Source organism: Diceros bicornis, chromosome 20, assembly GCF_020826845.1.
Source record: "Diceros bicornis minor isolate mBicDic1 chromosome 20, mDicBic1.mat.cur, whole genome shotgun sequence".
Classification (NCBI taxonomy): domain Eukaryota; kingdom Metazoa; phylum Chordata; class Mammalia; order Perissodactyla; family Rhinocerotidae; genus Diceros; species Diceros bicornis.
This window is the reverse complement of record NC_080759.1, coordinates 19,436,091-19,580,269: the sequence shown is the minus strand read 5'-3', so window position 1 is coordinate 19,580,269 and position 144,179 is coordinate 19,436,091. Positions and strand designations below refer to the sequence as shown.

The window sequence follows — 144,179 nt, the reverse complement described above, 5'->3', positions numbered from 1 at the left end:
TGACACTGAGTTTCTTACAGGAGGGTACTTTTGTTTTCTCACATGGAAGCTCCTATACGAAGCAGATATTTAATAAATGCAAACTGAATGGGTGAAGGCACTTGAACTGTCTCAAAGGGATGACCCTAGATTTGATTTGATTCAGAAGAAAGCAGCTCAAAAGAATGCTTATTGTTTTGCCATTTCCTTGTAGTGGAAAGTCCCAGCCAGTTATCAATTAATAGTGAGTATCAACAACGATTTATCTGGTGTTTAACAGGGGGTGACTTCTGGAGATAACTCCACAGACTGAGCCGATTGTGAAGCAGGCTGAATTCTGCCACAATTCACTCCCTCTCTGGCCTCAGACTAATCACTTAACTCCTGCAATGCCACACGTGGAAAATATATTCTGTCATCAGTCTCATATGAGTTAACAAGCCTGTGTTCCATGTTCCAGAAGCGCAGCAGGCCAATGCGGATGTCATTGGGCTCCTGGCTTTGTGAGTTTGTGCTTTTAAGGATCTTTGAGTGAAAAGAAATAATATAAACACAAAGGAACCATTAGTAGGGTCATCATATTGACATTCCCGTATTGTATCAGGTCGGGGGGGATGAGACAAGGGCAGGACTTGGGCAAGTGACAAGACATATGAGCAGTGGGAGCAACGGCGCTGGGTAAACAGTTGTAAATCCCCAACGCTGAACCTTGTGAACATTTTACAGAATGCTTTGTCCCTTTTGAGCAAACTACAAAGCAAGAGTGAATTCATACAGCCTCCTTGGAGGTCAGTGTGATTTCTCTGTTTCTGTGGAAGATCACTAATTAATCACAAGCTAATTTATAGCTTGATGTTCACCAAGCTGGATTTAGAGACCAGACGCCACTTTGCTCAGCAGCTTGGGGGAAACAGCTATAGGTGGAGGCGGCACACACAAAAATGCCTGGTTTCCCCAGTGCTTGAAGGGAAACTCTGCAGTTGGGCTAAGGGAAGCCAGTCATCGTTCTTTTTGGTGTCCTTTTGGTGATTTATTTTTGTTCTTCCTGCCCTACTTGGCACCCCAGCACAGTCGGTTTCCAAGGCTCTGATGGTGTCTTCCCAGAAGAGTGGTACGTTGTGGGTCATTTCTCCATGGGGATAATTGAGGAAGGAAGCCTACTCTCAAAGGACGTGCATCGAGGATAGGATCTGGAAGCAGAATCCAAGAATATTAACATTTTGTTGAACGTAAATGGCCAAAGAGCTGATTTCCCAGTAAGAAGTCTCAGGGAGAAGTTTCAAACTGTCATGTCTGCCAAGTATTAAGGGGCAGGATGCCACTATTCCCAGAGGATTAAAAGCACTGCTAATTTTTCTCAGGGACGTTTCAATTCTGGAAAAGGTGTCAATTTAGAAACACAAATTAAATGCTGTCCTTGAGATAAAATGAAGCCTCAAGGAATTAAACAATTGGCTGTTAAGTGGGATTTTTCTCAAATAATCCTTGAACTATGCATTCTGGAAAGGACTGTGTGTATCAGGTGGAGGGAGAGGGATAAGGAGGAGAGGAATTGAGGGGGAGGACACATCTTTGAGGAATGTGGCCTCAGCATACTCAGGCAAATTGCTACAAAGGAGGAATCTGACAGAGTAACTGAGGAAATGGACTCAGTCTCTTGAGGTGTCTAGGCCAAAACACGTTTTATGACTTTGATGATAAAAAAAAAATCTATGTATTTTGAATGTTAAGATAATGAAGATCAAAGCTACAAAAGTTGGATGAAAAGAACATTACTGTTATGTTTCAAGTTTTGGAAAAGAAGTGATGGAATGACCTTTGGATCACATGGCTGAAAGTGGGTATTTGGGTGCCTCAAAAAAAAAAAAGAATCTTGCAAACCTATACATAGAAAATCCATCATAATAATGTAGAAAAAGCACCTGAATTTATGTTGCATGAAAAGAAGTTTGAAGTTTTAAGTACTGTTAATGAAATAGCCACTGTAAGTAGGAATATTTATCCATTGTTTACAAATCCATAATTATTAGATGAAAAATACACCACCATAAGTATATAAGATTCTTTTCATCCATTTACTTAAAGAATTACTTTAATATCTATTGTTTAATTATGTTCATATCACTCCTGAGAAATTGGTTAGAGCAGGTTTTATCTCCCTTTTATAGTTTGGGAAGGCAGAGCAAGGAGGTTAGAAAGCTTCATAAGTTGAAGCTCTAGTTGACAGCATTTCCAGGACCTTGGCCTAGAAATTGAGACCGAATTGAGACTTTCCACCAGGCCCGAAATGACTTGCCCCCAAACCAACTCCTTTGAAGTATGTAAACCTACTAATGAATGAATATCAAAATGAAACTTGAAAGGGCCTCAAGTGCAAAGGGAACCAGTAAATTCAATCTACAGCCATGTTCAAGTCTTCTCCAAGGCTTCAGAATGTTCAAATGGATTTCCAGGAACAGAGAGGAATCCCTATGAGCTGCTAGGGGTCTGAGTGGGGTAGCACATTAGCTCATTGTCTGCTGGGACGCCTTTTTGTGCATTCATTTGGCTTCAGAAAGCAGGGCCTTGAGGGTGTGGGATGGAAGCTCTGGAGAACTGTGGGTGAGACACCCCCAGCACACCAGACCACTGAGACCAAGCCCCTGAGTGGGATTCTAGAGAGCCCAGGGGCACCTGTGGTGGTGTTCAGAGTTTGGTGGGGAGAGGCTCCCCAAAATGGGAGTGGGTGCAGAAACAGAGGGTTAAAGAAATCCTGAAAAGGGTTTTTTGTTGTTTTTTTTTTTTTACTTCTGCCAGTCTTTGGAGACCATGAGAATATAACAGTACAAGTGCTTGAGGACAAGCTGCGCTGGGATTTGGAAGATCTGTGTGACTTTAGACAAGTTACATAACCTCCCTGAGCATCCATATCCTCATCTATAAAATTAAGAGGTTGGACTCAATGATGTCCTTCCCACTCATATATGTTATGGTTTCAAAAAGCAACCCTTCATTTAGCACTTAGAAGGATCCTCAGCCCTCACAAAGGAGCCTCATCCAGAAAGAAATTGCCTTGGGACTTGTTTACAGATTTACCACAACAGTTGGTGATGGCCTTTATTGGTTGCCAACTGCCTGGAGAGTCCTAGCATAGATGTTGGCATTGTCCTCAACTGGACAAGTCAAGAAAGGGCTGCAGAGGCTGAGGAGAGACACTGTGGGGGAAAAGTGACTCAGAAATGAGACTGTTCTCTCCATTCAACTCTCAGTCCCCAAACTCAGCTCCTATTGTGGAAATCAGACCTTTGAGCAGTGTTCCATGTGTTTATTCTACTTGTATCAAAGAGGCTTTCATCTCCCTGGAGCAAATTATTAACACGTTCCACCAAAGATGTGAGAGTGGAGGCCTGGCCTTGGAGAAAAAAATAATCACATCATAATAAAGAGCTGCCCGAAACGTGAACTTCAGACAAACTAACATAAAAGCCCCCACTCTTAACGACAGTGGTTGGCCAGATGCCAAGGTCCTTGTGCCCAGGGGAGCATGGCTGGCTGATTCCTTGTCCGCAGGCTGACCCCTCTGTGCCCAGGAATTTTCCATTCTAAGGCTGGTGGTGTGGGAGGTGGGGGCCTTTGCAGGTTCAGCAGGTTGAGGCTCTCACAGCCAGTTGCCTTCACCCTTAGCTGGAGACCAGATTTTGTTGGCTGAGTGAGCAGTGACTCTCGGTTCCAGGCAGTAAATCTTTGCTTCTCAAGATTATCTGGTAGGGGAGAGGGGGTAGAAAAATAAAGAGAGAGGAAAAAAAAAACCCCAAACCCAACAACTCGCAGATATATCCAAGAGGAGAAACAGATATAAAATAAGCAGAGCAATGTTTCAGTTTCACTAATGGATTACTCCCCAAGGCAAAAGGCTGTGGGGAATGATTTCTAGATAGAGATTAGGCCATTTTCTACAGCAAGTTCACTTGATTTACAGGAGCCATTTGGTGCTCAGGCACCTCCTTTGCGATATAGCTTGAGTATAGTGGTACAGGGCCTAGTACGAAAGAGAATACAGGGAATTTACACTGCTGTTGAAAACCAGGACCCAGGGTCTGACTTTGTTTTCGCTTGCCTTTTTAAAAATGTTTCCAAGTAACACCAAAATATATGATACCACAAATCTCACGTTCAGCAATTGTGACAGCCAATTCAGTTCAGCAACTCATAAACAGCCACGAATAGGTTATTTGATATTAGCGTCAGTTTTCTCCTTTTGGGGACAGAGGAGGAGAAGAAAGAATAGAGAAACTAAGAATACAAGTGGGACTTGAAATACTTCATCCAGCTAAACAGCCAGTGGATCCTTGTGCAAAAACAATTTAGGAGTGTCGGCCCTCTGCTTTGCCATCCGAAATCAAGCATTTGCCTGTGATGTGAGGAATGACTGCTGACACTAGTGAAGATAGATGAATATCTTCTGTGATGACCAAAAACCCTCCCATAATGAGAAGAAGGTTTCAAAAATCCCACTATTTCATCTATAGATTTTTAAACATTGGCTAATCATGATAAGTACCATTTGTTCAGCACTTGACTGCTTCAGAATGCTTCTCACAACAATATCTGTGCTGTTGCTATATTGATTTTCAATTAACATATTCAGAAACTAAGGCTCAGCATGTTTGTAACTTGCCCAAGGTTCTCTCTCTACCATCCTTACTGTATACCCATGGTTCTCAACAGGGGGTCTTTCTCCATTCCCTACCTCCCCGTCCAGGGAGATATTCTGCTAATATCTGGAGACATTCTTGGTTATCTCAACTAAGGGGGAAAGTGCCATTGGCATCTAGTAGGTAGAGGCCAGGGATGCTGCTAAACAACCTAGAATGTACAGGTCAGCCCACCCCCCACCATCAGAAAGAATTATCCATCCCAAAGTGTCAATAGCACCAAGGCTGAGAAAACCTGCTCTACATATTCTCACCTTAAAGTTCTTCTTTGACTTCAACTGCCATTTCTACACTGACAACTCTCAAATCCATTATTTTTGTTATTTCCCAAACTCCATACTCTTATTACTAATTGCCTAACAGAGACCTCTACCTGTTTGTTATGTGGGAACTTCAAACATAACGTGACCAAAATAGATCTTCTCCACCTCCTATGTTCCGATCTTGATCATAGGCCCTACCATCTAAGGTTTCTCAAGCTGGAAACATGGTTGCCATTCTTGACCTCTTCCTTCCGGTTCTCTTCCTCACTCACCCTAATCCAAACACTTGACATGCGTTTCAAACACACCTGAGAAACATCTCTTACAATTGGCCTCTCCTGTCCCTATAGCTCACACCATTTTAGCATGGGTCCTCATCATCTCAGGATAAACTTCTACTGCCTTAACTTGGTAAACCATGCCAGGCACTGTTCTTAGCACCCATGAGATATCATCATCATCTCCATTTTACAGATGAGGAAATAAGGTGCACAGAGATTAAGTGGCTGGCCAATGAAGGAGCCAGGGTTTGAACCCAGGCCAGACTCTGCGCTGTCAACCACTACACTCTGCTTCCTCTTGAGTCATGATCTAAGACACGACTTCCATCTTTTCCTATATGAGTCATGTGCCCCAATTACTCTAAAAATCTCCTCACTCCTGAATGTTTTTAGAGCTTTTCACATTTCTGTGCTATTGAAAATGATGTTTCCCCCGTTTGAAACACCCTTTCTTCCTTCCTTGCTGGCTAGCTCCTACCCAGCCTCCAAGACGCAGCTCAGATAAGAGCTCTTCAAGGGCAGGAATCATGTCTTACTCATTATTTTTTAATCTCTAGCACTGTATCTGTTCCATAATAGGTACCCAAATAATCACAAAATAAAAGAAAATGACTGTTTCTCTTTCTATTACTTCCAAAGTGAAGTTACTTTGCAAATATTTTCCATCAATATCCCATTCCTACCTCAAGTTAACTGATCAGAAGTTAATGCTTGCATATAGGCATGTACAAAGGTGAGCTTCTTTAAAATATATTGGCTATATGAGTTCAATATATATAGTATTGACTATATGAACTCAAAGAGGCAGCATCAGCAGTGTTCTGAAGAGCACTGAACATTTCTAAGGTTTGTTTACGGCCCAAAATTTCTGCTTCAATTTGAAAATAAGTCTCTTCTCCTTGGCCTGGTCAAACAAAAATTTGTAATAGCAGAGCGATTTGTTTCAAATAATTCATTTCAGAGCATATAAGAAATTCAAAAGATGTTTATATTGGAAAGTCTACCCCAAGTTCACATTATTTTAACAGCTTTCCTCTCCCCCTGGCCTATCCCCTGATACCATGTACAGTTGAAGTAAAGACACAATATGGTGCAAGGATTTAAGGTCATTCTAATTTCTGTTTCTACCATGACTACCATAAAGCATAAGAAAAGACAAATATTTCCTGGCAAGCATCATTTTTGTCATCAGCAAAAGAGGGAAATATATAGGGTAGGAAAAAACAAATCCTTTGGAAAGACCATAAATTCTTCATGCCCAGAAACAAAATCTATTTATCCCCTGCACCATTAATTCACCCATAGTATTAGCAATTGGAAGACACGGACACAGCTGAAGATAAACAAATAGTGTTTGGAACTATGGGAATGGAGATGCGAGCCCCAATCAAACCGGGCCCCAGACATGATGATATTATGAACCAAGCCCTGCTCAGAGGCTGCGAGGGTTAAATGATCACTGAGATACGGCCCCTGCTCCTCAGAAGATGGGAAAAGTGTAATAAAGGACATTCTTCCTGTAGGTTTTTGGTAACATGAAGATCAAATCCTACATTTTTTTGTTAACATGATATTTTCTATCTCTTTTCTCACCAAATAGGGTAACTGTTCAGAATGAACATATTGCTATGTGATAGTTCCATCGTCCTTTGTCCAGAGAATCTTAGGTTTGTCTCTGAAAACTCATAAAGCCAGAAGGAATTATATTCATTAGCACTCTTTCTAAGGGGTCCCAAAGTATGGATAAATTTAGTCCCAAACACAGTGCGAGAACTGCAAACCAAATCTACATCTAGGCAGGGGAGTGAGAAGACCTATTTCTTTTGTTATCTACATCCGTAACCATTCCCACTGCAGTGCCAGCTCTATTGAGGGTGCATTTTCTTTAGATCATTTCCTGTACAGCTTTGTGGGAAATTAGAGAGTAAGTGTTCTTCTTTGGGCTATAACTCCTCCACCCTACAGAACAGCTCAAATGGTTACAAAGCTGCTCCTGGCTTTCTAAGGCCAGGACTTCTAGCATTAGTATGTCCTTCAAGGCTATTCCCTTTGCCTGGAATGCTCCCTCCCCACACCGCTCTATGCCACTTCATCTGGTTCACTATGACTTCAATCTCAATTTAAAATCACTGCATTTCAGAGGCCTAACAGATAGACCAGGTTAGAGTTTTTGGTTAGCCCATTCATTTTGAAACCCAGCTACACATTAGAACCACCTGGAGGAGTTTCTATGAACTACTAATAACCAGGCCTACCTTGGATCAACGAAATCTGATTATCTAGGGTGGGTATGGATATCAGTACTTTTTTTGTGTGTGTGAGGAAGATCAGCCCTGAGCTAACATCCATGCCAATCCTCCTCTTTCTGCTGAGGAAGACCGGCCCTGAGCTAACATCCACGCCTATCTTCCTCCACTTTATGTGGGACGCCGCCTCAGCATGGCCTGACAAGCGGTGCCTCGGTGCGCGCCCAGGATCTGAACCAGGGCCGCCAGCAGCGGAGTGCGTGCACTTAACCGCTATGCCACGAGGCCAGCCCCCTGGATATCAGTACTTTTAAAAATATCCCCAGGTGATGCTAATGTGTAGCCAGTGTTGAGAACCTCTGTTTTAGAGCACAACTCCCTGCAGATCTCCACAGTAGTTCTGAGCTACTTGTAAATATTGGTTCACCGTCTCTCTTTATCACTATATCATATAATAAAGTGGGGAATTTCATTCACCAGGAAATCTCCATGTGAAAGAAAGAAGAACTCATTTTCCAAATGTGTGTTCTTCTCCTCAGGAGCAAAAGAGGAAATTTGGAGGGGGGGTGGGGTGAGGTGCTGCATGGATCTTCTGGGCACTCTTTTCTAATCAAAAACAAAGATTGTTCATTTTTAAGTTTAGTTTTGGTTGCTATTTGTGCTTGTTTGAAAGTGACTTCATGAAGAGATTGGGCCACATGGATATTAAGTGAAGAAATGAATGAATGAGGGAGGGAGTAATTGAGAAACGATTTTTTTGGTGAGGAAAATCAGCCCTGAGCTAACATCCATTGACAACCTTCCTCTTTTTGCTGAGGAAGATTAGCCCTGAGCTAACATCCATGCCCATCTTCCTCTATTTTGTATATGGGATACCATCACAGCATGGCTTGATGAGTGATGAGTAGGTCCACTCCCGGGACTCGAACCTGTGAACCCCGGCCGTTAAAGTGGAGCATGCGAACTTAACCGCTAAGCCACCTGGCCGGCCCCAAGAAATAAATATTTTTTACATTTGCTTCAACCTCTAATTCCCGTGTATAGTCTCTCATGATTAAGACTATTTTTCACAGATAATTGCATCATTCTTCCCAGGCACTGGCACATATATCTAACTGCCTATTGAACCTCTCCACTTGGAAGTTTAAAAGATGTTTCAGATTTAAAGTCCAAAACAGAGCTTCTGATCCTCCCCCTCCCCGAACCTGCTCCTACTAGAGGTTTCCCCACCTCAGCTACTCAAACAAGAGACCTTGGAGCCATCCTTGATTCTCCTCTCTCTCTCCCCCACCCCTTGTCTAATCCAGCTGCTAATGCTGTCGGCTCCATCTTCAAAACGTATCCCACGTCTACCCACTTCTGGCCACCTTCATCACCTAATCCTGCTCCAAGTCACTATCATTTCTCACCTGCTATTGCAACAGCCTCGCCATTGGTCTTTCTGTTCCTGTCCCCTTCAGTCAATACTCGACTTCGCAGCCAGAGTGATCCTGTTAAAATGTAAGTCAGGTCACATCACTCCTCCACTTAAAACCCTCAGACGTCCCCTATTTCCCTCGGAGTAGAAGCCAAGCACCTTCAAAAGCTTTTAAGACTCTCCATAAACTGGTTCTTCATTATTTCTTTGTACTCATCTACTGCCAGGCTCCCCCTTGATTCCCTGGGCCCTGCCCTGGCCACATGGGTCTCCTTGCTGATCCTCAAGTGTAGCCTTGCTCCTGCCTCAGGGCCTTTGCACTTGCTGTTTTCTCTTCCTGGATACTTTATCCCAAAGGTCCACACAACTCATTCCCTCACCTCCCTCGGGGATTTACTCACCAGTCACCTTCTCTCAAGGCCTACCCTGACAATCCTACTTAAAATGGCAGCACCCCAACATTCTCTATTCCTTGTCCCTGCTTTATTTCCTCCACAGTACTTCCATCACACTATATATTTTATTTAATCGTTGTGTTAATTTTCTACCTTAGATTGTTTGATCAATGCAGGGAGGGATTTTTGTTTGCTCTTTTGCTGCTGTACCCCAGTGCTTAGAACAGAGTCTGGCATTTGGAAGGCTCTCAGAAATATCTGTTAACTAGATTAATGAAATGAGGAGCAGCAGGCTCTTTCTTGTATGGAAATACAGAGGTAAGCTCATTAGATGCTTGCCTTCCCACATTCATCGCCCTTATTCCCTTCTCAGCTGACATTAGCTGCTGATTTCTTAAACCTAGTATTTCTTGGAAGTGGCACAATTAGGGACTACGTTCTAGCTGCAGGCTGCAGTGCTAGCTCCTGGACTAGAAGTGCACCTAGAAGTGCAGAACACTGCATGTCACTAGTCGCAAATCCACTCCAACCTCTTTTCTGTGTCTTCAGCATATTTGTATGGCTGGCATTCTTAGCTCGCATTAGAACTTCCTTGTTTGAGAAACCATAACTGAGATTTGGGATTCAGTATTCTGAAGGTCCATGACAAATACCCAAGTAAATCCATCTAGATTTTTTTAAGCATTTTTAAATTACTGCTATTCACTCAGAGAAGCACTGTGATCATAATGTAGGTGCATAGTTCTCAAAGACATAATTCTCAAAAATGCAATATTTAATATATTCTGATTTGCTTCTTGTCTGGACAACCCATTGATAGGTGCCGTAGGATGGAGAAAGCACAGATACTAAGTAACTGGAATAGCTTGAGTAAGACCGTGAAGGAATGAGACACAGGACGAATAAATTTTGAAGGGAAAGTAGGGGCTGGTCAGCAACTCCAAGTGTAAATCAAGCCTGTTGGAGTAGTCAGGCAATAGTTGGCACCAGATGCCAAGCCGGGAACTTTCCAAATGTCATGGGACACATGATGTGCAAAGAACTTCACAACCAACTTAGGCCAACCTCTTCACTGGGGAGACTGTGGCCCTAAAAAGGGGAAGTAGCTGGGCAGCAGGATGGGGACTGAAACCAAACTTCGGAGTTCCGCTCAGGGCCAAGTGGCCCAGAGTAGAGGCAACACGCCCCCTGAGGGGAGCATAAGGTCAGCAGATGGTGTGGTGGTGGGACCACAGAAGCCTGGCAGGCAAATTGCTTCAGGGAAAGAAGCACCCCAGACTTCAGAAGGCTCTGAGTCTTCCCCAGGAGAAGCTGTCAGGCCACACCCTGGGCTGCAGTTACCCTCCTAAGGCTGGGAGTAAGGATGAGCACGTGATTGTGATGGTGCTGTTCTGGGTTGGGAAGGTTGAGGGCCTTTCTATGAAACAATGGATTGGGTGGAAACTCGCCCAAGGTCAGAGCTGCTTGTTGTTACTGCTCCTGCTGCAGCTGTTCTAGACAATGACAGTAGAGGGCTGAGTGTGGGTGTGTTCTGTCTTGACACTGACTATGATAATGGTCCACTGTCTAAACGTTTTTGGACTTCATCATGACTCCTGGCACATTAGCATTCTTGCATCTTCTATTTTTGGTGACCTCCAGCCAACAACAAACCCTCCCACCTCTGCACAATTGCCTCATGGCTTGGGTTGGAATCCAACATACAAGAGGCGGGGTGGAGAACCGCTTCACAAGGACTAATTTTCTGTCGTTGCAGCTCCCTTCCATCCTCCCCTCTGGGCTTGCCTCTCTGCTACTCCAGCCTCCTGGTCAGGCACATTGCTTTGTTTTCGGGCCTCTGCCAACACAAGACAAAGGACACTGTGGCTTTATGGATGAGAGAAGGTCAAAGGCTTTATTAAGAGAGTGTCTCCATGGGTCCAGGTCTCCTTGTCTTACCATTCCTCTTTGCAGCCCAAACACTTTCAAGCCCCAGAGCTGTCAAGAGGCTTCCCCAGGAAAACAAAGTAAGCCTGTGCAAGGCCAGGATTAGCACACATAAGTTTGGCATTCTCAGGATGCTCTTTAGTGACACAACGGAATCTGAGCTGGATTTGCTGTAGCTCTTTCTCCATTATCCTTATCTTCAAAGGTCTCAAATCAAGGCAACACAGCAATGAAGAAGAAACGCTGGTAGCGGGCTTCAAAGCCATATATTAACATCTTCTTTTCTGACCTACTGTAGCAGATTCCAAGGGAAACTCAGAGGTGACTAAAAGTAAAAAGCTTGGTTTTTAATGAAATATGAAAGTAACTGAGATAATTCATGTCAAACGAGAAAGCTAAAAGTTAATTTAGGAAAGTTCTTTAAGTCCTTGAAGGACACCAACCAGAGTTTAGGGACATAATAATAAGAAAATGGCTTGTATTAGTAAAATGATCGAATGTGAAAAGACGTTTAATATTTAGAGAGGTTTCTAGGAGAGACTGTTGGATTTCTGTCTTTGGTGACATATTGATATATAGATTAAATGCAATCCCAGAATAGGTAGCAATCTTGAAAAAGAAGAATAAAGTTGTAGGACTCACACTTTGCGACTTCAAAACTTACTACAAAGCTACAGCAATCAAGACAGTGTGGTACCGGCATAAGGACAGACTTATAAATCAACGGAACAGAACTGAGAGTCCAGAAATAAACCCTTACATTCATACCACAATTGTTTACCCATACATCTGTTCGTGGATATTTGGGTTGTTTCTGGTTTCTGTCTGCTACAAATAAGGCTGATGAGCATTTGTATGCAGGTCTTTGTATGGACGTGCTCTCATTTCTCATTAGTAAATATCTAGGAGTGGAATGGCTTTATCATGTAATAAGTACACGTTTAACTTTTTTTTCATTTTCTAATTGTGGCACATAAAATATAACATCAAATTTACCATCTTAACCATTATTAAGTGTACAGTTCAGTAGTGTCAAGTATATTCACATTGTTGTGAAACAGATCTCCAGAACTTTTTCATCTTGCAAATCTGAAACTCTACATCCATGAACCAATAATTCCTTTTTCCCCCTCCTCCCAACCCCTGGTAACTACCATTCTACTTTTTGTTTCTATGAATTTGACTACTTTAGATACCCCATACAAGTGAAATCATACAGTATTTATCTTTTTCTGACTGGCTTATTTCGATTTTCTTTTCTTTCTTTTTTTTGGGGGGGGAAGATCAGTCCTGATCTAACATCCGTGCTAATCCTCCTCTTTTTGCTGAGGAAGACCAGCTCTGAGCTAACATCCATTGCCAATCCTCCTCCTTTTCCCCAAAGCCCCAGTAGACAGTTGTATGTCATAGTTGCACACCCTTCCAGTTGCTGTATGTGGGACGCGGCCTCAGCATGGCCAGACAAGTGGTGCGTCAGTGCGCACCCGGGATCCGAACCCGGGCTACCAGTAGTGGAGCACGTGCACTTAACCGCTAAGCCACGGGGCCAACCCCAATGACTGGCTTATTTCACTTAGCACAATGTCCTCAAGTTTCATTCATGTTGTAGCATGTGACAAGATTTCCTTCCTTTTTAAGGCTGAATAATATTCCATTGCATGTATATACCACACTTTGTTTATCCATTCACCTGTCCATGGAAATCTGGGTTGCTTCCACCTTTTGGCTATTATGAACAGTGCTGCTATGAACACGGGTATGCAAATATCTCTTAGTATTTGTTTAGTTTTTTAAAAAACTGCCAAACTATTTCCTAAAGTGGTTATAGCAAGTTATATTCCAACCAGTCATGTATGAAAGTTTCAGTTCTTCCACATCCTCATCAACATTTGGTACGGACAGTCTTATTAATTTTAACTATTCTTATAGGTGTGCAGTAGTATCTCATTGTGGTTTTAATTTGCACTTTGCTAATGACTAATGCTGCCGAGCATCTTCCGTGTGCTTATTGCTATCTTTCTGTCTTCTTTGGAAAGGTTGAGGACCTTTACGTAAAACAATGGATTGGGTGGAAACTCTCCCAAAGTCAGAGCTGTTGTTGTTACTGTTCCTGCTGCAGCTGTTCTAGACAATGGGACTAAAGGGCTGAGTGTGGGTGTGTTTTTTCTTGACACTGACTATGATAATAATTTTCTTTTTAAATGTCTCGGACTTCATCATCTATTCAAATCTTCTATGCATTTTTCAAATCGTGTTATTTTCTTATTATTCAGTTTGAGAGTTTTATATGTTTTTGCTATAAATCCTTTATTAGATATATGATATCTGATATGATTTCAAATATTTTCTCCCAGTTTGTGGCTTGTCTGCTCCTTTTCTTAATGGTGTCTTTAAAGAGCACAAGTTTTAAATTTATGAAGTTTAAGTTATCAATGTTTTCTTTTATTGACATCCTTGGTGTCATATCTAAGAAATCTTTGCCTAACCCAAAGTCACAAAGATTTTTCCTGTTTTCTTCCAAAAGTTTTGTACTTGTAGGTTTTACCTTTACGTCTGTAATCCACTTGAGTTAACGATAACTGTATATCGTGCAAAATGTGGATCAAAGTTCATATTTTTGCATGTGGATATCCAATTATTCCAGCACTTTTTGTTGATAAAACTACCCTTTCTCCACTGAATTGTCTTTGTATCTTCATCGAAAGTCAGTTGTCCATACGTGAGTGGTTCTATTTCTGGACTCTCTCTTCTGTTCCACTGGTCTGTCTTGACACCATTGCTACGACATCTTCATACTCTAGCTTTTTAAGTCTTGACATTGGGTAGCATTAGTCCTCCAACGTTGTTCTTTTTCAAAGTTGCTTTGGTTATTCTAGGTCCTTTGCACTTTCATATGATTTTTAGAATCAACTTGTCAACCTCTACAAAAAAGTCCACTGGCATTTTGATTAGGATTGTATTGAATCTATAGATCATTTTAGGCAGAACTCACATCTCAACAATATTGACTCATCTGAAGCATGAACATGATATATCTCTCCATTTATTTCAATCTTCTTTAATTTCTCTCAGTGATGTTTTGTAGTTGTTATTACCCAGGTCTTACACATCTTTTGTCAGATTTATCCCTAATATTTCATATTTTTTGAATGGTATTTTTAAAAATTTAATTTCCAATTATTCATTGTTAAGCTGATCTGCTTTTTAACTTGCAGATTTATCTTATTAGACACTTCTGTCTCTTCTCTCACCGCTGAATGAGTGAGCATCTCAAAGGTACTTGTTTCTTTTGAGAAACTTGTTGGCCAAATCCTACTCGTGCAGGTCTGGGAAGGGAAAGATTCGCCCTCAGCCTCTTTTCATACCTGCATGCAGGCAAAATCCTTTCCCTGTGTTTTTGGATAAGGAGAACACTTCTCTGCGGTTCTTTTCTGGAGCTTCCTGATTCTCTGCCGGCAGCAAACAAAACCCCCAGAGACCCAGCTCCTGGCATGAATGCTACCAGTCTTCTAATCACTTGGCTTTGCCTGCTGAAGGTCACAGAGCTTCCTGGCAGGAAGTGGGGCACAGACGGCAGGTGGCCCTGCCAGAGCAGCTGAAAAAGAGCTCTATTCATGGCAGATTGTACATCACCAACTCGCTGTGACAGCACCGCATACCTGCCAGCCCCAGAGCGGGCTGATTAGGGTAATTTAGGTTTTGTCTTCAAGCATAATCGTTAAAACTGTCAGCAGCCTCCATGATGCTAAAACGAAGAATCACGTCCAGGGAATGATAAGACGACCCAAATGGGTGCCCATGCAGGCATGGCCAGCTAAGAGGTTATGGATTCATTTCAAACCCATGACGACCTGATTCGGGAATATTGAAAAAGAAAATGCAAACATGTTCAGAGGAGTTCATGGTGCTCTGAAGACATCAAGAGCTCAGAGGTGAACTTTGGAGTCCTAGAAGTGAGTTTCAAGGAAAGGGTCCATTTTCCAAAAGCATCTGAACCACAGACTGTGTAAGAACAGAACACGTTGAGATTTAATTACTAATGTTCTTGGCATGGTGGCTGCCCACAAGGACCCCAGAGGCTTAGTAGAAAGTGTCACAGAAGGCATCATTGGATTTGTAAAACCTGAGACTAGAACCTTTATTTTAAGTAGAATGGGAGGTGTTAACTTAGTGTGATTTCAGGAACAACAGAAAGGCATCTCATGATCCCAGCCTGCTGTGCTCATCAATGCCTGAGATTTCATGAATTCCTTTGCTTTCTTTTCACCTACTGAGATGCTGATACCTTTGGTGGGAGGGTGTCATTAGGCCTTATCAGTCATTTAAACCCCAGGGTGAATGAATTTATCCGAAAGCATTTTTTACTGGTCCTTGCAGAGTATAGTATAAGAGAAATGACAGGGCCGGTCTTCCTCAGCAAAAGGAGGAGGATTGGCAGGGATGTTGGCTCAGGGCTGATCTTCCTCACAAAAAAAAAAAAAAAGAGAGAGAGAGAAATGAAGGAACTGGAAATGAGTGAAGAAAAGTGACAGGGGGAAAAGGTATGAGAGAGAGAGAGAGAAAGAGAGGGAGACTAAAGATACTACTTCAAATTCCAGATAGGGCCAGCTCTGTAAAAGTCACATAGAAGTATCAAAGGACACTATCAAAAAAGTGAAAAGACAACCTACAGAATGGGAGAAAATATTTGCAAATTATGTATCTGATACAGGTCTAGTATCTGGAATATATAAAGAATTCTTACAACTCAACAACAAAATAACAAAAACTCAGTTAAAAAAAATGAGCAAACGGACTTGAATAGACATTTCTCCAAAGGTTTACAAATGATCAATAAGCACAAGCAGAAAATGTCTGGCATTGTTAATCATTAGGGAAATGCAAGTCAAAAACACAATAAGATACCACTTTACATCTATGAGGATGGCTATAATCAAAAAAATTGAAATTAACAAAGTGTTGGCAAGGATGCGGAGAAATTGGAACCCTCACATGTTGCTGGTAGGAATGTCAAAGAGTGCAGCTGCTGTGGAAAACAGTTTGGAAGTTACTCAGAAAGTTAACATAGAACTACTCAAAGAATTGAAAAGATGCTCAAACAAAAACCTGTACATGAATGTTCATAGCAGCACTACTCACAGTAGCCAAAAGGTCTAAACAGCCCATGTCAATCAACTGATGAATGAATAAACACAATGTAGTATATCCACACAATAGAATATTATACAGCCGTAAAAAGGAATGAAGTACCGATGTGCGCTACAACATGGATGCACTTGCAAACATTATGCGAAGTGAAAGAAGCCAGACACAAAGGCCTCATATTGTACGATTCCATTTATACGAAATATCTAGAATAGACAAGTCCACAGAGACAGAAAGCAGATTAGTGGTGCCAGGGTATGGGGTAAATGGAGAATGGGAAGTAACTACTTAAGGGGCTTGCGGTTTCCTTATGGAGTGATGAAAATGTTCTGGAACTAGATAGTGGTGATGGTTGCACAATGTTGTGAATGCACTAAAAGCCACTGAATTGTACACTTTCAGATGGTTAAAATGGTGAATTTTATGTATATGAAATTTACCCAAATATAAAATACAAGCTGCATAGAAACTCCCTGCACCTTTTGGCTAATGCTAGGCAAACCCAATCTTTGCAAGTGACCATTCATGACGAGATCATCCTGCGTTATGGGTGATGTCGAGAGAAAATGTCACCAGCCCAGTTTCTGCAAAGCCTAGTTAGGCAACAGAGCTTCAAAAGCATAACTCTCTTTCCTCTTCCTGCTGTACTGTCAGGCTGCAACATAGGAATTAGAACCAGAGTGAAGGAAGACAGGCAAGGGAAACAGATTTTTGACACATGAGCCATAAAAGCTCAGAACCTGAATCAAAGCCTGAGCCACTGGAGTTTGTCATAGTTAAGGGAAGTGCCAGGAACCAGACCTCCATACAGGACAAACCGAGAGAGCCTTGCTGTCCACCCCTGGAACAAATGCTTTCTTTTCTGTCATCTCCAGCTTCAAATCCTTGCGCTTTAAAGTATATACACACCTACTTACACAGAAATCAAGCCAGCCATACATATATTTTATAATCTGAAAAGTTATTTGAGGTTTGTCCAGATATTAGAAATATTCACTGGTTGATTTCCGCCCCCCTCTCCTTTCCTAGTCATGGTCGAGACATTTTATTTTTTAATTGGGAAAAACAAAATGGAATTCAGTACTACTGAATCAGAAAGTTCATTGAAAGTGCTTTGACTAAATTTGGTGATACAGCTAGTGGTTCCATAATTTAATCTCTACCGATAAACCAAAGTTAAAGGCACTGTATAAAAGGCTTGTGTTTTTTCCAAGAAAACTCATTTGGCCGGACCACGATGAGTCAAAGGTCATGGGTTGGTGGTTGTACGGCTCACTCAGTTTCTCTCTTTCACGACCTCAAACGCCTCCTCCCCCCCAGGCAGCCATCTTGAAAATAGCACTAGGTGCTACCACTGAGACTGGAAGAAAAAACATTTTAGATCTTGATGATGGACTAACAGCTGTTTGTCATCTTATATGTTAAGAAAGGCATAAATTTCCAGGAAGCAATTGTTAGGTACTCGATATACTTGTGGTAAATGAATGTTTCAGGCTGTGAAGAAGACATGGAGGATGCTGCAAGTTCTGCATCAGGGATGAAATTATTTTTCCCTCAAATCAGCCTGGTACTTTAGGCCGCTTCTGGTATAATTCTGAATAGCAACAGGACCGATTTACAGTTGAGATTACAAATTGAATCTGATGGAAGTTGAAAAAAAGTGGCATGCAAATACTGGTTTAAAAGATCATCCGTGTTGGAAAAGTTTCTCCCAAATCATTCCAGTCCAAAGGACAATTAAAATATCTTATCTCCATGAATAAAAGAAGAGTAAGATATTCTTAATTATATATTATTATATACCTAATTTTACAAATAAAGTTATAAAGAATTCCATCTCATAACACAATTTTTAAAATACCTAAGTCCTCTCTCTAGAGACCACCCTTAACCAGGTGATCCCTGGTCATTTAGGGGATCGATTTTCAAAAATCATTGAGGCCGTTTGCTATCTGCCAGTTAGATTTACTTAGCCATAAGGTTTCTCACCATTACTGGAGTTCATCAGCCTGTAACATTCAGGGACAAAGGCCTCTTTGCTGGACATGAACCAAAAGTCGGGGTGGGAAGCTGTGTGGCTCTGGGTCCTGCTGACGTTGGTTTCTATTAAAGTTGTGGTAAGTTGTTTTACCTCTGGGTCCAGTGGGTGGTTCTGGTTATGCAACTACCTGAGCCCGAGTTTCTTCATCAATCAAGCAGGCTTCAAATTTACTCTTCCTTCTTAATGCCGTGATTTTTGAGATTTGCAAAAATAAAATATACAGTATAGTTGTGAATTGTGTCCATAAATGAGAACCACACTTGTCAAATGAGTTCCAAACCAGGAAATTTTGTGAGAAGACTCCTGGGGGTCCCCAGTACCCAGCCCACGTGGCATCACACCTGAAGAATCCGAGGCTATGGCTTTCTCCCAGAGGGGGCTGAGTCCAGTCAGTAGGCAAGAAAATTCTTCTGGTCTTTCCAAAATTTTTTCACAGGCAGGGCACATGGGTCAACTCATCGTGAAGTAGAATTTACATGTAAGTCTGTATACAATTAAATCTCAAAATAAATTTCTTAGAATCAAGTTGTTTGCTTATTGTTGATTTGACGTCAACAAGAAAGCCCAATGGATCCCAGGAAAACCTTTGTACTTTTTTTAAGCTACAAATAGTCCAATTAACTTAAAAGGTTGCACTTTCAAAACAAAACAAATCAAACATTTAAAAAGCCATATATGGTGATTTCAGAGAGGACTAGGTATTGAGGCCATAGAGACAGCAATGCATTGCTAATAAGTTTGTCTTCCCACTCCAGGAGGGAGGAATACAGAAGTGTCTTATCATCCTCAGGTGTTTGTTGAATGAATGGCAGTGTCCAGGAGTACAGAAACCTTAGGCTGAGTGATGCTAAGGGGATCTAAGGAGTTTCTTAGGTAAGAATAGTGCTGCTATTTGGGAAGATTTGAGAATATGATGGTTCTAAAATGTAAACACAACCACAGAGACTTTTTAGAGTCAACTCTCAAAATGGGGGGAAAAGGGTATTTATAATAAGTACTGTTGGAAAAATAAAAATAGGAAAGTGGTCTTGGGTGTTCTCACATCCCATTGCTGGGAGTTCCTCAGCATTCACTGTTCTAAAGGTCACTCTACTCTCCCCTGGCAAAGCCTGATTTCAGGAAAAGATCTGGCAAATTCATTCTCCCTGAGTTTCAGTAACTGAAAGAGTTTACTGCAATACATTAACCTATTTTCCAATTGTCAGAAAGGATTCAATATACTGTAATAGCTCTTCTGTTTATTTTTTAATAGGGATTAATGTCTTAACCCAAGGTAATATATTTCCAATTGCAGAATTAAAGACATCAGCCAGAGTGTGGAAAGAGGTAATTTTGTAGAAGAAGAAATACCTTCTAGCAGAATTAGACTGTTTACTTCAATTATTTTTATTTAAGGCCTGGTAACCGAGTGGTTCAAGTTCCACATACTCTGCTTTGGCGGCCTGGGTTCATCGGTTTGGATCCCAGGCGTGGACCTACTCCACTCACTAGCCATGCTGTAGCAGTGTCCCACATACAAAGTAGAGGAAGACTGGCACAGATGTTAGCTCAGGGCTAATCTTCCTCAAGCAAAAAAGGAGGAAGATTGGCAATGGATGTTAACACAGGGTGAATCATTCTCAGCGAAAAGAAACAGCCATTCTGCATTCATGGGACTAAATACATAGATTCATTCTGATAGTTAATATAAGTTCTCTAATTTTACAATAATCCCTGGGCTGTGTTCTCATTAATATTTCCATTAAATCATTACCTAGTAGAGATCAAAAAGGTTGTTTGTACTTTTTAGAACTGTGTTTATGGATACAATCTCCATGCTTCTCCTTTCTCATTTCTCTCTAAATCGCTTGTATCTAAGCAATTTAATACCCTGTCAATATATGTTTAATTCATTTTAAGATATGTGTCCAGAAAAGTATGTGTTAGGAACAGACTGGGCCTTTGAATACTGTGAACTGGCCCCATTTCTGAAAATTTTCCCTTTCAGTGCCTTGAGCATAAACTGTGTTGTAGACTCACGAGACGCCTGCCATATACAAGCCTGATCTCCTGGTTTTGTTTTAGATTCAGAATTCCCAACAGGAAAGTAGCCATTACAGTAACCAATCTCAGAGGCTTGTTTACTTTGCTTTATAAATTCCTAACCTTTTCCTGACGTAGCAGAAAGTACGCAAGGCTCAGGTTAGGTCAACAACAGAGTCAAGGTTAACTGTGGGAGAGTGACATGGGAAAGAACCCAACTTAGTCCAAACATTAATACATCAATATGCAACTTAGGCCAACTTTAACATTAGCCATCACCTCAGTACATGTGCATTCAATATATTTTGTTAATAGATTCTGAGGCTCTTAACATCTGCTTTTTCCTTTTGCTACAGAGAGGGAATTTCATTGCTCTTAAAGCACTGTATCTTCTGCTGGGGACAATTCTGTTCTTGGCCTCCGGAACAGCTCATAAATTATATCTCCTGAATTATGGACCACAACAGTTAACAAAATGGTTTCCTATTCCCCTGGGAAGCCCAGGTAGGAATAGCTACTTATAAAAGTGATTAAGTGTAGAACTTTTGCTTGAGGGACAGAGCAGCAGCAGACTAATGAGCTTTTTCATTTACATTTGGAGTTTTATTTATTTTGGCTCTGTCAATTCATACATCTGAGAAAAATGCAGCCCTAAGCTTATGTCACCAAAGTTAACTGTGGAAGAGAGAGACGGGGATAAGCTTTAGGGGCACAGCATCTCTTGGCCATATACCCACCTTACAGAGCCACTCTGCTGTTCCAAGTCTACTCCTGGGCTTTAATGAAGAACACCTTCACACGTGAGATAGAGTCTGCTAAGAACACACTTGGCCTCACTTCCACACGTGATTTCCAGCTCAGGGTTTGTCATATTAACTTAACCTCAGAGGATTCCTAAAGTAGGAAAAAAATTTTTATAATCAAATAATTTTGGGAATCGTTGGGCTGAACAAAAATGTAAATAATTTTCTTTACTGAAGAGATGTTAATAAATATTAATAAATAGTGCCCATTGTGATTCTTCAAGAGTGGAGGGTCTTTTTCCAAAGATATTTGACCTTGGAAGACTTTTATTTATTCAGAGTATCTCTAAAAATCTCATGTTCTGCAAGGAATCATCCCACAGTCAAATGTTAACTGAAAGCTTGTTTCAGTCATTCACACTCACTCCAGCATAAATCAGAACCTTGATTTTGCTGACTTGGTTGAATTCCACAAGTGATGTCACTTTGGACCAGATCCATAGCCAGTTCCAGTATCCTATCACGAAAAGACTGTCATCAGTCTATAAGATAAGGTGGGCACATGTGCTTTTTAAAATCTAAAGCTCATAAAGTAACCTAGAAAGAGTTATTGTTATTTGATTATTAAGAGCTTCATCAAGTCCCAGCAGAACTGAGGATTCATGGGAGAAAGAGAAGTCTGTGGGAAAAAATAGCAGTTGGCAACAGCAACAAATTCCTTGAAATATTAAGGGTGCAACTCTTATTCCCTGGCTTCCCTAAAGTGCCGCTTATGAATCTATCACCCAGGAATTTACCTAAGTTTTTGTCCCTTTTCTCAGGGGTACTACAGTGTTACTGTTATGATGTTAAAAAAATTATTCTCCTTATTTGAACAAAAATGACATTTTTAAATCTTCAAGGGATGCTAGAATACTTAGGTTGATGTTTTCTGGTATAAGGAAGTTCAAACCAGAAGAGAATAATTGATATCTCCTGATCTGACTCTGGTATGGCAAGATTTTTCATTGGCAGGACTTAGAGGCTGCTTCCTATTCTGTATCCCCACGGCTAGAGGAGAAAAAAGGTAACAGAAGGATGAGACAACTCACTAGTCTAAGACCAGATCAGGCCAGTTCTAGCCATAGGTTCAGCCAAATCAGAACTGGGGTGACTGAAAGAGCAATGGCATGCACTACTGTGGTCAATTTTATTGACTCAGCCATCGGAAACTCTTTTAAGAGGATCTGGAGCTACTTATACCTGAAATTTAGACCTGGAAGATATTTAGAGATCATTTAGTGCAAACCTCCATATTAGAAACCAGGAGACTGAGGCCTAGAAAGGTTTTGTGTGATGCCCTAAGGGTAACTTCAGCCCCAGAGTACAGTATCTCTGAGACGCAGACATTCAACCTGTTTTTCCACCACAGCAATAAACATCTGTTTCTTTTTTGTGTGTGTGTGTGTAATTTTATTTATTTATTTTTTTCCCCAAAGCCACAGTAGATGGTTGTACGTCATAGCTGCACATCCTTCTAGTTGCTGTATGTGGGACACGGCCTCAGCATGGCCGGGGAAGGAGTGCGTTGGTGCGCGCCCGGGATCCGAACCTGGGCTGCCAGCAGTGGAGCGCGCGCACTTAACCGCTAAGCCATGGCGCCGGCCCTAAACATCTGTTTCTGATAGAGCAGAAACACAACCCTGCAGATTTCCCACGAGCTTTTATAGTTAGATAAACCTATGTACTTACTACAAATCATCTTGCTTTAAAAATCAGAGACTGGCTAGATGAAGAAAAAACACGGAGAGATACAAGGGGTAGCTTTGGCCAGAGATGCAAACCAGACAGGAGAAAGCTTGAGATAATATTCCGATCTGTACACAAATAAAATAGCTCCCTGCTGAGAGAAGACAGGCTTCCCAAATGAGTGCTTCTCAGACACCTGGGTCACACAGTGATGCGCCAGTCCAGAGCAATCTGTTTACGTAACAATTCACTTCCTTTGAGGCTTCTGCTTCTGGTCACGATGTAAAAGGATGCTAAAGACTCACTTCTTTATTGACAACAAAAAAACCCCAGATAAAATAAAAATTATACTTTTCTACAGGGCAGGGGAAGAGGGATGGAACCAATGAAGGCTTGATGAACCTAATCCAAGAGAAATAAGTTTTTCATAGGTGAGCAGGGAGCTGTGAGAGTTTCCACACCTGGAGCATGCACCTGGCATGGGTACAGGCAGAACCTGGGTACAGATGAAGAGACTTTTCAGGGATGGAGGGAAATTGGCCAAGCTTTATAGGACAGTGCAGTCTGGCTAGAAGGACTGGAGTCTTGAAGAGCAAGGACAGAACGCTTGAACCAACAATTCTCCTGATACTCCCTCCATCATGAAGTTTGCTGAGGAAAACAGCAAAACGTGGGGGAGTGTTTGGTAAGCAGGGAGAAACTGTATAACTACACATTCTGGAGCCCTGCCTGAGTTTAATCAAAAGGTAAACTAAAAACATCTGAAACTTCAGCCAATCCTCACCCAGTTCAACTACTGACAAGGTCAAAGAGCAGATGGGATAAGGGAGGTTGGCCTGAACACAGGGGAACTCAATATAGTTAAAGCTGTGACCCAACCCAAGCACAACCCAACGCAAGAAGACCCCCTGGTTACCACCAGAGAGAGGAGAGTCTTGCAGTCTTTGGGAAATAAAAGAAAACAAAGTGATACTTTGGCATCTGCTGTTCATTCATATACAATATCCAAAAATCAATTTTAAAAATTACATTACAGGCAAGAAGCAAAAAAATATAACCCATATTTAAGGAAAACACCAGTCATTGGAAACAGATTTCCAGGTGACATAGTTATTGGAATAAGCAGATAATGACTTTGAAACAACTATTATAAACATATTAAATCATTTACTAAGAAAGGTGATTATATTGGGTAAAGAGATGGAAACTCTTTATAAATAGAAATAAAAACTCTATAAAAGGAATCAAATGGAAATCTAGAGCCCAAAAACTACAATCTCTGAAAGTTAAAGATCACTGGATGAAATTAACACTAAATGGGACACTGCCCAAGAAAGGATCAATAACTTGAAAACTGGTCAACAGAAATAATTCAAAGTAAAAATGAAAGGGGAAAAAAGAAAATAGAAAAAAGAAAGAATGTCAATAACCTGTGTGATAATATCAAGAGATCTTAAATACACGTAATTGGAGTCCCAGTAGGTGAGGAGACAAAGAATTGAGCAGAAAAAAATATTTGAAAAAATAATGGCTGAAAAATTTTAAAATTTTGAAAAATATCAACCCACAGAGCCAAGAATGGAATCCAAGACACTCAACAATGCTCAAAGAAAACCATACCTCAGCATTTTATAGTCAAATTGCTGAAAACCCAAGATAGAGAGAAAATTTAGAAAGCATTCAGAAAAAAAAAGACATATTACATACAGGGTAATATCAATGTAAATGTAAAGTTAACTTCTCACTACAAACAATGCAACTCAGAATACAATGGAATAATATTTTTATAGTGCTAAAAGGAAAAAATAAAACAAACACGCCAACCCAGAATTTTATATCCAGTGAATATACTGTTCAAACATGAGGGTGAAATTGAAGATACTTTTGGATAATTCAATCTGAAATAACTTGTCACAGCATATCTGCACCATAAAAAATACTAAAGAAAGGTCTTTAGGCTGAAAGGAAATGATACCAGGTGAAAACTCAGATCTACAGAAAGGAATGAAAAGTGCCAGAAATGAGGATCATGTAGGTGAATATAAATGATGTTGTTTTTTCTCTTTTCCTAATTTATTTGAAAGACAATTAACTGTTTTTGAAAACAAAAATAATAAAAATGTATGTGGGGTTTATAAAATATGTGGAAGTAGGGGCCAGCCCGGTAGCATAGCGGTTAAGTGCATGCGCTCCGCTGAGGCGGCCCGGGGTTCGGATCCCAGGCACGCACTGATGCACTGCTTGTCAAGCCATGCTGTGGTGGCGTCCCATATGAAGTGGAGGAAGATGGGCACGGATGTTAGCCCAGGGCCAGTCTTCCTCAGCAAAAAAAAAAAAAAAGAGAGAGAGAGAGAGGAGGATTGGCAGATGTTAGCTCAGGGCTGATCTTCCTCACAAACACACACAAAAAATAAAATAAAATAAAATATGTGGAAGTAAAATATATGGCAATAACAGCATAAAGAATGGGAAGGAATAAATGGAAGTATACTGTTGTAAATTCTTATATGTAAAGTAGCGTAATATTAATTCAAGGCAGACAGAGGACAGATGTTATTTTTTCTGTTACATACATAGGAAAGCTGAAGCTCAAAGAGGCTCTTTGACTTGACCAAGGCAACAAAGCAAGTTAGTGGCCTAGCTTAGCCTAGGAGCCAGGTCTTCAGACTCGAGTCTATTGCTCTTAAAGCAAAGTCAGGATTAAGTAAAATATATTGCCTGGATGCCTGACGGTTAACCCAAGGAGTTACATAACTACATGGATCTTATTTCTTAGCTACAAGGTGTTTTTCTATAATGGCTCATTTTATTTATCTAAGATGCCCCTTCTTCCCATATGGGTTGGATATTATTTATAAAATGTATACGGAAAAAGGAAACATGCATGGTTCTGCTTCCTTTATAGTTTCCCTTCTCTGTTCAGTTTCTCCCTCAATCAGTTTACCTCCCACCCCCCCCCACCTGACTAAATCTGGTTATCACTTCCCTTGTCAATCAATAACCAATGGAGAAAAGTGATGTAGCGATAGGGGAGATCAAGCAGAGGGTCTTTGGAGGGGTGTTCATTCAATAAGATGGTGTAAAAAGGAATGAAAGTCCATCAGGAATAAGAAAATTGTGTCCCCTTATTTTTCACTAACTGTAATATGAACTTTTAACCTCTTGGTTTGCATCTAGTGTATCTTGACCATAAAGGGGGATTATGTCATCCAGTCAGAGTTTAGCATAGAATAGGGTGACCTTCAATAATCAATGGCAAAGAGTAAGTAAAAGTGAAATTCATACCATCCCTGCTGCTATCGCAGATGCTCTCTGCCTGTCTGTTAACAAACAGTACTCCATCCAATAGCCCATTTTCAAAATAAAGAACATGGTAGTGCCATTCTTATCAGTTCTCAGCTTTGCATGGGCCAAGAGGAATCCTTTGAAACCTAGGCTGCAAGAAAAGGAGACTAGGATCTCTAATCCACCCATATCAAATTGCAACCTGACATAACCAGGCTTCTAGGGCAGAACAATTGTAAATAGCTGTTCCACAAGCTTGAGAGAAAGCAGCTCCATTTTTGCCTGGGTGTACACTGCACTTCCTTTGTGGGTCATTTAGAGGCAGCGCAGCCTTGCAAACAGATCAGTCCTTCTAGTTGGGCCAACATAAGAATTCAGGAGACAATGGTGGGGAAACATTTCAGGTATCAATGAACTGCACCCAAGATCTGGGGTTTAAGCAACTCTCATGTCCACAGAAGATCATGGGAAGGACCACACAGTTTTCCTGGTTCACCTTGATTTAAGAATCAGAGCATTATTCAAAAAAGACTGTGATAGTATTTAAATTCATAGAGACAGAAAGTAGAATGGTGGTTGCCTGAGGCTGGGGGAGAGGGAAACAAGGAGTTATTGTTTAATGTGGATAGAGTTTTAGTTTGGGAAGATAAAAAAAGTTCTAGAGATGGATGGTGGTGATAGTTGCACAACAATGCAAATGTACTTAATGCCACTGAACTGTACACTTACAAGTGGTTAAAATGCTAAATTTTATGTATATTTTATCACAATTTTTTAAAAAAAAAGAAAGAAAAAACACTGTGAGTTAATCAGCAGTTGGCCCCAACTGGCTTGGAGAAATTGATAGGGGATCAATATTGTTTTTAGCATCTGGCAAACCTCGTACACTTCCCCAGTGTACCACCCAGATTCTCTCGGCCACTGTAAATATGGAGGACCCAAGTCTGTTTTGGAGAGCTGAAGGTAAGACTGGGGAATAAAAAGACCCAACAATAAAACTAAATATGATATTAGCATCAATATTCTATGCGAGGCATCATGCTACCATTTTATCTATAGTTTATTCAGCCCAGGACTGAGCAGACACCTATTGGTCTGATTTGAAGAAGAATTTTTACATAATAGCTGAGGTCCTTGCACTTCACCTGAGTGACCTGCTCCAGGAGTAGCAGATGTGTGTTGGTGAGACTGAGGGTCAGCTGCTTGTAACACAGATGTTAACGTGCTTGTAGCTCTCTTTCTCAAACTTCGAACCATAAGGGTCTTTTTAAAGGAACAAAACTTTTCTCCTACTCTTGCGAACAAATCCACACACGCTTGTTTGAGAAGCATTGACTTCAACAACAGAAGCCTTCCTCCATGAAACTGCCGTGCAGTTGCAATTACCACTGCACAAGAGAAGTTCTGTCTTTCGAACTAAAAATAAAATTTTAAATTATCACCATAATGAAAACATCAAATTAAGATTTTTAAAATTTTCTTATAATTTGTGGATACCCCTCCTTCCCCCTTCAAGACCATGTGCAGGGACCTACCTTTGTTTGAGAAATACTTTTCCAAAGTTTTGGGAGCCTCTGACAGTCATGATTGATGGAGGAAAAAGCAGGGAAATAAAAAATGAAAGGTTTTGGTGGTGGTGGTAACTCTCAACAAAACCAAATTATTTTAAAATGAATTTACTTCCTAAAATGGGAAGTAGAGTTGGGAAATAAATTTGTGTGTATATGGAGGGAGAAATATTTTTAAGTCACTGTTTTATTTTCAGTAGATAGTAGGTGGTTAGATCTAGCACAATCAGTTATTTTAGAAAATGGTGCCTAGTGAAAAATAGTCTGCAGCAACAAGACTTGGGGTGCTTCTACTTCAGCACCCTCATTTTTCTCAAGCAATTTGATTTGGGGCGAATTGTTTTGGAAATTTAGAGAAAACTGCTTTGTGAGTATCTATAGGAGCAGATTTTGTTTTCCCCTTGGGCTGTACAGCTGCCAGCCATTTAACGCCTGCTTGGTCCATGGGCAGGTTTTTTCTTTTCCCTTTCCCCTCTTGTGGTTCCTGCAATAGAAATAATCATTTTTTAAAATGGAAAGGAACCCACTCCCTTTTCATAATCTCAGCTACAGATCTGCTTTTAATTCTGCATGCTTCATTTTGTTCCCTGAAGGATAATTTGAAGATTTGAGTAATTAACCCAAGACTCATAGGAGGCTGTCTTTCGAAGGCGGGCAATTTTGCTGTGGTGGAGTCGGCCGCTGTCAAGCTTTAACTTCTTAATAATGAAGCCTTTCAGACCCTGGGCTATCGGCACAAAGATGCACTTCAAGCTAGTGGCTTGGCGGAGTGTAAGCGGACCACTTCTATTCTTTCGTTGGACAAAATAGTCCTCTTGATCTCTGGGTTGGAGCTATTTTTATTTTAGTTCAGTTCTTTTTTGCTTTTTAACTTGGTGGGCAAGTCTTTCACTTATATTTTGATCCACTGCTTAATCTGTTGCCTTTTTTCAAAAAGACCAGCAAAAAGACACCCTCCCCAATATCCAGCACTAGCTCCCCCTTTCAGTATATTTAGAATCCCCCCTTTTTAGAGGAGCAGTGACTCAACTCCTGAACTAAATGGGAGTCTGCGCTTCTGATCACAGTACACTTCCTGCTATTAACATGTAATGTCCCTGGCGCAGCACTGGGGACAATCACACCTGCAATTAACAACCAAAGTAGGATGTATCTTTTCTTGGCAAGCAGGATCCATCAGAAATTCAAGGGCAGCTGCTGCCTTCCCCTCCCCTCCCAGTCTCCTGTTAATGCCCCTCTCAAGCTCTTAGCAGAGAAATGAACTAGAAATTTTTGTTTTCTATTTGACAAATCGGTGTATTTTAACTGATTTGGCAAATACCTACCAAGAACTTACTGTGTAACAGACACTGAGGCAGGCAGTGATCTTTTATCCACTTGTCACCAGGGGTACTGTGCCTGGGACCTATGAGCCTTGAAAAGGATGATGAAAACACTAGACCTAATATATTTATATTATAATGTATATAGCAACTATATATATATATATTACAACCCTGGAAGCATGAAATTAATAAACAGTTAAATGTCAACCAGCAATATGACATCAATTTAACTACCTGCAGACATTTAAAAATCCCATTACATTTGGAAGCAATTTGTAGGCAGATTTTCTCACTTTTCAAAGATTCTCAAATATTCTACTTATAAATGAAATGAGTTTTCATAGCTAAATAATTTCAAAAGCATGTTTATTTTATTTTAAAAACTACTTCAATTTTTTTCTAAAAATTATGGTTAATGTAAGATGTATAGGCATCAAAACACTTAATATGATAAAAGCCTCTGCAGGCTTTGAAGCAGCCCAGTGAGAGCACATGAGGGGTGCAGGGGTGTCAAAGAAAAGGCCTCTGCCTTTCAGAAGCTTACAACCCCCGGTGGACAGACATGGCTACCTGGAAAGCCAGTACACTAGTAAAGGACATGCAAAGGATGTGTGTTAGGAACCTGCTGCTTTCCTGTGAATACTTTACTTTTTTTTTTTTTTTTTTGGTGAGGAAGATTCGCCCTAAGCTAACATCTGTTGCCAATCTTCCTCTTTTTGCTTGAGGAAGATTGTTGCTGAGCTAACATCTGTGCCAATCTTTCTCTATTTTGTATGTGGGTCGCCACCACAACATGGCTGCTGAGTGGTGTAGGTCTGTGCCCAGGATCCGAAACTACAAACCCAGGCTACTGAAGCAGAGCATGCTGGACTTAACCACTGTGCCATGGGGCCAGCCCCTGGATACTTTGCTTTTATAAGGTGCACATCGCTCCCAGATAGGTCCTAGTATTGTCTCTGCAACTTGATGCCCCTTGGAGTATTTGAAGACAACTCTCATGCCAACCCCAAAGTCCTCTCTTCCCAGCTTCTTTCTGTTCCTTATATGATATCATTCTGGTCACTTTCTTTTGATCATACCTTGTGTCTCATAAAATGTGGTGCCCAAAAAGGAAAACCACACTCCAGATGTGGTGTAACAAGTACAAAGTATATGGGAATCTTGCCACTCCACTAGAGTTGTATTCTTGTATCAATTCAGCTGCCTCATGTTTTCTATGAATATTGGGCTTGTCCTCAAATGAAACACAAAAGCCCCTAGATCCTTTTCACATCAGTGGTGCCAAGCAGATTGCCCTCAGCAGGTACTTGTGAAGGTGGTTTTCTAAATGTCTTTGCGTTTAAATTCGCTAAATTTTGTAATTTTGTCATTCTACCGTCTCTCAAAAAACAAACCTTGATTTTGTTATCTGGCTTAGTTATTATCCGTTTCAGCTTTGGGCCAGCTTAAATTTGATAAGCTCGCCTTCTGTATTGGCAAGGCCAGAGATGAGCAAGTATAGAATGGGGGACTTCACCCTAGGGACATACCCAAAATTACATCAGTCCCTGTGGGTAGCTTGTTCCATCAGCTACAAAATCCAACAATAGTACAATTCTCTGTTTTTTCAATGGAGATCATACAAATTATTTCCTTAATGCTTTATTGAAATAATGACATTCTGATTTTCAAAAACCATTCAGGCAGGAATAGTGCTTCTGTAGTTTCCATTTGCAGTTTAATATTATACGTCACATATAATTTTAACCTTATATGACCCAGAACTCATACGTACTAACTCATATTACATTTCTTCAGAGACAAAATGTCTCTGGGCGATGTCTAGGGCGATGAAGTTAAATTCATGTGACCCCAAAGAATCAGTCAAGATAATGGCACTCCACCAGTCATGGTATAGCTCTAAAGTTGGATGGGACCTGAATGGGTCATTTAATTGTCCCTCCACCTCCAATTAAGTCACTCCACAAGTCTGTCTTCACTTCCCCTAGGTCTTCCTTTGTCTACTTCCTTCAAAATCCTGCATAAATGACACCATTTCCTGAGTTGTCATAGCCATTCTAATTTTTAAACTTTCAAGAACTGTATCCAATTCAATATTCCTTGTCCGGCTTTGCCTTTTGGCTGGATCTAAAGTAACTGGATCTCTGATAAGTACTTAATGGCCTTGGGGACACGCAAAGAAGTGTGGGTCCTGCTCAGGATTAAAGGGTTCAGGAACCCAGGGAAGGCACCACATTCCCTGGCTGTGTTAATTAGCCATGCCTGTTGCTAACAAGTCTCTGGAGATATTTTACCAGGATCACAGAAGCAATTTGTGATCCCCAGAGTGGGAGAAAAAAAACAACATCCGGGCTTTATGAATCTCATAGAAAAGAACTTTGCCTTCTCTATAGAATCATTCTCCTTATAATTTAGGCTTTTTTTTTTTTTTTTTGAAACCAGAACAACAGAACATAGAAATCAAACCTCTGTAATTCAAAGTGAATTATGGAAATGCATTTCGGTTTCCCCAGTTGTGTAATTCAATTCAGTGTTCTTATCCTTCAACAAAACCCTTACTATTATTAGCTGAAAGCATGAGTTTACAATCATTTTTTAAAATTCTGTGGATCTCATCCATGGAATTTACTTGCTCTTCAATACTATCTTTCCCTGGAGGGACTCATTACTCATTTACACATCTAGAAAGTAAATAATGTGCCATTAACTGGGAAAAAATGCAGCCTCCAATTCATGGCACCAGGATATGCTTTTTTTTTTCTTTCTCCTTTTTTTTTAATTTTTTTATTTTTAAACAAGACAAGCATTTGGAAACAGAATACTTTAAAAGGAAAAGATCAGAACTTGTTTTTCAATGAGTTGAGAACAACAGGCACCATTGTAGCTCAAAGCACGGGTCCTACATACAGTTCAGGGGGAAAAAATCCATAACGGACTATTATGTAAGCTCAAGATTTAGATTAAATATTCTTAGGTTCCAGATAGATTCCAATTTCTTTCTTACCGTGTATATCTATTTCCAAATTTAATCATGACTTTTTTTTTTTTAAGACCTCAGTGTTCTGGTAAATTAAAACTTTGGTAGTAATCACTTTAACTAGAAATAGGGGCATATTTCCACAGGAGCTATTCATCTGTGGCCCAATTGGCACCATAGGGAAAATTCTTCCCAGCATTCTCGGGTTGGGGAGAATAGGACACAATCTGGTTTCATCAACAAAGTGCGGGTCAGGATCTAGCTCATCATGAAGGGCAGCATGAATCCTGTCCATGTACGGCACCTGTATCAAATGACAGACATTCCCAGACATATATCATTAATCTTGTAAGCATCTCAGGAGTGCAAATGGTTGATTCTATCTGTGTTGATTGACGCTGGCTACAATGGGTTTCCCTGGAGACAAGGGTAGAAGAAGTACTGAAGCTGTCAAGTTTTTTTTTTCGTAGAAGACCAGGGATAATGTTAAGAATTGTAATATCTAACATTTAGGGAAACATTTATTTTGTACTAGGCACTGTTTTCGACACTTAAGTATATGAATACATGTATTCTTAACAATATCAGGGAGATACATGAATATTCCTATTTGACAGAGGAGAGAACTGAGATACAAAGAAATTCAGCTACTTCCCAAGAGCAAGCAAGTAGCTTGAGCCCAGGTGGTCTGACTTTAGAGCAGCATTATTCAAAAGGAACATAATGAGAGGCACATATGTAATTTTAAATGATGTATAGCCACATTAAAAAAAAAGTAAAGTAAAATAGATGAAATTACTTTTAATAATATGTTTTCTTTAGTTCAATGTATCCCAAATATTATCAACACATAACAATATAAAAATTATTAATGAAACATTTTACATTTTTTAACTAATTCTTTGAAATCCACTATGTACTTTACACTTATAGCACATCTCCACTTGGACTAGCCGTGTTTCAAGTGCCACATGCCACACGTGGCTAAGGTCTACCGATCTTGAGTCACCTTTCTGAATGTCCTCATTTACCACAGGTGATGTGCCCTGCCCTGGAGTATTGCTCATGTCTTTGGTTGGAGGCAGCTTCTAAGTGCAGAAATGTACTAAAGGGGATTGCTTGCAGTTTCTGGGGGAAGTGGAGCAATCAGACCCCTTCCACTCATTTGGAACCTCTGTGGATGTTAGAATAAGCACTGGCTCTGGGATGACTGGGCCCCTTTGGTTGACAAAAGCAGCCCCACTTGTCCCCTCAGGCCCCAAGCTCCATACCCACATGCTGTGGCCCTGCATCTCCTTCTCCAGCTCTCTGTGGGCTCCCTGAGAAGACTGCAGGCCAGGGGACAGGGGACATGGGAGAGGCTGCCCCTACAGGCAGTTCTTGGGTGTGTGCACTTAGCGAGGTTAAGTGGGTCCACCCTGAGTGTTCTCTCAGCAGGGAAGTGAGAGCAGGACCTTCAGGAGGCACATCATGGGGCGGCCCTGTCTAGAGACTGTCTAGACAGAGAATGATGTTCCATGTGCTCACCACTGCCAGAGTAAAAAAGGCAGGGAGGCGGTCTCCAGTCCTCAGCTCCCTGGGTGGTGTGAGTTATATCTGTTTTCTCTGTTTCTCCCTCCTTCTCAAGACAGTCCTCTCTGGGGCCGCAGGCTCAGTCTCTCTTTTATTTCGTTACTTTTTGATCATGAAAAACTTATTCACTGGTCCACCTTCCAAGTGGATTTTGGGGATCGTCTCTACCACCTGAGGTCTTACCTCTGGAAGGAGAAGTCTGCAGGAAAGCAAATGCTCTAATGGACCAGGTGGACTTCAGAGGACAGGGGGCTGGGTAGTGGCCAGGGGACCAGGGTGGTCCCTCTAGTGGCCAAGGGTTGGCTACTGGGGGAAGGTCACAAGGGTGTCAAGAGGGTTCCTCCCAGTCACAGAGAGCATGACCTGTTCCAGGTGCACTCTCCTCTGCTCTGCTCTGAAGTTGTTTCAGAAACTGCAGTCTCCCTTCGCTCCACCTCCTCAGCCCTGCTCAGGATTATACATGGAGGGTGAGAGCAGGAAGAAAAGAGGATCAAGGAGTAGATGTACACATAAACATTTCTGTATTTGTAACCTGAAGAAAGCATTTTCCCATAGAAATCACAAATCAGTATTTTTCAAACTTCTTTGACCATCATTTACTGTAAGAAAAACATTTAAATAGGTACAACTACTTTGAAAAAACTACTAATGCTGAACTCCCAAGCACCCAATGACCCAGAAATTCCTCTCCTAGTATATACCTAACAGGGATGTATATGTATGTCTACCAACAGACATGCTAGAAAGTTCATAGCAATACTATCTGTAATGGTAAAAAAGTGGAAACAACCCAAATGTCATCTTCAGGAAACTGGTTTAAAAGTTACGTGTGGTCATACAATATACATTATGTGTATTGTATACATATACGATAATGAGAATGAGCAAACTACAACTATATTGATGATTCTCTCAAAAATAACCTTGAGTAAAAGAAGCCAGACACAAAAGAATATATATTACATAATTTCATTTACACAAAATTCAAAAACAGGCAAAACTCATCTATGGTATTAGATATCAGTCTACTCTATATTATATTGCAACTAGCAATGAGCAGCATATATAGAACTGAACTGAAAGGATAATGAAACAATTCTTACCATATGTAATGCACTCTGATTTTTTTTTCTATTCTGTTTTTCTAAAGCCTAGTTGCCACCAACTAAATGGAGTTTATAATCTTTAATGGATTGTGACCTGTAGTGTGAAAACATTGTTATTAATGCAGGTTAGGCTCTCAGAGTAGCTCACCGGCTACCCAATCTGTCTAAGCCTCAGTTTCCTCCTCCATAAAAAGAGGATAATAACGGTACCCATCTCATAGGGTAGCTGTGAGTTAATGCACAGCTGAGCACAGATGCCTGGCACACGTTCACACACACACACACACACACACACACACGCACACATACACATATGCATTTGTTAGTAGTTTTATTTCCAAACACTTCCAGGTCTTTACTTGGTCAAATAAACCTTTTAAATCCCTGCTCAAGACCCACTGATAAGGTGAACTAATCTTCAGCGGAGACTTAGAGGTGACTCCTTGCTCCAGGGAAGCCAAGTTCCTTGTGATTAGGACTTCTGGGATTTCTACCTAGAAACGGGCTTCTTTCAATTGTTGCTGTGTTTCCACACCATATTCCACTGGGCTGTTTTCTTGTCTGCTCTGGTCTTTCAGGCAGGGCCTGAGATCATTTGGGCAGGTACAGTATAACTGTATTTGAACAATCCTTGTTTTTAAAAAGTCATTTTAGCTTGAGAAGTGTTGGCCACAGCTAAGAGCAACCCTCCTATTTGGCCAGGGGGTCTGACCAGCCCCTGTCGCTTCTTCCAACAACAAGGGCTTTATGCTCTCATGCAAAAAGACCAGCTGTCAGCTTAAATTTCCCTAATCCAGCCGGATCCCAACTCCACCAATCAACAGTCGCTATCTGGGGGAAGCCCATCTGTGAAATGCAGCAGTGCCCTTACTGGAATGACATGTCATAAAAATTAGTTTGGGCACTAATCTAAGGAAGCTTTGTGCTGAGTCGAGGGACTACGAGGTCCCGGTTGGTGTCCTTCTCTTTGCCAAAGAGCTGGACCAGATAAGCAGTGCAGAGCTTGAAAATACAGCAAGCACCCCCACCCTATGCCCCCTCCCATAGAATGCTGTCCTCAGCGATGAGGAAAGACCCTTACCCACTCGCCCGAGTCCTCTCCTCCAGGCAGCTGGTTGCTCTGTCACGCAGGGGGGCTAAAACGGTGGGTGGATGCAACTACATCATATTGCTGGGGTTTTTGTGTGGGTTTGTTGTTGTGGCTGTTGTTTTTTAACTACAAGATTACATTACTAATGCATGTTGGCCCAATCTGTTTAAAAATGACACATGAACTCATCCCACTAAGAAAGATTCTAGTGTGAGGTGCCCCCCTCACCTCTGGAAGAACAGTTGCTCTCAAAACATGTTTTTTATTTTTTTGTGTGTGAGGAAGATTTGCCCTGAGCTAATATACCTTGCCAATCCTCCTTTTTGCTGAGGAAGATTGGCCCTGGGCTAACATCCATGCCCATCTTCCTCTACTTTTTTATACGTGGGATGCCTGCCACAGCATGGCTTAATAAGCAGCCCGTAGGTCGGCGTCCGGGATCCGAACCTGCGAACCCCTGGCTGCCGAAGCGGAGCACAGGAACCCAACCAGTACACCACCGGGCCAGCCTCCCTCAAAACATGTTTTTTGAACTGCTGAGAAAAAATAAAAAATTCAGACTTTTATTTTGCTGTATTTTAATGACCCAGGTGACTTTTTCCCACTCTGGCCGCCTGTCCTGGCTTGTTTGCTTCCTCTCAGTTTACACCACACCACACTCTCCCCTTACTTTTGTTTTTGTTTTTTTTTTTCCTTTTCCTGGACTCTTTCCTCCGTTCAGCCCCCATCACAGGGGATGGGTGGCCAATGGCTTGGCAGTGGATAGAACTGAACCTGGTATGCAGGAGGGTGCCAACTTTCTTCCCAGGCTTGCTGGGCATGGCCAGAAATGGGAGGAGGCCTGAAATATGGCTTCAAGGATCCTCCAACTTGGGGGAGGAATTCTTTGCCCACATGTAAAGATTGCTAACCATTCATGGCAGAGTATGAACACATACAGAAGGCACTAGTATAGCAAGCGCGTGGAACTGCCTTCCCAATTCCACATGCAGTGTCTCGCAATCTTATTTCCACTACTTCTCCATGTTTGAATCATATTTATTCAGTTTTCCAATGATTTTTACTTAGGGCCTCCTACAACCTCTGCATTGTTGCAGGTGTCTAGGCATATGTTTTGTCAAAGACAATTCACCAGTCAGGCTGCCTGGAAGGGTGCAAGAGCTGACTTTGACCAATTAAAATGTAAACTTTATAGACAGGAGCTCAAAGAATCTGGAGCAGGCCTCTTTACATCCTTAATTGACTGAATAATGTGCTTCATCTGTGCCATTTTAAAAACATCACCATGCCGTGGATCACAAAATTTTAATTGTATTTTCAGATCATCACAGGGGCATTTTCACACTTGCCCATTTTTACGTAGTTTAACTCCTGCTTAAAAAGATTTTGGAAACTTTCCTGAAAGTATAGATCCTGCAGAATTTTAGACATGTGAGTTCCATAGTAAAATTGGGAGGAAAAATCCATCAACTTCTTATATTTAAAAAAACTACAAATTTTTTTTAAAAAGTCTTTTCCTCATACTAATTAGGAAGGTTTTCTGACTTAGTTACTTTTACTTTTTTGAATTTTAAACCAATCTTTGGAATAAAGGGAACTAATCAATGTTTTGGCCTTGTCTTTCCTTCAAGGCAACAGAATTAAGCTGATTACCATTTCAGGTCAGCCTCAGCTCTGGGTAGCCAGCTTTACAGCTTGCGGGACCCAGGGAGCATTTTCTAATTATTTTGTGCACACACTATATGTTAGACCAAAAGAAAAACCATCAATCTGTTAGTTAAAACCACATGCTTACGCAATTTTATATGGTGAAATTTGTCTAGTATGCCATTTACCAGCAAGTCATGATGACTCTCACGATATTTTGGAAAGAGATTATAACATCGTCTAAAATAAGATTGAAATGAATTAAAACCAGCAGACAGGGGGGTTGGGGATAGGAGAGAGAGAGCATGATAGAACAGACACATGTTAAATTTCAGAGTGGAAATCATAGTGAGCTTGAGGGAAGTCCAGATTTTAAAAAAAATTATTCATTCACTCACTCCCTTACTTATTTGCTTCTTCATTAATCACCACTGAGGCTCATAAACATCGTACCAGGTACTGTGAGATCAAATAAAGTCTAACGTTTCTCCCAAGCTCATGTGATCCCTTTTAAGCTACCCTTCCACCCTTCTCCACTACAGCTGACTCTTTCCTTCTAAGTAATCCCTTCCTCGACACTCCACAAAGTCACTCCTAAACTCACATGCTCTACTTCTCTGCCTTTGCTTCATCGTTTTTCAGTTTATTTTTCCAAACCTCACTCTTCTTTTCCTAATATCATCGCCCAGTCCTAGCTTCAAATAAATACACAATTTGTATTGAGTTCCAACATAGAGATGTGAGGGTTACTATATAAAAAGTACAAAACGCAACCTGGACTAAGATTCATGCTTACAACACGGAGAATTTGGACAGCCTATCGCATGTGTACAATACCAGCTGGCTGGTCCTTGTGATGAGTGCGGTAGGAGTTTGTGGGATAGAAAATCACTGGAAGTTTCTTAAGGAACTGAGATTTAAGTCTTGAGAATAAGATTCAGGTAGGTTGTAAAAGAGAGCAAAGACATTCCCAGTGAGTGTGAAAAGCTACCTAGCCCAAGAAGGCCCATCCAGTGGCTGTCAATTACTTGCTGCTCTGCGACCACATCCTGGGCTTGAACCTTCTCTGTCAGCAACCTGAATGCATGTTCTTGAGTACAGACTTAAAAAAATCAAGGCGGGTCACTGTGTCTCTCTGGCTTTTCCATTTTTCTTCATCCCCTTTATTTTAAGCCCCTTGAGAAGAAGCTCATATATGATCTTTAGTTCAAGGGGACCAGTGTACTCTGCCTCATTGACAGACCATGAAAGGACTAGCAGTTTATAAGAATTTAAGGTCCTGTGAATATACCTGTGACAACCAGGCCAGGTCCCTGTTGATTTGAGAAATATAGAGATGAAAGAACTGTGACTGGGCTTTGTACAAAGCAAGGGTTCAAAACATACCAAGTCAATAAGCATTGATTTATACTGGTTATAATGCAGTATAATGCAATCATAAAATCAGAGGGAAACAGCAAAACAGGGCTGGAATATGCAGTGAGGATAAGTCAGGTAATTCAGAGGAAACAGGCTGACTGGCTCCTGGAAGGAGGGGCTGGGGCCACTGTGAGCTGTGCTGTTGGGGTAGCACGAGTGGATGCGAGCAGCAGTGAGGAGGCGAGTGTGCTGGGTGAGGCAGGACTTCCAGACTCCAAGGAACAGTGAGCACTGTCACTGGAGGAGATCCTGAGAGAGCGCTGGGCTGTGAGGGCGGCTGGATTCAATTTCCTGTTTAATTTTAGATTGATTGACTTTAAGTGTTAATATCTACATTTAGGCAGCTACCAGGAAATGAGGGAATTCTCCACAAAGTTTTCCTATTTTTGTTGTCTTTATCCTGAGCCTCTACCATGAAAATAAAAATGCCAGCTAAGCCAGATTAATAAAAATAGAAACATGGGGGGGCCGTCCCGGTGGCGTAGCAGTTAAGTGCGCGCGCTCTGCTGCGGCGACCTGGCGTTCCCAGGTTCGGATCCTGGGCGTGCACCAATGCACCGCTTGTCAAGCCATGCTGTGGCGGTGTTCCATATAAAGTGGAGGAAGATGGGCATGGTTGTTGCCCAGGGCCAATCTTCCTCAGCAAAAAAAAAAAGGAAGAGGATTGGCATCAGATGTTAGTTTAGGGCTGATCTTCCTCACAAAAAAATAAATAAATAATTAGGGCACAAACTCTGTAAAGTTAGATGTTATCTTATAGAAAATTGATACATTGTAAATGATTTCTGTCTAGAAAAAAAGGTAACTCCCATGGTTATGGCTTTATTATCCCGCAGGACATTAACCAGTGTGGTGTCTAAATTTGCAATCTTATTCCAGAATTTTTCTTTCCACATATCAGCTCTCATTCTCCTCTTTGGGTTAGCTTTGTCATTTCTCTAGTTCTATTATTAACGAGTGTAATAAACCTTTGACACATGCTCACTATTTGTATAATTGCATGAGATATGTTTTTAACTTTTTGAAAATTATGATTTGATAACTCTTAGAAGTCTGACTTTTTATCATAGGTTTAATTTACTGATTAACAAACACCTGGATTGTGATGTATCTCTGGTAATATTAAGGACTCGCAAATCTTGTATTAGCATTGATAATTTTACACAGTGTGCAATGTATCCATGTCCATTCACAGGAACACTGGAAAGAGATAACCAAGAGGAACTGGCATTTGTAAACCATTGAGCAAGACCTGAATAGGGTTAGCGACACAACCAAATAATTTTCTAATTTGCAAGAAATGTTCTTCAACTATTCTGCAGAATTGGTCTTTCCTACACCCATCTGATTGTGAAATTCTTGCAAGGCGTCAAGTCAGGAAGCATTTAAAATAGAAAGAGGAACTTTAAAAAAACGTATCCTTGGGGAAAGACTTTTTCCCTCCCCCTGCTCCGAAAGGACTCATAATTCATTTCAGCTGCTTTGTATTTTCATGGTGTCATCTTCAAAAAAAGGAAAAAAAAAAAAAAAAGGAAAATTGAGACCTTATGGAGAGGCATCAAATATAGCGGCAAACATAATTTTCTTTTGGTGAGGCCTAGCTAACTAACCTTCAATGTTTGAGGTATACAAGACTTTATTAGCCACCAATATTTTGTGAGAATCCTGAAACATCTGAATTAATTTTTTTCTTAAAATTAACCTGAAATCAGCCAATGGACCAACCCTAATTACTTTAAGAGATCTATGACAGAATTGAATTAAGCCAAAAAAAAATTCCTATTTCCAATTATTCTTTCTTTATAGAACATGATACATATCTTATGGTGTCAAATTACTGCATAATACAAATTTGAATTTGCCACACATAAAAAAGAAAGATTATTGAGTTCCCACTGTATACAAGACACTAGATAAAGAGGTCTAAGTTAGTCTCCACCTGAAAGGAGCTTACAATTTAGTTGGAGAGGCAATAACCAAATAATATCCCTTTGTAAAAGGACATAAAGATACATTTTTGATGTGGTTAGAATTTAGTTCTATTTTAGCAGATCTTGGTCATCTCTGGGCTGTAGCCAGATAAACCATAGTATGGGTCTCTTATCTAGGGTGAGGCACGGCATAATAGTGCCTGTGTGTGCGTGTATGTGTGTGTGTTCTAGGGTAGGATTGATTTTTCATAGGGACCCTTTGGAAGATAAACAGAAAAAGGGCCAAAGGAAATAGGCTAAGATTGGTCAGTTCTCTCACTTGTTCATTTATGCAGTAACCGTATGCCAGGAACTAACGGGTCTTGTGAAGGAGGCAGAGCACCAGCTGAGTGTCTGGCACATAGTAGGTATTTAATAAACACTCACTGAATTGAGTTAACGATATATCAGAAGTGAACCTTGGCTTCAGAGTTTGTAATCTAAGAGGGAAGCTGCATCAGATATTTAGTCAAATAACTACAGTGCAAAGGAGAAAGTGGATTCCATGAAAGAGAGATGAAGAGCTTGGAGGGCACAGGGAAAGCAGAGGTTCCTTCCAGACTATACAAAGTGGTATGTGAGTTAAACATGGAAGGATGCGTTAGATGTTGACTTATGGTGATGAAGGGAGGGACCTTGTAAGTAGGGGAAGAGCATGAGCCAAGGCTCAGAGGTAGAAAAATGTGGGACCTGAATGTGGAAGCTCAGTTTGGGCATTAAGAGAAGTGGTAGAAAATGAGCTTGAAAAGGCCCAGTAGGTTCAACTAGTGGTGGTCCCTAACACCATATTAAGAGTTTGAACCCAGAGCTGCAGACAAACATTACTGAAGGTTGTTTCCCATCTCTGAATAATAGGCTGCTGTTCCTACCAGAGAAAAAGTTTATATTCTACGTTGAAATCCTTTAAGCATCCTTTTAAGAAATCTCAGTATGTTTGGTTATATTGGTTTATTTTGGAGTAACCACATCTTAGAATCTTACGGTTTCTTTATTCACTTAAAATCAGCTTCGGCTCACAGGATTCCCTGCTTCAGAGTGCTCTGCCCACAAGGGACCTATCACTTATTCTTCTAATAAAGTTGCTGCTAATGTTTGGACTATAAAAGATAGGGCATCAATCATCATTTCTAGTCTCTCTGTGGATGAGAAACCTCACCAACACGACTCCTTACACTAGGTTCTCTGACCAGAAGTAGTTCTTCAGTAATGAAGGTCAACTGCCTTTGGCCCCTAGGTGGTTCACTGCTGGTGGACCTTTGCCAGCAGTACTATTGGAGAGCCTATGATGCTCTTCAGACTCTGTGCTACTTTGATTCATTCTCCTGCTACGAAAGCTGACTCTCCCTAAACCTATAGTAATGAAATGTTGATTACCAACACATTTTTGAGTTGTGGCAGCAACTATATCAACATTAAGTAACTGTTTACTGAGCACTCACCATGTCCTAGGTTGCTGACAGTGTAATCGCCCAAGACTGAGACAAGAACTACAATCATCATTCCTATTTACCAAGGAGAAAAACAACGCTCTGAGATTGGTGAAACTTGCCCACAGTAATAAAGAGGGGAGCAGTAATCAGGCCACAACATTCTGATGTGAGAGTCTGGGCAGGTTGCCTCTCTATAGACAGAGAGTTCTTCCAATTGTTGCCTCTAACCTTTCCACCCCCAAGTAAATTTCACAGAGAAGTAGATTACACAACTAGAACACTGGCCTAGGCCTTGGGTCCCACTTCTTATCTGATGGCCAGTTATTGTCTACTTTTCAGGAATGTCTTTCTAGGCTATTGTTTACATCATTTCAAAACCAAAGAGCTATGGAGTTCCTGTGGGGCCTATCCCTGGGACGAGAGATTGCATTTCAAGGCTGAAATTTCCCTTGATTGGCACTGTCAACTCACTCTTCCCTTTATTATGTACTAGCTTTGAGGGCCTTTTAAATCTTAAGATATATCTTAACTCTCTTTTCAGAGCATTTAACTTTTTCAGATCTTTAAAATAGGTTTGTTCTTTCTTTGCCCTTGATTTTCTAAATTTGTACAGCTAGAAATGTTTTCTTAGACTCAATCCTTATCCCTCCTGGGATTTCATTGTTTTAGTCGCTATTTTCTGAATTCATCTAATCTTTCCATAAATCTCTAGAATTTAGGAGATTGATGCCCAGAAAGGACAACAACTATTCTACTGGAGTTTCCAGCAACTGTGCCCAAAGAAGGATCTCTGTCTCTACAACTACATTCCTCAGATATGGACATCACATGGTAAATCCAGCCTTTCTCCAGGCCCGTTAGCATCATTATCCCTGGGTCTCATTGTCCATTCTCACCTTTCTGCTTTTGCCAAAACAAGATGATATTCTTCTAGATTTATTTATTGAACTAATTAGATATCTCCATGTCCCTAAAGTAGCTATGTAACCATCCATAAGGGAAAGCAAATTGAATTAGGCATCTAAGACTCCATAATTTTAAAAAAAAAAAAGGAAAGAAGGAAGAAAAAATTAGAGGTATTTCCCCTAGAATTAGAAGGTCTGATGGAAAAGTTGTCTAACCCTAAAGCGTTAGCAAGCTCCTACTCTGTACCATGAAGTCTCTACTTGATACATAACACATTTGGAGCAATCAGAATGGGGCTTAGCTTGTTCTCATGAGATGATGGCCCCAAGAAAGCAGGAAACTTCTGCTGTGCATATTTACACTCAATGAAACTCCACTGCCATATCCTGCCTTCCTGTATCCCATCCCGTCTGTTTATTACTCAAATCATACCTTCATTCCTTCATTCAACAAAAATTGTTGAGTGTATATTATGTTCCAGAACTGTATACTGGTCTATGGTACCACTCTAACAATTCAAGCTGACCATCTTTCCATTGGATAGACCTCATAGGATCTCAGGAATCTGAAACCTCTTTTAGATAGGATTAAGGAAAAACCAGAAAATAAGTTCTTGATTAATAAAGAGACTTTTAAAAAAATGTTTCATGGTTTTTTTCCATTCATTGTAGTATTTGAAATGCCTTAATATTTCCTTAGCCCTTAGCGTTTTTATAGGTTTCAAAGGACTTTCATAAACACTGTGTAGTTAAAGGTCCACTTCTAGGGTTTGGATAGTTTAAGGTCTTCCTCACTATGAACTCCTTGAGTGCAGAGACTGTGTTTTATTAATGCTTGTGTCTCTAGAACCTCACCCAGGGCTAGGTATGTATAGAATTGGTAATCAGTAAGTGATTTTTGAATGAACATCTTTACATTACATGTATGTAAGTTATTTCACCTTCTGGTTTGTAACTGGAGGCTGTTTCTATTATCTCCTTTTCATGTGCCCAGCACTGTTCTCATCAGACAAGGCACTTGGCTGAATCTCACCCAGGAAAAATGTCAGGCTGGATTTAGAGCATGAACTGGGACAATGCCATGTTATCTAGCCATATCATTACTCCTTGAAACCATAATCAAGGAGGTTTCATATCATCCATTATAAAATGAAAAGTTTGATAAAGACACAAAGTTGCTGGGTGGGGCAAACTGGAGAACTAAGTTTAATTTTGGGGGTGCCAGTTTCACAGTGACAATGATTAAGGTTTCAGAAATATTAAGACATATTTGAACAAAATTAAGACAGATTTGAACAGTAAGACGGCATCTGAAGTAAGTACTTCCTTAATATGCCTTCTTCAACTCCTCCCTTTCACAGGGGACTTGGAAATTCTTTCCTCTTATGTCGTATACGCCAACTGCATGCACTGTTGGTTAAAAACACTAAGCCATCTGATGAGCAGAATATAAGAAACAACTGGAATAACTGTTTGGCATTTTGGTCTCTGGAAGAAAGCAAGATAACAAGCCTGTAAGGTATCCGTTTTAGAAAACAGGGATAGATATGAATTTCAAGAGTGTTAATGTCTTAGTTCTGACCTTGTAGTAAAACTATTTCTTGCTATTTTCATCTTTCACCATCAGAAATCTTAGCCTAATTTCCAACTTCTCTAATTATCTATAAAAACATTGTTAGGAGATAACCCAAGACTTACAGCTTGAAAATGTGTTTTGTCAATGGAATGAATATTGGCAGAAAAATGTTATAAGTTAATTTTAGGTATCTGAAACTTAGGTATTTTCCTGTGTGATCCTGGAAAAGTCACTTAACCTCTCTGAACCTCAGTTTTCTAACTTCAAAAGAAATATTTTTAAATTGGTCTATTTATCTCTTCATATAGATGCTATAGGAATACAGTTAACAGAGATAAAATACTTGGAAAAATTAAGAGACCTATTCAGATGTATACTATTTTATTTAAATAGTTTATTTTTCCTTTTTTGGCCCCAACTCAGCTCTGAGTAGAAAAAGTGGTCAATAAGAAAGAACTGAAAATGTCAGTTATGGAAAAGTCAGCTCCAGATCTAAGCGAAGTTTGAGTCAGTCAGGCAGTAAGTCTAAAGCAACCCACGCATCCCCGGCTTTCTATTCCCTTTTCTGTTTGATTTTGATGGACATCTGTGTGGATGGGGTAACCTTACATGTTTGTTGTGGTAAAAATACTGTGAAAATATTGTGTTCTTTTACCCTGCCAACATGAGAACCAAAAGGAGGAAGTGAGGATGAGCTGGAAGAATGAGTTGCATCAGTAAATGTGAGCTGAGCTACTCAGAATCTTGGCAGGGCCCCACAATTCCTGAAACCTTCAGTATCTGTTTCACACACACACACACACACACACACACACACACACACACACACAGTATTACAATGGATATATGTGTAATATGGATATATGTTGACCTCTCGCTACGTGCCAGACACTTTTTGAAGCATTCAAGTTACATTGTTGAATGAGAAATACATGCTTCCTGCTTTCAGATGCTTACATTCCAGTGCGTGAAGAAATAAAATAGTGAAGTCAGAAAAAAAATTATTAAGATAAATTCAAATAATTATATACGCCATGAAAAAAAAAAACCAAAATAATTAAATACAGAGTAACAGGCAGGTGAGAGTGGGGGCTGGGGTTTGACAACTTTAGAGACAATAGTGACACAACATCTGTGAGAAGTTGACATTTGAACTGAAACCTGAATATCCACAGGTCCCAACCAGGGGAAATCTGAAGAAGAACTGAAAGAGCAGTTGGAGCGAACTAGAAGAGGAAAATCTCCAAGAAACAAGATTGGAAAGGTAGGCAAAAGCCAGATCATATACAGTCTTTTACTCTGTGAACTTGGGTTTATTCTAGGGGGAACAGGAAACTGTTGGAGGGTTTTTATAGCTTCTTTGATTTGTGGGTCAATGTCTTTCATCAACTTTGGACAATTCTTAACCATTACCTCTACAAGTGTTTTCTTCTGCTCCATTCTCTCTCTTTTATCCTTCTGTAACATTAATTAAATGTATATTACACTATTTGATAGTGTCTCACACATCTAGAACATTCTATTCGGTGTTGTCTTTTTTTTCATTTCTTTTCCTCTTGGTGGTTCAATTTGGATAATTTCTATTGACCTGTCATCAAATTCATCGATTCTTTCTTCTTCTGTGTCCAGTCTTATAGTTAAACACATTGAATGAATTCTTCATTTCTGATATTGAAGTTTTCAGCCGTATAATTTCCACTTGATCCTTTTATAGAGTTTTTATTTCTATGCTGAAGTTCTCCATCTGGCATAAAGTATTTTCCTAAAAAATGTTTGTTGAATGAATGAATTGGTTTTGCTGCTATGTCAACAAGAAGGATATTTTTAAAATACAGAAAAAAAATCATACTTGGAACATTCAGTTTATCACATATTAGTTATCTTCCACTAAGACTCAATAACTCCTGGTACAACCAGGTGATAGCCATCCTCATTTGCATACTTTGCAAATTTAACTTTACTTTGGGGACAGCTAATGTTACAAAGCACTTTCATATTATTGGTATTTTTATACTTGGTCAGTTCCCTCTGAAAGCTCATAGGACTAGACCGACAGGCATATGCACGTTAAAGCATTTGGCTCAATAGTGCAGAACTATAGTAACCAGAATAAATGTCTCCCTTTTGTGAATGCTTTGAATAAAGTGAGAATGTCTTAGGGTTCAGTTTTTTCCCTGGAAAAAAAGATAAGTCATTCTACTGGCAAGACACAGAATACGCCCCTTGGAAATGATTACACATGACTTAAATTCCTTCTCCCCAGAGAACAGCTTTGGCAAGTCTCTCTATGTGCAAAGGTGAAAGGGAAATATGGTTTTCACCTGGAGAAGAAAACCCCAGAAGTGTGTCCTGCAGAGAACAGAAACTAGAGTGGTTAGGAAACCCAGAATTTAACGGTTAAGATTCAAAAGAAAAGTAAAAGTGAAAAAAGGAAGTCTCCAGTAGTCCATTAAATATTTCTGGAGCAGACAAAACAAATTAATAAGGCAAGGCTATGGAATTATATAATAAGAAAAACATGAATACACATTTTCCAGAAAGCACTGGACTTTCACATTAGTTCAAAGAGACTAATGCCTCTGGCGGGGGGTTATATACAGAATTGCAATCATCGCTATGTTTTATTAGTGTTTATTGTTATCACGGGCAAACACAATGCTACCTGCTGCCCTGAGTGTTTCAAGTGTAGGCAAAAATCCAGAAGATTTTCTTAAAGCGAGAGATGCACACTGACCTACATGACAACTCTGTAACAACGCTCATACATGCACGTGCACGCACACACTTAAAGGGGTACTGCATCTTAATCTCAGTAGAAACTTAGACTCCTTCATATTCATCTGTACTTTCTAGGCTTTATATGGACAGACAGACATCTGCATTTGGCTGGGGGGAGGGTTGCCCGATGATTAATTAGATCAGTGCACGGGCTGGGATATGCCGACCTTTTCTGTCCCTGCTCAGCCCAAGGCCTTGTTTCTGAGTGTTTCCCTCTCCACCGACTGTAACACAGCGTTGCTCTCAAAGTGCTTCACAAACTTCACTTCTCCTTGCCCTGAGGAGAGGCTTTATTAGCCTCTCCACTTTGCTGACTGGAGTGAACTGACCTGCTTAAGGTCCAGTGGGAATTAGTGCCCAAACTGGAATTACAACTTTGGAGCCCTTGGACCAAGTCCCGCCCGCTGGCCACTTAGGATACTCTGTCTGCAGGGGTGACCCACCCCAAGGAAGCATTCTTATCAGTCTGTGAATTTTGGTTTTGCCATATTTATGGCATTTTTGATGTTGTCAAGTGTATTTGTGCTATTTATGATGTTGACAAAGGTTTACTGATGATTAAAGTTAAGGAAGTAGCCTGTGCCAGGATCTAGCCATCCTAGGACTTGGAAAAGTCAAACAGCTAGATAATGCTAGGTGCTAGGGAGTGGGATGTGGAGATTTAAAAAATCCTTATGCACCACTAGTGGGAGAAATATTGTTTCTCCTCACATCTCACTGACCAGAACTTAGTCCCACGGCCACACCTAGCTGCAAGGGGGTGTTCAAATGTCATCTTTATTCCAGATAGCCACATGCCCAGCTATAATGCAGCGTACTTTTACTATAGAAGAAGGAGTGAATAATACTGGAAGATAGCTAGAAATTGCTGCCCCCCAAATTAGAATTTTTTCAAATTATTACTGATAAGGAAGCAAAAAAGGGGGCATTAAATGAACCTGTCATCAAATATTTACATTTTCTGCAGCCTTTAGAATTAAAGGGAACATTTAAGATCCTTTGTTGGTTTTATTTTATTTTTATTTTATTTTATTTTATATATTTGTGTTGGACCTCAGATTCCGAGGGTTGACTGAATCATCAGCCTCACTTCATGACATATTACCATCATCACTCACAACACGCCCTGCTCTCGTTTCACTTTTCAGTGTGCTCCAGGTAGTCCTCAACAACCACCTCCATCTCCATCCCCACTACATGATATACCCTGCATGTGGTTGATACTTATCTTTGAAATTGTGTGTTTCCTTGTAAATTATCTGGTATTTTTTGCATGTATTTATTTTCACTTTACATAAATTATGTTGTGCTAAGAAAAACTTTGTTCTTTTCCTTATTTTTTCACCCATCATTATGTTTTTATGATTTATTTGTGCACGTCTCTAGATTATTGCGTCTAACTACATATTGTATTCCATATTTCACCACAGTTTGCTTATCTATTTCCCTGGTTACAGACCCCTGATTTGCCCCTCAACTCCCCACTGCCAAAAAACTGCAATGATACACGTGTGTACTTGCACTCTTAAGGACTGTGTGAGAACTTCTCAGTAGTGTATTCCTGCACAAAGTAAGATACCTGCACATTAGTTGGCTGGGCACTGCCACATTGCTCTCCAGAATGTCTGCACTGGGCTGGAATCCCACCAGCAGTACACAAAAGTTTGTTTGACCATATACTTCCCCCCATACTTGACATTATCAAGTTTCTAATTTTATGAATTTGATGGGAATAAAGCAGTACATCATTGCTGCTTTAATATGCATTTGTCTGATTACCAGACATTTTACCATTTGGCTTTCCTCTTATGTGACATGCCTTTTTATACCTTGTCCATTTTTGTATTGAATTTTTTGTCTTTTTCTTATTGATTTGCAGGAATCCTTGTATACGCTCCACATAAACCTTTCATCAGTTAAGTCATTGCAAATATTTTGTTGATGGTGGTAATCCTTCCCCCAACTGCCATCCACCTCTATCCATCATGTTGAAGGTTTTAGGTCTTTTTAGAATGCCCTTCCCCATTCCAAGCCACAAAAATATTCTTCTATGTTTTATTCTATCTGCCGTATGGTTTTACCTTCACATTTAGGTCTTTGATCCAGCTGGAGTCTTCCTTTGTATTAGGATAAAGTATGAATCCTGTTTTGCTTTATTTATATAGTGACCCAAATTTCCTAACACCATCACTAAACACTCTGTCCTCTCCCTCCTGATTTGGATTAGGACCATTTTCACAAATTAAGTTCCTTGACATACTGTCCGTGGTCTCTCTCTCTTTGAGATCTCCATTCCATTCCATTTGTCTATTTGTCTTGAACCACATATTTTTAAGAGTAAATAAAGTGTATACACACACGGATACACACACACACACACCACTATATACACACAATGAAGCATTGTCTTAATGGCTGATTTAACTGGACTGACCTAGAAAATATGGGATTCGATAAGTGACTCTGCGTGTCACATAAATGGCAAGAAAATGGAAAACCAAAGGTAAACCAAGGCTCCAGCATCTAGCTTTGCCCCCAAGGGCAAAGGCGTCTATGATGCCTCTACCCACCCAGCTTCCACCCAGCCTCCATGCAGGGAGAGACTTGCCTCTCTGTCCTTCTATTTCCTCTTGCTTCTTGTCCACAGATGTATTTTTTTTTTTTTTGTGAGGAAGATCAGCCCTGAGCTAACATCCACGCCAATCCTCCTCTTTTTGCTGAGGAAGACTGGCCCTGAGCTAACATCTGTGCCCATCTTCCTCCACTTTATATGGGACGCCACCACAGCATAGCCGGAGAAGCGGTGCGTTGGTGCGTGCCCAGGATCCGAACCCGGGCCGCCAGCAGTGGAGCGCACGCATTTAACCGCTATGCCACGGGGCTGGCCCCTCCACAGATATATTTTTCTTTCTCATATTTGCTCACCCAACTGCTTTCATAAAAGATTTAGAATGTCTTACAAGAATGCAGTAACCAAGCAAAATATAATATACCAAAAGAGGTGAGAAAAAATAAGCAAAGGGAAAAATTACAATGTGCCTATTTCGTTTGGAGCTCAAGCTAGTTTATAGCAATCTCAGTTCGCCCTGATCTTTCTTCCATTTGTAGGTTCTCTCTTTCTGGGTTTCATGAGGTTGCCTTTTTGGTCTTCTCATTATGTTATTTAGGAGAAGAAATGAAAACCTCTGGACAAGAGGCTGTTGGAAGAAGGAGGTCTATGTATGTGGGGATTTCCTAGAGTGGGCAGTGACCTGATACAGGTAGAAAGAGTTTGGTAGAAAAAGCAGAGACTGGGACCCAGAGGACCAGGGCTCTCGTCCCTGCTCTGCCACTGACTGGCTGTGACCTTGACTCAAACACAAATCTCTCTCAGGTTTATCGTTCTCAGTGGCCAGGGTCTCAAGGTTCCATCCGGTGCCAATATTCTCTGATTCTGCATGCTTTTCTCCTCTGGGGTCATCAAGCATCAGCAGTCTCTGGAGACATTTTATGACTAATATGCACACTAGGCCAGCTGTTAGTCTCCTAACTGAGAAAGGTCACTCCCAGAAGGCTAATTAGCCTCCTCCTGTGACTCAGAATAATTACTCCACAATATTCACATCGCTTTTTTACACCAGGAATGTCTAGCCTGTGGAGGGCCTAACAGATATATCTTATGCGCAAAAGAGAAGAAATAGCAAACGCATTCCACAGTCGAGAGGAAATAACTCCTATAAACTGTATTTTCCAGAAAATATCTTAAAAAGTTAGTTACAGGGGCCGGCCCGGTGGTGTAGTGGTTAAGTTCGTGCACTCCACTTCAGTGCGGGGTTTGCAGGTTCAGATCCCGGGCGCAGACCTACACACTGCTCATCTAGCCATGCTGTGGCGGCATCCCACACACAAAATAGAGGAAGATGGGCACAGATGTTAGCTCAGGGACAATCTTCCTCACCAAAAAAAAAAAAAAGTTACAGAATCAAAGAAACCAAACAGTTTTTTTTTTTTTTTGTGAGGAAGACCAGCCTTGAGCTAACAGCCATGCCAATTCTCCTCTTTTTTGCTGAGGAAGACTGGCCCTGGGCTAACATCCGTGCCCATCTTCCTCCACTTTATATGGGATGCTGCCACAGCGTGGCCTAACAAGTGGTGCATCGGTGCACGCCTGGGATCTGAACCGGCGAACCTCAGGCCACTGCAGCAGAGCGCACGCACTTAACCGCTTGCACCACCGGGCCGGCCCAGAAACCAAACAGTTTTAATCCAACTATTGTCTGGTCTTCCTGCCTTCTTGTGTCACCCCTTTTTTCAATAACCAAATGAACTAACTCAGGCCCCCATTATGCCTTGACTGCTGGCATTCAGGCGCCTCCCAGTTATATCTGAGATCCATCTGGGGAGAGATTCTGATTATCACCTGTCATTGCTCCAGCTCCTCAGTCACTCCAGCCATGTCACCACCTGTCCTCCCATGCACTCTAGCTGACTCAAGGTGATCTTCACTTAAGGTGATCTTCACTCAAAGTTGATCTCAGAGCCCTACTCACTGCTAGGGCATGCCAAAGGGCCAAATTTGTGCCCAGCACATAGGAAATGATTCAAAATGAGGTTTCAGGCCTAGAACTACCCTGAGAACCCACTGGCCAAGTACCATCGTAGGTATTCCCTTACCGGCTGTCATGGACTAAATTATCTCTCCCTCTAGTTCATACGTTGAAGCCCTAACCCCAAATGTGACTATATTTGGGGACAGGACATCTAAGGAAACAATTAAGGTTAATGAGATCATAAGGGAGAGGTCCTAATCTGATAGGATTAGTGTCCTTATAAGAAGAGACACCAGAGAGCTCTCTCTCTCTGCCATGTGAGGATACAGAGAGAAGGAGGCTGTCTACAAGCCAGGAAGTGGGCTCTCATCAAGAACCGAATGTACCAGCATCTTGATCTTGGACTTCCAGCCTCCAGAACTGTGAGTAATAAATTTCTATTGTTTAAGCCACTAGTCTATTGTATTTTGTTATGGCAGCCTAACAGACAAAGGTATTGGCTTTCTCTTTTCTTGGCCTAGGCCTATTCTCAGAAAAGAGCCCCCGTCCCATCACTCCTGGTCCTCTGCTTCGCTTGACATGGCCCCCACATCTCTGCATGGTCTGATCCCTGCTCCCCTCTGCAGCCTCATCTCCCACTTCTCTCTCCTCCATCCAGGCCCTGGAGCCACGCGGGCCTTATGTAGTTCCTGGAGAAGCACTCTGCCTGCTCCCACCACAGGACTTTTACATATGCTGTTCACTCTGCCTGCAATGCTCTCCTTCCTCCTCACTCCACCCATTACCTGCTTATCTCCTTTACTTCCTTTAGATCTCACCTCAGGTGTCATTTCCTGGGGGAAGCCTGCCTGGTCCCTCATGTCCAGGTCAGGTTCTTCTTCTGTTATATGCTTGCACAGAACCATGTTCTTTCCTTCTACACCTTTACCAACACACAGAACCAGCAGAAAGTATGTTTTCTTCAATGGCCTCAGAGGTCTCAAGTTAAATTCTAAACCAGACCTTGAGACTTGGATTCCTGTGCTTCCCTCCCAACCCAAGCTAACTGAAAGGGTAGTTAGTGGATGTTTCTCCCATTCTTCTGCCTTATGGTATTTCTTTGAATAACCCAATGTTCCAAATGATCACATTTTAATCAATTTGTAGATTCCTGAATTACTGCAGTTCCTAATTATCTAACTCATATTTATGCTCTTAGAGTTATAAAATAAATTGAAATTGTGGGAAAATCTTTGCACATCTAGAGAATTTGTTTTTACCTTTCAGTGCTTCTTCAAAACCCTTTATCTTTTATTTTATACACTGAAAAGTTTATTCACCAGTATGGAAATTTTGCATGATATTCTATTTTAATTTTTATTATTATCACTGATTTTTAAAAATCTCTATTTATTTAAATTTTTGCTTTTTATTATGAAAGATAAACTAATATAGTGAATCTCCATATACTGTTACCCCTATGTACCCACCAAAATCAATCACCTCATGGCCAATCTGGTTTCATCTACACTCCAACAAATTACTGCTTTTCAAATAGCCTACTTATCTTTAAAACAGGCTGTTTTGCTACTTTGGAGCATATTGGGGAAATTTACATTTGGCATCAGTTTGAGTTCCTTCATCCACATCCTCCTATTGAATTTGGAATGGAATAAAAAAATTGCATTGTAAAAACTACAGGCTCAAATATTAAAGATCTGATAGTCAAAATGTCAAGTACTCCCATGTAAATGGATTAAGTATAGCACAGAATAAAGTTTGTGTTGTTTCTCCTTTAAGTGGAAAAGCAAGTTTGGGTGGGATCTCTAACCTCATGAAAACATTTCAAGACAATTTCGCTTAAAATAAAATCACTTTGTGGCAGGGTAGTTCAACTCTCCCTATAAATTCTGAAAAGGCATGGACTAAAAATAATAATACAGTCCTGGGTCTCTTAAAGTCTCCCCCTTCTCTATTTACTGGCTACCTGCCTTGGGAAGTAGACAACTTGAATTTATATCTGTAGGTAAAAGGCCTGAGAGGACTGTTGCTACGACTGAGATGGAGTCTGGGCTGACACTCCTGGTTGTTTACCAGACAAGGATTCCCCCTCTGTCCACTCTGCTCAGGTATGGGGGTCCATGCAGTTAGGGAAGAGGGAGTGCTCCCTTGGGCCAGGGAAGGCTCAGACTGTGGAAGCCCCTGAGGGTGATTCCATTCCCCAGCACCATGATTGGTGTAGAGGGACCATGTGATCCACTTTGGGCCAATCAGGTATAAGGGGAAGTGTACTTCAGATTCTGGGGAAGATTTCCTCCCTAATGAAGGACAGAGAGAAAGTAGGAGGGACTACTCTGACATTTGCTTTCTGCCTTGAACGCAGTTGCTGAGGAGGTGGTGTTTGGAGCTGTGGCAGCCATGCTGTGACCGTGAGAGGAGACAACTTTGACCCACAGAAGAAGAAACGGTGGAAAAATGGAAAGACCTGACTCCTTGATGTCCTCATCAGGCTTCAGAACAGACCCTACCTCTGGACTTTCTGTTGGGTAGAGAGAAAATAAACCCCTCTATTTAAGCAACTTTTAGGTAGGTATTCTGTTGTTTGTACTCAAGAGCAAATAAATTAATAAAGAACCACCAGTCTGTCGTGCTTATGCAGCTTCCCAGCAAATACAGCATCTGTTCTAAACAGAACAACAAGGGCTAGTTATACTGCTATGGTTAGAGTCACTTCAATTCAATTCACTAAACATTCACAGAACTACTATTATGTGCCAGGCTATGAGCTAGGTAGTGGGAACTTGAACATGAAAAAGAAATAGTCTCTGACCTGAAAAATTTCTGTTCAGTAAAATTTAAAGGAAAGGCCTGAAACTTTCAGGTGATCTTGTATTTTCTTGGGAAAATAGGACTGCTTTGCCCCAAACTGCTAGATTCAGCATCCTAGGGTTGGGAAGGATGCTTGAGAAGCCATCTCACCCAGAAATAATAAAAATCACAAAAGGAACGTCCTATAAGGAAGGCTGGTCTCAAGAATAGGCCAATTAGCGGGCCGGCCTGGTGGCATAGTGGTTACGTTCGCACACTCTGCATCGCTGGCCTGGGGTTTGTGGGTTCAGATCCCGGGCACGGACCTATACACTGCTCATCAAGCCATGCTGTGGCAGTGTCCTACATATAAAACAGAGGAAGATGGGCACAGGTGTCAGCTCAGGGACAATCTTCCTCAGCAAAAAGGAGGATTGGCAACAGATGTTAGCTCAGGGCTAATCTTCCTCACCAAAAAAAAAAGGCCAATTGGCAGGCACATACATTGCATGATTTCAGAAGCCCTAGAAAAGGCTCTTACCCTAGAAAAATCCCACCTGGAGCCTAAATCCCACACCTTGAGATTCATTCCTTTGGATTAAGGATTTGTCCCTTGCTAAATTTCCCTGAGAAGCAACACGTTATGTTTCTTTCACCATTTAAGAGGAAAATGAGCCATCATGAAGGTTCTGGGGACCTGAAGAAAGGTGGGAAGAAGTGGCGGGAGGAGAAATGGGCACCCATAAGGAGTTTGGAGGACATTGAGGTGATTCACATTTTAGCTCAGGGTCAGCTCTGAGCCAGCTGAAAGAATTCCTAAAAGGGCAGGTGATCGGTGATTTTTCTGACCATCCCTTCTTTGGCTTGGCTTTTCTTTTAAAAAACGGTTTATGGGGGGCTGGCCCGGTGGTGCAAGCGGTTAAGTGCAGCCGCTGCAGCGGCCCGGGGTTCACCGGTTCAGATCCCGGGAGCGAACCCAAGCACTGTTTGGCAAGCCATGCTGTGCCGGCATCCCATATAAAGTGGAGGAAAATGGGCACGGATGTTAGCCCAGGGCCAGTCTTCCTCAGCAAAAAGAGAGGAGGATTGGCGGATGTTATCACAGGGCTGATCTCCTCACAAAAATAATAAATTAAAATAAAATAACATAAAATAACATAAAATAAAATGAAATAAAATAAAATAAAATAAAATAAAATAAAATAAAATAAAATAAAATAAAATAAAAAAAGGTTTACGGAAAATTGAGACTCCATCCCAGAGAGTGTGGAAGTTTTCAGATAAGGATCCAATTGGCCACTCTAGCGTGGAAATCAAGTACAGGAGGGTCAGGAGAGAGAGAGCCTGTCCCGCTATTCATAGCTTTTCCAAATAAACCCCCAGGGAAACAATGGGGAGAAGAGAAACCCTTTGCATTCTAGCCCCTAAACTGGAAATGCATAATTATGCAAAAAATGTAAACAAAAAAGTAGCCGGAGAGTGGTTTCTCTGTGGCTTGAAGGTTTAGGTTAGACACTTGAAACGTTTCAAGACTCTGCTGGCAGAGCGCTGCAAGGTTGTCCTCCCGCCCACACCTCCTCCACCCTGACCTTGTCTGCAGCCCTACCTTCCTGGTATTTCCCTTTTTTTCCCACAGAAGCTCCGCCCAGTGTCTATACCTTGGCTTCCTTCTAGAACACAAAGGGGTTCAGCTCTAAAGTCCTCATCCTGACTTCATCATGGCTGTGAAAGTGAAGGACAGAGAAGAAAAATTTTGACATATGTGGATGAGAACACCATTGACCTGTCTATGAACAAGTGATCTGTCTATGAAAAGTTCTGCCTGAATTATCTGAATAACGAACGTTCCTTCTTTGCTAGTCAGGAAGCTCTGACTCCTGGTTATTCATGTCCTTCTGTAAGCATTCCTCAGGCTCCTACTATGTGCCAGACAACAAGGTGGGCATGGAGGCACAGTGGGGAGCCCTGTAGACACAGTCCCCGCTCTTGAGCAGCTCTATCAGGGAGGCCACTGAAAAAGTGTAATAAGCTCTATCAGGGAGGCCACTGAAAAAGTGTAATAAGCTCTATCAGGGAGGCCACTGAAAAAGTGTAATAAGTGTTAGAAATGGGGATTCTTGGAATGTACATCAGGGAAACCCTACAGAATGGGTGATGCACAGTTCCCCCAAAGAAGGAAGAGGTGAAATCATCAAGAGAAGAGAGAAAGAGACATTGGATGAATAAAACAGCAGCCGGTAGCTGTCTACTGCAGGGAGGAGTTGAGACTATGAATGTGGACAGAGTTAGCTAAGAGGGCATCCATCCAATGGGAGAAGTGACTTGGGAAGTGGGTTGGAGCCAAGGCAGGGCTTGGCTGGGCCAGACGCAGAGGGAGGAGAGGATGGGGTGCTCGTTCCAGGCAGGAGAGAGAAGCCTGAGGGAAGGCAGAGATGGGAACAAGAACATCACAGGGGGGGATAATGAAGAGACCTGCACAAGAGAACTCCAGGGCCAGCATTGGGGAGTGGTGGGAAATAATGTGGCAGGGGCAAGCACAGCCTGTAAAAAATGTTTCTAATTCAATTCTTTGTAAAAATTTTATGACCATTCTCAATCGGCAAATGGTCAGTCTGTTTGTGAACCACAATGTCTCGATTGTTGGATATAGTATTTGCTCTTTACCTTCAATGATTGTCTAACAGAGTTTATCAACGATTTCATTCCCATACTCCATGTACCTCTTCACCAGGCAAAAAGATAAATCATCTCACTCTTCGTCTCCTTCCTCTGTGGGACAGCAGAGGGAAAGAGGGGTGGGAATCCCAGGAGGAGTAAAGGAGTCCTATAGCCACTCCCCCCAGCCTGGTCTCTGGCTCTAATTAGCCAAGCCCTATCTTTCAGAGATCTGCCTTTTAAAGAAACATAAACAACACTGCCTAAGGCCCCTAAAGGCCATTAATGCATTTTTTAAAAGCTGAAAATACATAAAATCCTTACATTTTATAAACAAACACTGAGAAAAACATGATGAGAACCAGAACTTTCAGCAAGAAACACTGCTCCAACCCAATGCTAAGCTGCCTCTCTAAGAGTTTCTGGACCCCAGCCTCCCCAGTGCAAATGTTGGTGAAGTCCTCTTGCATTTTCCTGCAGTACACTTAGAGGTCGGCTCTGCCTGAAAGTGTTCATGAGTCAAAGTGCCTTAACCATGCCTGGGGGGCACCAAGCAAGAGGAGAAAACTGGCTCTTAAAAAAAGGAATAACCTTTCCCTGTGTTCCAGTCACAAAGAGTATTTTGTAATTAAACTGCACAGAGATGTAACTTCACCACCTGGAGTGCCAGGTCTAGGGGCACTTGGTTTTCTTCCTGCCCAGGACTTCTTCATGACCTAGGGATTTTCTAGGTCTCTTGCTATGTGGAGTTTAAAGTTAGTGGACCCTCTCTAATAGGTTGGAAGTGGCTTCAGGCATTGCAAGGGGGACAGTGGAGGTGAGGAGGACCTGAGAGGGAGGACGGGAATCTGCCCTTTTCCTGAGGGATTTCTCCCAGACCTAGGACACCCTCCATCCCTGGACATTGGAGGCTAGTGGACCCCACACAAGACTGAGTCTAGACAGCTAGTTCTGAAGTTGGCTCTTCCAGTAACTAGTTTAGCAAGTCATTCTACTTCTCTGGGCCTTATTTCCTCATCTGCAAAATTCTTCTTTAGACCAAACGATGCTAAGTTTCCTTTCAGCTCTAACATGCTTTGACACTGTGACCTCAAGGCAAATCCTAGAGCTCTGGTGAGGAGGAGCGGGCAATATCCACCATGAGTATACTCACAGGGCTCAGAACATGAGGCATTTTCGATGGAGAGGCCTTTTCAAGCAGCAGGAGTTGATAAGGCTAGGAAGGATTTGTAAAGCATTACTAGATGGTGAAGGCTTTTTATTTTTTTTTTTTGTGAGGAAGATAAGCCCTGAGCTAACATCCGTGCTAATCCTCCTCTTTTTTGCTGAGGAAGACTGGCTCTGAGCTAATGTCTATTGCCAATCCTCCTCCCTTCCCCGCCCCCCCAAAGCCCCAGTAGATAGTTGTATGTCATAGCTGCACATCCTTCTAGTTGCTGTATGTGGGACATGGCCTCAGCATGGCCGGAGAAGCGGTGTGTCGGTGCGCACCCGGGATCCCAACCCGGGCCGCCAGTAGCGGAGCACGCGCACTTAACCGCTAAGCCACGGGGCCGGCCCAATGGTGAAGGCTTAAGAGGGTATATTGCTCCCCTCCCTTTAGAATGCCCATACCAGGTGCCCTTTGTGTGCTGAGGCCCACCTGGGCATAGCCAGTGTCCAAAGCAGGCAGCCCTGATAAAGTGGTCATCAAAGTCACCTAATACAGCGCTAGGGCTCCTGAAAGCATGCCTGTTTCCTACCAGCCTGAAGAGCTTGACTTGACGATTATACCTTTCTCTCCCCAGGCCTGACATTACTATAATAATAAAGCTCCCTTTTCCTAAATCTCTCTCCTTGTCCTCTCTGAAAACCAGGAAACACTGAAAACCAAGGTCTGAAAGGGCAGCTGTCACCTTGCTGTCACTCCAAGACCTCAACCCCATTTAGTTTAGACTGGAAGAGGGCAATTATTTTTATTAGTCATCAGCCTGAGTAAAAAAAGGAGTCCATCCCCCAACCTTCTTCCTGCAAATTGCTAAAGGAGCACTGCAGATAGATGAATTGAATCGTAAACCCTGGGCAAACTCTCCCACCTCACTCATTATTTCCTTATTTAACCCTTTTAACCTTCTTACCTGATCAAAAAAGGCCTCAGGGCCAGGCCCCCTCTGTTTAGGGTAGAGAAGGTGCCTACCCTGAGGCATGTGTTCCCCAAGTGTGAAACCTAGTGAGGGCCTTCAGATAGCCAACAGACCAAATGTACCTTCATTCAAAGGTATATGTGTGCAGAGGTTTGGGAGTGGCAGAAGAAGTGGTTTTCCTTTAGTCGTTTCTCAAAAGCACTAGGGCACATTTTTGTTTTCTACGTGCCTATAATGATCGGCCCTATAAATAGGCACATGTATGGTAGCCTGCAGGATAGTGGTGCACAGGTCCTGAAAGTTAACAAAAAGGCCACTGCTCCTGAAAATACTTCCCACTATTGGCAACATTGCTCAGTTAGATGAATCCCTTCCCTTTAAGCCTTTGTTCCTATTACAACACAGTTACACTTAGGGCAGTGTTGAACACACATTTTTGCTCAAGGGCCACGTCAAGAAAAATTAAGATGTTGGGAGTCAGTTATAACACACACACAACAGAACTCTTAAAAAAAATCAGGATATGCAGTACCTGCAACTCTATTTAAGCATTTTAGAGGTTCATCTTATAGCTAAAATCTCAAGAATCTTATGATTAGCCTGCCTGCAGAATCTGACTTCAATATTGCACCTTTGAATACATTTGATTGCTAAGTAAGACAGTTTTGGAGCCCGTTTATTTTGCCTTTCCCTATTGACCTCATGAGCTAACTGGCTCCTCTCATTGTGCCTCTAAATTTTATTGTCTTTAGTTGTTAAATGCAAACGACTACATGGCAACATCTTCACTTCCAAAGAAGTTCTTCTCATGCCCACTTATTTTGAAATACACAGTTTTAATTAGTTGCTTTTCTCTTCTTTTTAGCAGGCATGGCAGGTATTTAAAAAGTTATTCAGGGGGCCAGCCTGGTGGCGTAGTGGTTAAGTTCGGTGTGCTCCACTTGGCGGCCTGGGTTCGCAGGTTCAGATCCCAGGCGTGGACCTATACCACTCATCAAGCCATGCTGTGGCAGCAACCCACACACAAAATAGAGGAAAATTGGCACAGATGTTAGCTCAGGGCCAATCTTCTTCAAGCAAAAAGAGGAAGACTGGCAACGGATGTTAGCTCAAAAAAGTTATTCAGAAAAATGGTCCTCTCCATGCACATCAACATAAACATCTTTTTCCTATTTCTCAGATTAAGTCAATTGGTATTCACCACACACCTGTCTCCTTGTACAGAGGTGGGAGAGATGGTGTGTACATCTTCAGCTTTGCTAGATGCTGCCAAATTTCTCTCCACATTGTGGTTCCAACATATGACCCACCCACATGCATAAGTGTTCCTGTTTCCTCACATCCTTGCCAGCTTTTGTTGTTGTTTGCAGTTCCCTGATTTCTTGTGAACATAAGCATCTTTTCGTGTTTATTAACCACTTATATTGCCTCTTCTGTGAACTGTTAACATCCTTTTCAATTGTATTTCCTGTCTTTTTCTTACTAAGTTATGGGGTTTCTTTTTATATAGGGTGTAAGTACCTTCCCCAGACTATTTTTTTCTTCTTTCTTTGTTTATGGTATCTTTCTTTCCACAGAATATTTTCATTTAATAAAGGTCCAGTTTATCCATCTTTTCCTCTATGGTTTATTATTTTAATGTGCTGTATAAGAAAATTTCTCCTATTCCAATGTCATAATAATATTCTCCTATGTTTTCTTCTAATAGTTTTAAAGTTTGCTTTTTCACACTTAAATCTTAATATATCTGAAATTTATTTTGTATACAGAGTGAGGTAGGGATCTAATTTTATCTTTTCCATATTGCTCACTTTTTCTTTTTTTTAGTGTCTTGTGGTTTGGATTTTTTTTTAATGACTTAAATCACAAAATTATTCATGTTAATCAAATTATTAATCATATTATTTGAAGTTCTTAGGTTCTAATCCTATTGTTTGTTTTGTGCCTAATTCTATCTCTTGGAAGACTGATTCCTCAACAATTTGTAATTTTAGGTTGTGAACTCATCTTTGTAGAACGTTATTTGTCGATCTGTGTAGACTGGCTTGAAAGGTTTTCCTTTTGCTCCTATCAGGTACCCCTACTTTTTGCTACTACAGGCCCAAGACTAATCTTTAACATAATTTCTCATCCAAAGTTTCTAAGACTATATAGACATAAAAATAGTCAACCTCAGACTTATGAAGTAGAGGCTTGTGATTACAAATTATCAGGGAAAGTTTTGTCTCTACATAGAGCTCTGGCAGAAATAGCAAGTCTCTCTGCGCTCGTTGGTAGGATTTTTTTCCTGGTTCATTCCTTCACTGAGGTGCAGCCCTTTGGAGGTCAGACTATGCACAACTGAGAATATATTTATAGGAAAAAGACAACCACTTGGTAAAGAGATGGGCACATAATTAAAGTTACTCAAGAGTCACCTTAATTTATGTGCAATGAGCTAAACAAAGATTTTCTGCCTCATAAATTAAGAACTAGTAATTGTATTGTCAACTGTCACATCCCATAGCTCGCTGCTAAATTCAGAGAACCCTTGTCTGTTGGTTTAAAAAAGATACCAACATCTATTTTATTGCTTGAAGATTATTTTATGGTGGAGGGGAGACTTTTGCACTTCTTTTGCCATGCTCTAGCCTTTCCCCCATCCTCCAAGAACCTTCCACCCCACCTGCCTTGCCATGATGAAGATGCTACAGGAAACACTCAGCAAGAGGTTGCTTAGTAGAAACTTGTGTGAGAACATGTGCCCTTGTTTGGGTATGAGAGAGTGTATATAAGCAGGGACACCCATCCAATGATCTCTTCTAGAGGCGTGCTCCCTGTTCTTTTAAGAGCACATTAATCACTTTTACGCTCTCCTCACTCTTAATCATAGGCGTTTCCAGTGTTGTCAAAACAGTGCCTGCCTACATCTGTTTTCTAGTATTGGTTTGGGTTCCAGGGAATGTTTGTGAGAGAGGGAGAGAACAAGAGATTGACAGTCTTGTGTTGACATTTTGGGGCTGTTTGGAAATGAGAACGATCCAGGTCCGATGTTGTAATTCCTCCTTTTATGGTCAAAAAGCAATGTCTCAGCACAAATGAGCATAACTAAACACACTGCGACACACCCCAGACACAGTGTGCACTCCCTGGACACTCACCGTGCTTTTTGTTGTTGCTAACGTAGAACAAAAGGCAGATGATTTTTGCTTCCCCACTCCCAAATCTCCTACCCCTAATGAAATGAATAAAACATCAAACTTAAAGAGAAAAAAATTCCTGACTTATGTGTATCTTTCTTTTGTTTTCTTTTCTACTTTTCAAGCTGTAATCCTAATCACTACTCATCATAATAATTAATGTCTAATTACATAAGTAACCAATTTTCATTGATAAAAATTAAAACAATACAGATAGGGGCTGGCTGGTGGCATAGTGCTTGAGTTCGTGCGCTCTGCTTCGGCAGCCTGGGGTTCGTGGGTTCAGATCCTGGGCATGGACCTGCACACCATTCGTCAAGCCACGCTGTGGCAGCATCCCATATACAAAATAGAGGAAGATTGGCACAGATGTTAGCTCAGGGCTAATCTTCCTCAGCAAAAAGCGGAAAGATTAGCAATGGATTGAGCTCAGGGCCAATCTTCCTCACCAAAAAAACCCCCAAAAAAACAAAATAAAAAAAAGCAATACAGATAAAGCAAAACTTCTCTTTGCCTACTCCCTTAATCCTAGACTGTTCTCCCCCTGTGTATCCTCATTATCCATCCACTGTGTATTCTTGTAGACTTTTTCTAAGCATACACATTTACATATATATTCACATATAAGAAGGCATATATTTTGTTTAGTGGGAGTTTTTGTTTAATGCATAAATTGTGCCATACTCTGTATATTGTACTACAACTAGCTTTTCTCACTTAAGAATATATGTTGGACATATTTTTCGTATCAGAACCTATTTATTGATCTGATTCTTTTTAATGAAAGCAAAGTTTTCCATAGAACTGACGTATAGTAGTTTATTTAATTATTTCCAAAAAATGGAAATGTGGATTATTTTTAAATTTTTCATTATTACAAATAATGCTATGATGAATCCCCTTGTCCATACCTTTTTGGGCACATGTGCCAATGTTTTGCCCAGCATAGGTTCTGAGACGTTAAATTTCTGGGTTTAAGGGTAACATTTGCTTCTTTAAACCAATAACAAAAACTACCTATCTATCTATCTATCTATTTACTGAGTCAGCTCCTGTTGCCATAACAAAATACAATAGATTGAGTGGCTTAAACAGTAGACATTTATTTCTCACAGTTCTGGAGGCTGAGAAGTCCAAGATCAAGGTGCTAGTAGATTCACTTCCTGGTGAGGGCCCTCTTCCTGGCTTATAGATTGCTGTCTTCTGGCTGTGTCCTCACATAGTGGAGAGAGAGTGAGCTCTGGTCTCCCTTCCTCTTCTTATAAAGACACCAATTCCATCATGGAGGCCCTACCCTCATGACCTCATCTAAACCTAATTACTTCCCAGAGGCCCCACCTCCAAATATCATCACATTGGTGATTAAAGCTTCAACATATGAATTTTGAGGGGATATAAATATTCATTCTATTATCTATCTATCTAAATAGGTAATAAACACCTATGATAAAAAAAATTTCAAAGTCAGGATAAAGTGGACTCATAAATCCAGAAGCAGGCATAAAAAAAGACAATGGGTTTTACTTCAACCATATCAATAATCACATTAGATCTGAATGGTCTAAACACACCAATTAAAAACAGAGATTATCAGATTGGATTAAAAGAAAAAAGTAAGATTCAACTAAATGCTACCTACAAGAAACCCACTTTATTTTATTTTATTTTATTTTTTTTTAAAGATTTTATTTATTTATTTTTTCCCCCCAAAGCCCCAGTAGATAGTTGTATGTCATAGCTGCACATCCTTCTAGTTGCTGTATGTGGGATGCGGCCTCAGCATGGCAGGAGAAGCGGTGCGTCAGTGCATGCCCGGTATCCGAACCCGGGCCGCCAGCAGCGGAGTGCGCACACTTAACCGCTAAGCCACGGGGCCGGCCCAAGAAACCCACTTTAAATCTAAAGACATAGATAGGTTAAAAGTAAAGGGAGATAAACACTAATCAAACACTTATAAAAAGAAAGCCAAAGTGCCTATATTAATATCAAACAAAGTAGACTTAAGAACAAGGAATTATTAACAACAATGAATGGATATTGCATTATGATAAAGAGGTCGATTAATAAAAAAGACATAACCATCCTAAATGTGTATGCATCTAACCAGGCAGCTTCAAATTACATGAGGCAAAAATGGACAAAACTGAAAGGAAAAATAGACAAATTCGCAATTATAGTTAGATCTTTAGCACTTTTCTCTCAGTAATCAACAGAACAAATAAAGAGAAAATTAGTAAGGATGTAGATGACCTAAACAACACTGTCAACCAACTTGACTTAATTGACATTTATAAAACACTTCACTCAACAGCAGCAGTACCTCAAAAATATTAAAAGATTTAAATCATCCAAGATATGTTCTCTGATCATAATAGAATTTAAAAAGAAATCAATAACAGAAAAATATCTTTAAAAATCCCCAAATATTTGGAAATTAAACAATATGTTCTAAATAACCCATGAATCAAAGAGAAAGTCACAAGGAAAATTGGAAAAAATCTTGAATTGAATGAAAATGAAAACACAATAGATCAAAATTTGTAGGATGCAGCTAAAGGAGCACTTAAAGGGAAATGTATAGCATCAAATGCTTATATCAGAAAAGTTATTAGTAAACTCAGAATTGAAAGGAAGACTGGAGAAACAGACTCACAATAGGCAAAAACAAGGGAGGAGTCAGTAGCTAGGACCACAGGCAATATCACACCTCTCACCAGTCCTGTGAGACCACCACTGCGTCAGTTGCAGGCCACTGACCACCACAGGCTGCCTGGAAGTCTCTACTGGCTCTAGAAATTGGCTCTTATCACTCTAGCTATTGCCATCCATAATCATAACAAGGTCTCCCTTGTTTCTACTTTTTAGTATCACCAACTCTGTCTTCATAGCCCAGAGCTTGTGGATCTGATTGGCTGAACCTGGACCACATGCCTCTATCCTGGCTGCAAAAGTAGTTGGAAGAGTGAGTGACTTAAGTGTTCAGCTTCTATGATGAGAGGCAGAAAAACTTGGATCCAGAAACTATCAAGATCTTAAATGAAACTTTTCCTGATACCATACATCTGGTCAAAAACACCCAGACCTGAGAACAAAGAGTACCCTGTATTTTAAAGAAAATTTCTAGACACCTCTCTTGGGATTTTTCAAGAAGCTGAAGCATTGGATCTTCTTCCCCAACCATGATTCTAGCTGCACTCTTCCCACTCTATGCAGGACAACTGGGGAGGAAAGAGAAGGAAAGAGATCAGTTATCAGAAATGCAGCTGGGAGGCTATTTCTGGACGCCACTCAATGACTCCATACTCTTCCCTCACCCTCATTCAGGAAGGGCTTCTACCAACCCTTCTTTCTAACTAACCAATGAGGGAAGTAGACACCTAGGGAATCATTGGTAGAATGTGAAAGTATCTGCAAGAAAGGGAGACTAATGTCTCACTCCCTGCCTGTCTGCCTGACTCACATGGGTGGACAACTGGATATAAGACTTAAAAAGGACAAGAAAGGAAAGTTTAAAGTAAATTAGACAGAACTTTTAATTATAACTATGAGAAATGCCCAAGGTGTCATTAAATAACGGTAAAGGAGAATTTGACAGAGTATGTCTTAAAGTATTTATATTGGTGACAGTGCTTAGTTGCAGTCGACAGAATCCACTCTAGCTAGCTTTATCAGAAAGAGATTTATTTAGGGATATAGAAACCACCAATTCATAGGACCACTGATAGGACTGATGAAACAGGTTCCAGGCTGAGATCCAAGGAACTGACTCAAAAGAGTTTCCACCTTTGTCACAACAAAAAACAAAAACAAAAATCAGAAAGCTACCACAACTTCTGGCTCCAAGACACTACTTCTGCTGAGAGGGGCCAAATGGATGCTCCCTATCCTGTCTTTTAAAACAAAATTTGGTCCTAAGTCAAAGTCTTTTGTAGGTATATGTTATTTATGGAACCTAAATTATGCGTCCTCACACGTGGGGCATGGGAAATGGCAATATAGGGTTATTGTTGTTGTTTTTTATTCTACATTGGAAAACCAGGATTTAAATTGTGGGAAGGTATTAAAATGTGAAAAACATGTTTAATAGATTTGAGGCAACACAAATGACAGGATGTACTATAGCTATCATTGGAAAAAAATTAAGTGTTTTATGTTAATTCACATTGAGCTGCGCCTATATAAAAAAATGGTTGAAGGAATATATAACATTGATCTATATCTTGATTTTCTCACTTAAAATATATCTATATCAATTACAAATAGATCTGCCTCATTGTGTTAATGGCTATATAATATTCCATCGTGCAGATGAACCCTAATATAGTTAGTCCTCTAATGACAGAAATTCAAGTTGTCTTCTATATTTTACTGTTATAAAGAAAAATGCTGCAATGCAGTTCCTGGCACACATGTAACAAGTCTGCATGATCACACCCCTTCCAAATGACAGGCTGGGCTCTCTTTGCTTTGTTGTTGTTTTCTGAGTTAAATAGAAGGGTTTTTTTCCCCCTCTCAAGTGAATGTACTACATATTTTTAAATCCCTTCTTGAATAAAAGTAACAGCAATACAAACAGACTCATGACAGAGGTAGCTCTCACATCAGCTATCTTTGTGATTTCAAGCAAGTCACAAACTCCTTTGGGCTTAGTGTCATTATTTGTGAATTGTAAGGGCTGGACAAGGGGATCCCTGAGGCCCAGCTATTAAGCTCTGTGGCCCCGAGTAGTGTCCTTGAAATACCTGATGTTGCTTTAACATTTTAGACGATAACTATGTGTGTCATGTCTCCTGAAAGACCCAAGAAGAATGTGACACATGACTTTCAGTTTCTCCTTGTGTCTCCATCCCTTCTCACCTTCCAAGCACCAAAAAATCAGCACTCCAAACAGAGTAGATGCTTAGTAAACTAACTATTGAGTGACCCCCTGGGACAACACCATTGAATGAGGTGGTGTTTTATAGGTTCAGATAAAATTCGAATTTATCTATCTGTCATCCAGAATAATCATCCCTATGTCCTGCTCACATTTAGGTTCTAGAATGTTCATTTCCTAAGAAGCTCTACATTTCCCTGTAGTTAAGGAATTGAGGCAACCCTTCCTGATTCCATTATCTCTAAAGAAGTTTCATACTTTTTTTAATCAACTGGGTTATTTTGTGTTGTAAAGTATGGTTTATCAGAATAAACAATTTGCTCCTCAAATTTTTTTTGTTAATGTGTACTTTTTAGTCCTTTGGAAACTCTGGAACCCTGAAAGACCCAAATCCCTTCATGGAAATCAGGTAAAGCACACTTGGAACAATTTCTCTTTAGTGTATATGAAAATATTTTGTAAATGTCACACTTTTATTCAGCTCTGTGATTGTGGGCAAAATGCAGAGCCCTGGGATCTGACTGGACAATGGGTTATAATGAGGTGGATGACTTTACAGCATAGTGGGAACAGCACAGGCTTTGTGAGGGGGCCCAGGATACAAATCACATTCTGCCTCACTAGCTATGTGGCCTTAGGGTAGTCATCTTATGTCTCTGGGCCTTAAGTTAATACTTTGCAGTGCTATTATGAAATTTTAAAACAGTATATGTAACGTGTCTGTCATATGGTAATCTCCCAACTCTGGTAGATGTTAATATTATTACCCATGCAGACTGATGTTGATGAATAGAAAAGGCATTCTGGAATAATTGGTGTTCAAATGGTGGACTGAACACAAAGCCACATTGAAGAAGGCAAGCACAGCCTGGACTAGGTGTTAGGAACTATTTTCTGGCTTCCACAAAGCTGGCTGAATGAAATCACCTGATGTCAGCTTGTCAGACAGAATCTCCAGGGGCTTATAGCAAAGCCAGTCATGCTTTAATATAGTTCATAAAAGAATTGTTTATTGTCTCTTGGCATAATCTCTATGTCAAAAATATTATCTGGCTATTCACGCAGAGGTACATGCAATGTGTTGGTTCGTCCTGGAATGCCTCCTTATCTTTTACCCCATACAGACCACCAATTCTGCATTCCTTCCTCTCCACCCGAACTCTGCCTTGGCTCTGGCTGTTATCCTCTATTTCCTGGACTCTTGCATTGGCCTAGTCTCTAGTCTCACTCCCCTACAAGCTGTCTTTAATCTTGCTGCCAGAGTGATCGCTCCACTATCTCCCTATTGTCTAAAGGATAAATCATATTTTTTTGTAGAACATACAAAACCCTCCATCATATCTCCTGTCCACCTCCTGCTTAACCTCCCATCACTTCTTGCCGTCCTCTCCACCACCCCTACCCCAACCCCCATCAAACTCCACTCTCCCAAGAATACTGATCTATTTACGTGTCCTGGATGCTCCATATCCTGTATTGCACATGCAGTTAGTTCCTCCTGGCTGGAATGCCCTCCACTAACTTGTTCACCTGAGAAACACCCACTCAGCCTTCGTGAAGCATTCTCTGTCTCCTTCACTCAGCTTAGGAGCTCTCCTCCCCTACGCTCACCCTGTCCTCCAGACAAACCTCACTAAAGCAATTGCCATATTGCAATGTAATTGGACCCACAATTGGACCATAAGGCCCTTGAAAGGCTCTTTGACAATAAGAACCACATGTATTTTCATATTTATATCCTCAGGACCTCGCCCAACACCTAGCACATAGTAGGTGCTCAGTAAATGATGGTAACTGTATCAGTTAGGAGTGAGTAGCTACAAGTGATGGCATACCTGACAAACAGTAGTTTGAAAAAATAGGGAGTTATTTCCCACAGATAACAAGACTTCTGGAAGCAGGTGGTTACTGGCGTTGGCTTAGCTGTTCAGTGGTGCTATTAGGGGCCCTGGCTCTTTCTGTCTTTCCTCTTTCAATCTATTCTCAACACAACAGCCAGACTGATCTCGTTAAATATGTCAGACCACATCACACCTCTGTTCACAGCCCTCCAATGATTTGCTCAGAGGAACAGCCCAAGACCTTACATTAGCATTTGAGACCCCACCCAGGCTGAATGCCCCTTTCCTTTTCTCTATAGTACTTATTACCATGTGACATACTATATCTTTCACTTATTATATATTATATATTTTCTTTCTTTCCCGACACCACTAAAATGCAAGCTTCAAGAAGGCAAGGGGTTTTGTGTGTTTCATTCACTTCTGTATCTCTAGCAATTACAACATTGCCTGGCACATAGTAGACACTCAATAAGTATTAGCTGAATAAATGAATGAATGGATCTTTCTGTTCCACCTTTCTCTTTTTTTTTTTTTTTTTGTGAGAAAGATCAGCCCTGAGCTAACATCCATGCTAATCCTCCTCTTTTTGCTGAGGAAGACCAGCTCTGAGCTAACATCTATTGCCAATCCTCCTCCTTTTTGTTTTTCCCCAAAGCCCAGTAGATAGTTGTATGTCATAGTTGCACATCCTTCTAGTTGCTGTATGTGGGACGCAGCCTCAGCATGGCCGGAGAAGCGGTGCATCGGTGCGCGCCCGGGATCTGAACTCGGGCCGCCAGTAGCAGAGTGCGTGCACTTAACCGCTAAGCCACGGGCCGGCCCTGTTCCACCTCTCTTAGAGTCTTGGCTTTGTCTTCATCTTTGTTGCCTCTTGGCTACATGATGGCTGTTGCTTTCCAGACATCATGTCTATGTCCAAGGCAGAAAGAAGGGGGGATGGGAAGAGTGGTGCCAAACACATGGGTCCCTTTTTGTCAGGAAAGCAAAAACTTTCCCAAAAGTCCTACACTGACTTCAGCTTACATCTCATTGGCTCAGGTCATGTCATAAAGTTCTGCCAGCAATGAGAGAGGTTAGGAAAGCAGATAGATAATTGGGCATATTGCTACCCTGAACAAAATTGGGAAGAAGAAGGGGGCTGGATATAGACTAAGTAAGTAGCAGGGTCTGCTATGAAACTGAAGGAAGAACCCAAATCTTGGGGACAGAGTGGAAATGCACCACCCTCTCCTCGAATCATCTCTGTGCATCTCATCCCTTCTTTTCCCAGGTGGCCTGACCCCTGGCCACTGGAGTAACATGAAAGGGGCAGGCAGCCCGTGGTCTGAGGCTCAGGGAGTTCATCCAAGACATTAATGTCTGCTTCCTCGAAGCTTACCAGGAGGCCAGCACATGGTAGTTCTCAAACAATGGCATCTCTCAGCCTCACAAGCGTGCTTGGCCTTGTTTAGGCAAATACCTCCTCTGAGCCTCTGAACTTGGTCACCACAGATCAGCACTGCCCAGCCTTTGGGTCCCCAGACTGTACATTGATGAAGAAACTTTGGCAACTGCTAAAGTTGCCTGCAGATGGGTCCAGTCACACGGAAATACTCGTGCAGTGTCCTCCAGGCTCTCTGTGTGCTTTCCTGGAAACAACAAAGTGGGACCCAGAACCCCCCTCTGCCCAGAGGGCCTGTGCTGCTCTGCATTGTCCAGGAAGTGACTAAAGCTCATTTCAATTCGGAGGGAACAGTGTGATGCTGTATTGGCTGTGGTTCTCATGACACGTATAGCAGAAGGCATTCCAGGGAGAAAAGACAAGTCAGTAGAAGGTGCCAGGACGTTGAACGTGAAGGTCTGTGGCAAGGCATCACAATGAAATTCCCTTCAGTTATTCCAGGTCTCGACGTGATTCCATCACGACACTCGTCATTTTGTTCTTCACTAGGTGAGGGGCTCCGTGAGGGAGTCTTTCATCTTGTTGTACCTCTAGCACTTAGCACACTGCTTAGTGCACGGTAAGTGCTCGGTAACTGGGCACGGAATGCATAAAGGAAAGATTCTCTACAGACAGAATGTGCCAGGAGTGTGGGAGACAGGGGTCCGAGGGAGTCCTATGTACCCTGTGGGTTGCACAGTACCTCTCCACAGCCTTTGCATTAAAATCTAAAGATTTTACCCTACTTCAAATGTACATACTTAGATAGATCTCCTTTTCTACTTCTGTTGTCCTAAGCTCATTAACTTCAAGGTTTTTTTGCCCATGGTTGCCATTGAAAAGAAAGAGGAAGAAACATCAGCTTGTCCACAAGACTTGAAAAGTTATCAAACAGTTTAATATCAAGGTAGGTCACTCACAGCTCAAAAATTCCATGATTCTGTGACTCCTCCTTAGTTTTTTAATGTGAGAATATTTACCACTAAAGGGGTTACCTTGATCCGAGTAAGCTTGTTAGTGTAATCTCCAAATATCTCTATTGAACATGATCACTTTTTTTTTTGGTGAGGAAGATTAGCCCTGAGCTAACATCTGTTGCCAATCCTCCTCTTTTTGCTGAGGAAGACAGGCCCTGGGCTAACATCTGTGCCCATCTTCCTCTACTTTATATGTGGGATGCCTGCCGCAGCATGGCTTGACAAGCAGTGCATCGGTCTGTGCCTGGGATCCAAACCTGTGAACCCCAGGCCACCAAAGCGGAGTGTGCGAACTTAACCACTATGCTACCTGGCAGACCCAACATGATCACTTTTTAAAAATAAATGCAATATCTTCAGTAGCTAATCTTCTTCTCATTTAATTAAAATATCTGTCATTTCCTCAGATGTGACATCCGAAGGCTGAGAGTCCCAGACCTTGCTAAGAGAGGGAATGCTTTTTCCCTGTATCATGTCCTGGAGTATTTCCCAGGCTTATAACGGTAGAAAGGAGATCCCCTCCTGCCTCCTATGCCAGCCAGTAGCATTCCGTCCAGACTGTTCCCACACACTCCCACTCAAATGAATTGTATTTAAAAATAGGTCCTGGGCTGGCCCCGTGGCTTAGCGGTTAAGTGCTCGTGCTCTGCTACTGGCGGCCCGGGTTCGGATCCCGGGCGCGCACTGACGCACCGCTTCTCCAGCCATGCTGAGGCCGCGTCCCACATACAGCTACTAGAAGGATGTGCAGCTATGACATACAACTATCTACTGGGGCTTTGGGGGGAAAATAAAGGAGGAGGATTGGCAATAGATGTTAGCTCAGAGCTGGTCTTCCTCAGCAAAAAGAGGAGGGTTAGCATGGATGTTAGCTCAGGGCTGATCTTCCTCATAAAAAATAAATAAATAAATAAACAAATAAATAAATAAATAAATAAAAATAGGTCCTTAACCTGAACACTCCATCTGATTTAGCACTCTGGCTTTTCCTGGCCTAAGAATTCAGAAAAAAAGAAGGAAAGAAAAAGCTATAATTATAATCCTCCACAATCGTGAGCATCCTTAGCCTTAGGAAGTTTGTCAGTGTGGTAGAAGATAGCTGCTTCTCAGTCACTGCCATGGTAGGTATCCATGTGGCCAGTTTCTGCTCACTCCTTTCTACTGTGAGGAAAAGGTGCACATGAAGTTGCTGGCTACACAAGACCGTCCTGTGATGTGATGCCATGGTTTGGCCGTCTCTTACAGTACAGCTTTTCATTCCAGGATAGCCCATTGTGCCGGCTGTTTTGGATGCAGCTTGGCATGAGCACAGAAAGTCCATACAGCCACCCACAACTTGATCTACTAGTTGTGAACGGAAACTTTTGAACACGTTCCACCAGCTGCACAATGGTACCATTTATTACTTTATTCTCAGGGGAAAACGTTTGCTGTGTGAATAATACCAGGGCCTTATGTAAGCCTCTTCATTTTCAGGGAGGTTTACGTGTGTCAGCAAATTCACACAACACCCTGGTAAGGTAGCAAGGCATTGTTATGTCTTCTTTACAGAGAGAGAAACCAGATCACAGCATCAGATTTTCCCAAGGCCAAAGGGACACTAAGTGGCATGGATTTGTTTCCAGAGAGACCCATACTCGTCTGCTAGAGAGCACAAACAACTTCCTACTTACAGAAAGGCTCCACAGGGTTCCATCCTGGACCTAACATGTGAGGAGAACTACTCTGACCTTTGACACTTCTCCTGATGTTGTCTCCCCTTGGGTTTTGTCCAGATGGGTGAAAAGGGAAAGACAAGGTAAGGGCACCCGTATAGGATAGTGGTGAAGGTTCTGCATCTTTCACATGCCTTATCATTTAGGAATTATCCAATCTATAATCACAGGATCATAGATGGAGAAGCTGAGTATCCATAAAGCCCCATGAGAGAAAAAACAACTCTTCCTACAATATAGGATGGATTTGTTTTCAATTGCTACTTAGAAGATTGAGAGTTTTTCCCTATTGGCTCCAGGAACATGCTAAATACCTTCTGGAGTGGGCTGAATTGCGGCCTCCAAAAATATATGTCCAAGTCCTAACCCTCAGTACATGTGACTGTGATCTTATTTGGCAAACAGGTCTTTGAAGGTGTAATTAAGTTAAGGATCAAGATGAGATCATCTTGGATTTAGGGTAGGCCTAAATCCAATGACAGGTGTCCTTCTAAGAGAAAGGCAGAGGGAGATTTGAGACACAGACACACAGAGGGTAAGGCATGTGAAGATGGAGGCCGAGACTGGAGTTATTCAGCTACAAGCCAAGGGAGTTCCAAGGATTGCTGGTAACCACCAGAGTCTAGAAGAGAGGCATGGAATGGATTCTCCCTCAGAGCCTCCAGAAGGAACCAACTCTGCCAACACCTTGATTTCAGGCTTCTGGCCTCCAAAACTGTGAGAGAATAAATTTCTGTTGTTTTTAAGCTACCTAGTTTGTGGTAATTTGTTATGGCAGCTGAGGACACTAATACACCCTCTTCAGCTCTTTTCTTCCAATCCTCAGAACCATATGAATTTTAAATCAATTTAAAGCCAAATACATACCAAGCTAAATCTTTTAATCTGTGTGTGTGTGTGTGTGTGTGTGTGTTTGTGTGTGTGTGTGCGTTAGAAGGAGTGGTTATTATAACTCCAAAATGGTTGAAAATCACTCTCCTGAATAACCAGATGTTAGTCAGTGAAGAAGTGGATTATCTTGACTTACACCACTGTGAAGGTAGAAAGGACATCATGATGGGAGGAAAAATCAAGAACCAGTGGAGTGAATTCAGATTCTGATCACAAGGCAATAGCTTTCATGCCTTCTCTTCTCCAGGCCACTGCCCCAAAGAGCACACAGTGGAGCACAGTGTACCCTTTAAAAATGATAAGGTTATAATTATTATTAATTTAATACAAATTTATTACACAAATTCAACGATTACAGAAATTCATAACATAGAAAACAACAACCTCCAATATGCATATGGTACACATTCCTCTGATTTTTTTCTCTCTAAATATGTTAACACTCTCTCTCTGTCTCTCTCCCCAACCTTTTACAAACTGGAATGGAGAGTCAGTTTGCAAGACAGCCTGGTGTCTACTAGTTTTGGGGCCTAATTCAGTTTGATGAAAGGAATATTTGTTGCATGGTCCTGTTTCTTGCAAGCCCTGGGTCAGGCACAAAACTCTCACTAAACACATCTGAGGTGAGATTACATTTTTGCTTAGAGCACAGGTTCTGTCAAGAGCCAGAAAGTTAACATTTTAGGTTTTGCAGGCGATGAGGTCTCTCTGTTGCAACTACTCAACTCTGCCGGCATAGTGCAAAAGCCGTCATAAATGATATGTACATGAATGAGCATGGCTGTTGTATTACTATTCTATTGCTGCATAACAAATGACCACAAACTTAGTGGCTTAAAACAACACTCATTTATTATTTCTAGTTCTATAGTTCAGAAGTCTGAGTGGGTTTGGCTGAGTTCTCCACTTAGGCTTTGACAAGGCTGACACGAAGGTGTTGGCTGGATGGGCTCTTATCTGCAGGCTCTGGGGAAGAATTCGCTCCCAAGCTCATTCAGGGTGTCGGAAGAATCCAGTTCCTTGTGATTGTAGGACTGATGTCCCAGTTTCCTTGCTTCATGTCGGTGGGGACCACTCTCAGTTCTTAGAGGCCTCTCTCAAGTCTCTCATTGGCAGTTCATAATATGAATGTTTACTCTATTCCAGCCAGCTGGAGCACATCTCTCTAACTTCCTCTTCCACTACTAGTCAGGAAGAACTCTTTACTGTTTGTTTGTTTTTTTTTGAGGAAGATTGGCCCTGAGCTAACATCTATTGCCAATCTTCCTCTTTTTTTTTTTTTCTTCCCAAAGCCCCCAGTACACAAGTGTATATCCTAGTTGTAGGTCTTTCTAGTTCTTCTACGTGGGATGCCGCCTCAGCACGGCTTGATGAGTGGTGAGTGTGTCCGCGACCAGGATCCAGGACCCCAGGTTCCCAATGCAGAATGTGCGAACTTAACCGCTGCACCACCAGGCCAGCCCCAAGAACTCTTTACTTTTAAAGGGCTCCTACGATTAGGTTAGGCCCACCTGGATAATTTCCCTATTGAATAATTCAAAGTCAACTGATTGACTCTTAATTACACCTACAAAAATCCCTTTTGCCATATAATGTAACACAATCACAGGAGTGAGACCTCATTATATTCACAGGTTTCACCCACACTCAAGGGGAGGAGATTATACAAGGGCGAGTGTCATTGCGGGTCATTTTAGAATTCTGCCTACCACAGTTGTGTTCTAATAATTACAGCTTTATTTATAGACACTTCTTAGGACTGAGTGATAGGAGTAGGAGGGGTAACTGAAATTTGAATTGAACATTATTCTTTTTATTTCTTTTTCAACCATTTAAAAATGTAAAAACTATTCTAAACTTGTGAGGTTGTACAAAAACAGGCAGAGGGCTGGATTTGGCCCAGGGGCTGTGATTTGCTGACCCCTGGGTTAGAGGATCAAGTATACAAATGTTGAAGAAACATCAAAAGAGTAATTGTCACTATTCCACACAGTGCCTTAGTCACAGTAGGTACTCAAGGAGTGAATCAATGAACAAATATTGGGTTCCAAAAGAGACTGAGGAGATAAAATGTACCCCAAATGTCTTGGTGCTGAGTCTACTGCTGCGGGTGGAGTAAAAATAATTTGGCCTCTCCTTTTGAATATGAGACTAGGCATGACTAGGGAAGGCCCAGCTGGCCCAGAGCTCAGAGTCCACCACCTGTGACATTTCCCTCAGGCTCCAAAGTGAAAGCTCTATAATTACAAGGGTTATGTAATAGTTAAAGTCAACCCAGCACACTTTATCTCATCACTGGGATCAAAAGTCAAGCAAAACTGTCAGGGGTCTTTCCCTGAGATGCTGGGCTCTGCGTCAGGATTTGGGTCTCCTTAATGACAGGTTGGCCTGTCTAGTTGGGCAATAGCGCCATAGTCCACACGATTGTCAATGCGTTTCTTGGTGGGTGAAATGGATGTGGTGGGAGAAGCTTGGACCACAATGAGAATCAAATGCATGGCAAACACGGGGCCATGGGGAAAACTTAACACTGCTTGGTGAGGTCTCTTATCCAGTTTCAAAAAGATCCATCCCTGCATTTTCTAATTGGAGACATTCCCTGGGAGGAGATGGATCATGCTATTGGCTGAGGCCATATCAGAGGAATAGTATTTGTTCTGGAAAATCTGGGAGTGTTCCAGTCTGCGAACTACCCTGGACCTCAGATACACAAAATGTCCTAGGGACCACCTGCTTCAACTCTCATGTTCTATGTGGGTGGAAACCAAGGTTCAGGGACATTAAATTACTTTCCCAAATGTCCCTAGCTAGTTAGTGAGAGTGAAGGAAGAGCCTATGTATAGCGATTCTCAATAAAATGCTATTTGTGCTCTATATCCTCTCTTCTTCATTTGTCCCAAGCTCTCATATTTTTGTGCTGGTTAGTTAGTGTTTCGCTGGTTGCATTTCAGAGTGCTGATGAAGGTGCTCCCTGCCTGGATTTTCATGAGTCCTTCTCTCCTGGTTGCTATTTTAGATACGATAACATATCAAGTAAGTCAGTAAGTAGCTCTGACTCTGAGCCTTGGAGGCAGCCCGGCTTGGTTTGTAGACAGTCTAGTCTGGCTGACGTCATAGCAATCCTTGCATTAAACATCACTATCTAAGGAAGGTGGGAAGAGGTTTCCAAAAAGTTTACTTGTATTTCTACTAATTTATGGCTCAGTTTTCTTTAAAATGGAGAGTTCTAATTGCCCTCTGCCACCTCAGCAACACCCTAAATCTCTGAGAGAACATGCTTCTCATTGGACCCCCTACCAGTGGGTGACATCTTTCATTGTCCATTCTGTCCCCAGTGTCTCATGACTCCTGTGGTTTCTGCCCCCATTCCAGGTACTTAACCCCATCTCTAAGCCCCCTGTACATCAGCTTGGAAGAGCATAATCTAGGGGTCTTAAATGCTGAGGTCCCACCAGGGAATTCACCAGACTGCAACTCCTCAAACTCCTCCTTTCTCACGAGGCCTCAGGATGGCTCAAGAGTGATCTTTAAGGGTCCGTGTACCAGACGTGCTAGTCTGTTTGTTGTGCAGCTTGGGCTCCTTCCGTGCTGCTTGCTACCCCTCCCTAGCATGATGGGGAGTGGTAACCATTCACCAACACAGGGTCCTTCCAGCTCCTCCACCAAAATCATGCCCCAGTTGCCCTCGCTGTCCCATCTTCAGCTGCGGGATGTGGTGATTCTTGTGGCATTTGGCACTGCTCACTGGGCTTTCTCTTCTTTTCACTATTAAAATTCATTCATTAGATCTGCCTTGCTACGTTTCTGATACTGTCCCGTGTGTTACCACTCTTATTCAACTCACCCTTCTGGCTCCCCAGAGCCATTGCTCTTGAAGAATGTGGGACTAACGCACCTGGGTAGGTTCAGAAAGCCCTGTAGAAGTGACACCATGAAGTCACCTAGAGAGAGCTGCCTCCCTGCTAAGAGTTCCAGGAATGAACTCTGCTGTTGCTTGTTCAGGTGGGGCGTCTACCCCACTCTCTGCCCAGGGCACCATCAGTGGAGATTAGGAAGCAGCCTCTGTCCCTGCTCCCTCCCCAAACGCTTCACAACTGTTTCTTGAGGAAAACTACTGCAGCCTCATGGCTGCCAGCTCTGCAAGTCACGGGACCCCCATTTTGAGGACCCTTGCTGGACTCACTGTCCTCAATCTTCTTTCTCTTTGCATTTTCCTAGAGCAATCGCATTCATGCAATGAAGGCAAAGCCTGTGTTGTTGAAGCCATGGCTGTCTTCACACACAACACTTATCTTTCTCATGGGCCCACCTTTCTCATGGGCCCTGAATATGCTCTTCCTACCTTGGCAGGGGGACTCCTGTCTCAGCTCAGTCACCTGACCCTGATCCTACAGGAGAGATACAGGTGTTTCCTGTTATCTTTGCCGGGAAGTCTTTTGAATCTTTTAAAAAAAGGTCCTTTTCCTACTTTATAAACAAAAATGTTATGCCCGACCACCCAACAAGATCTTGACATGACCCACCTAGGGAGATGAGACCCACCCCCAACGGGTGCCCCCCTTTGAAGACTCACTGATACAGATTCCCTCTAGCAAAGAGAACTTGTCAAACTTCACTCTCTTTGCTTATATTATGAGAGCAATGGCATCTTATTGGTACCCAAATTATGAAATTCTATTATAATATGAAATATGTTTTTTCAAAGTATACATACATTTCCTTTAGAAATGCTGATACACATCCCTAGGAATACATATCTTTCCCTGTTAGAAAACCAATGCTACAAAATGTTAGAGGAACAAAAGGGAAGATGTGAAGGCCACACAAAAAAGAACAACTCCATGGGATCCAGAGAGAAACAGAGAAGAGTCCCTTTATGAACATACCTTTTCAGGCCAAATAATATTCTCAGAAATGGGTATGTGTTCAGCTAATATTACACCACATCCATTATGTTTGAACTAACACAGCTCTGTGTGTTATGCTGTATATTTCCCAGATTAAAACATTTTCACCCAAACTCCAGAAAAGCCCTGCTTTATAAATTTCTTGTTTCTCATGGAATGAGTTGAATATGAATCTCTCCTGCACCAGCTGGTCAGTTTTGTCATTTGCCATTAGTAGATCCTTGAGAAGCAATGTGAAAGCCTCCAATCCAAAAAGCCCAGTTTTAGGCAGATGTATTAACTCAGAGCCTCCAGCCTAGGGCAGGGAAGGACTGTGTGTGTGAGCATTTTGGGTGTGTGGAGTGGAGGCTGGCGGAATTCTGCTAGACAAACAGAGATCACAGGTTGCAGGGCTCTCCTTTGAACTTGGTCATTTTTAAACTTTGCCTCTCCCTGAGCAATAATAATGTCTGGTGATCGAGTCATAATCCCAGGGTGTGAACAGACTTGAGACTTTGATTGCTCCAGCTCAGCAGAGGCAAGTAAAGAATATCAACATGGAAACCTCACAGACATACAGTGACAGGGATCATTACCCAGGCCCATCACCTTCACGTGGTCCCATCTGCCTTGGCCCCACAAAGCACCAATGTACAGTTTAAAACAGCTAGATTGGCTCTTCAGAGACACACTGCAGTGGCTAAGGTTGTGCTGACTAGGATGGACCTGAAAGAAAGGGAGGGGAGAAGATGGTATTAATGGCTCCCTTTCATGTCAACAGGATTCAATGAAAAAGGAGCAACGGGCTTAGTCATTTTTTAACACCCCCAAACCTTACTATGTGTCCGGGATATTTGGGTTTCTCTTTAATATTTGATTTTCAATTTGATTTGATTTTCAATTATTTTAGCAGTAGATAAAGAAAAAGCTGAGTGAATCACATGCACCAAAATCCTAAAAGGCTTTCTCAATCTAAAGACAGCCAATAACTTTTAGCCTACATTTTACATGAGGAAAAACAAATGTTTCAATGAAGCGTCCCAAATTCTTAGAAGAATCAGAGATAAGAAGCTCCCACCAGCGACTTCAGTGTCGCTGGCCCAATTTAGCAGTTTGGGCCTTGGCGGAGGTCCCACAACAGGACAGAGGACTCTTTGGGAAGACAGAGTTGATTTAAAAGGCGAGAGTTATTTATAAATTATCTCCAGATGGTCCACTTCCTACAATTCCTAAGTTACTCAGATTTTCAGAGTGGAAATTTTAATAATAGACCATTTGAGGTTGATGTGGTCTATGTTGGGGACAATTTTCAGAACTCAAATGACAAAAAAAGGCAAAAGAGTCTCTCCTGGGACTGCTCAGGTGACTTACCCTCGCTTGCCGTGTCTTAGTTAATCACCATTTGCATTCTGCTTTACAATTCACTAAGCCCTTTTCTCAGCAGCTCAAAGAGGCCTCCGCCCTTTGCACCTGGAAAGAACTGCTGAAAACATCAGGGAAAGAACCAATAGTTAATTTATTGTTAGAGCATATCTATCTCTATATATGTCACAGGTTAGGTATTAGAGCTCCAATTCTGTCTCCCTTAAGCACTTTCCCACATCAGGAGCTGTGTCTGATCTACACTTAGCCAACTCCCTGCCTGCCTCCTTCCCTTCCTTCCTCATTTCCTTCCTTCTGCTTTCTCCCTCCCTCCCTCTCCTCCATCCTTTTTTCCTTCTATCCTTCTGTCCTTCCACCCTTTCTTCCATTCTTTCTTTCATTTATCCAACAATTGTTTATTAAGCCCTGACTTTGTGCCAGGCATGGGGTTGGGTGCTGATCAGAGGTCAAAATACACTTCCTGGGCCAGCCCCGGTGTCCTGGTGGTTAAGTTTGGTGCACTCTGCTTCAGTGGCCTGGGTTTGGTTCCCGGGCATGGACCTACACCACTTGTCTGTCAGCGGCCATGCTGTGGCAGTGTCCCACACACAAAAAGAGGAAGATTGGCAACAGATGTTATCTCAGGGCAAATCTCCCTCAGTAAAAAGAGGAAGACTGGCAACAGATGTTGGCTCAGGGCAACTCTTCCCGATCAAAAAAAAAAAAAACTTCCCTCTGATGGGAGTGGAGAAAAACGTAGGACCTGAGCCCTCTTTCACCACAGAGCTCTGTAGAATCTCATAAATCCCAGTGCGTGAGAGTCCACATATGCAAAGCAAAAAATGCTTACCATCTCTACTTCTACCAATGATGAATGCAAGACTCTGGGGAAAAATGATCTGCCCAAGATTATAAAATTACCTTGGTTGGGAGCTCTCTTGGGCCTCCAGACACACTGCCCATGATCCTTCTGTGTATGGTTTTGGTTTATCTGAGGAAGAAGGGAGAGGCAGGATGATCATGTGTTACTAGATTGGTTCAATGGACCACAGCTGAAGGAATGGCTCTGAATCATAGACAACACCCAGCTCAAAGTAGGCATTTGATGATTTTAGAATAAGTGATCCAGGGGATTATTAAGAAAGAGTATTCATTGTTGCCTTGGTCATTGACTTGTATGCAGAAAATACATAGAAACAAGACAAGAAAAGTTTACCTAAAGGAAAAGTGACCGATATAGCAAGGCAATCATAGGAATATAGGTATGTTACTCATTTGAAAGGCCAATTGCTGGCATAATATATACTTGTAAAATTGATTTACAAATTAATTCTCTAGGAATAATAATATAGTGGTTATTCTAGCAATGATGATCACCACAGATGTAAGAATGCAATAATGAAAGAAATAGGACAAAGAGATCTAGCCCAGAGGCCTTTAAACTCTAGCATGCATCAAAATTACTTGGAGTGGGGCTGGCCCGGTGGCATAGCAGCTAAGTTCGCGCGTTCTGCTTCGGCGGCCCAGGGTTCGCTGGTTGGGATCCTGGGTGCAGACCTACACACCACTCATCAAGCCATGCTGAGACAATGTCCCACATACAGCAACTAGAAGGATGTACAACCATGACAATACAACTATCTACTGGAGCTTTGGGGAGAAAAAAGGAGGAAGACTGGCAACAGATGTTAGCTCAGGGCCAATCTTCCTCAAAAAAAACAACAAAACAAAATTACCTGGAGGGCTTGTTAAAACATGCATCAATAGGCTCACTCCCAGAGTTTCTGATTCGGTAGGTCTAGGGTGGGGCCTGAGAATTTGCATTCCTAATAAGCTCCCAGGTAAAGGTTCTGCTCTACCATCTGGGAGCACAGTGAGAACACCCGACTTAGAGATCAGCCTGGGGAAGAGTATGAAAGGGCATGGCATGGAGGGAGGGAGAAGCAGGAGGTACATGACTGAATGGAGTGGGCATCTGGCGCAGAAGACTTGGAAAAAGGATTTGGACAAGGTCATGGAGAACTCAGAACCAACTTAAAACAAAAAGGCATTTTCTAAAGCAATACAGAGACATTAAATGTTTTTGATAAGAAGCATGATGGATCTCACAACCTGTGTCTCAGAAAGGTAACTCTAGTGACAAGGTGAGGGGTCTAGCTCTCTGAAAGCACAAGAACTTGTATGGATGGAATCCATGACTATTCTGTGTAATTTCATGATATAGTAACTAAAAGAGAAACAGAAATAAAGTGAAATGATTCAAAATAAACTGAAATTATCTTTTTAAAAAAAATCCAGTATTATCATCTAACAATATAATGCTATTGATTTATTTTTAAAATATATATATTTTGTTTGTTTGTTTTTCGTGAGGAAGATCAGCCCTGAGCTAATATCCATGCTAATCCTCCTCTTTTGCTGAGGAAGACCGGCTCTGAGCTAACATCTATTGCCAATGCTCCTTTTTTTTTCCCCCCAAAGCCTCAGTAGATAGTTGTATGTCATAGTTGCACATCCTCCTAGTTGCTGTATGTGGGACGCAGCCTCAGCATGGCTGGAGAAGCAGTGCATTGGTGTGTGCCTGGGATCCGAACCCAGGCTGCCAGTAGCAGAACACACGCACTTAACCACTAAGCCACAGGGCGGGCCCAAAATATATTTTTAATTTAAGCAATATATATATATATATATATATATATATTTATAAAAATTTTGGAAAATACAAAAAAGGAGAGAAAAGAAAATTGATCACCCATATCCCCACTACCACCAGAAAACCACTAGTAATTTTTTAGTATATTGTCTCTTCATCTTTTCTTATGCACAAGAGTATTTCACTCTGTGTTGTGACCACACTGTATATAAAGTTTTTTCCTACCTTACTTTATAAAAATTATTTTCTGAAGTCATTATGAACTCTTGCTAAACATAATAGTTGCATAAATGTATGTGATAGCAGATACTGATGTTTGCCCATCTAATAGTCATATCTTGGATTTACTCCTTCTGGTTAAATTCCAATGTTTTAGGCCTATGCACCCCCTTATTTGACTTAAGTAAATCTTGACTAATAGAAAACAATCATGGCAGTTCCCTCTTGCCAGTAATTGACTTAATGGCTCTGTATTACTTTGGAAAATGTCAAAGTTTTTTACTTTGATAATCAGAGTTTTCCATGACTGTAGCAGGTTGAGTAATGGCCCCCAAGGTTATCAGGTCCTAATCCCCGGAACCCGTAAATGTGAGTTTATTTGGAAGAAGCGTTTTTGCAGATGTGATTGAATTAAGGATCTTAAAATGAGTAGATTATCCTGGATTATCTGGGTGGGCCCTAAATGCCATCACAAGTGTCCTTATAAGAGAGAGGCAAAGGGAGATTTGACACAGACACACAGAGAAGGCAATATGAAAATGGAGCAGAGAGCGATTTGAAGATTGGAGTGACGTGGCCACAAGTCAAGGAATGCCAGCAGCCATCAGAAAGTGGAAGAGGCAAGGAATGGATTCTCCCATAGAGAATCCATAGAGCACTCCCATTGTGCTCCAGAGGGAGCACAGCCCTATCAACACCTAATTTCAGCCCAGCAATATTGATTTTGGACTTCTGGGCTCCAGAACCGGGACAGAATAAATTTCCATTGTTTTAAGTCACCAATTCTGATGTTACAGCAGCCACAGGCAACTAATACAATGATCTAGTCCAAATACTTCTTGAAATGTTCTACCCCAGGTCTAATCAATAAGACATGAAGGTCTATGGAATAGAAGGGCCTTCTCGGAAAGATTTTCTTGCTCTTAAAAAGAGAAACGTGGAGGCGCTGGCCCAGTGGCATAGTGACTGGGTTCGCGTACTCTGCTTTAGCAGCCCGGGGCTCGCAGGTTTGGATCCTGGGCACGGACCTACGCGTTGCTTATCAAGCCATGCTTTGGCAGGCATCCCACATATAGAGTAGAGGAAGATGGGCACAGATATTGACTCAGGGCCAATCTTCCTCAGGAAAAAGAGGAGGATTGGCAATAGATGTTAGCTCAGGGCTAATCTTCCTCACCAAAAAAAAAAAAAAGAGAGAGAGAGACATGGAGGGGAAAAAAGTCTTATTTCTTCTGCTGGATGTTGTTGCATCTACATGTAACATTAGTACTGCGGCAGCCATCTTGTGACTATGAGGCACATCAGTCAGAGAGCAAGCCAATAAGCCAGGGTGGGAGAGTAGAAAAATGGAAAAAACCTGGGACTGTGATGACATCACCAAACTGCTTTAACTACCCAGCCCTGGGATTTCCCTATTATGAGTCTTCTCACGTGAGATAATTTTCTTACAAGAGATTAACAAGATTTTTAGGATATCTTTAATTGGGTTTTCCCTTACTTTCAGCTGAAAGCAACATACCAGATGCATGCATCAAATGGATTATACCATAATTCAGGAATTGGCAAACTATGGGCCTGCAAATAGTTGCCTGGTTTGGTAAACAAAGCGTTATTGTCACACAGCCTCACCCACAGACCACTGTCTGCGGTCTTGTGCACTACAACAGGAAGGCTGAGTAGTTACGATGGAGACTGAACGGCCCGCAATCCTAAAATTACGCTATCTTGCCCTATGAGAAAAAGTTTGCAAATTTTTGCCATTCTTGAACACAACCATTCTTTTATTGTTGGATACTGTTTTTCTAATTTCTCCAAAAATTGTCGTCTTGAAGCAAGTTTTTAAACCCATCTCTTGGCCATGTTTCTGCATATAAGACCAAGTGCTACACATAAAGAGTCCAATAAGAAAGTAAATAATGCCGGCATGGAAACAATTTACAATCATCTCCTAGACCTTCTGGGGTCTTATTAGAATCTGCCAAAATCATGCATGAGATTGCATTTTCGACATATAAACAAGTACAGGTGATTACAACTAATTCAAAACTGCAGCCTAATCTAGAAGACGAACAAGACAAAAAGCTTTTCTTTCCCTATTTTAAGTTTAAATCAGCCAAACCAAACTTCCTCCATGCTGAAACATGTTGGTGGAACTCGCATCACAGTGAAGGCTGTTACAGCTGAGAGAAGGGCCCTGAACCAAGTTTCCAGTAGGCAAGACTGAAGCACCCTACTTCACAGTTTGCATCTTGTGCTGGGGAGATGACAATTATTCAGTATATAAGGCAGGACTCAAAGTTTGTCTTGTAAATGGAGCTGATTGTATATTTAATTGATGTTTTGAGTCCATGCCACAGTCTCTCTCTTAACAGAGAAAAAAGATCACTTTTTAAAAAGTTGCCCTCATTGCACTGTGCACCGAAGGCACTTTCCCTTAAATGATCTGGGTGTCAGGAAACCCTGCAGTTAAAATTGTGACTGTGCAAAAGCAGGTTGCAGGAGGGAGTCACTGACCAAATAACCTTTATAACTTTGTGGGAAAGTCAAGCTACAGCTGCCCCAGCCAAACATTTCTACCTGCTTGCCTAGAGGCTGCCCAGGAGGCTTTCTCTTGGTGCAGAAAGAACAAGGGGTTCGCCTCTCTTAAATTTTTCCACGGGCTTCCAGGTCACCCCCTGGGTAAAACCCAAATAAACTGGTGAGGTGCGTAGTGATTTGAATAATCTTTGCATCTTGTCCTTTTATCAGGAGGAGACATCTAGGATGAGCCTGGCATCCTGGAGAGAAACCAGTGTAGACAGACCCTGAAGGCAATGATGCTCCATAAATGCCCAGGATCTGGTGATACTCAAAACACAAACACACACACACAATGCCCAGTGCAGCAAAAACATCACCCCCGAACCCTTAGGAGAACAACTAGAAAACCGTTGACTGCAAACCAGACTCAAAATATGGACAATAGAGACAGAAAGTTTCAACTCCATGAATATTCAACAAGAATCAATAAAAGGGCTTTTTTCCATCTGGAACTTCCAGCCTATTCTATAGTTACCTTCTTTCCAAAATATCTCATACAGGAGCCTTCCACTTCCTTTCCCAAAGAATGCTGGATGTGTGCTAGGTTTTCCACATCAACTGTGCAAAACAATGACTCCCCCCCCTCACTTCTTAACTGAGGCAGATATTAAAATCTGTGACTGAGAAAGCACTCACTTTATCGAAGGTTTTCAAATCTTGTGATAACTCATAAATAACTGAAGTAAATAAAATTTTCAATTTAAGAACTTAAGAAAAGAGCAGTTAAAACTTGAGCACTTTTCCTTTTATAATTTGAAAGGGTTTTGATACATGTTATCTGCTATCTCACTTTAATTTCAATATACAGCCCTCTAAAACAAGCAGGGATTAAGTACTATTTATTTGATAGCAACTGAGGCTCAGAGTGTTTAATGACTTATTAAGGTTGCATTGTTTTCTTGTTAACCATGTTTATGATTATTATTAGTCTACGCTTCTAAATATTTTGAAACACAAAAACTCAAAAATTTAGAAAATAATTCATCTCATAATTTTAAAAGAAACTCAGCCTAACAAGGAAAAGAGCCTAATCTAGCAGGAAAGAGCTGGTTTTACTGTCAGACAGATGTATATAACTAGCTGGTGCTTCAGAAAAGTTACCTGGCCCTCTGAGCCTCAATTTTCTCCTCTGTAGAATGGGCATAATAATATCTACCATGCAGATTGTTGTGAGGATTAAAGATAAAATATACAAAGCCCCTGGAACATGGTGGAGCCATAATAAATGGTAGTTATTCACATTTTGGAGTATTTTCTTCCAGGATGGCATTAAGGTATCAGTTGTTTGGGTTTTGACATGTAATTAAAAATATTTCTTATATACAATGTTCTATCACAAACATTTGTCTCTTTATAGAAAAACACTGCTTTAAAAGAAGCACATATATCATCTTCCACATAAACAATCCCTATTTTTGGACATATAGGTAGTTTCCCACCTTCACTCTTAGAAATAACACCATCATGAAGATCTTTACGCATAAAGCTTCGTCCACATTGAATGCTCAGGATCAATTTTGAGAAGGAGAATTACTGGGTCAAAGGCCCATGATCTTTGTGTTCTAATTGCTTCCTAAAGGGATTATGCCAATTCTCACAAGCAAAAGCAGTTGAGAAGAGGGTCTCCTCACCTCCCTCTCATTAGGCTCTATCTCCCTCAGTCTGGAAATCTGTGCAAATGTGACGGCAAAGAGAACCCCTCCCTGGTTTTGATTTACATTTCCTTGGCTGCTAGTGAGGTTGAATTTCCCCAAATATTTGTTAAGTTCATTTGCAAATTAATTGTTCTTTCCTTTTCTCATTTTTGAAGTTTTAGTGTTTTTCCTTTTTTTTTTTTTTCGGTGAGGAAGATCAGCCCTGAGCTAACATCCATGTCAATCCTCCTCCTTTTGCTGAGGAAGACCGGCCCTAAGCTAACATCTATTGCCAATCCTCCTCCTTTTTTTCCCCAAAGCCCCAGTAAATAGTTGTACGTCGTAGTTGCACATCCTTCTAGTTGCTGTATGTGGGATGCCGTCCCAGCATGGCCAGACAAGCGGTGCGTCGGTGTGTGCCTGGGATCTGAACCCGGGCCGCCAGTAGCGGAGCGTGAGCACTTAACCGCTAAGCCACGGGGCCAGCCCCTTTCCTATAGATTTGTATAAGTTTGTTATTTATATGAAAGATTTTAACCTTGCCGAGTGACCCTGCCACCTAAATCAAATGGGCAGGGACAAACAAGACAGAAATGACTGTGAGGGAAGGACAACACGATGGGGTCATTGGTGAACCTACTGGGTTCTCAGTAAAACTGGGCCTCATGGTTTTTTCAACTCTCTGAAAGTGTACAATTTCCAGAAAGTGAGAAAAGAGAAACAGAATCAGGTCACTGACATTTTTTGAATATTAAATGTGACTATTCAGTCTTTTATGCACCAAATATTTATTGAGCAACTACTACATGACTTTGTTCTAAATACCAGGGATACAACAGTAAAGAAAAGAGATAAGGTGTCTACTTTCATGGAGCTTATTTACTGAATGTTTCTTGAATATCAGGTGCATTTCCAGAAGCCTTCTCATCTGTCACCTCAAGAACTTTATGTGGTAAGTATTATTATTATTTCCATGTTCTTCAAAGAAGAAAACTGAGTCTCAGATAGGTTGGCTTACTTGACCAATAGTAGACATCAAGCAGTTCAGTGCTAGAGTCAGGATTTGAACCCAGGCACACAGGCTCCAAAGCCCACATGTTTTCACCATCCTAAAAAATAAGATAAAACCTCAAGTACAGGCAGTCCTTATGCAATAGTGTAGTACTGTAAAAATGACAGTGCAGGCTGTAATGTAATAGTGTCATGTAAAAATGACATGCAGGCTGAAGCCATACAAAGGGATCTTAATCACTGGGAAAAATTACAATTGTTCCATGATCTTTAGAAATTTTTGTCAAAATATTAAAAACTCTCTTGCTGTCAGTTATAAATGTATACGGAAATGAAAAAAATAACAAAACAAATATTTATTCAGCATACTGTAATTTAACAGATTGGAAATATTGAGAATTACAGTGTTGTGTTTCTTTGTAAAAATGTATCAAGAGCGGTTAGAGCAATGCTTGCCTTCTTCTACAACTTATGCAGAGCGAGTATCTTTTCTATGCCTTGGTAAATTTTCAGTCTCCCTTCTAAATCTGGATCAGCTTCCAACATTTTATCCTGTGCACTTTCAATGCCATGAAATATCTGAGAGTTTGTTTAATGCGATTTTTTTTGCTGGCGTCGCTTCCTCTGGGACATTTTCATCCTTTTTCTCACTTTCCTCATTTATGGCAGTAAGTTCACCTTCACTAAGTTCCTTTGGTTGCTCATCTTGAGTCTCTAGAATGGCTCCAGGGTCAACATTCCCATGCTCAGCTATATTTTCTAAACTCTAATTACATTCGATTTGAATTTCACTTCCCGCGTTATTACTTTTTCTTTCTTTCTTCTCTTCCATTTTTGTTGGTCAATTCCCTCCATTGATTATCTATTTTTGTAAAATGTCACATGGGTTATCACAAGAAGACAAGGATGGAACACAACTACCCACTTTACTGTTGGTGTGTAAACTGATTAAAAGATGAACAATGACCAATTACCAATAGACTTTGACAGAAGTGACATGATTGGTAACTAACTGATGGTGATGCACATATTTACAAAGTGACTTGTGTATTGAAGAGCTAGCAAGAAGTTTGTACTTCATGCAGGTACTCACAGTTCATATACCATGGTAACTGACATTTGAACCGTGTTGTTGGATGGGACTGGTTTTGTTTAACTAAACTAACTGAACTGTGGTGACTGACACACTTGCAAGGTAAAGACTACTTGTATTACTTTTGCACTTCTTGGTACTGGGTCTTGCATAATTATAACAGTGAGATGATAGCACATCTGAAAGAAAACATTGATTTTTATTTTGCCAAGTTGTTTCTTTCTGTCGTGTAAAATAGCAGGGTGTGGCCACAGAGATCACTATTGTTTAATCATTCAGTTGAAAATCCAGCCCACATATCTTCTGTCCTCACCCCAACAGACTGCTCTTTTAGGATAATTCCATCTAGTTCACAAAGCAGTAGTGAAGATATTTCCTGTCTTCATGAAAAACACTTCCATCCTCTCCCTGCCCCAGGGAGGAAATGGAAAGAGAATGCTTATCCATCACAACAGGATGTAGAGCTGTGTACCTGGGTCCTCCCCCATGTCTCAGATTTAATGTGCAGTCACAACCCAGGCACCAATCTAAGTAATACACCATATGTGCAGCTCCCAAGAGAAATCAGAACAAGCCTGAAGGAAGTTAGGGCAGGGCAGCAAGCCCCAAAGAGAGTGAATATTCTTTACCACAACATTCCATTTCCCTTGTGGCCTGGTTTTCATGGGACTCCGTGTACATATCAGTGGGGCTAGGTTTGGGGGGCACGGGAATCTGTGTTTGTCTCATCCTGGTACAGATGTTATTGTGAAAGTGAGAAGAGGAACACTGGGAGGTGGAGGTGCATGAAAAGGGAAGAGTTAGGGCTGCCAGGATCAGACTGCTTCCTAAGATCATCATAGTTTAATAAAAGTGTGTAGTAAGGGCAGAGTGTCTTTGTTGTGGTTACCCAGAGGCTGATCCAGAACGTAAGCAGTTAATTTGAGTGGTAATGCCAGGAAGACCAGGAGAGTGGGGAAATGAACTATGGAAAGCAAGGAAGCAATACAGAATATGCCAATGACAAGTTGCTAACGTGGGCAACCAGGGCTCAGTCACCCTGGGGACTCCTGCAGGGTGATGTAGAACACGCCTCAGAGTTGTCTCACCCAAGAGACGAAAAAGCTGTTGAGGACTGTTCAACCTCGTGGTTGAGAGCTACTTGCTATCTTTTAACTTCTTAGCACTTACGGCCTGCCCTGCAGGCAGCAAAGGCTAGAGGAAGCCCAGAGGCAGAGAGTCACAAATGCTTGCAGTAAAAACCCATCTGGAGTTTACAAAATGGTGAGTACCAATGGATTCAGGTAGGGCATCAACAGTGTCTGCTACTAGGTTATAACTATATTCTAGGCACTATTCTAAGCACTTTGCATGTATTAACTGATTAATACATGCAAGCCTACAACAAGCCTACAAGGTAGGTACTATTATCATCTTTTTATAAATCAGACACAGAGAGGTTAAATAACTTGCTCAAGCTCACAGGCTAGCAAGAAGCAGAGGAAAAATTATAAACCATATGGGAAGGCTCCATGTAACCTCTACACCACATTGCCAACACTCTCTGCAATGCATGTTTGATCTTCTTCATTTCCTTTGTTTTTCCACAAACTCTCTTAGATTTGTAAGGCTTACCGTGTGGCTATGGAATAGCTTCATTTTTACGTTGGATAACTGAAGAACATTTAGCGGAGCAAGGCACTTCACATTAGCAGGCTCCCCAACAGCATAAGGTACCAGCCAACTCTGGACAGGATACCTGAGCTTATATATAAGAAAGAAACACTCTTTTCTTATTTAAATCACTGTGTTTGGTAATCTTGTCATTACAGTGGCCCAATCTGTATCGTAACTAATACACAGGATAATGTTGGAGTTTTTACAGCTCCCATACACCAAACACAGAAGACATGTGGACCCAGCCCTGCCACAACCCTGAGACCTTATACAGGAGCTGCTGAGTTAGCATCTGTGTGCATTCCCACTCCCGTTGCGCATTTTTCTTCTCTTCCTTTGACTGAAAGAGGGCTCAGCCTCTTCTAGAATTTCCTTTCCTTGTGCAGGGAGCTGGTACAAGACACAACATGACTGAGTCCTCTTTGGCTCCTCCACGAATCACTGCTTGATTTTGAGTCTGCATCACCAAACCAGTCTTGAAGTCTCAGTGCCCAGAGCTGTCAGCAAACCTCCCACTCCCTGTTTGTATTGGCGTGTGTCGCTGTGCCTCGCTGGAGGTGTCAGCCAAAGCTGTTTACCTGCTTCCTTTAAAAACACCTTGAGGAGTTCTTAAAATTCTACAGCAGCAGATTGGGCAGCAATACGGACAGGAACGGCAATGAGGTGAGAAAGTAATGGAGATAAATAGAACATAACAAAACAAAACTGTAATGAAATTACATGGACTAGTATGAAGGAACTTTTGAGAAAGTGGTATGTTGTTTAAACCCATTATTACACACACACACATATGGATATGTATACATATACACACACATGTATCTATGTACATGTACACACATATATAATTTAAGGAGATCTCATCATTTTTATGGAGCTCACCCATCCATACCATAGGCCATGTCCCAGGCTAAGTGCAACTCCACAGCATATTCTTCTAGGCTAAAACAATAACAACTAAAAAATAGTAGACTTAAAATATTAGTTTAATATACTTGAAAAATAATAGCATCTAAAATCAGATTCCTATTGCAAAAGCCACTACATGAGCTTCCCTGCTGACTTTTATAGGGTCAGAGACCATCCGATAGAGAGACGTGGGCAGAATCAGACCATACAAAGCAAAGGGCTAAAAACTGGCTCATGTACAATCACCAACTGCCCAAGTTAGAAAACCACTTGTCCAATCTCCAGGAAACAAAGGCTCAAAGAGGAGAAGATCATAGAGCTGGTCAGTGGCAGAATCAGGGTCCAGAACTCCTCTCTTCAATGCTCCACAACACTTAATTGTCTCCCTATTTTAGTACTCTTACTTTATGATGGCGCACTGCAACCCATATTAGAGGGAAACTCCTGAGACTCCCTCAGTCGCCACCACTCTCTTATTTCCTAGAGTCATGCCACCCTGTCACCTGCCTTACCCAACTCTGACCCACAGGCCTGGCCACCTGTCTTGGCCCTAAGGTGGTGGGGATTAGTCAGAAGGGAAAGTTAAGAGGGAAGTCAGGAGAGGAGCGGGGCACGCTCCTCTTTGTGAGTGGGGAGGCTGAGGTAACAACAACAGAATTCTGGCACTGCCTCCCCTCCGCAGCCCAAGAACAACATCCAGGCGTCCACATCTCTGCCTCCCACGTGCTGACACAGTCTCCTTGTCTTGGATTGAAACTTACAGCACTAAAACCCACTTTCTACGTCTTCTTTCTCCCAAGAGTTAAATGGATTTACGAAGTGTTTCTAAAAGTCACCTGAAGGGAGTTTTGCGACCCAAGCAGAAGGGTGGTGTCTGGGTTTTGCTCTTTCTCTGGAGAGACTCTGTAGGAGAGGAGCTTGCTGGAACCAAGGCACTAACATTCTCCAGCCCCTAGGTAGACACAAATTCTCTTATGAGAGTGACCCACAAAAAGCCAGTATTGATGGGGCACGAGTTCCTTCTGGAAAAGAAGGGCCCTGCTCCTGATGGACTGGGAAGGGACAGGCAGGAGTGTGAACAGTTCTTGGTATGCAATCATATCAGTAATGGCATCTATTCCCAACCCTCACCCCCGCAGTATTTCTTAATGCAACATCTGATCATTGTTTAAATAGCTATTACAATTCCAAAAGACACTGAGGAGCTTGGATCATGAATTACCATTCAGTAGTAGTTCTAGTTTACAACTTCTAAATGTAATCACACAGACGTAGAACCCGCAAAAGACAAGAACTGTCCCGAGCAAATTAACATGTTGCATGTTAGCATTGGTCCTGGTCGACTTTTGCTTAATATAAATATGTTCTCAAAGCACTTCTTAGGGGCAACCAAAGACATGTGAAATGTTTAAAGTACCACACTCTTAAATCCCCTAACTCTCTGCTGTGGGTCATTAGATTGATATTATTCAATCCTGGCATACTCAAAAAATGCAGCTAAAGGACTGAAAAATATGGAAGATCTAAAATGGATATTACATCTGTGCAAGTCTAAATTTCATTAAATGACTACAAAAAGGGGAAGATTAAAGAAATAAAAAAGTATACTGGGTGGTTACTATGTGTCAGGCACTGTCCTGAGTACTTTGTACATAACTTATTTAAGCGTCGTAACAATCCCATGTGCTAGGTACTATTATTACTCCTATTTTACAGATGAGGAAATTGATGCCCAGCATGGTTTGGTAACTGGTTCAAGGCCACTAAGCTACTTAAGTGGCAGAGTCAGGAACCGACCCAAGCAAGTCTGACTCCAGATGGTATACTCTTAACCACTATGCAACACTGCCTCTCAATGCCTAGAACACAACTGTCATTCTTAAAATAAAATACAACATTTTTGAGATGTGTTCATTCATTTAATATATATTTAGTGATGGTGTTTCTGTACCAGGCACTTCACACTAGGAACTGAGGATACAGACAGCTGAAAATGACTAGGTTCCTGCCCTCTGGAGTTTACATTCTAATTGTATAGATTAGAATTGTGTAGAACAAAAAATAATCATGGCAATAAATAAAATTAATGTAAGCTATAATAAGTGCTCTGAAAGAAATGAAGATCCTAAGATATTAAATAAGGGAGGGGATTCTCTTCACCTAAGTTCTCCATGGGAAAGCTTGGCAAGGGATTGCATGCAGGTAGTTTATTTTGGGAAGTGACCACAGGGAAGAGGAGTAGGACTGGGGATTGGAAAATAAAGAAAGACGAAAAGCTGATCCTAGGGTATACAGTCTCAAGTTGGTCACTGCTGTGGTCCATGAGGACGATCCTGTTGGGAACTAAGGAACTGCGTAGAATGCACCTCAAAAATGTCCACCTGAGGGACGCAAGAGAGAAGCATTAGCCCACCAGTTCCCATTGGTCATGGGTTGTCGATTCCCCCCCGCTCCCAAGCTGTGCATGCAAAGCTTCCACTGCAGCATCAGAGAAACCCTGGAGCAGAAACCTGAAGAAGCCAGGTACAGCTGAGGCAAGGTGCCATCAGGTGACACCTGGATAACGCTGTTGCAGCCACAATGGCTGGAGTAAGAGGTGGGCTGAGAGAGTCTGAGGCAGGCACAAGAGATGATCTGCTTAGGTGGGTGGGTCAGAGAAGGCTTCTCTGTGGAGGTGACTTATAGGCTGAGATCTAAGGAAGAGAAGGAACTAAGAATAGCAAGAGCAGGGAGAAGACCATTTCTAGGCACAGGAAACAGCATGTTGAAAGGGCCTGAAAAAGAGCTGGCATCTTTCAGGAACTGAAAAATCAGGGTAGCTGTGGTGAGTAAGGGGGCAAGGCAGCCCAAGATGTTAGAGTAAGAAGGGCAGAGGCCAGAGCATGCAGAGCCTTGTGAGGCGTGATAAGAATTTTATTTTAAGTGACTATGAACTCACTGAAGGATCATAAAAATGTACCCTACTAATCTCCAAGAACCATAGGTATGAAGCTGAAAGCTCATTCTACATTAGGAAGGACAAACTGGTTGACAATACCATTGACCAATGGTCCACACTGGGGCCAAGACCAAGGGCCCCAAGTTGGGGCAGGGCAGACGGTTTGTCCTGGGCTGCAGAGCTGGGGTCAACAGGCAGGAATTCAGTCTCCAACACACTGTTCTTGAGAACAACTTAGAAGCAAGGCTGGGATGGGACCAGGAGCAGGACTAGGTGGATACTGCTTGGGGAACTCCTAAGAGTCAGGGTGCCTTAATTTCCTTTGTATGTCGTCAGCATTGATCATTGTTAAAAGTTCCAAATCTCCAAGACGTGGGGGAACAAGAACTCTGAAAGGGACTTTTGTACTGGGGGCTCCTGACTCTCTCCCCTTGAGTTGCATTTTCATCTTCCCCTGGGAAGTCTTTATCTTTGATTTCTGCCACAACTGCTGTGCTGGGCCCAAAGGGAGGCATTAACATTTTGGTCCAAGCCTCAACAAAACCCCTTTCCCTTGAGATATTTGCTGAACAGGAATTGCCTGTCTATGTTTACTTAAACATATTTGCCACATGATTAATGAGCAACATGAAATGCTTACACCTGGGAATCATTAAACATGTAATTTCCATTTCCCTTACCTACCTGACCTTTCCTTAGCTTACAGGTACATCAATATACACCCTGTCTCTGTAATGCCTTTTACGGTTATGTTAGTCAGAGTAGGCTAACTACTTAACAAGTCCCAAATTCCAGTGGCTTACCGCAGCAGAAGTTTATTCTCATTCCTGTCACAGTCTCATGCAAGATTGCAGTCAAGCACTGTTCCACGTAGTCATTTAGGGATCCAGGCTCGTTCCTTCTTACAGTGCCACCCTCTTCTAAGTCTTTGGAATCCTCTCCATTTGGCCAGCAGAGGAGAAAAGAGAGCATGTGGAAAAGGTGCCACTGCTCTTAAGTGAGGCACATTCACTCTGATGAGAACTAGTCTCATGGACCCCCTGGGTGCACAGGGATTGAGAAGTGCCATCTATGGGGAACCCAAGAATAGGGGACCTTGGATGTCAGCGAGCACCAGCAGCCTCCACCACAGTGGTAAAGGATAACAAAGCACCATTCTAATCTTCCATGGAAAATATGGAAACTGTAAATGTGCTTTATCATGTAACAAAAGGCAAGGACAGAGAAGTATGCTTGGCTTCCTAAAATGCATACAGTAACGATACAGGCTACTCAAGTACGTGTAGATGTCTTTTTCTCTCTGACTCTATAGTTGGGAAACTTCTGAGCCAAAAAGGCTCTTTTTTACCTTTTATTTTAATTGCTGTAAAATACACATAACATAAAATTTACCATCTTAACCATTAAGTGTACAGTTCAGTAAGTGTTAAGTACATTCACATTGTTGTGTTACCAATCTCAAGAACTCTTTCCATAATTTCAGAGTAGCAAGTTAACATTCGGGGAAACTAATAAAATCTATGTTTGCAATTCCCCACATAAAGAAAGATGGTAAACACCAGAGTTCTGTGACAGTCAAGTTATTTTTGTTTAAGATTGATTTTCAGTATACTGATCATTATTGAGGAATATTCTTATTCTTTGTTTTTTAATTGCGGTAAAATATGTGACTCTGGAAACAGAGTCAGGCGAAGCCAGGAGGATGTGCATAAATGGGAGAGGATGTGGAGAGGTGCATAATCGCACTGATGCCTGATACATCACTTGAATAAATTCTTCCCTGATTTTCCACAGTTCTTGTTTCATAACATAAACTCTTTGAATTGGAAAAAACTTTAAATCATCTAGTCCTTGCAAAACCCACAGGGTTTGTCTCACATTGCCTTGAGTTAGAGTCTTCTGTATATAACCCTTTGCTGGGCCTCACCAGCCTGTGGATACAGTGGGATTCCCCACACTTCACTAATCGGAATTTACCAGCTCTTTTCCCCCCTGCTTCAGCTCACCTTAAAGTCTCACCCAGCGGGGAATCAGGAAACAGCATCTCACATGGGCTCCCTATCCTCCAGCTCTAGACCTCCTTCAGGTGGGCTCTTCTGGAGTCTCGCATCACTGCCGCCACTGCTGGTACCTGGTCCCATGGACAACGCTGAGATCCATGCCCTGGGGGACATCATTTAGGAAATGCTCCCCAACCCACGACCCCTCATGATGCATGAGCAGCTCTCCCTGTGGATCAAAGCCTCAGCATGATCTGAGCAGAACTGCAGAGCAGGGCTCCCTTCCGTATTTCCTCGAAGCTGGAGAGCCCTCTCCCCATAGGATGCATCCCCACCCATGAGGTGGGTCTGGAGAATAGTCACCGGCTTGATCTCTTTATCTCTCCCTCACCCCCAGCTGCCCCCAAGTGCTGAGCACAAACATTACCCTTGCTAGCTCTTTTCCCCCAAAGCAGAGCAGCTCAGGGAGAGAGTTGCCTATGCTCCTAGCCCTGTCAGTCCCTCCTGCAGACCCCGACATATCTGAGTCTCAAGTTCATGTACATTTCCTTTTTGATCTTCCCTGTACATTATAAGCTCTCTGAGGACAGATGAGCGTGTGTCTTATTTGTCCACAGCACAGAGTACCACAGCTATTCGCCGGCAGACATGAATGAATAAAGGAACAAAGACACCCACCTACACAGTTTCTGTGGTGACCTAGCTGTTCCAAGACAGGTAGTGGAAAGCTGCCATATTCTTTCCAAAAATGTTATACACTTAGGGATTTTATTTATACAATTTACCTTGTTTCTGATCTCTCCAAATCTGACATTTTCCACTTAACAACTACAAGTTAATATTCACCAGCCCTATAGCATGAAAAACATTATCAGATTTCACTGGAATAATTGTTTTGTTTTCTACTCAAACAATAATAATATTCTTTTTTAAAAGTCCAACCAACATTGCTCCTTCCATGTGCTGCGGCCAAAGCAGCAATAGAAAGCCTGGTAATCAGACACCTGAGCTCTTTGCAATGTAGCAATGAATGATTCTTTTCTTTCTCTCTTTGCGGATCTTTTCTAGTCTTGCCTTCCATTTCAGTTTTGTTAAACATTCAGGTGAAGGTCAGAGCAAGGGACTATCTCAGGGTGGGAGGAACTGAATTTAACCACACAGGGCCTCTCCCCAGTGAAAAACATCTAGCGCCCAGCCAAGGAGTCTCTAGATTCCAGCAGAGAATAAAGATAGAAAAAAAAAAAAATCTCCCTTCAGAAAATGCCAATTTTGCTTTGCCCCAAGCTAACCCTGTTTCAGGTTACAAGGAGGCAGTTCCCTGCAGAGGGGAAAGTGCTAGACCTGAATTCTATTTCTAGCACTCACTCTGAGTTCTGTGACCTTATCCTGGCCACTTCAGCATTGTCCTGTCCCCACCCTCCATTCTGGCTCTAAACCGCCACCTTCCGCCATGCTCTCCTTACTGCAGTGTTGTGTGTAAGACTCAGGAAGAGTCTCCAAAATCTCAAACTCAAGTGGTCTTTTTATAACAAGGAGCCACTGGCGCCAACCAGCCTAAAGGGATTTCTGGGAATGAGCCTCAAAAGGCTGGCTTCCTGCACTCCAGACATGAAAAGTCTAAAATTAATCACTAAGGAGTAGACATGGGGATACATAATCTTCCAGGGGTAGCATTCACTGGTTACCTGGAGGCATTCGAATGCCCACAAAATCTCCTCCTATAGGAAGCCATGGCAAACCGCTCAGCATCCAGCCCACATTTTAGGAATTTACTCTCATCTTGTGGGAGCTATTAGTAGCACTGGCATCCATAAATTGTTGAAGCCAAAAAGCATGATCTTACTGGTAAGGGGACAACAAACCAATGCCTTTTGGAGGTGCTAGTCCTAGTGTATTTTGTGAAAAAGAAAGTCATCATGTGAAATAGTATATGACATTTTTCTGACACTTTGTACAAATCGTGATTACCCCTGGTGCTACAGCTCTGTTGTCGGAGGCAGTGTAGCCTTCCTTGAGAAGGAACACTTTGGAGGAGAATAGCTGGGTCAAATCCCGACTATACCTCTTAGGAACTGTGTGGCCTTGAGCAATTTACTTCATGTCTCAGCCTCAGTTTCTTCTATACAATGGGGTTTCTAAATGGACCTAACTCATTGTATTTCGAGACAACTGAGAAAATGCTTGTATAATGCTTAGCACGTCGGAACATGTCAATTACTTTATAAATGTTATCAATTAACAATAATAATACAAGGCTCGTTGTCTTGACATGAGTACAGCCATGTTTGGCCGCTCCATTGACCTACAGCCACCAGCACAAAAAGAAATACAAAGCTGCTTTCTGTGTGGTGAGAACTGGCCTTTTCCCGGGAACTGGCCTTTCTCCCACGGAGAGAGTTGCAAGTTGTAACATTTCAAGGCTCTTGGAGCATCGTAGCACGGGATGGACTGGCCATCTGTGCCGGGCTAAGACGATAACCAAAGAGAACAATGCACGTACACAACTACTGGGCTGGGACGTTAGCCAGGGGGCTCAGTGCACGTACGCCACTGATAACCATTTGTGCATGGAAACACTAAATGCTTGCTCTGCAAACTCTGTAATTGCTTACTCTGAAAATTACTGATGGTATAAAAACTGCTGAAAACTGAGCCCCGGTGAGAGTTCCACCTGTGGAAGGGACACCTTGCCCAGGACGTGTGATCCTTGCCCAGCCGCGTCGATTGACAGAGCTCTCCCGGCAGTGGGGCGTGGATGTTGTGAATAACTGATCTGATGTGAAGTAATTGATTTGATATGAAGTAATTGATTTGATGTGTTCTCTTTTCGGTCAACCTGGTGTTTCTCTTTCTGGTTGATTTGTGTCATTTTCTCTTCAGCCGATGTGGGTGTTTTCCCTTTCCAGTCGGGCTGATGTTTTTTCCCTTCTAATACTTGACCTATCTAGATCTGTTTGCAGACTGTCACCTTTACTATCCTCTATATAATAAAATATACCTTCGGTCCATTTGTTTGGAGTGGAAAGTGTCTTTTACATCTCTGATCGAATCCCCGAACCTCTCATAACATAATTGGCGCTGTGAGCAGGATTCGATTAAGGAGATGCCTTTCCTATTCAAACAAAAGGTAACTGAAGCCAAAGTGGAAGAAATTCCAGGATGGGAGGACCCTCCCTCTTGCACTCTGGCTGGGGAGTGGGCTCACAGGTCAGGATTATGTGAAACTTGGGATGTTCGTCTGCAAGATATAAATCATTGGATGTGACCAAAACTTTGCAGACAGTAGGAAAAAAGAGATAATGTTTCTTTTCTGGCACGGCGAGGTTAATGTTTATTGACTGCTTATCGTCGGGCTATGGAAGATAGGGATAAAATACAAGGGAGAATGTACTCTTGAAAAAAGAAGTTTCAAATTTACAGTCCCAGCTGATGTCACCCAAAATAAACTCTTTCCTTGCCGTGAGCCTGGCATTCTAGTTTTATTTGGCCCCTCTTAAGTGACAAATAGTGAGCCTAAATGTGTATCCAATAATAATTTGGCGAGCCAGCCGGGAGGCTCTTTGTCCATGGCTCGGTGGGCCTGGGCTGGGTGGGATGTCCTGGGAAACAGTCCAGCAGCTGCCTAGGTGATTTGCCCTGGAGACTGCTTCCAGTGCTTTCCATCTGACCTGGCACCGCTGACCCTGGGCACATTTTTCTTATGACAGGGAAACAGGCTCTAGAATTATTTGTTTGTTTGCCTATTTGTTTGTTTTTGCTTACACCAACAACTCCCTTCCCCTCCATCTGGAGTCCTGTCTCTTTAAGAGGCAGGGCTATCCCTACTGGAGTGGGAATAATTGTAGGACTTTTACCCGGAATCTGTTAGATGCATCTATCTGTTCTGTTTGGGATCCCATTTAACTGTCTATTCTGTATGTTTGTAATTTTAAAGGCGGGAAGTTCCATCTGTCCCCAAGGAGAGCCCTCTGGGCCACCTCTTGGCTAAATGGGCTATATTCAGCTAGGAGCCCATATCCAAGAAGATAAGTTTTTTATTGTAACACCACATTGCCACAATATTCCATAGACTCCAGAGAGGAAAAGTGGCCAAAATGGGGCAATTTCAATTTAAACTTTTGAAGTAATTTGAAATTGGGATGGCTATTCTGGAGAATCTATTTCAGATGAATTCACCTTAAGGGTCACCCTTAAAAGAGAGGATTCAAAACCTCTCACGATGAAATGCAATCTTTAATTAATACACAGAGGCTTCTAAAAGACAAAGTTATTTCAAAAACAGCTTCCAAAATCTTTTTGGTAACTTGAAGCTTTAGAGTTTTGCTAAATTAAATTGATAAAAATTTATTGAGTCTCTGGGTCGTTTCCACATAAGATAAAACATTAAAAATTGGTTACTAAGCATAAATTTGTCTGCCTATGGTCTCTTATCTCAAAAAAAAAAAACTGAAAGATGCTTACATTTATTGATAAACATGTTATGTGCATGCTGAAGAATTTTCTATGAGAAAGTACACATTTCTAGAAAGTCTGTATACAAAAAAAGCAAAAGGTATGTTGTCCATAAAGAAAGTATAAAGAATAGAGATATTTATGTTTGTTTTGTTAAGAAAAATAAATTTGTCCTAAAGTACTAAAAAAAAAAAAAAAAAGGTGTAGGACAAATTCTAAATGTAAAAAATAAGTGACAAAAGGTTTGTAAAAGTAAAGCCCTGAGGAGTTTTGCACATGATCAAGTTGGCTAAAGTAGGCTAATGATAAATTAAAATTTGACTTTCTCTCTTATAAGGGTAATTTTCTTAAACTTTTGGTCTGCTCTTTACATAGAGATTAAAAGGTGTTCTATGTAAAAGACAAAACACCTATGTTTTGTTAAAATAATTTCCTATGTTCAAAAGGACTGAAATCTCTCCCTTAAGGTTTTTGTTTTTGTTTTTTGACTGTTTTAACTCTCTGTTTGCCTTCAACTGTTTCTGTTATCAATTTGATTAAATAAATAACTAGGCATTATTTCCTATTTGACCAAGTGTTTTAAAATCTTTGATATTTTTGATAAATTTCTGCCAAAATTAAAGTTTTTTTAACTTAAAAAGAAATTACAAAAAGACATATGATTATGATGCTAACATACAATACTGTATTTCATGTTGATGCTCACAGTTCTTTAATTTCTACAGAACAAAAGTATAACTCTTATGCTGATCAGCTGGTGCAAAATCATGCAACACACAACCCAGGCTTAGCACAATGAATCCACGAAAAGAGTGGACACTTGGGAGAATAAACTTCATACAGGTGGGCACAACAAAGGGGAATCCTTGTCACCCATGATGATATTGCCACTGCAATACAACAATGTCAGTTATGCCAACAGTTAAATAAACGGGGAGTTCCACACCCCTACCAAGGTCATATCCAAAAGGGATTATTTCCCGCCCATACATGGCAAATAGATTCTATTGGACCATTGCCAAATTCTTGTGGATATACTTATGCCTGCACTGCTGTTGATACATATTCTGGTTATGTATTGGCTATACCAACTAAAGTGACCACTCAACAGAGTGCCATAAAATTATTAGATATAATCAAGTTATATTATGGAACACCAAGGCAAATTCAGAGTGACAACGGTTCCCACTTTACAGGTAAGTTGATTCAAACCTATACCAAGGAAAATTATATAGAATGGATTTATCATATACCTTATTACCCCCAAGCTGCAGGCCTCATAGAACGAATGAACGGATTGCTTAAACAACAATTGAGGAAACTTGGTCATGGCTCATTAAAGGGGTGACACAACCATCTAAGTACTGCTCTAAATGTGTTAAATAACAGGCCACTAGGCCCTAATGAGACTCCTCTGTCAAGGTTGTTACCAGCAAAGATTACAGAAGTGGCAGCCGCCACCCATGAGCTTATGACCTTAACCTATTGGCCCCTGACTCAGTCTGCTAAACCGCCTTTTCGTGCCACGGCCGAAGCGACTGGATTGGATTTATCTACTGTTCATTCTATTCAATTGCCCCCTAAGAAGCAGTCTATAGTCCCTACTGGGATAGGGATACAATTTCCCAAAAATACCTTTGGTTTGTTAAAAGGACGCTCTGGACTGGCAGCAAAAGCTATTGATGTACTGGGAAGAGTTATTGATCCAGATTACCAAAGAGAAATAAAATTTATATTATATAATGATAGTGACACAGTACTAACTGTAGAGTCTGGGGAACGAATGGGACAATTATTGGTGCTTCCCCTCTTGACTCCAAATGTGTCACAAGGACAAACTCCAAGTAAATTAACTAAAAGAGGAATGCAAAGATTTGGGTCTACAGATGGATGAAAACCTGGAGCAAAAGTGTGGGTGACACATCCACCCAATGCAGCTCCCCGTGCTGCAGAAGTAGTGGCCCAAGGGCCCACTGCAACACTCATAGTTATGTATCCAGGAAATGAACAGTTATATCATGTTCCTAAAAATTCTGTTTCTTTGCGTAAATAGATACTCCTGCTGTGTTCGCTATGCTGTGCTGCACCTCCATGTCTGCTGCAGACCTACACACAGAGGCATTAGTTGCCTCTGTAGGACAACCTTTGACCCTGCACTGTTAGACCAACTGCTCTACACCAGTGGGGCCTATAACCTGGACTACGAATGGCCGAGAAGTTTGATCTCAGAAACATCAAGCAACTTCTCAATATAAGATAATTTCTCTATTGCCCTGCCTTCTGCTACCCTCCATGATGGGAGCTGGTCTAGACTTCTACAAGCTAATTTGTTAGGCCTAAGTGTTACCTTATCTAATGTTATCTTTGATGCTGTGCATGATTTGCAAAATCAAGTTAATAATATTTCATATTCTAAGGGGTTATTTGATTGGTTACCTTGGGGTTTGGGTCCTTTATTGCGAGATAGTTTTATAATTATTGTAGTCATTAGATTTTAGATTCTTAGATGTGCCTTATGTACTTGTGTACGAAGTTCATTGTCTGTGCATATGGTGTCTTATGGTTAATGGAGACGGCCACGGCCGAATATGTCTTGACATGAGTACAGCCATGTTTGGCCGCTCCATTGACCTACAGCCACCAGCACAAAAAGAAATACAAAGCTGCTTTCTGTGTGGTGAGAACTGGCCTTTTCCCGGGAACTGGCCTTTCTCCCACGGAGAGAGTTGCAAGTTGTAACATTTCAAGGCTCTTGGAGCATCGTAGCACGGGATGGACTGGCCATCTGTGCCGGGCTAAGACGATAACCAAAGAGAACAATGCACGTACACAACTACTGGGCTGGGACGTTAGCCAGGGGGCTCAGTGCACGTACGCCACTGATAACCATTTGTGCATGGAAACACTAAATGCTTGCTCTGCAAACTCTGTAATTGCTTACTCTGAAAATTACTGATGGTATAAAAACTGCTGAAAACTGAGCCCCGGTGAGAGTTCCACCTGTGGAAGGGACACCTTGCCCAGGACGTGTGATCCTTGCCCAGCCGCGTCGATTGACAGAGCTCTCCCGGCAGTGGGGCGTGGATGTTGTGAATAACTGATCTGATGTGAAGTAATTGATTTGATATGAAGTAATTGATTTGATGTGTTCTCTTTTCGGTCAACCTGGTGTTTCTCTTTCTGGTTGATTTGTGTCATTTTCTCTTCAGCCGATGTGGGTGTTTTCCCTTTCCAGTCGGGCTGATGTTTTTTCCCTTCTAATACTTGACCTATCTAGATCTGTTTGCAGACTGTCACCTTTACTATCCTCTATATAATAAAATATACCTTCAGTCCATTTGTTTGGAGTGGAAAGTGTCTTTTACATCTCTGATCGAATCCCCGAACCTCTCATAACACTCGTGAAGAAAAAATATCATCCCCAGGGAACTCATAAATGATGAGCAAACGGAATTGATTCTATTAACCCCTTTGTGGCCTTAAAGTATCCTGATAGATACTTCTCTTAGCACCTATAACATGTCATTGTACTCTTTATTTGTTTGTAACCCCACTATTCTGAACCCCTCTCTTTTATTGCTGTATCACAATATCTCCTCTAGTACCTGTCCTATGGAATCTTTGTTGAGCAAATGAAAAGTAAAGTCATAAATTGATGAGCAAAGGGGTAAGCAAATGAATGAATACTCTCTCGAAGAGAATATTTGCCTCATTAAGCCAAAAGAATTGCTTCTTACAAAACTTATTCTAGAAAAAACAGCATTTGGTTATTTATTATGAATATTCCCCACGTCCCCTCCCCTATCTCTCAGGAATGCCAACTCCCAGATTCAGAGTCATTTCCTAAGAGTTGTTTAAGTACTGAAAGTGTTAAACATGGTCTCCAAAAACACCGGAGATTTTTGATAGGATGAGTCCATTTTCAACTCTGCTCTGATCTCCAGTTGTGGAAGCTGGGCACTTCAGAGTGGATAAAAGGAAGGAGAAGCGATAACTGCATAAAGGAGCATCTTATTATGGAAATCACTAGGTCTTTGAGGAGCACACATTCTAAGCTTTCTAAAGGAAGAACTTGAGCAGGCAGAATGAAGCAAGTCTTGCCTGGATGCATTTTCTCACTTTGGCAGCGGGCAGGGGCAGCTCGCTGCAGATGCCACAATGCCAAGGGGCCCGTTTAGTTTATGTTCTCTAATCCATCAGAACAGTTGCAGTAAATATTTTGAAAACTGACAATTATTTTCAGGAATTTATCTCAAATGAGAACTTATTGAAACCGTTATTCAAGCTTATTCAAATGAACTTGAGCTCCTACTAACTGGACTGGCTACATAATTTGTGAGTCCTAGTGCAAAATGAAAATGCAGAGCCTTTTTCAAAAATTATTAAGCATTTCAAGATGGTGACAGCAGAACATTAAAACAAGCATGGGTCCTCTTGCGAGCAAGGGACCCTGTGCAAGTGCATAGGTCAGAGGCCCTAAAACCAGCCCTGCCTGATAATGACTACTTAAGAAGTCCAGCACCAGGAATCTCAGGCCGACTGCTGTAGCAGAAAAAGGAAAACCAGACACCATGGACACCTCAGCATCAGCTCTTCCCAGAACTACCATACTTCCTCATGGCTTCCATCAAATGACCAGTTTCTACTAGTGTTATATCCCTTCAAGTCTTCAGGGTCCGTAAAGCAGTTCAAGGCTATCTTCAAAAACAAAACAAAACCGACTGGATCTCAAGCCCTACGGAGTTGCCTCCCTAATACTTGCAGTTGGTGTGGAATGACGTGCCTGCGTGGGGAGTGGACAAGTAGAAACATCACCCGCCAAAACCAAAGACGCTAAATTCAAGGTTGCAAGCCCAAACTGCAGTGAAAACACTCTGTTGGAAGACATGCCCCCGAAGTCCCCGCCTCACACAGTAAGCTGCACAAGTAAATTGCTTTCTGAATATTCCCTTCCAAACTGAAAACAAAAACCCCAAACACTGAAATGGCTGTAACTGCAGAGAGAGAAAAGACAAGCTGAGATGACGGGCAGCAGGGGCGGAATTTTTTCTCGTTGGTGGATAATTTGATAAGAAACCTGGATTCTGAGCGGCCTCACAATGGCCTATTTATCCGGCTCTCACGCACCACCGGCAGCCCCGGCTGGGAATCACGGGGGTGGCAGCCGTCCCCGGAAAACGGCGGCGCTCCGGCACAGGAAAGCCAGCTGATAAACTGAGCTGCAGACAACGCTTCTTCCTTCCTGGGAAGCAGCCACAAAGGCAGCCCAGCTGACCTCGGCAGAGCGCTGTTCCCCGGCCGAGGAGGGCAAGAGGTGGGAGGAGGGAGGGCGGGAAAGCGGCGGGAGGTGAGAGGCAGGGAATCGCTGACACCCCCCTTCCCCCCCCCGCACCCCCCCCCCGCCGAAAGTTTTCTTTGGCAAGAGCATCACACGGCGTGATTCAGGCAGAGCCCACGCTAGCAAAGCTCGGGCTCGGTATCTCTCCAAGCCAGGCGGGAAGGGCCTCCACGGCTCCCACCCCCGCACCCCGCCCCGCCCCCCCCCCCTCCGGCCCTTCGCCACTTGGCTGCAGCCCGCGGGCCCTTCCGGCCGGCCGGGCTGGCTTGGCCCCGGGCTGGGAACCAGTTTGGTGGGGGGAACCGATTGGCAAGGCCCTCCCCGACTGTCCCTGGGGTGGCCCCTCCCTAAGGCTTTTGGTCAAAAGCAAAAAGAAACACAGACATTTGTGTCACCCTATTAAGCACACAGGGCTTTGAATCGTGCATCAGACGCAAAGACTTCTCATCCTCCCCTTGGCAGGGTGGCCGGGTAAATACAATAAAAAGCTTTCGGGAGTTCCTAAAATTTACCCCCTAACTTCCCTGGCAAAGAGAACCTTATTCGTTAATTTCCTCTCTCTCTCTTCCTTCCTTTCAAGTGAAAACATCTTATTTTCATGTTATCATTTTGAAAAAGACAATTATAAAAACTGGCAGGAGGTCAGATGGTGGATTCTGAGATGCTCCAGGCGAGCCCCAGGAAGCTCTGTTTTCGGAAGAGCTGACCCAGCAGCTGGTCCCTGCTGCTGGAAGACGTGTGCTTTCACTTTTTCACTCCCCAAACAATTTGAATTGGAGTCTTGAGAGAGCCTTGGAAAGAGCTGCCTACGTTGGAAAAGGTCTGGAAAGGGCATTCCACATGAGAACAGAAACCCCAGGGGGGAGCAGAGCTAGCTCTGTGAATTCGGGGACCTCTGCCTACTGGCTGGGAGGGTGGTCTCCAGGCGTCCAGGCCACAGGTGGGGCATCAGGTTGTTCTTGATCTGCTTCCCAAGTTGTACACAACTCCCACAAGGGGAAAAAAGGGTGAAGGGGTCAAATCTTCAGCTGTTTGTATGCCCTGCAGCAAGAGGCACTAACTATGTCAGTTCACTGACCCCTAATCCAGAGGGCTCCAAGGAGCCCACATCTCTTCCCTCCTGTCAGGATCCTGGACCCCACCATTCCCATCTCCCAACTTCTCTTACTCAATATACTGCTCTTAACAGCATAGCCAGTCCTCTGGGCTTGAGCTCCAGAAGGAATTTCCTCTAATTTAGAGCCTGCAGAGAAGTACTTTGGAGAGCTGGATGAGGTATTCCATGCCTAAGGGCACAAGGTCTCCGAGTTGACTCTTCTATATAAACATCACTCTATTCCAAGGGACAGAGTTGTCTGTTGACCTAGAGGAACAAAGAAGTTGCAGGAAAGACCCCTGATGCTCTGTGGTGGTTTGGAGACCTAAGTTCATTAGCCCTACTAAGAAAGGCTTTCATGACCTACTGGGAACTGCCCTCCAGTCAGCCTGAAGATCCCCAGTCAGGTCCTGGGACCCTTCCAAACCCCCACAAGATTTCCCACATCTTGGGGGTTTGGTGGAGTTCCCAGCAGAGAAAGATGTGACCACAGAAAGCAGTAGTCACCTTTGGCCTGAAATGAACTTCTTGGGGTTTTTATATCCACCTAGCCACTGTGGGGCATTGTTTGCTATGGTGCTTCAGGAAAATGACAAGTAGCTCCTTCTTAGGAATAAATTGAGAACCCTGTTTGAGATCCAGTTATTCTTATTATAGTTTTGGACAACACCGAAAAGAATATGAACTACAGTGACTATTTTCAGAGGAAGGAGACTGCATTTGCCAGGTCACAAGTTTTACAATCTATTTTTGATATCGATATCTTTGCAAAGACATCTGGGTGAAGATAAATCATTCCCTGAACACTTGTTTAGTTCGCAGGAACCTATTGAGAAAGGCTGTTCTTTGACTGCCCAAACTCTATCTTCAACTATGGCTGCCCCCACGGCCAATGGGACAGTCTCTAAGAAGAATGAGCACTGGGTATCCCAACCCCGTCCACAGCCACTGCCTTATCCGGAACCCTTTGTCTCTGCTTTATTGGATTGCAGACCTGGCCCCTGACTCCTGATGACTTGCTGTCTCCTGCTCCCACTCTGTCCTCACCCCTCAATCTAATGGCAGACATGGAACTTCCCTGGGCCTGACCCTCCATACTCTCCCTCAAGTCCTGCTATTCTAGCTACTCCAATAACTTCCTTGCCCCATCCATTGGCTTCTCTGGCAGGTGCTTCTGGAAGGCCTGATCTGCTCCTGCCCCCAAAAGGGGATTCTGACACATGCTGCCCTTCAAATTGCTTATAATACAACATCAGACAGAAAATACCGAAGAGACCTCAAGATTGTGGTCAGTTACAATCATGAATAAATGCACAAGAAAACCACGGTTCTCTTTTAAGAAAGTGATTAGGATTCAAAACCATCTACACATAATGGTCTATAGAATGGCTTCTTGTTTAGACTCAGTCATGTTCAGAGTCTTCTCTACACTCCTCCCATTTTCCCCCTCCCAGATCTCCACTGGTTTAGTAGAATGAGCTTTGCAAAAGGCAGAGTTAGTGTCTTCCTACAACCAAGGATTAAAGAGGCAGCAGGGAAGTCCAGGCCCCAACCTACTGTCCTTCTAACCCATTGGGCAGTCCCTCCATCCCACTGACCAATCTGGATCAGAAAGAAGAAAATTCTAACCACCAAGACTATTTTTCAACATCAGAGTCCTCCTACTGAATGTAAAATGGTACAGCAGCTAAGGAAAACAGTGGTAGTTCCTCAAAATGTTAAACATAGAATTACCCTATGACCCAGCAATTCCACTTCTAGGTATATATCCAAAAGAATTTAAAACAGGTATTCAAACAAATACTTGTACACCAGTGTTCACAGCAGCACTATTTATAGTAGCCAAAAGGTGGAAACAACCCAAACATCCATCAACAGAAGAATGGATAAACAAAATGTGGTATATACATACAATGGAATAATATTCAGCCATAAAAAGGAATGAAGTACGTGCTATTAACATGGATAAACCTCCAAAATATTATGCTAGGTGACAGCAGATACAAAAGACCACATATTGTATGATTCCATTTGTATGAAATATCCAAAATAGGTAAATCCATAGAAACAGAAAGATTAGTGGTTGCCAGGGGCTGAGGGGGAGGAAGGAATGGGAAGTGTTTACTTAATGGGTACAAGGACTCCTTTGGGGGTGAATAAAATGTTTTGGAACTAGATAGAGATGATGGTTGTACAACATATGAATGTACTAAATGCTATCAAATTGATCACTTTAAAATGGTTAATTTTATGTTATGTGAATTTCATCTTAATTTTAAAAAAATCCTCCTACACCTTTGAAGGATCAGTTTATTCAGCTCCTTCCGATCCTAATGATCATTCTTTGGGGAATGGAAGACTGAATGGGGAAGAGTCAGGAGATGAAAATGACAAATGTCCACTTTCCTTCTAACTAGTTGATCACAGTGACGATGATGATGATGATAACTTATGATGATGATGAAAGAAAGAGGCTTAAAAGGGGCCCCACAAATCAGGGCTATATAGTATCCACAGATTACCTTGAGCAGGACCATATTCTTCAGCAATCCTAAACCTTGACCTACTGTGACCCCACTGTTTCTGCAGACTTGCCCAGAGTCAGGGCTGGTAAGTGATGGAACCAGGATCTGCATCCATGCTTGTTTACTAGCAGAGCCAATAGTAATTCAACTGTACCACACAGTCTCCCTAAAATGTCACTGGATATTTATAATTGCAGCTCTGGGATCATAAGAAGACCTTCTCCCTACACCTATACGTGTATAATAAGAATATTAGCTAACAGTAAGTATTTAGCACATCCCAGCCACATTCCTATATAATTTACATATATTAAATTATTAATTCCCACTGCAGCCCTGTGAGCTAGATACTATTATTATCCCCATTTCACAGATGAAGAAACTGAGGAACAGAGAGATTACAACAAAGATCCATAGCTGTCAGGCAGTGATGTCTGCATGGACACTCAAAGAGAAGTCTGCTTGCTACACGGCGGCTACAAGAGTTTGCTGTGTGGGCACCTGAGGGATTACTCGAGGTTCTTCCTCTCCCTTGTGGAATTCCAACATGTTTCTCCTTTGTTCTTGCAGGCGGATCATGTCCTCCAACATCTGGCCTTCCTGCCTTTGGCACCAAAACTATACACATACCCTGGAGCAGAGACTTACTGAGTTTCCTTAATATTTTCATGCTGTTTCCTACATTAGGGATATAAATACAACAAGACAATAGCTTGTCTTTCGTTTGCCTTTGCTATTGTTTGTGTGATGAGCTCTCCATGAAAGGATATCGAGACAGTATACAAATAGCTTGGGCTGGGCTCTGCAGCAAGTCCAGAAGAGATTTGCTCTTTTTCTTGAGGAGTGGGTAAGGGAGACGGATTCATGATTTTGTTTTACTAATGAGTCCACAGAGGCCTGGGAGACTCATCTTGGAGGGCCATTTTGCTTTTCTCTTCCTCCTCCAGCAATGCTATGCCATAAAGCCATAAAGCTCCCCAGTCAGTGAATTCAGGATGCTGGGGACCTAGTTGGAAAAAGAGGAGGGGCTGGATATCTGTTGACTACTCAGTGATATCGACTCGAATACTTTCCCCTCCCCATTCTACAGATGAGGGACTTGAGCTCCAAATGGCAAAGAGATGGTCACATTGCTAGCTCATCGTAGATGCAGAACTTAAGCCCTGGCCATACTTCTAGATCTATATCCAAAGTTTTTCCCTGCCATGCCACCTTCCTCTCCAAGCTGTCCCTGAAGGCAAGAAAGCATGTTCGAGGAGTTGGTGGTTGCCAGGCTTGCCTGGCAGAGGTTTGGCCAACAGCAGTTATCAGAGGTGGTAGAAGCAGAAGGTCTAGGGACAAGGTTCAAGGCAGGAATACTAGAGCAAAGTGTGTGCTCTTCACTCCAATGGGTCACCAATTTCAGAGACAAGCAGTCCAACATTCTCAATTTTTTTTTCTGTTTTTTTGTTTTTGCTGAGGAAGATTTGCCCTGAGCTAACATCTGTGCCAATCTTCCTCTATTTTGTATGTGGGTTGCCACCACAGCATGGCTGACGAGTGGTTTAGGTCCACATCTGGGATCCAAACCCGCGAACCTGGGCCACCAAAGTGGAGTGTGCCAAACTCAACCACTACACCATGGGGCCAGCCCTCAATTGTTTCTTAAGATAATAATTGTTCTAGAAGTCATGCAAGACAGCTGAAGGTAAAGAGTATCATGCTCCTTCACTGAGAACCCACAGTAGTCCTGACACTGTATAGAGAGTTTTCTATGCATCATCTCATTTAATTCCCAGAACAGTGCAAGTTCTGTAGCAATTCTGTGTTCTGATGTAAATTTTATTAATCTCCTTTCACAGATGAGTAAACTAAAGCTCAGAGAGGTCACACAGCCAAAAATGATCATATATCCATAGAGTTTGTTTGACTCTAAGGTTATGAGGCTTTCCACTAAGTCACACAGCCTCCCCAAAATGAGATGGGGGTGGGAAGGAGCTCCTATCTCAGAACTCTGGACTTCTGCAGCAGACTCTTCCTTCCGAAAGGAATTTTTAAATTGTTATTGGTATAGTATCCATTTTTGCTAGACTTTGTCTCAATAGGACCAATGGGAAATCCCTATGTCAGGGCATGATTCTTCCTCTGACCTCATTTAAGACATCCTGGGGCAATGTCTAGGCCCCTAGGCCATTCAGTAAACCATCTGGAGAGGAAGATGACAGGCTCGTCCTCTCCCCCTTCACTGGGTGGGTCATCTAAAAGAGGTACCCTGGTAGAGTGGCCCAGAGCAGGAACTCTGGCATCAGACTGACGGAGATGAATACCTGCTGTCATTTACCAGCTATAGGGTCTTGGACCAGACACGTAGCCTTCCTATGCCTCATTTCTCTCATCTGTATAGTGGGGTGATAGTACTACCTGCCTCATAGGATGGTTGGGAGAAGTAAACTAGCTATATATACAAAGGGCATAGAGGACTACCTGGCATATCCTCTATGGCACATGCATAAGCATATGTGAGTGTTAGCTATTATATGCTCTGGGGACCCATTTCTCCTAAGTCTTGGGTAGAAGTGAAAAACAGCCAGAATCCTGGAACCAGCTACCACTTTTATTGAAGACCTAATCTCTTTACTCGTTATGCTTTTTTGTTTGTTTGTGTTTGTTTTTGCTGAGGAAGATTTGCCCTGAACTAACATCTGTTGCCAATCTTCCTCTATTTTGTATGTGGGTCACCACCACAGCATGGCCACTGACAGACAAGTGATGTGGGTCCTCACCCGGGAACTGAACCCGGGGCTCCAAAGCAGAGCGTGCAGAACTTAATTACTAGGCCACCAGGGCTGGCCCTTGTTTTGCTTTATATATACTCTTTCTCTTACTGAAACCTTGTTAGATAAGCATTATTATCTCCGTTTTACAAATGAGGAAACAGGCTCCAGAAGGTCAAGTGACTTGCACCAGGGCAAACAACCAGAAGGTAGCCGAGCTGGTGTCTGAATCTATGACAGTCAGGCTACTGCATCTCTACACCTACTTAGCTGCTTCCCTAACACTGGGTTGGTGGTTTCAATCAAAAGCCATCTTTAAACATAGTGTCTTTTATTATTTTTCACTTTATTTTTCATTTTTTGGTGGTAGGGGGGTGAAATTGGTAGTAAAAAGTAAACAGCATGACTGGGATCAAATGTTCCCTAATGAGCCCCTTTGAAAACAAAATTAAGGAAGAAACACATTATCATTTACCAGAGTTGCTGAGGCCAAAGAGTAGCCATGCTGGGTTGCACACCCCTTCTGGGGAGTTTATCCTTGACTGACCTAACCTCAGCCCACACCTACGGTAACTAAGCGGATTGAGGTCCATGACCAAGTAAACACATTTTCATGGATTCTGGAGCCGGCCTCTCAGAAAAGAGTTTCAAAATGTTCTTTATGCAAACTTCTTTGTTCTACAGTCTTCTGGTATGGGGAACTGGTGATGATGATAATGATGGTGATGATGATAATAACAAATAGCTACCAGAGCTTATTCAGTTTCAAGCACTGTGCTAAGTGCTTTAAACATGTCATCCCATTTAATCCTTGTAACAGTCTGCTACAGCCTCCCTTTTATAGAGGAGGAAATTAAGATTTACAAAAGCATGGGGCAGGCCCCGTGGCCTAGCGGTTAAGTGCTCGCGCTCCGCTACTGGCAGCCCGGGTTCAGATCCTGGGCGCGCACCGACACACCACTTGTCCGGCCATGCTGAGGCAGTGTCCCACATATAGCAACTAGAAGGATGTGCAACTATGACATACAACTATCTACTGGGGCTTTGGGGAGAAAAAGGAAAAAAAAAAAAAAAAGGAGGAGGATTGGCAATAGATGTTAGCTCAGGGCCAGTCTTCCTCAGCAAAAAGAGGAGGATTGGCATGGATGTTAGCTCAGGGCTGATCTTCCTCACAAAAAAAGAAAAAAAAAAGTAGTTAAAAAAAAAAAAGATTTACAAAAGCAGAGTTCATAGTTCAAGGTCACATAGTAAGACATGGAATCAGCGTTCAAATTCCTGCCCGGCTCCTATCCTAAACTTCTAACAATAGGTCATATGGCCTCTGTGCCCTTTTAGAAGGGCCGGAGCACTGCAGGCCTATAAGCCAGAGGCTCGATGTGAGAAGGGTTTCTCACCTAGACCAAAAGGGACAGGTCAAAAGGAGTTCTTCCAAAAGGAGATGGAGCTATCTACTCCCTCAACCCCAAGAAGCCTCTGGAATTCTACCCTCAATTCTTGAACTTTGGCGGAGATGACAGGTTCTACCTGAATCTCCCAAACCCTTTTGAGAATGGAAGAATTAAGATTTCAATTACTGACAACTGTTTTAGTTGTACTTGAAAGCTCTTCAAACTATAAACAAGTCTCACCTAAATAGCTCCCTTCCATCTCAATGGGTCCTGGGTTAAGTGTTAAGCATTCTAACTTGCTCCTTTGTTTTGAGTTAGCTTGAAATATTGCTACCAGTATTAGAAACAAGAAGAATAAATTTATATGTGGAAGTACTTTCACCTCCCAATACTCCAGAGTACTGTTAAAACGAGACACAAATTTATCCATCCATTTATTCATTCAATCATATGACAAACATTTATGGAGCACCTAGTATTTTCCCTGTACTGTACTAAGAGGTGCTAGAAGGGAGAGAGAAAAATAAATGACATTCTCTTGTCCTCAAGTTGCTTACAAATTTACATCTAGTGGTCATAGTTCATAGTTCAGATTCTGCCAAATCCAAGGAAAAGACTCTTCAACTGGGTCTCAAAAGCAAGATGAGGAGAAACTCAGTGGCATGATTCTATTACTGGTATAGCTTTCTGGGTATGAAAGACAGGAAGAGTAATCGCCACAACTCTAGGGTTCTTTTTTAAGTCATGAATCATGAACCAGATCAACAGGTATGGTGAAGGGCTTGTCAGTTTAGCAGTTGTCTCTATTTAAAGAGATAACTGGTTGGTCAGAAGGAAATGCCAATGCTCGCCCCCACCCCAGCCTCCCTCCCACAGGAAGCCCAACTTCTCTGAGCGCAGTTGAGAGGTTCTCCATTTTGATTCCAGTTTCCTCCCTACCCAGCTGACCTTGGCAGGGAGAATGAAGTCTGCCATTTTGCACACAGTCTTGCCTTTTCTGCTGTTTATTTTGTTAAGACTCTAAAACGTGTCAGCAAAGCAGTTTCCAGCCCAGTCTGGGGGTAATAATCTCCCTTTCTAAGAGATAAGCACCCTGAGTGAGGCAGATTGAAAGACAAACTAAGACACCAAAGTTGCTGAGTACACACAACTCTTTGAAGATGCCTCACCTCTCAGGCATTATTAGCTTCAGAAAGAAAAAAAAAGTCTGGCTTGGAGGTTTCAGAAACTCACCTAGAAATTACTAGAAACTCCTTGGTGGAAAATGCCAATGCACGTGCTTGTGCACAAGCCAAACATACACTTTTTGCAGCACAGAGGCAGATGGAGGAAGGTGAGCAGGGAGGGCCTGCTGGAGACTTCCAGAAGAAGGATGTTTCTGGCAAGCCTGGAGTTTACTCAGATGTCCCAAGTTCTAAGAAGTAAACCAAGCTTCTACCTTTAGGACAGGAAGGCATGAATTTTACTCCCAGGAAATGAAACAAAACAAAACACTCAGATGAAAAATGTTACTTTTTTATTTTCTAAAATCAAATGAACTCCTTTTCTCCAGGGCAAGACATTTATTCTCGGCCATTAGGAAGCAACACCCTATCAAAGATAATACATGCAGGGGCCGGCCTGGTGGCGTAGCCATTAAGTGCGCGCTCCACTTCGGCAGTCTGGTGTTCGCAGGTTTGGATCCCAGGGGCTCACAGATGCACCGCTTGTCAAGCCATGCTATGGCAGCGTCCCATATAAAATAGAGGAAGATGGGCAGAGATGTTAGCCCAGGGCCAATCTTCCTCAGCAAAAAGAGGAGGATTGGCATCGGATGTTAACTCAGGGCTGATCTTCCTCACAAAAAAAAGAAAAAGGTAATACATGCACGATCCCTTTGGTGAGGATCTTGTCCACCCTCCATGGCCTGTTTAGCAGCCATTGCACTCTTGTTTTTTGCTGACAGAACCCTAATTTTATTCAAGTGCAGGGCAGCAATATACACAGGTAAGGTGGACCCTTCCCCCAGCCCAGGAGAATGGAACATAGTCTAAGCCCATTCCAGCAAACCTACCCTTCCTTCCCACCTATAGTGGGGTTGGGCAGGTGACAGTGGATTCTAGGATCTTTAGGGGAACAGTTTCCACCTTAATCAAAACAAAGGCATGTGAAGCAAAGCTCCGTTCCTTCCTGCCTTTGAACAAGTCCATGTGAGGCATGATACTTGGATCTGCAGCAGCCATCTTGTTCCCATGAGGCAGGAGCAAGAGCATCACCAAGAAGCCACTTGGTTCCCTGACATTGCTGTGTTATTGAGGTTACCTACCCTGAAACTTCTTGATGTGTGTGATAATAAGCCTCTGTTTTTCAAGACTCTTTTATTTGGGTATTCTATTACTCACTAGCTGAAAGTATCCTACATTATACAGTCCTTGAAGTCCAGAACACTGGGGAGAATCCTCTGTCTTCCATCCACACTGGTCACCACTGATACTGTCTAAGCCTCCATGGTGCCTTGTACCAAGATAGCTTCACTGTTTCAGTGTCAAAAGTGGGCAACATTGGGGGTGAGGGAACCCTGCGGAAGATTGACTCTCCAAAACCTAGTGTTCAGTGTCCCTGGGTGCCACACGGCCATAGCCCCGTTGCTATCCGGGACTGCCTCTAGGAGCCTGTAGGAAGCTCCTAAGTAGCAATAATGCTGCAGTGACCTTGCTTCCAAGATTCCCAAGGTTTTTAGTAATAGGCAGCTCTGATTTAAAACTGGATTCTGTCCCCAATTCATTCACTCAGAGGTGAGAGATTGGGTCCTGAGGCAATGGGCAGGACAGGCTTTAAAATGACATCTGAAAATCTGCAGTAATGGTTTGGTTGAATAACTGCCTACAAGACTCAGTTCACTCTCTCCAATTCCTGCGCCAACCCTACCTTGGGATCTGCACCACCACAAATCCGTTGTACTGGTGCATTTTCAGTGCACCCTCATCCTGACACAAGACGTCTGCTCTCCAAGAACTCTCCTAGTGGCCAAGGATTTTTTTTAGCTGAATAAAATGCTTATTTACCTTGAAAAATTAGACAGGGAGCAGACTGAAGGGAGATCAAAAGACCTGGAAAGGTGGATCACAGGGTGACAATTCTGTCCCCTCCACAAGTTTTTCATGTTACAGTTTGGTTGTCCATGGCTCAACAAGGCCATTTCTAGTTCTTCAAAATGGTGTTTTTAGAAGCAGAAATGTCACATGTCAATAATAGTAATACTCACTTGAAGAATTTTTTTGTTGCTGTATTTTTTGTTTTGTTTGTTTGTTTTTAGCATATTTCCAGAGCCCAACTTCTTGCAATTCTAATTCCTCAGGCTGGGGTAGGTCCAGGGAACTTCCTCAGTGCTAAGCCCAGGAGATTTTGACGTGTGGACTTCCCAGGTCCACTCTGAGATACACTGTTCTGGACTCGGAGCCAGGCACTTCATCTCCTCAAAAGCAGCCTCTATCTTCTTATTATATGTAGTTTTTTTTTTTTTTAATCAGACTTAAAATAGCTCAGTCAGAAGTTTTGCCAAAGCACTCAGCAAAAATGTCTGAATTTGCATTTTGTTGATTCCAGAATCCGAAACATTAAAGGAAGGTTTGAAAAGGAACCCAATATTACTTCCGAGAGGAGACTTTCTGTAGTTATTCCATGTTGTGTAGGAACTAAACAGGGCTGGTGTTCTCTAGAACGCACTTTCTGGCAGCTTCATAAACTCTGTCATATGTTTCATGCTTCTCCCAGCATCCCAGGGAAGGACCCAGGGGGTGCCTCTGTGCAGATGAATAGGTTGCCTTATCTAGTCCTCAGAAGTTCCCTTTCCCAGTGAAAATCACTCTGAAGTTGGTTACAGACCAGGGACTGGATTAGAGGCCCCAGCTGGGCAAGCACCTCTAAGTAAACAGAAGGGGTCACATGATTTATCGGGTGATGAGTGTTTGCTGGAAGGCATGTGGTGTGAGATTACTGTCCAGTCAGAGGGAAAGAAGAGGAAAAAAATCCACTAGAAAACTCCTACTTGCTTTTGTTTTTAAGGGAAACTCCCCTCCTGTGTGCATACTGCCCAGGAAGCTCTTTCTGAACCAGGGCCTCCTGGCAAAGAGTGATGCTATTGTTTGATGTGGTAGCTGAGATGAGCAGGATGAGGGCTCTAGGAACATGCCAGTCCCCTGGTCATTTGTGAGCAAGCTCTCTCCTGGATAAGGCTTCTCTCCAAATGTTTCCTGAGAGTCTTCTCAAATATTCCTGTTTAACAGGTCTTTGCCTTGACCAGATCAAGTTTTCAACTGGTGACCTAAAGAACATTTGCTTGATGCTTGAGGATAAATCACCCACTTGACAGAAGAATGCAATTGTTCCAGGCTTTTTTGGAGGTTGGGGTGGGGACAGCCGAGCTTGCAAGTTCAACAAGAAAGGGAGGCAATGGGCTACCCAGGCCGTGGTCCACAGGAGAAGATACCCTGGGCTGATCACACCAGTTATTGAGCTGCTTTATTCATTACTGGGTTTCTAGAGTTTCCAATGCTCAATATCCACTCTCAGGGGTCAACCACAGCTGATAAATTCCAGCATAATGCTCATATCTTTTTACTGTGGACTGAAATTTCCTTATCACTTCTACAAATCAAGGAGAAAATATACCAACAGCTTATTCTAAAAATGGGCAAAATATATGAACATACAATTCAGAGAAAAAGAAATGTAAATGACAAACACATGAAATGATGCTTAACTTCTTTTAAGACAATTTAAAATTATTTCAAAATAAAAAGACATGGTTTTAAAAAGATAGTTACTTTCTCATAATAAGAGAAAATCAAAAACTACATGAATTGGGAGGACATTTAAAGGGGGCTTCTGGGCTGTAGGTTCTGTGCTGTTTCTTGAACTGGGTGTTCATTACACAATGGGTTTAATTTCTGAAAATTATTAGCTGTACACTGATGATAAATGCACTTTTCAATTTCAATTATATTTCAATTAAAATTTTTAAAAATTACATTGTGATTCCATTTTTTACCTAATAGAGTGGCAAAGATAAAAATGTTTGATAAAATACTGTGTTGACCAGATGTCGAGAAATAGACATTCTCATATATTGTTAACAGGAATATAAAATGGTACAGTTTCTGTGGAGGGCCAATACGCAATATCTATCAAATATACAAATGCACATACCCTTTGACATACTGATTCCACTTCTGAAATTTATCTTACTCACATCTGCACATAATGACATGAATACAATGGCATTCTCTACAGTAGTGTGTATAATAGCAAAATATTAGAAACAACCTAGATGTTCATTTTATTAAACAGGTTAAATAAATCACTGTACATCTATACAATGGAATATTACCCAACTATAAAACAGGGATTGGATTCTATTGCATTGTAATAGAATAATCGCCAAGATATATCATTGCATAGAAAGAAAAGTATAGAAAAGTGTACATAGTATTCTATCATTTGAATAAATAAGGGACTAATTACACATATCCTTGCTAACATAAAATTAAACTATCTCTGGAAGAATATACAAGAAAATGGTAACACAGCTTCCAGGAGGGAGAACTGGGCAGTTGGGGGACAGAATCTAGAGGGAGACTTTTGCTATATTCCTTTTGTACCTTTTGAATTTTAAATTATATGAAGGTATAATCTGGAAAAAAATAAATAACGTTTAAAATCTTAAGCCTGCATTTTCTGCTGTATGTAATATATAGACTTTTAAATTATTACTTGGACTCCACTTTCATATTTTCTCTCTCTCATACCCTTTCAGTTGTAAGCTACCCCATCAAGTCACTGACTTCTTGGGGAACGACGAAAATTCTACCACATCAGATCCACACATCAATTATTATAAGACACATCCTGACTGCAGAAATGTTCAACTGGGAAAACCACATGCCATCTAGAACAGAGGAAATCAGTTAATTTGCTTTGCTGACTACTCACTTATCAGGCCCCAGACCATGAACCACCATCCAATGGCAATCATCGACATTTTTTTTACATTACAAAAGCATTGCCATGTTCAAAAACATTAGGAAATATCAGGTATGCCTTGTGAGTTCCCAGAAAGGGAGGGTCACCTGGAGAGACCCTGAACAACCAAGGGAGGATGAGAGGAGGCTCCAGAGAGGAGGGGCTCCCAGAAAGGTAGATGTCCCAATTTGGCTGAAGGCCCTAAGGGAGCCACTTCCAAAAATAGGACTAAAGGAACCATTCTAGGGCCTTGAGGGTTTAGAGGAGTTCCTTTTCTCTCAGTTTACAGTTAACCCTGCAAAGGCATTTCAAAGGACAACTCCCACCAATCTGACTCCACCCTTGGCTATACATTTTTTTTCTAATTAGTGGCTGATGGAGGCTCATGCCTAACAGTTTGTTGAAATAGGGAAGTAACAAGAGATTTTCCTCTCCTGCTGCTTTCTTTTAAAAGTAATCGCTACAGAGTAGGATACCTAGAAGCCACTCCTGATCGGATACATTCCTGTCCAGTATGTAGAATAGGGCCTATAGCATCTTCCAGGAGAGGACAGAAGAATCTTACCTGGCGAAAAAAATCAAACTTCAGTTGCTCTCGGGTTGCTGCTGGGCTTGCTGCACTACAGGCCGGCGGAGGTGCCCCGTCCACTGGCCAGCCAGGAGGCAGGAGGACCGCAGATACCTGCCCTCCCCTTCACCAGGCTCTTGTGAGTCAGATGTGACCATGCCCTGCAAAGTAAAAACACCACATCACTCCCACTTAGAGCCTTGATTTTGCTGGGTTTCTCTTTGTACTATGAAAAGATTTCAATCTAAAATGGAACTGGAGGATATGAAATGGAGAATATCATGCACGCATCCTCAGAAGAAGGGAAGTTAAGAACTGAGAGACTGATTTCCCGTAAATGCCTGATTTATAGAAGACCAACACTTATCACCTGGCCAATGAACATCCACCAAGAATCTCTCCCCATCCTCAAGCCAATGAACTTACTGCTTGGACTCTGACTGGACTTCCCCCTCTTTGCCCTCCTTGCCCATAAACACAGCCCGCCCCAAGCCCTCAACGGACTCGCCCGTAGCTTGCTACAGCATGCATTTCCTGAATTGCAATTCCTCTGCTCTTCCTGAATAAATTCAATTTCTGGTAATTCAAGCTTGCCTCAGTTTACCTCTTTATTTAGGTTGACAGTACCACCTCCCTTTTGTTACAGGGACAATAAATCAACAATTTTGGATTTGGATTTTGTTTCCCTCCAGTTAGGGGCTGGTCATTGGAAAAGTTTCCTTTAAAAGATGACAATAAAATATTTTTACATTGTTTGATGGCTAGAAGAAACCTCAAACATGTCTCCTGGTCTATCTCTTAACCCTCAGAGAGAAGAGCTCTATCTGAACTTTAAAGATCTCCAAGGATGCAGTTTCCAAAATGTCATAAATTCCTCTGGAAGTTTATTCAAGTAAATGCTTATTCAATCTTATGTTAATCAAGCAGTTTTTCATGTACTAGAACTTCCTCGATTGTGAAGATGGAGAGTCATTAAACAACATTTTCCTAGAACTATCTAGATTCTAGAGCTGGCTAAGACCTTACCAATCATCTTAATTCAAACTGTTCATTTTATGGGCAAGCAAACTGAGGCTCAGAGCAGAGGGCCAGAGGAGACTCAGGTCTAGACCCTGGATTTCCTGACTTCCACTCAGACCAGCACTCTTACAACTATACTAGGCTATTTCTTATACAAAAAAAGTTGTTAAGTCCCCACTCTCTTATTCAGGCTAAAAACTTTTATTCCCTAAACTCCCCCTTCTTTTTTTCTCTTCAGTATCACTTACTAAGTAGCAGTACCATATAGCTATCCCACTAGCTTTTGGTTCAGTATGACTACAGTATCATTTTCTGCTATTCTCCTTTGCTTCCTGAATAGGCTCTTGTTTCCTTATATCTGGGTAGTCTGTTTATTCTCCCCTCCATTGTACTATCTCCTGTGTCTCACTAATGAGCTTCATCCTGTTTTTGACAGACCATTCTCTGTTTTGACAAGGTAAAATTGATCAGTGAATTAAACACATGTGAAACATCTCTAAATACAAACTCACTGCAGGGAAAGATTTGAATGCTGTCCGTTTCCTTGCAGATAATAACCTGGAAGGCAATTTTAATAGCCAGATGAATTCTGAATGGAGAGTTCTGTTTAAACTTTGTGTTCCATAAATAGAAGCAAAATGCAGACATCCTGCCTCTTGACTTGACTTCTTTTGTCATTTGAAGCTTTCAGAAGTACGCTTTTATTTGTTTTCTTGATTTCTCTCTTCTCTTCTTCTGCACGTGAGACAGCAGCCAGGAAGCATCCACAGCACACGGAGGGCTGGAGTAATCCCTCACTTTCCTACTGCAAGCAGAGCCCCGGTAAGACCTGTGACAACCTCTCACTGCCTTTTAAAGCTGGGCCCGGTGGGCCTTTCAGATAAATCACCCACACAATCCTGGATTTGATAACTTGACTCCAAAATGAGACACTCCGTCTGACCAAATGGACATTCCCTATGAACCGGGGTAGGAGTTCAGGTGATTCAACAATGTGAAACAGCATTTTTGAGTTTGTCTCACAGATTCATAGACTGTCAGAAATAGAAAGACTTTAGATATTATTTAGACTTGGGATTGATAATCTGGGGCCCATAGAAAACTCCAGGGTCCATGGATGGATTCAGGGGTTGTATCAGTTAGGAAATGGTAAATTATGCTGTGGTAACAAACAATTCCAAAAATCTCAGTGGCTTAAAGCAGCAAAGGTTTATTTCTTACTCGTGCCACATGATAATCCAAGGTTGGCTGGGGACTTTACTCCTGCACCATTGTCATCCTCATTCCTGGACCTGACGGAGAAGCCACCATCAGGAACGTTGCCGGCTTCAGTGCAGAAGGAAAAGAGAGCACTACTCTTAATTCTTCAACCCAGAAGTGTCACTCAGAACTTCTGCTCACATTCTATTGGCTGATGCCTAAGTTCAAAGGGGTGAAGATGTGCAATCCTCCTATGAGGAGGAAAACTACATTGGAGAACTGTTTACTGCAGGGTCCATGAACCCTTGAAACTGTATCCAAAATTATACGTGAATAGGCATAGGTGCCTCTTTCTGGAGAGTAGTTCTGTAGCTTTCAGCCTATTCTGAAAAGGGTCTTTGACCACCAGCCCTCCACCACCAAAGTTAACAATCAATGATTCTAGTCCAAACTCCTTGTTTCACAGATGGAAGAACCTGAAAGCGAAATCTTTCAACAACTTGCTAAAAACCAAAACGACTTCCTTAACATTGCCAAAACAACAGTTAATTGGGAGCTGAACCAGCCCCTAAGACTGCATTAGGGAGAGGCCACACTTCCAGGCACAGCAAAAGTCTCCAGCCTCTGCTTAACCAGCTCAGCTCTGTATCCCAATTTAATTTAGAGAGGAAGAAAGAGGTCATGGGAAGGGGCTTTGTTTCCTGTAGGTTTCAAATCCCAAATGGAGGTTGGAAACTGGAAGAGGATCCTCCTTGGAAACTTTTGAAAAATAACTCATTTGAAAATACTTCAATGCCAAGAAAAACGTGACCCCTTGTCCTTCTCCCCCACTGTTTGCCTTCCCCTTTCAGCCCTCTTTCCTCTTGTCAGGTAACATGAGCGCCCATCGTATCCTTCCAGCTTCCTCATGTCTCAACTGAGCTTCCCGTTGGGGCCCAACAAAAGGCATCATCCTGGAAGAACTGGTTTTTCCATCTCTTTTCATAACTCCATTTCCTTTTAGGAAGACCATGTGTTTTCCTTAATTCATTTCAACTCCCCATCCTGCCACCTCCCTTTACTTTACCCCCACTTTCATCTCAGGCTGGAATATCACTTAGCTTCTCAACCAGCATGGTAATGTTTTATTTTAGCTGTCAAAACAAACAAAAGTTTAGGAATCTCCTTCTCTGACCCTCCGGGCATGAGGACCCATACTAGGATATATGAGAAAACTTGGCAATTTATCTACATTCTCAATTCTCTTTTCTCATCCCCTTCACCCAATTCACTATTTTCTCATTTCCCCCATTTGCTATGCCTTTTCTGTGTTGGATTTATGTCAGGCCATGATGGGGGACCAGGAAAACCAGGCATTGTATGAAACCTAGACGTTACTGACTATCAGGACAGAGGGAAATAAGAAATGAGATTAAGAATTATGTGAGAGGTAATTGCAGGAGGCCTAGAATCAGGGATCTTTGCCTTCAGGTTTTGTGGACCCTGAAGAATTTGGAGGCCCTCAATAAGAAAAATAAGTTAAAATTGCAAATATATAGTTAGGTGTCAAAGCAAATATTAATTTAGATGTGAATTCAATTATAAGTAAATATTTATTGAGAATTCTCCATGCTCACCCCCACTTCAACCCCCTACAGGACAACAATTATAAGGGAGGGAATATTGGAGTGGAAACAGACAGTCATATCAGCCAATTAAAGCAGAAATATCTTACATTTGCAAATTTTGCAAAAACACACAAACAGGTGAATACATTACTACGGCCCCCCCCGTCAAGGCAGTGGAAGGGGCCCCAACAAGTGAGGGGCCATAAAGTGTAAGTTTTATTACCTCTGAGAATCAGGCTGCATTAGACATTGATGTAGCCAAATATCTGAAACATAGGTAAGGTCAAGGAACCAGCAATCATACCTAAAGACTGAAGCAAGGTCTAATATGTATAAATTTGACAAAAGTATCCACTAGTTTTTTCTGCTTCCTAACCACCACCACCCCCTGTCCCCCTTGACACCAAAAAAAAAGTTTTCTTCTTATGGCTTAATGCCCTGGAGTTCTAAGGATTTATGTTTTGCCGAAAGGTAACCCAATCGAAAGGAATCCTCCTCAAAGAAGTGATTCTAGGTGTCACCAATACTGAGAAGGTGGCAGATTTTTGGAGGCTGTGACATGCAGTCTTTTCCAGAGTCCCTCCAATCACACTATGGTGCCCTGGAGGTAGGAAGAAGAGAGTTAATGAGCTTCTCAGTATAGAGCCTTGGACAGCCACAAGGTGAATTAAGAGCATGGAGGCCTCCCTTGGGGATGAGGGGAAGAAGGGAAGGACAAATTCCATTCTTTGCCTGTTGGCTGAGGGCTGGCCCCAGAAACATCTTATCGATGCTTCCTCCTCACCACATATTCTGATTTAGTCTACTCTGGGTCATTACATGATCTCCTCATTCATAAGATTAGACAAAGGGATGCCCTCTCCATTCCAAACAAGAACGGTTGAGAGTAAGAAGACTCTTGTTGGAGAAATTGTTCAATGAAAACGGTATAAAGAAGAAAAAAAGTTAATTCCTCAAAGCCAGAAGGGAAGATATGAAAATGATGTGTTTGGGTTAGATATCCATTAGAACCCATTATTCTTTCTAATTCATTGATTTTTTCTAAATCTGGTATCAGACATTGATTCTTATTTAGGATAGAAATCCTTTGGCACCTGTTCTTTAGAACTGTGTTTATCAACACTATTCCTGATTAAAATGGACCTGTGTTCTTATTAGAACACAACAGTGGTGCTTGCTCTCACATACATGCACCCAAGCCCTTGCCCCTACCCCACCCCTACAGCCTGCCCCATACATATGGAGAATACGTAAGTGGTCATATGCCTGTCATGTGACTATTAAAATCACAGCCATTCCACCAGCAAGCAACTTTCATATTTCATAAGCTTTAGCACGTAATCCTTCACAGCAACAGGTCATCAACTACATTTGGAATTCCCCTGTAAGAAGTTCATTAACTTGCTTAAAAACAGTCTTTTTCCTGGGCAATGGAAAGAGATTTTTTCCTCCAATCTAAATATAAACACAAATGAGAAATGAAACTACGGGACTGATAGCAATACTATGGTCGATTCTTTTAAAGACACTATCAGCAGGAAGAACCAACGGGAATGTCCAGTGGGGTGGGGTTGAGGTAGAGGGAGTGTCAGAGACTCAAGGAATTAGCCAGGTCCCAAAGCCAGAGGCATGATTTGACATTAATCCTGTTCTGGAGACTCTGGTTGAGTTCTAAATAAGGTCTGTTTTTATTTTGGAAGAAAATCACTCTTGTTCCTTTGGGAAAATATTTTTATAAATTAGTTAAGTCAAACAATCAGTCTCTGAATAATCCGAAAATTTGAGGTACTTTGGTAGCTTATGAGAACACACAGAAAATCTCAGGACTTGGCCAGTGGATGGAGGGTGTCTTCTTTCCTCTTCCTGACACCAATTCATCCCTTGAGCCAGCCTTTTGTGGATGGCCGAGTCCTATTAACTGCAAAGACTGCCAGATGAGCGGCCTTTCTGGTATCCTGGGATTGAGGACAAAATTAGGGAAGAGGGGATAAAAATATCTCCTGTATTAATAACAGAGCCCAAGACTATGAACTAGACCTACTTTCCACCACTCATCCTGGGGTGGCTCTGAGCAAACTGGCTGGTTCCTGATGTCCAATATGGCTACAAAGAAAGACTTGAGACAACCAGATAAGTGTGTGGACATGACCTGAGGGTGAGCAGGTGCAGGTTGACCTCACAGAGTACAGGCCCACACAGGGTCTTGGGTGAGTGTCAGAAGATGGGAGTTTGGATGCAAACTCTCTTTTTCATTAGCTGTGACACCTGAGACAACCTCTGCATTGTTCTAGACTTTAGTTTCCTCATGTTCAGAGTAGTACCAATGGGCTAGATGATTTTGGAAGGACTCTTCCAGCTCTAAGCTTCTGATTGTAATCAGAGGGGTCCACAGATGGGAGGACATTTAATGCTGGAGGTGTTTGTGTTTGAACTATAAAATGACTGGGCTGAGATGTTGTAGAAAATAATTAAATAGTAGACTGCTAGTTGGGAGCTATTGTTATTGTAATTGCAGCCACCCTAAATCCTTTCTGAACCCCAACGGGTATAAATACAAAATAATGATGACTATTATTGATAGGGCCCCAGTAAATGTTAGGAGCATTGAATCAAATGCATGGATAGACCGGGTCACCTCTGAGGCTCTTTTTTTTTTTTTTTTAATTATTTTATTGTATTTTATTTTTTTGTTTTGTTTTGTTTTTATTTTGAGGAAGATTGGCCCTGAGCTAACATCTGTTGCCAATCTTCCTCTTTTTTTTTTTCTTTTCTTTTCTCCTCAAAGCCCCAGTACATAGCTGTGTGTCATAGTTGTAGAGTTGTAGCTCTTCTATGTGGGATGCCACCTCAGCATGGCTTGATGAGAAGTGAGTAGGTCTGCGCCCAGGATCCAAACCAGTGCACCCCGGGCTGCCGAAGCCGAAAACGCGAACTTAACCACTACGCCACCAGGCCGACCCCCTGAGGTTCCTTCTAACCAAAGATTCCCAATGGTCCCAGGATTCTCTTTGGGAAACCATAAACAAGGTAAGGTCCAGTGTCTTTAGGAAAGAGGTTTAATAAGATGAAGCTCTTATCTTCTTTCCTTCTCTTTCATTTTTTTTCACCATTTTTAAAACTTAGATTCTCTTGGGGATTTGTATTTTCTTGGGGATCACAGTCCTATTGGATTAGGGCCCTACCCTCATACCTCATATTACCTCTTTGAAGGCCCTATCTCCAAATACAGTCACATTGGAGGTTAGGGTTTCAACATATGAATTTTAGGGGGACACAATTCAGTCCATAATATACCCTAACTTCCATCTAAGATTCCCTCCGTAACAACACGCTACATGCCAACAGCAAGATAATGCAGGAGTGTGTGTAAGTGTAGCGAGGAGAAAACTAATTTCATTATTAAGTTGTGAAAATAGAGCATCAACGTTTTTGGAAAGGTTTCAAATAATTATGACAGTCTTGGGTATTCAGAAGCATTTAATAAAGGGTAATAAATGAAAAGATAAAATGTCCTCCCTTGCTCTGATTTTAAGCCTATCTCAAGGATGCCTTGAAGGCCCATCTTTTGGCAGCTTACAGAATTAATAGACTTTAATATCTCTACCAGGTGCTTTAGCTTGGAGGAGAGGAGGCTGAGATAGGAAAAAATGCCTATTTCATTAGATATTTGAAAGAGTGTCATGAGAAAGCAGGAATGGATCTCAAATCACAAATATCTGGCATATGTGACATCATTTCCCCTTCTTCTACCCTTGGCAGACATTACTTGTCAATCAAGGCACTCACCAAACAAAGCCTCAGAATACACTCAGTACAGTACTCTAAACAGCACTATTTTCTGAAAAGTGGTATATAAAATGAAATAATAAAAATAACATTGTCAATAGCTAACATTCATTGAGTGCCTACTAAGTGCCAGACATTGCTCTAAATTCTTTCACATATAAATCCATTTCTTCCAGATAACCACCTATGAAGTTGGCACTAATAGAATTCACATTTTTCAGGTGAGGACACTGAGGGACAGGTACTCAGTGAAGAGGGGGAGGAACTTGGATTTGAACCCAGGCCATGTGGCTCCAGAGCCATGATCATTACTCTGTTAGAGTGTTCACCCTCCTTGGGTAGGATTTATCCCATGTAATTCCAGAGGCAGAACTAGAGCCAGTGAAGGGACACCGTAGAGTCAAATTTGGTTAACATAAGAAAATAACTTTTTTGGGCCAGCCCCGTGGCTTAGCGGTTAAGTGCGCACACTCCACTACTGGCAGCCTGGGTTCAGATCCCGGGCGCGCACCAACGCACCGCTTCTCTGGCCATACTGAGGCCGCGTGCCACATAGAGCAACTAGAAGAATGTGCAGCTATGACACACAACTATCTACTGGGACTTTGGGGAAAAATAAAAAGAAAATAACTTTTTTAACAATTAAATTTTTCTAATAATGGCATGATAGCCACCTGTAATTTTGAGTGCCCTATCATTGGAGACATCCAAGCAGAGTTGTAGAACTCCCTGTTAGGGTTGTTGTGCAATGGATTCTGAATTGGATGAAGGAACAGGTGGGTTGGATTACATCACCTCAACTTCCTATTTGGCTCTAAAATTCAAGGATTCCTTGACCCAAGCAGTGCCAGTAAAACTAGAAGAAACCCACAAGTGACATCCTTCCTGATTCTTTTTTGCCATCTCCCTTGACTCCCAGCATTGTCAGCAGAAAGAATGTCCAGGATCTGAATAAATCACACTTCATTTTAAAAATAGACACTGGATAGATGGCATATAAAACCCACACAGTCCCAGAATACGAACACTAGTCATGAAAAGACTAGATTGAATTCTATAAAACCATTGTTCTTTAATTGGCTGAACAGGCTATTCCACTTCTTATCTTTACTTTTCTGGGAAAGGGAACAAAGTTACAGCAATAGTAAAAGGTAAATTTGTTAGTTGTTAATGAAGTTGACAATGTCTTCAAACATTAACTCTCTATCTCTCCCCAGGAATGGTATGCTTTGCAAGGCAAGCATCCTTTTCTGGAATGTGACCTTGGCCATTCCTAGCAGCAACAGAGAGAAATGTCATTTCTATGAGGTTGCCACTTACTGATGGGAAAGAGAATTAACGGCGGATGCCAAATCATTGGAGATGAAAACTCACATATGTCAAATACTAAGGAATCTTCTAATACTTTATGTGTCATTCCTTCCGAGATTTTTACCTGAAAGACTCCTCTATGCTTCTGAAAGTCTGTGGCATTACACTCTAAGTCAGGTGTGAACGGCCAGTGTCATTTTTGCACAACTCCTGAGACCTCCTGTTTTAAGATAGAGCCTGACCTTTTCCTTGGCCTAGCTCCAATCCAGACTACAGATTTACTGCCTGAAACTTAGAAAACAAAACTCACAAGGAGTCCCTTCTTATTGACTAGCTAGTGTATTTCAGAAGACTGGCCACTAGGATCAGCTTTAGTCCAAACTGCACTACTAAATCGAGATGTATGACTTTGGGCAAATCAATTATGACCTCAACCTCTCTGTCTCTTATTTTCTGATCTATAAATTCAATGTAATACCAATCAAAAACCCAGAAAATTATTTTGTGGATATTGACAAACTGACTCAAAAGTTTACATGGAGAGGCAAAAACCCCAGAATAGCCAACACAATATTGAAGAAGAACAAAATTAGAAGATTGACACTACCTACCTTCAAGATTTACTATAAAGCTACAGCAATCAAGACAATGTGGTATTGGTAAAGGACTAGACAAATAGATCAGTGGAACAGAATAGACAGCCCAGAAATAGACCCACATAAATATAGTCAACTGATATTTGGCAAAGGAGCAAAGGCAACACAATGGAGCAAAGATAGTCTTTTCGACAAATGGTGCTGGAACAACTGAACATCCACGTGCAAAAAAATGAATCTAGACACAGACCTTACACCCTTCACAAAAATTAACTCAAAATATGTCATAGATCTAAATATAAAACACAAAATTATAAAACTCCTAGAAGATAACATAGGTAAAGCCCTAGATGACGTTGGGTATGGCAATGATACAACACCAAACACCCGACTTGTAAAAGAAATAATTGATAAGCTAGACTCCACTAAAATGAAAAACTTCTGCTCTGCAAAAGACAATGGCAACGGATAAGAAGCAAGCCACAGACTGGAAGAAAATATTTGCAAAAGATACTTCTGATAAAGGACTGTTATCCAAAATATACAAAGAACTCTTAAAACTCAACAATAAGAAAACAGGCAATCTGGTTTAAAAATGGACCAAAGACTTTAACAGATGCCTCACCAAAGAAGATATACAGATGGCAAATAAGCAAACGAAAAGATGCTCCACATCATATGTCATCAAGGAAATGCAAATTAAAACAACAAGATACCACTCTATACCTATTAGAATGGCCAAAATCCAGAACACTGACAACAGCAAATGCTGGTGAGCATGCGGAGCAACAGGGACTCTCATTCATTGCTGGTAGGAATGCAAAATGGTACAGACACTTCGGAAGATAGTTCAGCAGTTCCTTAAAAAACTAAACCTCGGGGCCAGCCCCGTGGTGTAGTGGTTAAGTGCGTGTGCTCCACTGCTGGCGGCCCGGGTTCGGATCCCGGGCGCGCACCGATGCACCGCTTGTCAGGCCATGCTGTGTTGGCATCCCATATAAAGTGGAGGAAGATGGGCATAGATGTTAGCCCAGGGCCAGTCTTCCTCAGCAAAAAGAGGAGGATTGGCATGGATGTTAGCTTAGGGCTGATCTTTCTCACACACACAAAAAATAAACCTACTCTTACCATACAATCCAGCAATCGGCTCCTTGGTATTTACCCAAAGGAGTTGAAAACTTACATTCACACAAAAATCTGCATACAGATATTTATATAAGCTTTATTCATAATTGCCAAAACTTGGAAGCAAACAAGATCTACTAAATCCTTCAGTAGATGAATGGATAAATAAATTGTGGTATATCCAGGCAATGGAATATTATTCAGCACTAAAAAGAAATGAGCTATCAAACTATGAAAAGACATGAAGAAACCTTAAATGCATATTACCAAGTGGAAAAAGCCAATCTGAAAAGGCTATATACTGTATGATTCCAAAATATGACATCCTGGAAAGCGCAAAACTATGGAGACAGTAAATATCAGTGGTTTCCAAGGGTTGGGGGTTACAGGAGGGATGAATGGACAGAGCACAGAGGATTTTTAGCACAGTGAAAATACTCTGTATGATACTATAGTGGTAGATACATGTCATTATACATTTACTGAAACCCACAGAATATACAACACCAGGAGGGAACTGTAATAGAAACTAAGGACTTTGGGTGATTATGATGTGTCAATGGAGGTTCATAAATTGTAAGAAATGTACCACTCTGGTGGGGGATGTTTATAATGGAGGAGGCTATGCAGGTATGGGGACAAGGGATATATGGGAAATCTCTGTACCTTCCTCTCAATTTTGCTCTAAACATAAAACTGTTCTAAAAAATAAAGTCTTAAAAAAATATATATATAATTGTGCTCAGAACCTTACCAAACTTCTCCCTTTATTAAAGCCATTAGCTGACCACTGCACAGCCCTGAGATAGTCCCTGTGATAGGGTGTCAACCTTGAGGTCGTCAAGTGCTTGGGAACAGTTACATAAAAGCTAAAGAGGGACTCAACATGAGTCCAGGCCAGACCAGCATAAGGCCAGGATGCAGCCACAAGAAGCAGCAATTATCAGGTCTTACAGTTTATTCACTCAGCTCAAATGTTCTTCTTTTGGATTGATTTGCTGAAAGTTCACTCAAATAAGCAACTTGATTGATAATGGAAACCAGGATTAATGCCCTTGTGTGGGACTTCTTTCTCATCAACATTGTTAGATGAGTGAAATTTATATCCAATAAGTTTGAGAAGTGCTGCTTACTGAATGCTCCCTCTTAGAAATTCATCCTGCTAGAAGAGTATAGAAATCTTTTGAATTTCAATTGATCTACTAGTTCCCAAACATATATGACTACAGATCCCTTATTCCTTATTAATATTCTCTTTATGTAGGTTCTACACATAATATTTTGGGAATATTGTGCTATGCACTCTGGAGTAACTGACAGCCAATACTACAAACTCTCTAGTTTTGCAAACACATCCCCAAACCTGGAGACTAATCCCAACCTCCTTAGCCTGGCTTTTTAAGGTCCTCCACAATATCTCCCCAATCTAGTTTTGTAGGCTCATGTCCCATTACACTTCTATGTGAATTTTCTGTTGTAACAAAACTCTCCTCTTCTTTGTTCCCTAAATAGTCTGCATCCATTTCTGCCTCCCTATTTGTGTACATATTCTTTAGGAAGGTCTTGAATTTCATTAGGACTAGAGGAAATGTCAAAAGTTCTTAATTAGTCATTTAACAAATATTTATTGAGTGTTTGCTTTAACATTGTATCTCTCAGGATGCTTTGTTACAAGCAACAGAAATAGGCTCTAGCTAATTTAAGAAGAAGAAGAATTTATTGAAAGGACATTGGGTAACTCAAAGAATTTCTAGGGGATCCAGAGAATAAAGCCTGAAGACTGTGCAGCCAGGGACACTACTGTAAACTCTGCTGCAGGATTCATCCAGTGAAGACAGCAGGGCCACTACCCTGCACCACCACTAGTCCTTGGATGCTGATGCTAGAACCACTGATGCTGATACTAGAACCACTGACCCTGCTGCCTCCAGGAATTAGAGTAGCTGCCACGGTATCCAACACTTATCACCAGTGTGTGTTCTGCACGTTCCCTTCTTCATACCACTAGTGGATTCAAGGACTATCTGCTGGGTTAAACCAGAATATGTCCACATCCTAACTGCAAGGAACACTAGGAAATTCAGTGTCAGGAACTGTCAGCTTCAATAGGAGGAACTGGGCTCTGTCTCATAAGATAAGGGATTCCCCAAAGAGAGGAAGGAGCTTCAGATGATGGGTGGTCAAAAAGAATGACAATTGTCTGTAGGGGAGGAAGACAATTCCTCTACCCTCTAGGTCCTTCTGGCTAGTCTAAGAATTAAATTGACATGAGACAGAATAACAGGAGAAACTCAAACAAAGTTTAATAACATGTATGCATGGGAGCAACACAGAACAACTGAGTAACTCACTAGAATGGCCAAAGCTGCCACCTTAAATATCATCTTCAGCTAAAGACAAAGGAGGATGAAGGGGGTAGTCATTTGGGTCTTCTACAGGGAGGAAGGCAATTTACATGGAGGTGGAAATGCAAATGTTTGTTACATAATTGTTTGCTGGGCCACCTATAGGCAATGTGACCTGGAGAGACAAAACTTTGATAAAAATGGCTCGTTGGTGCCTATCACACCTATTTTATATTATACTATAATGTATAATATACATTATACATTGTTAATGGTGTTAGCTCCTTCCTGGAATAGGCCTTCTATGTTAAATTCTTTTAGGCAGTTAGGGGGAAGGTCAAAGTTTCTTTCAGAGTCTTTCATCCTCAAAAATAATTAAGGCAGGGACCAGCCCAGTGGAATAGTGGTTAAGTTCCAGTGCTCTGCTTCGGCGGCCCAGGGTTCGTGGGTTCAGATCCCAGGTGTGGACCTACGCACTGCTCATCAAGCCATGCTCTGGCGGCGTCCCACATACAAAATAGAGGAAGATTGGCACAGACGTTAGCTCAGGGATAATCCTCCTCACCAAAAAAATTGAAAATAAAAGAAAATAATCAAAGCAAAGAGACACATTCTGGGGTGGCCAATTCTGATCCCCTACATCTGCTACAGTTATGTGACGGATTACTGGGAAACAAGAGAGGGAAAGATTCTTTTCCATTCTCCCAAAAGTGATTACCTAAGTAGACAAGGCAAACAGATAAGATGATTAGAAAACAAGATAATTTATAATAATATAGTAAAACAGACTGCTTAATTAAAAAATATTAAAGTAATGTTGAGCATAACAAATAGAGTTAGAGAAAAGTATATACTTTACAGCCCAAGCCATCGCTTTCCCAACGGACTTTTTTCTAGGGCAAACGATGTAAACAAGATCTGTTTCCACCTGGAATATTTCCATACATCCTCCCAGCTCCACCTTCCAGGTTTATCTGCACAAAGACAAGCTCCTCAGTCACCTAACAGGATGCACGGTGCCCAGGACTTAGCCATCTGTAAATTTATATATTTAGTTAAACAGAAATACCAGGTCTTTCCCTCCCCTGGGAAGACAGACAGTCCTTAAGGCTGAAGAATCAGAAAACAATGGCATGAACTTGGGAATGGATGTAGGTCCTTGACCTGGAGTCAGCTAGGTAAAGAATGTGCCTGAAGTCCTGGGAAATTCAACAGCACTCTTCTGCATTGTGTGTCCACCTCCTTCCCTGGGGAAGGGCAGGGCCAGGCTGCACTGGTGAAAAACCACTGTGCAGAGCCGAGAGTTGAGTGCTTTTCCTGTGCTGTGTCAAGGTCATTGCTGCACAGAACATTTGGGGCTCTGCTTCTGCAGTCAGCCAATGGCCACTCAGGATTAACAATGGAAGCCATGTAGGCAGAGCTGGAAAAAGATGTGTCACTTGGCTGCTTAGGGGACATCAAAGGTCAGTAGCCAGGGCCTCCACCCCAGGCAGCCAACTGGCCCACAGGCCTTGCTGCTCCTCTACTTTTCTCTTTAATGCCATGCAGCTCTCTGCTTCACATTCTTCACCATTCTAGGAGTCAATTTCGCTTCTAGAAAGAGGGTGGAAATGAAAACAAAAATGGAGAGAAGGAATTAGATGACCTTCACTCCTCTAAGAAGGGAAGGCTTGAGCAATATGGTAGAAAGGAAATTGATTCAATAGGTTTCTCCAGTTACTAGTTGGGTGATCTTGGCAAGTTGTTCTTCCTCCATATCATCAGTAAAATGAGATTATGAGACTATTATTAGTACGAAATTACAACAAACTATAAAGAACAATAGCTATCCCTCTACCTACAACTAGGTTAGTTCAGAAACTACGTTCCTCAGTCCTAAGGGACACTTAGGAGTGATTGTAGCTCGAGCTGCCGGTGATGGACAGTCAATAGCCTTCTGCTCCGGCTCTTGCCTTTGTTTGCACCCATGAAGCTTCTTAAGGAAAAGCTCTGCTGTATTCAGATTGGCAGGTGTGTTCAGAGCATGGGCACCAAGAGGAGCTCTCATACAGCCTGGGCATCCACCCCACCCACTCAGATTCCCTCCTTTCCACATTGCATGCGTGCACATGCGCACACACACACACACACTCTCCCACCCACACATCCCTCAGAAAAATACAAAATGTGATAATAAAGTAATGACTAATGTTCTAACAAGTGCAGGATAACGCCGAGCCAAGAATAGAGACTCTGAACCTAGATTCCCAGGTTTGGACATCCTAACTTTGCAACTTGCTTGCTCTATGACCTTAGACTCATTACTTAATGTTTCAGTGTCTCCGTTTCCATATCTATAAAATAGGATAAACATAGTATCTACCATATAAGGCTGTTGTGAGGATTAAATAACTTAATACACACAAAGCACATAGTTGTTATTCAACACATTAGCTAATATTATTAATATTATTTTCATATATCTAAATGAATACAGTTGTATTCGAAGTATCAATAGGAGGAAATCTTATTGTGTGCATGTGTGCCGGGTGCTATATAAACATGATTTTATTGAGTCTTTACCTTAACCTCAAGCTCAGTACTATTCCTCTGACTGATGGTCAGACAAGTTAAGTAACATGTCCAAGAGACAGAAAGTAGGGAGCTGAGATCAAACCCAGGTCTTCTGGCCTCAAAGCACCCACAACACGCTTTCCCTCCCCAGGAAAGCTGCCACCATTACTCAAAATTCTTCTTTGTGAATTTCCTTTAGAGCTTGATGACCTTGTTTAGAATTTCCTCAGCACTGGAAAAACTTCTTTTGAAAAACAGGTTATCAGAAATTTTCAAAAGTCATTTATTGTCAAGGTGAATAACCTAAATGGGTAATGTTTTAGGCTAAAAATAAAGTGTGATTAATGTCTTTAGGTGGCTGGTAAACCAGCTCTAGAGAAAATCCCCAAAGAACAGTTCTAAAATGTTTTTGAAAAATTCAGTATCACAGGAAAACTACATTTCCCAGCTCTCATTTGGTTGCTTTGGTTCTGATGTGCGTCTGTAGATGGGGTTTTTAACAGCTTGGTCATAACTTCTCGTATGTGAAAGAAGATAAACTGAGACTTCCTTAGCATAATTGTAAGATTTGGGGTCTGTCTTTCCACAGTAATGTATTCCTCTGGGGTCCCTAGAATATTCTTGGGTCTCCAAGCTCTATAAGGCCCAGGACCACCGTGGAGGTCAGCATGATAGGGGAAGAGGTATGACACTGAGCTTGGCACTTTCTCAAACCACGTTTGAGCTAGGTGTTATTTCATTTCCTCCTCATAACAGCCTGTTTCACTGAGAGGAAACTGAGGTCCAGAATGGGTCCATAACCTATTACAGGTCACACAGCCAGTTGGACAGAGCAAAGGCAGGGATAGTCCACATCTCCAGGTTCCCCTTCATGCCTGCCTGTGGCCAGAGAAGTGTTCCAACCAGCCCAGCCCCGAGTGCCTCTGTGCTGGGCCCTTTAAAGCAGCCTAGATTCAGAGGCCAAGTAGTGTAGGCAGGAGTGTAATTAAGTAATTATTGAAGCTGTTCAGGGCAGGGCCAGGCCTTCTGGCCCACTTGTTCCTGGCTCAGGCAACATGTAAGATACCAGGAGATCATCCCCTTTCTGGACGTGGTTTACTCAGAAGCCTGTACGTCAATTAGATGGACCTCTTTTTCACCTCCTCCAGCCTCTAGGGCTAATGCTTTGGAGACTCTGTCCCCACTCGCCACTCCTCCAGAAGTAGGTTGTCTTGGAGAAGCTGCTAGTTGTGTTCATGCCCTTGATAGCACACGTTAACTTCAATCCCAGCCAAACTGGCAGATTAAACAGAGAACAGTCCCCTTCTCAGGTTCCATTTTGTCTTATATCTTATCTACCCCAGATGAACTAATCTATAGAGAAATGGGAAAAGAGGGGTGTGAGGGAGATAGATGGGAAAAAAAAGGTAGCCAAGTTTGTACTTAAATTGGAAAATGTCACAATTGCTCTAAGGAAAAAAATACTCATAGACAAGAGCACATGCTCAAAAAATAAGATGATCCAAACCATGTTAACTATTATATTTGTTCTCTGTCCACAAAACCTCCAGATTCTTGACTTGTTCCATTCTGCTGATTCTTTTTACATTACACCTGTTATAATTCACCTGTTAAAAAGGGCTTTGAAGTCCTGTTAATATGTGACTCCAGGAAAATCCAATCTAGGAAGAAAAATTTAACTCCTCAACCACTCTAGCGAATTAGGCTCTCTAAGGAGACATTGTTTTAAAACCAAGAACAAGCCAGAGATTACCAAGATTAGGTTTCACTCTTTGCTTTCCAAATCTTGATCCCTAATCTGTTAGAGCTAATTTTGCACGATCCCTTTACTGCAGACTCGGGAGCTTGGGGTGGGTTTCTCGTAGACGGAGGAAGAGTCAGGAGCTGGGTCACGGGAAGGAGAAGGAAACTCATTTCATGAAGCTGCCAAAAAGAAGTTCATGCCGGTAACAGCACGTATGATGCAAACTTGCTCCTACATGCAGTATAATCATCCCTATGGGAAGTTGCTTATAAAGATGATGACATGCAGAGTTTGGTATCTCAGCAGTTTTACTTTTGATCTTGGAAAACTGCCCAAAGTAACCAAGTCATCCACAATCTGGCTTGCTTGCCATTTTAATTCTTTTGGGGGAGGGAGGGTCACTTTGCCTCTTAATCATGTGATACCAGAGGCCTACTTTCTGATCTAAAATCAGCAAAATGGATGGACCTCAAAATCTATGATCAAATAACAAACTTCATACAGTGACCTTATTTATTCTCCAAATCCCAGCCTGCAGCAGATCACGTTTGACAAATTTTAAACCTCTTAAAATGAAGTCTGAAGCAGAAATCCGATAGCCTCTTAATTACATTTGCCTCAGATGGAGCAGAACATTGCTCTGCTCCTCACATGGCTCCAGTTAAAGCTGGATTCTCACTACACTCAGCCATTTGGGCCTCTGGGCAGAGGCCGGCCTGTATCTCAGGCCTCCTCTCTCACCTCCACTTAGAGGCTCTCAGGGTGGGCTGAGGGCAGAAGGAAAAGGGCCTGGAGTTCCAGGGGGGGAATAGGGCCCTTTTGTTCTTCTGGGCAGTCAAGGCCGGTGATAGGAGTGGGAAAAGGGAAGCCCAGGGAGCTGGGCTAGGTGGAGACAAGGAAGTTGGGAGGACTGGATGAAGATAAGTAGAGGGCAACTAAATGTTTCCTCTGCTCCTGAGGAGAAAACACTGAATAGGAAGCAATAGATGTTGCTCCTTAAGGGCAGACAGGCATTGAGCACCCATGCTTGGGGAGAATAACTGCCACTGAGAAGAGAAGCCCAGTCTAGATGCAGAGTTTGACCTATGGTTCCAAATATGAGGCCAAGTATAGACACCTTAGTGAAAGACTGCAGAGCATATCATCCCTTTTGCTGATGCCAAAAGAGGATTTTAAATTTTTTTTTCATAATTTTATTTATTTATTTTTTTTCCCCCTAAGCCGCAGTAGATAGTTGTATGTCATAGCTGCACATCCTTCTAGTTGCTGCATGTGGGACGCGGCCTCAGCATGGCCGGAGAAGCGGTGCGGCGGTGCGCGCCCAGGATCCGAACCCGGGCTGCCAGCAGCAGAGCCACGGGGCCGGCCCGAGGATTTTAAATTTTTGATGAAACTTTCTTTTGAATTTCCTAAAATTATCAGGCAGTCTTAGCACCAAAAGTTTGAGAAGCATAGCTTTAGTATTCCCCTACCAGCCAGGTGTTTGAGAAAGCACTCACCCAGCTCGAGAGTACCCTGTGTGTGTGAAGGGGCTTGAACCCCAGACTGGTTGCCTTATCGATAACTACACGCCTACCACCTTGGGTGAACTGACTATGCGGGAATAAGGATTCAGACAGAGCTGGCTCCCCAGGTGGCTGAGAGAAGGATTGGTTTCAGCCAGTATGAACTTCCGTGGCTTTAGCAATTGTTCGTGGCTGGCATCTTTTCTTATTGGTTAGGGTCACAGCAGCACCTGTGGCTAAATATTTTGAAGATCATCCCTCACGGAGATTCTGTTATAAAAATCAGGATATGTTGTTAATATTTTGGCCATTCCATATATACGTGGTCGTAGTCACATGTTTGAAAGTCAATGCTTAGATATAGAAAACGCTTTTTACAGAAACACCAAAACAAATTAGTGAGTCCAACTGAACTACAGTAATGTGTGTAAGAGAAATTAAATTATATTTACTCACTTCTGCCTTTTTGGAACTGTAGTGGATACCCTGATGGTGTGATGGTCTTTCGATGTGTCAACTTGACTAGCCTGTTGTTCCCAGTTATTCAATCAAACACTAATATCGGTGTCTCTGTGAAGGTATTTTGAAGATGTGATTAAAGTCCAGAATCGGCTGACGTTAAGTAAGAGAGATTATTCTAGATAATCTGGGTGGTCCTGATCCAACAGTTGAAAGGCTTTAAGAGCAGAACTGAAGCTTCCCTGAAGAAGAAATTCGGCCTGTGGACAGCAGCTTCAGCCCATGCCTAAGAGTTCCAGACTGTCCTTCCTGATGGCCAGTTCTACAGATTTCAGACTTGCCTAGCCAGCCCCCATAATCGTGTAGGCCAATTCCTTGCAATAAATCTCTTAACATATATCTCCTACTGGTTCTGCTTCTCTAGCTAAACCCTGACTGATACAGATATGCAGCCTGGATTTCCCTTCGCGACTGAAGGATTTGTTGCTTCAGCTACTGGGAGTGCTGCTGGCAGAAGCCCTCAGCTATCAGCCATCTTCAGGGACTGCTGTGACTGAAAAGAGTCACCTTGCCCTAGGTCACACTCCCTCCCAGGGAATCTTGCATCAAATGATAGGTTGACGTGGGGGTATAAAGGCCTAGTCCCCTTGTTCCAACTCTGGATAACTCTGAAAGGCTGCCCCAGCTTCAGAGCTCCCCATGACCTTGGCTGAGGCCTTCATTGCGGCTGCATCATAGCCCAACTTCTCCCTCCATCCTAGCCTACTCCTTTCCCTTCCTTACATAGGCACTGATTCCAAGAGCACTGCCTAATCAACCTCCTGCCTGTGAATCCCTGTCTACGTCCCAGGGACCCCCATTTGCACCAGCGACCTTCCTCCATTGAGTTCCCCTCTGTTTCCTACATCTTGGACCTTCCCTTCTCATTCTTCTCTTTCTCCTCAGCACGTATAAATGCTCTAGACTCCCCCACGTTTTAAAGAAACACAACCAAAACATATAATAACTATTCCTAATCCTGTGTCATCCTCAAGTTATGGCTGTTTTTCCCCACATCCAAACTTCTTGAAGAACTAAGTTGACATTGTCTCCACTTTGCCTTCTAAATACAACACAGTGTGCCTTCCAGCCATTGCCCCTCCTCTGAAATTGCTTTCACTAAGGTCACCAGTGACCTCTTATTTAAACCCCATGGGTATTCTTCAGCCTTCTTATACTTGACTTGGCAGTTGGCATTGTGACCTTCTCCATCCTTTTTGAAACTGTTGCCCAGCTCCAATAGCCTCCATGATTCCCTCTGCCCTGGATTTCCATGTATCTCTCTAGCTACTCCTTTTCAATTTTCTTCACGAACTCCCTTTGTCAGCTATTGAAGCCTTCTCAGTCTACAGTCTCTCCTTGGGAAATCTGGCCATACCCATGGTTCCAACTACCATCTATGTGCTGATGACTCCCAAATCCATATTTCCAACCTCTACCTCTGTCTTGGGCTCTAAACTCCACATTTCCAACTACTGAACATTTCCTCCCTTATCTGACACTGATCTCACTCCCACACATGTTCCTCCCTTTCTGAGCTAAGAGCACAATATCATTCCTCCCACCAGCAGAGCCTGTGATGATATGATGATACTCTACTCATCTTTCTCTCCCCACCCAGCCGACTGGACACTAGGGCTTGTGGTTTCTTCTTCTTTAAATAGTGGATTCTCAAAAGTAGCCCAATTTCTCCCATGTTATTATTTTACTTCAGATCTTTACTATCTCACATATTTCACAGAATGATGAACAGTATCTCCTTAGAAGCTGAACAACCTGGGCTCCACACTTTAAAGGGCTCTGCTCTGTCCCTTCTCTGGTCACACCCCTAAACATATTTCAAGGAGTCCACAGAACCAAAGAGACATTGCCACCATAGGCCCATAGACCCTAATTCTAGGCCATGTTTCTGCACCAGGACTGCAGATTCCCTATCCAAATGGCCCAAGCCTGCTTGTGATGGACTCTCCCCCAGATCCATCCTCCCAAGAGTATACTGTATCACCAGAGAGCACATCTGTAAGCTTGAAGGTGGCCAAGAGGTGGCTGTTTACAGTGGTGGAGGGGCATGGGTAGGGGTTGGACATAAGGGCTGGATTGTCCATATACACATGTGTGCAAAATTCCTTGTGGTTCTAGACAGAGCTGGGGTGTCAGGCTGAGGGAGAATAGAGATGGGTTATGGGCCCGAGGCCTCTAATTGTACTCTTTCCCCCAGCCCCGCAAATGTCGGAAGGAGGGTGCTGGTTATGAAGCATCTTTTACATGCCAAGTACCAAGCTAAATGATGGGAATCTAAAATGAACCAGACATAATCACCGCCCTCAAGAAGCTCAAAAACAGACAAGAAGGGGAACATTATAAAAGAAGATAGAGCCACTCTAATGGCCTAGTGGTTAAAGTTCATTGCTCGCCGCTTCGTGGCCCGGGTTCGCTTCCTGGTCACGGAACCACACCACCCATCTGTCAGTTGCCATGCTGTGGCGGCAGCTCACATAGAAGAACTAAAATGACTTACAACTAGGATATACAACCATGTACTGGGCCATTGGGGAGGGAAAAAAACCAAAACAAAACAAGATAAAGGCCATTTTAATAAGGGCATGTTTAAAGAACTATGTGAGGAAGGAGAGTCAAACCCTGCCAGGTAATATGAGAAACCTTCCTCTATGGGATAACATTTGAACTGGAATTTGAAGCTTGAGAATAAGTTTGCCAAGCTTGAGGAAGCCACAGTAAGCAAAGAAAACAGCAAGTATTCAGGAATCATGGGTACTGAGTGAGCTGGGAGTACGAGAGGAGGTGGCTAGAAAGATATCAAGAACTGTCATGAAAGGCCTTGTGGGATTTTCCAAGGAGCTTCTACTTTATCTGGAAGGCAATGGGGAATCTAAGGATTTAAGGCAGGGGATCGATGTGATCTCAATCATATGTTTGAAAGATTTCTTTGCTAGACTGGCCTCTTAAGGGGTCTTCTATTCTCTCCCACTCCCACTCCTCCTTGAGAATCCAGCTACTACCCTGCTGCCAAAACGATCCTTCTAAAATACAAATGGGATGCTGTCACTCTTCTGCTTCTTCCCATTGCCTACAGGTTAGAGTCCAAACTCTCTAGCACAGTTTCCAAGGCCCTTTATGTCCTGCTCCTGCCTGCCTTCCCAATCTAATCTCACATCACTCTCCGACATGCTTCTTCTATCATAGACATACCCAATTACTTGCCCTGTCCAGAAGGCATCATGCTCTCTGATTACTCTGCACCTATGTCCTTCCCTGAGTGGTTGACTGGAACAACCGCTTATCT

At 41.9% G+C, this 144,179-nt stretch overlaps 1 long non-coding RNA gene across 2 annotated transcripts; it reads right to left on the bottom strand.

Annotated features, from left to right (window-relative positions):
* Nucleotides 1-75,779: 75,779 nt before the first annotated feature.
* Nucleotides 75,780-121,669, bottom strand: LOC131419174 (uncharacterized). Of its 2 annotated transcripts, none has more exons than XR_009223166.1 (4): nucleotides 121,583-121,669; nucleotides 81,694-81,763; nucleotides 80,782-80,893; nucleotides 75,780-80,136 (listed from the first exon to the last, which is right to left on the bottom strand). It is a non-coding gene; the product is annotated as an uncharacterized LOC131419174 (long non-coding RNA). The 2 variants fall into 2 exon arrangements; XR_009223167.1 differs by lacking the exon at nucleotides 121,583-121,669 and adding an exon at nucleotides 88,877-88,950.
* Nucleotides 121,670-144,179: the final 22,510 nt, after the last annotated feature.